Raw genomic sequence first — 125,417 nt, 5'->3', positions numbered from 1 at the left:
ATCATACTATACTCGTCGGGGATAAATACTTAATCACATAACCTAAGAGGGAATTGTCATATCTTTTATCTCATAGTAATAGCTGCTTCTTGTAGTAACTTACTAATCTTATACTCTCTAGGTTTGATTTGAATAAGCTTAAATGATTTAAAACTATCCCGAAAAATTCAATATCGTCTGCTCGTGGTTTTCTTATCGCACTCAGTCCCTTCGTAGTCATGCCCAGAGATCCTATGGCAAAAATATATATCCTTGAAAAAGTCGAGACTTTCTAGTATTACAGGTGGTTGGCTCTTAGGCTATTTCCTGCTCAAAACTACTGTGGACAATTTATGCCTGCTGCGGTTAACTTCATAACATGCTACCTCGCGGGGTCTTAAATCTGAACCATCATCCTTATGCTATAGCTCCATGGTCAAAGAGTACAAATAAACTTATTCGATAGGGTATATAACCTACGTGTACTACCATACCAAAACTTGTCTTTCAAATGGTACTATCACCTGATAAACACACCATGCACTATTTGGCAAGTCTTGGGTCTCGAATTTCCTTCTCGCCGCTTACGCATTAGATACATTCAGAATTCGATGGGAAAAAATGTTACTTACTACTCTAAGCTTCATGGCACGAATTAGAATAATTCTTGACGACTCCATCTGAAAGCAACACATCGATAATGATTAGATTTGCATCTTCCTCATCCATTGAGACAAGGCATATTCAGTAGAATGGGAAACAACACACGAGTCCCAGTGATTTCTGAGAACATAGCTCTATTGCACGATCTAGAGTTGAAAGAAGTGAGACAATCTTAAATGTCTTGGTAGTCAACTGTTTATATGTGTGGGCGCCTCACACATATAAAAGTGACCCCACTGGACACACTTTCATAGACTCCCTAAGACACTTGAACCTAGGGCTCTGATACCAAGCTTTGTCACGCCCCGAACCATGGCCTGGGCGAAACACGGTACTCGGTGCCTTACTGCATGTGACCGAGCGAACCACATGGCTTGCTGAATCATCGTGAGGCATAACACGAACGGAATATAACATGAAATGTGATGAGATTTTATAAAACATGAGATGTCATAATAATTTAATGAAATACTTGTTTAAATCATGAATGCGGAAATGTCATAAATTGAGCCAAAGATGGCTACACGACTCTGAGTATCTGACATAACTAACTGACTAGTCTATAAAATCTCTAATCATGAGTCGTGATTGGAAAACGTACTCACTGGGACAAGGCCCCCATCATACCTTTAAATGCATAACTCATAAAATAAAGATAACTGACTAAAACCCTGAATGAGATGGGACTCACCAATAAGCTGATACGTGTAGAGTCCTACTAAGCAGATGCGTCGTCCTGTAAATCTGTACCTGCACCACGAAATACATCCCCCCGGGCAATAAAAGGGACGTCAGCACATTGAATGTACTAGTATGTAAAGCAACTGAACGAAATAACATGGGACATGAAATAACATGATAAGAATTGAAACTGAAAACCTGGACATGAGCATGATCATGAATACACACACACACATACACACACATATAGAACATAAGTAAAACATATTAAGTAGGGAGAGCATTGTATAAACCGACAACATGATATCGCCACGTGGATACGTAGAGTCTGGTACCTTGCCGGACCAACAGAGCTCCCACACCTTTCCAGGGGTATGAGATGAAAACATGGCATGAAAGGATCCAATCAATATAACATAAAGGAATCGTCCTAACTGGGCAGAGCGATCCTTATCCTACAGTGGCTAACGTAGTTTCAGCCTATCTAAGACTTCTTGGTAATTCGTGCAACTCCCAAAAACATAAACATGAGACAATTGGCTAAGAAGCCCATGATTTTCTTGAAATAACTTGTAAATGACTTGTAATCATAATTTCACGAAATAACTTGTAAAGAGGTTTCATGAAATAACTTGTGAACATGGTTTCATATCAAATAGCTTGTAAAACATGGGTTTGAACAATATAGTTACATAATATACTTGCATGAAAGCATGTAAAACATGTAGAGTGTTTTCTTGAAAATAACATAATGATTTATAACTTGCATGTAGGAACCCATGGGATGCGAAGTATGAGTTTCATGGATTACGGACAGATTCTCAATAATCACAATGAAGAATTTATAACTATTTAATACATAATATAACATAGGGCATGGACCTAGGCTTATCATGAACATGGTTAAAAACCTAAAGTTTTCATAAAGCTTCATACTTTATGGAAGAAGAAGCCTGGGGAAGAACAATGATATTCCCACATGTAGATAGCTACCCTACGTACCTGGTAATGCTCCAAACTTGTATTAAAAATCTGTTCTTGGAAGAAGAGTCCAAAAGCCTAGTCTTGAATTCCCTTTAATTGGGTTTTCTTGAAAACCCTAGGTTAAGAATGATGAATTCTTGATTAGAATCCATGGATACATGTTAGAATTGACTTAGAAGCCTTAGAATAGGCTTATCTTGGTGTTCTTGATGATGGGAGAGGGTAGGAGGTCATTCTACGGCTTGAAGGAAAAACAATAATGATTTGGACTGATATGGATGAATATATATTGTTCTAAAACATTGAATTTTACGCCCAACAAAATACTGATCGTATTTTGTGATACTAGCCGTATTTTTGGACTGCTCTGCGACTCTTCAGTAAAATGGCCATAACTGTTTGTACCGATGTCTGTTTCACCTTTATAATATACCATTGGAAAGGTATTTCAAAGATTTACAACGTTAGTCAAGGAAGTGTTCCCAAATTCCCAAATAATAAAGGGGTTATGGTCACTGGAAGCAAGACCTTCTACAAACTCACTTGAAAACATGCCCTGTAGAGTGGCTCCAACTTTGTTTTGCCTAAAGACTCTTCTTATGACTTGATTAATTTTCAAAACACTTCCTATATCTCCCATATTGGTTCCATTATACCCCCCCCCCCCCCATCTTACGCGTTGAACCTTAGCCCGAAGATCCGAGATGTTACATAGTAGTTTCAAACTCGCCATGTTTAGTGGCATAGTTGGCGTTCCCTCGGTTGAGATGTTTATTGTCCTCTTCCAGGACTTTGCTCTTTTCGACTGCTTTGTCGAGCTCAGTTTTCAACCGGAGGTTCTCTCTTTTGGCTGCTTCAAGATCAGCTTAGAGAGTTGGAGGAGCAACGACTTGGCTTAGTTGATCTTCTTTTTGTTGCAAGAGAAGTTTGAACTTCTCCGTCTCTCGACCTTGGGCATCTAACTGGGCCCGTAAGTCATGTATCTCGTGCTGAGCTCGGAGGAAACCTTCGTTCACAAGCACGAAACTCTGCAAGAATAAAATAAACAAGGTTAGAGATCGGCCAACAGTGAAAGTTACACCAGATAAGTTTAAACTTATTGGAAGGGGGCAAGAATGTTTACCCGGCTGCCTACATGCATACCCTCATTCAGAAGGCACTGCCACATGAGTCCATCCATCTCCTCTTTGTCAGAATCTGAAATGAGAGGTCCTAGATAACTGGCCATCCCTAACGGGGCAAGAAAAAAAAACTGCAATCTTCAGAAACAGTGACCATGATCGACCTGGTCCTCTTCGGCTCTACACTTGGAACCGAAAAAATATCTACGAGTTGAGATCTCGAACCTGTCTCAGTAGACCGAGTAGGCCTCCTCATCACTCGTGGAATAGGGAGATGGCCAAACCCCGAGGCTTTCGCCGTTGCAGGAGGAATGTTGGCAAACATGTCATCAAGATTCTCCTATTCCGAAGACAGAGCAGGAGGAGGAGTTGAAGTTGTCTCGGCCCTTGCTGGTATCTCAGCCGTTGTAACTGTTTCGGCCCTTGGAGGCATGTCGGTAGTTGTAGTTGTTTCTGCCCTTGGTAGTGTCTCGGCCCCTGAAGTTGTGTCAGCCCTTTTAGCCCTTTTCACCAAAGGCATCACCTCGGGCGAAGTGTCACCTGTAATGTCAATAAAATCAACGGACCTTAGTGGAATCGGGGCTTGGATATATTCGGATATTGGGGGGAAAAGAACCTCAGCCTCCCCATCTGTGACAGGCTCGTCAGCCAGAGAAGAACCGAAGGAACATTTCGGGAAGTAGAGTCGGTATCCCTTGCCATATCTTGAGTTTGGATAATGAAGATATGAAGATCTGGGATGAAGATATAAAGATTTGAAGGCTAAAAAGATTTGATGATGAACAAATGGAGTTAAGGAAGGTTTAAGAAGATTTTCCAGAAATGAAGAAGATTTTGGGACTTCAAATGAATTTTCTCAACAACTTTTCGAAGACATGGAATTTCAAAACAAAGATTCAAAGGGAAGCAAGAACAGAACAAAGCAAAAGATCTGATCGAGAGATGAAGGATGAAAGATGAAAAGTAAAAAATTGAAATCACTGTGACTCTTTATATAGAGAAAAATTTGAGGCAGGTACCGAAGTCAGAGAGACGTGATTTGAAGGGACGTGAACCTGAAGTGGTTACTGAAACCATCTAACTGGAAGGAGACGCGTGGCAGAAGTCAGAGGGACACGACATGAAAGGACATTTTATTTCCCGCCTGTTTTCAAAGTAAAAGCTCTCTAGAGAAGGCACCGAGGCAATCGTTCCACTTTCCATCACTTCGGTGAAACTTCGATCCGAGAAGTGTGGGGACTATCTGTATATGGTAAAAATTGAAACAATTCATATTTGGTAAGAACCGAGGTAAAGTCACAGCTGTCCATTATGAGACCGAAGAAGAATGAGGTTGTTGACCATCCAAGGGAACGAGGACCGAAGGGGTCATGAGTTCATTCAACTCAGCATCGAAACCGAGGGTATGTTGATGGGCACAGAAAACCCGAGCCTGAAGCGAACACACTCAACATAGGCTCGGAGATTTCGTTGTGGAACAGGCCACGCGTCATCTAACCGTTCCGCCATTTGCGCTGACAACAGTATGGGTGTCAGACCATACAGACGCAGCCTTATCTACTTTAGGGTTTTTTTAGACAGGCCTTTTCTTAGAATGTACTAAGGACCATCTATTTTTAGCTATAAATAGGGGTGTACCCCCTTCTTTTTTAGGTTAGCTTTTCATTATTCTTGATATTTGTAATCTGAAAAGGAGGCATTGGATTTTCTTAAGTTGATTGGCTCGGTTAAGGAAAACAATCACCAAAATCGGACCAGATCTCAGAGTTCACAACTTGGTTTCTTTAGTTTCTTATACTATTATTTATTAATGTACTATCATTAGCTTGCTATTATTATACGTTACAAATTAATCTAACCACATACAAATTTAATTGTTATCCATTTTCGAGGGTAAACACTTATACTTTCTATTCTGCCATGATGGATTCATGGACACAAAAACCAAGAACTTCTGGTTCTCATTTATTCTCCTACAAGATTATATATGCATACTAAAATGTACTAATTGATACCCAAAGTAGATCTAGTCCGAAAAATTTGACGCTTTTAAAGTTATAATAAGAAAATGCACGTTCATTTCACTTGGTGTAGATTTACTGATGTATTTCCATCAAATATGCCAGTTAATTAGTTTCTCTAAGGCTCGATCTCTAAAAATTTGACGCTTTTAAAGTTATAATAAGAAAATGCACGTTCATTTCACTTGGTGTAGATTTACTGATGTATTTCCATCAAATATGCCATTTAATTAGTTTCTCTAAGGCTCGATCTCTATCAAAATATTGTTAGGGTTGCAAGGAAGGTCAAATTTTTAGGAGTTATTCTCTTTGTTTTTGGACTGTTAGTGCTAGAGGAATTCAACAATTAGAAATTAGAGTAAGGAAGTTCAGAAAAATTACAATCAGACCTTAACTAAATCACAATTATAGTTCGTCATATTTGATAATGCAATGTAGAACTCATAAATTATCAAAAGAGTTTTAGAAGCACTACGACCAAATTAAAACAGAAAGTTAGATCAGTCTTATTCCTCATTGAAGTAACTTCGAATGCCCCTATGGTACATCGGATAAACATTGGAAACATATAAAGAAGATCAACATGGCTCCTGCAAAAGGATAACACACGTAAATTGAGAAATGGTTCAAATTTTAATGAAAAAGAACAGTAACTTCGACTTAAATTCACTCTACCTTTTCCCTACCAATACAAAAAAAGAGCGAAAAATAACGAAATAAAGACAAGATCCTCACAGAATACCAATTCATGCATCTATCATATCATAGCGTACTTAGTCCTTATACCACATATCTAGAGATTGATAGGAAAGCATAATTTAAGAAGAAAGGATTTTCCGTGAAAAGTAGTTGTCCTTAAAGAAATATTGACCGTATATTCTATAGAGATATAGAGTTACAAGCAATTTCCTTCAGGATTCAACTAAGTCTCTACGCTACTTCAAGAGAGTCCTTATACATAAAACTTAGAAATGACTTTTCAGAATAGGCATTCTCTTTCACGAATAGATTTAATTGTTCAATTTAAGACCAATAGTACAAACTAACTCAACAATTCTCCACTAGTGTGTAATACATCTCATAATATCATGTATACCAGAAAATATCTTGCATAGTTTTGAACTTTCCATTAGTGCAAATACTTTACCGTCTGACGAAGTTGATCTTATCCTAAAATTTGAACCACAATTCATTATGTCAAATTGAAAGTATCACACACATAATATCATGTAATAGCTAAGTAATTCAGTATTTTACTCTTAGCACTTTTTCAAAACTAATGCTAACTTTATCTTCACTCTATACCCGTCATTCCTCATAATTTTTACAAATAAACTTTTAAATTAATAATTCTCTTTAGTATTTTCAAAGGTACTTCTCATTTTAACAAAAAAACCCATTTATGAACACCTTTTTAGCAAACACAATAATTGTTTAATACTCCATCCATCCCAATTTAAGTATGTTATTTTCTTTTTTGGTCTGTCCCAAAGAGAGTGACTCTTTCTATATTTAGTAAGTTGACAATTCAAAGATTCTACATGGTAAGTTCAAAACTATAAGATTCAAAGGATATTTTAGCACATTACACATAACTTTAATTTAGGACCGCAAGATTTAAAGGTCTCTTTTTATTTTACTTAAATTTTATGCTCAATCAAGCTAAGAAACTTAGTTGCTTATTTATAATACAGAAAAGGGCCAAAATTGTTGCTGGACTATTGGAAAAGGTCTAAAACTACCCTTCATCTACCTATTTTGCTAAAATTAACCCTCTGGTTACATTTTTGATTCACTTATGCCCTTTGAGTAACAGTCAACACTAAATTAAAAAAAAGTTTATTTAAATTCCACATGACATTTTATTACTGTTCAATTAAACTCTAACCAGTTAAATAAATCTACCCACCCAATTTTCTCACTTACCCGACCCTCTAGAAATCCATCCGGGAAATATAAACTCTGACCGGAAAAATCATTTTCGGCCATTTTTGCTCTATTTTCCCATCTTCTTCAAGCTTTCTAAAAAACTTAACAATTTTTCTCTACTAACATTGTTTTCTTAGTGCATAAAAATTGTCTTAGTGATTCTAGGATTTATTTTTTAACATGCCTGAAGATTCTTGTGGCGCTATTTCCACTACTTTCCCAACCCGTTTCCAGGTTTGTAGTTATTGATAATTTTTTATATGATTTTACAATTGCCCGCGTAGTGAAAGTGTTAAGGGTAATTGAATTTCATTTGTTTTGCAGGATGTCAGTAATGTGCGTCAAGTTCTTGATCATCACGTTTGTTGCTTTATTTCTTTTTTACTTTTGGTCGACCCCATTTGCAATTTCCTCTGTAAAAGTTTATGAATGTTAAGTAAATAATCTCAAAAATATCATTGTTAGGATTTAGAGAAAGCTTGAAGAAGATGAATAAGTAGAGCAAAAGTGTCCGACAATGATTTTTTTGGTGAGATTTTATGTTTTCTGGGCGGATTACCGCCGGTCGGGTAAGTGAGAAAATCGGGTGGGTGAATTTATTTAATCGGGTCAGAGTTTAAATTGAACCAATACTAAAATTTCACGTAGATTTTTTTTATTTATGATTCAGTGTTGACCGTTAGTCAAAGGGCATAACTGAGCCAAAAATGTACCCAGATGAGTATTTTTAGCAAATTATGTGTATGAAAGATATTTTTAAACCTTTTCCAATAGTCCAAGGGCATTTTTGGCTTTTTCCGTCTATAATATCAATTTCAACAGTTAAAATTATTATTTCAAATCATCTAATCCAAAGTCACTCTTACTATGATAAATATGATTGTTTAAGCCAACGTAAGGTTATCATTCAATTCAAATCAGTGAAGGAAATAATACAATTTAAAATTTTGTTCTCTCCTTTGTCCTTTTTTTTTTTTGGCCAGCGGCAAAAATTCAACTGTTGTCCTGATTGATCTTCCGGACATTGTGTCCTGAAATTCAAAAAGTACTACAACTAAACTTTAGGACACTGTATCATGAATTTCGAACTAATACAAGTGGACTCGTGATAGGTGTCCTAAAGCTCGAACTAAGTGAATTTCTGAATACAATGTCTTGAAGTTGGAACCTTTACTAGTGAACTCGGGTCACAATGTCCTGAAGTTCAAAGTACTTACAATTAAACTTCAGAACATAGTGTCTTGATATTCAAAGTACTACAAGTGAACTTCAGGACACTATGTCCTGTAGTTGGAATTACTACAATTTAATTTCTGGACACTCAATTTTGTGATTTGAATATCCATAATTTCTTAGAATTTTCGTCTGAGAGAGAGTACATTCATGAAATTCAGTTTGTAATATTGAATCCTTCTTTGAGGTCAATAGGATAACACACAGAGGCAGAGCTAGGATTTCTATAACATGGGCACACCACTAAAAAAAAGGAGAAAAGGGAAAGTGTTAAATGGAAATTGATCCTTATTTCTCTAGGTAAATTACTGAGTATTCAACCAAATGCAACATTTAACCTTTCAGGAACATGAATGCTAGCTAATAATTAATATTAGATCAATTTCAGCTAATATATAGATAAATACTTGGAAGAGTGCAGGCCCGGCAGGTTTGGAGTGGCTGACTAGGTTGTTTAATGTCATCTTTAAGACGACAATGATGCCTGAAGAATGGAGGTCGAGTGTAATGGTCCCTCTATACAAGAACAAGGGAGATATCCAGAGTTGCAACAACTGTAGAGGTATCAAGCTGCTAAGTCATATTATGAAAGTGTGGGAAAGGGTGGTGGAGATGAGGGTGAGGAAAGCCGTGTCTATTTCAGAGAATCAGTTCGGATTCATGCCGGGACGCTCAACTACAGAAGCCATCCATCTTGTGAGGAGACTGGTGGAGCAGTATAGGGAGAGGAAGAGGAACTTACACATGGTATTCATCGACCTAGAAAAGGCTTACGATAAAGTTCCAAGAGATATCATATGGAGATGCTTGGAGGCTAAAGGTGTACCTGTGGCGTACATTAGGGTGATCAAGGACATGTATGAGGGAGCCAAAACCAGGGTAAGGACAGTAGGAGGAGACTCAGAGCACTTTCCAGTTGTGATGGGGTTGCATCAAGGATCAGCTCTTAGTCCGTTTTTATTTGCCTTGGTGATGGATGGATTGACGCGGAAAATTCAAAGTGAGGTGCCATGGTGTATGATTTTCGCGAATGACATAGTCCTGATCGACGAGACTCGTAGCGGAGTTAACGCTAAGCTGGAGGATTGGAGACAAACTCTGGAGTCTAAAGGGTTTAAGCTGAGTAGGACCAAGACAGAGTACTTAGAGTGTAAGTTTAGTGAAGCACCTCAGGAGGCTAGCTTGGAAGTGAGGCTTGGTACCCAAGCCATCCAGAAGAAAAGTAGTTTCAAGTATCTTGGGTTTATTATGCAAGGCAGCGGGGAGATTGACGATGATGTCACACATCGTATTGGGGCAGGGTGGATGAAATAGAGGCTTGCTTCCAGAGTGCTATGTGATAAGAAGGTGCCACCACAACTTAAGGGCAAGTTCTATAAAGTGGTAGTTAGACCGACTATGTTGTATGGGGCGGAGTGTTGGCCAGTTAAGATTTCTAACGTTCAAAAGATGAAAGTTGCTGAGATGAGAATGTTGAGATAGATGTGTGGCCACACCAGGAGTGACAGGATTAGGAATGAGGATATTCGGGACAAGGTGGGAGTTGCCTCGGTGGAAGACAAGATGCGAGAAGCGAGATTGAGATGGTTTGGGCATGTGAAGAGGAGAGACACAGATGCCCCAGTGCGGAGGTGTGAGAGGTTGGCCATGGATGGTTTCAGACGAGGTAGGGGTAGGCCAAAGAAGTATTGGGGAGAGGTAATTAGATACGACATGGCGCAGTTACAGCTTACCGAGGACATGACCTTAAATAAGAGGGTTTGGAGGACCCACATTAAGGTAGAAGGCTAGTAGATAGTCTCATTATCCTGTCTTATTAGTAGTCGCATTATCGTAGTATAATTTCTTGTGCTCTGATTTATGCTATTATCTGTTATTTCCTGTGCTTTGATTATTCTATGTCATCTGTGTCGCTTGCGTTACTTCATTTCCATATCGCTTTGAATCTCTTAGCCTTATCTGACCTCTTTTTATATTTTTTATTGAGCCGAGAGTCTTTTGGAAACAGTCGTCCTACCTTGGTAGGAGTAAGGTCTGCGTACACTCTACCCTCCCCAGACCCTACGTTGTGGGATTTCACTGGGTTGTTGTTGTTGTTGTATATAGATAAATACTTAGTTGGGTAGATAGACTATGCGTTCACGTGCATAAAAAATTAGGCTATAAATCCACCCCTGGGAACACATAAGCATCAGCCATAAAGTTCTTACATATCTTGAATTAAACAACAAGTAGGACTAAAGATGGTAGTCATTGACTTGCTGCCTAACATTGATAGTACTAGTTTCTGGACACGTGCGTGTATCCCATGCAAGAGCATTTGAATAATTTGAGTAAAAATGTCATTTTCCTACTCAATTATAACTCAAATGCAACAATTTAACTCAATTATATCCTCAAAATGCATTTCAGAGAAGATGAAGATTATATATCAAAGAAATTTTTTACTTCCATATTTATTGTAGATCTTGTATAAAGCAAGTACACCAAATAAAGCAGAAACAATGATCTTTGATGAGAAAAGAAAATTTACCAAATTAAAAATGTGGTAAACCAAAAGTTGAAAAGGCTTGTCATGTATAAATAGAGAATAATAGCCTTTTTGGCCAAACTTATTTTTCTCTAAAAGTGCCTTTTTTTTTTTTAAGAAGTAAGGTGTTTGGCCAAACTTTTGAAAGAAATAAGTGTTTATGGGGAGTAGCAGAATCAGTTTTTTTAAAAGCGAAAAAAAATAGGTTTTGCCCAGAAGCACTTTTAAAATTAATTGGCCAAGCACAAACATCTTTTTACCAAAAGTACTTTTTTAAAAAATAAAATACTTTTCAAAATAAGCTGATTTTAGAAGCTTGACCAATTAGGCATATGACTATTTGTACATAATATTAAAAGGCTTACCAAATGTATATATCTTTATGCCTCATAATATATATGAAAATTTCTTGTAAATTTATTTTTGTATATTACTTTTTTTTCTCATGACTATATCTTATTTTTCATAAATTAAATAAAGGGAATAAGATCATAAAAGATGAAAAATTTCCAGAAGCTCCCACTTTATACATAGAACAAACTAAACCTTTCATTTCCTTCTTTTTTTTTCCTTTCCCACTTTATTTGTTTTCATTTTTTCCCATTACTCTAGAATTACTCCCCACATTATGCCTAAATTCTGCAGTTAATCTCCTCCTAATTTTCTAGAGCAGTTTCATAATTTTCTCCTATAAATCAAAGTAGTTAAATGAAAAGAGGGGGAGACGATAGAAGGAAAAAAACTGCATTCACACGTATATGAAATCTTCCATTGCCTTTCTTTTTCTTATAATTTTTCTCTTTCCTTTTTCATTTTCCACTTTGTTTGTCTTTAATTTTAAAGAATCCCGTTCCACATATCAGTTACTCCCTACTTCATGTTTTTTCTTTAGAAGAAAACTAATCTCCTCCTAATTTTATGCAAAATTCCCATAAATAAGATTTTTCTTAAAACACTCTCATCATTTTCTATTATAAATAAATTCAACATGCTTCAATAGAAAAACTGAGAGAGGGCATGGAGAAAAATTACAGCACAAGAGTTCACGTTGCAAAAATATTCAAATTGGTTTTATCTTCAAGACAACTTTTACAAAATTTTTGACCACTACTTTATTTCTTCTTCTTTTTCGTTCATCCCTTGATAAAATTTCTTAAACCCCTCAATGAAATCCTGCTGACTCCTTCTCTTATTCCATGTGACCGGTGTTTGGTGACTTGAAGAGTAAAGGAAGAATTGCTGATATAATATAGTATGATTGATATTAATCAAATATTCTACAAGACAGTAATGGTGTTGGCAGTGGCGGAGCCAGGATTTTCACCAAAGGGGGGTTACGGTTCTCATTTCGCGGGCGAGGTTAGTGCTCGGAAAGCTACTTCGAACTTGTTGGTGCTCTTTCGGACTTTGTTTTAAAAGAGTCGCCACCTAATTTTTAGGAAATTAGGAAAATCGGTTCTGAAGGGATTGTTCAAATGCGGTGAAAAAAGCCTTCGTAATCCAAAGTTCTAGGTAAGGGTTCGGGTGATCCCCAAGGAAGGTGTTAGACACCCTAATATTAAGGATCCGTAATATACGGTTGACCTTCGAATTCCAATGTATGAGTATTTGCATGATCTGTTTATTTAGTGTTATTTTCCCGCATTTATAAAGTCTGTCATTTACATATCATTTTTTAAATGAATTGAATATATCCCCTTTATATATAGGGTATTTAGGTTCGGACTTATAATATTCAGATATAAATAGGTTCCTTATATAAGGATAATATTTGTTATGAAAGATGAAAAATTGTTTACATTTGAATGAGAAATATAAGTAGTTTTGTCCATGCTTACCTCACGTGGGTCGGTCTGTTTAATGCATTCAGAACGTCTCATCTAGGACTTTGTGGTTTATACGATTTCACTCGGTTTTGAATAAGTCCAGGTTTATATAAAACAAGTTTTGTTACTTAAAACTGGTTCAGTGTATATCTAGTGTATATCTAATGTACACGCTTCCTTATTCTTAGTAATCTAATGTATATCCTATGTATGTTCAAATCTTAAGCGAGTTATAAGTCCCATACTCACTACCAATAGATCACATGTAGTACTCTCAAACTAAGTTAAATTCATTCTCAACCCAACTGGATTAAATATGGCACAGATCTCTCACACAAGTTCAATCCCTAGAATGCAGATCTTTAACAACTTACTATGATAAGTATAGGGGTATGCCAATACTTGACAGGATTACTGCTAACAAATAGGCCAATATACTTGGAATCAAGAGAAGAAACAGGCAGGAGAATTGGTCTTATAAATTAATTTAGTTCAAATACCAAAGTGTAGGACCTCCAGTTAAACAAACAAAACAGCACAGGCTGATCAACAGGTAGGCAAGTTCATACAATTAGAAAAAACACAAGAGCAGCCATTAGGCCTTAACCAAGCTTTGAGTAAAAATAAGAAAATGCACACACAGATTCAGTCATGCTTCAACTTGAGTTATATGCCACAAGATGGGAGATCAATTATGCTATAATGGCAGAGATTCTAAATGATTCTAATGATCCAGATAATTCAATCCTTAAGGTTTCAAGGTTAAGATCCACTCTGTCTACCCTTTTTCCCTTTTTACTTTTCACATAATGCTAACCAAGCTTACATGATCTAGTACCAAATCCTTAAGCATCCACAGTCAGTACAGAGACATTCAATTTAGCAGTTAAACTACTTCTCAACAAGAATAGGGATGGGCACATGCATAAGGGAGACAACACTTCATGGAAGAAACAAAGAGGGATCATGGGGAGGGAGTTTATCATGGTGATCAACAATAAAATCTTCAGTTATTAAGCCTAGGAATTGTCTAATGAGCTCAGCATGAGATAGTATCATATTTGAACCAAAGCAGACACTCCGAAGCAATACTCAATATCATGAGGCTTATAACATGAATAGGTAGATACAGTTTTGACAGTAACAGAATGCAGACAAGCTTCAGTTTTGATAGATGACACAGAGATGGCCTTTAAAGCTCAGTCAAGATTGACTGAATGGAGAAAAATGCACAAACAATGGTTCAGAACTTCAAGCATGATATAGTTTGAATGAAATATGAAGGAAAGAAGCAAAACAACTATGTATTTAGGTGCTATCAGGATCTTAGAAAAAAGGGAAGACAAATGGCATGAGGAATCTTAAGAAGTCTTCATAATCTTTTGGTCATTTATTCTATCCCTAAGTCTGTTTAGCATCCAAACTTCATTCTTGATTAAATCAATTTCTTTTGGTCCAAAATTAATCCATTTGTACACTATTTACCTATTAAACTCTAACAAGCACAATTTAAACAAAAAGAACAATTTCAAACTTACCACCCTTTTCCTTGGTTTATTGATGAGAGTGAGATCCAGAAGGGCATGCATAGTGAACACATGTCCCACAAACCATTAAGGCATGTCATGGCACCTTTTATTTGAGGAAAAGGTACTATGAACCAAGTTTTCCTTAGTTCTTCCCAATCCCTACTCTAAGGTTCCTTTTAAAAAAGGGCTTCCTTAGGTCATGTGACCTAGAGGTCATCCCTACACACTCCCTGATTCTATTCTCCTATCAGTCAACCAACCTAAGTGTCAACAGCAAAGCTAACTAACTTCTCTAGTCAAGTTCAGCCTCTAAAGGTCATGACCACATTGAGGTCTTAAGCTTTACAGCCCCCTAACAAGACATCAGTAATCTAAAGTTCTCATTTTCAGATTGATTTATCTTTGTTTTTTAAAATAAATCAGACTGATCTCTAAATAGGACATGGGCCTCTTATTTATGTTAAATACTATATTCCTAATCAATTTACACCTGTTAATCCCTCCCTTAATCATGCTTGTTATCAGATCAACAAGTTATTGTACATCATAAAGCTCTTCAAGTAAATAATAACATAAACAAATTACAGAAAATGTCAAGGCATTGCATTGTACAACAACTCAGCATCAATCATGGAAAATATCAAGAGTAAACAGAGCATTCCATGTAAGAATTCTTATATGCAGAGTTAAGATGATTCCAACTTAGGAATAAAAGGCTTGAAGTATCACAATCTCATAACTTAGGAAAGGAATAGCACAGGTTAGGCTAGAGAGAGTTACAGACACACTTAAAATCCAAAACAAGGATCGCACAATAGCATTCAGAGATATGTTTAAGTCATTAGACCTTTCAAATAAGTATTATCACATTAAGAGGGCAAGTAGTCAAGTAGTGATCCAATAAACATGTCATGTAGGCATCTAAAGCAAGGCAGTTTCATCAATAAGTCATACAACCTAAATTAATGCTCAAACAGTCATGTAATATAAACAACTAAGGGAACTGTTAAGTATAATGGTTCGCTTTTTAATACTTGAATGAAGCAAACCCCTTCATTCAAGTACACGGCCAATAGTGAACTGTTAACTATAACAGTTCGCTTTTTATGCAGTTTTAAGGCATAAAAGGCCACTATGAACTCGTTGGTGCTCTTTCACACTTATTTTGAAAAGAGTCGCCACCTAATTTTTAGGAAATTAGGAAAATCGGGAGTGAAGGGTTTATTCAAATACAGTGAAAAAACCTTCGTAATCCAGAGTTCTAGGTAAGGGTTCTGATGATCCCCCGGGGAAGGTGTTAGGCACCCCAGTATTAAGGATCCGTACTATATGGTTGACCTTCGAATTCCAAAGTATGAGTATTTGCATTAACTATCCATTATTGTTTATTCTCACAAAAATATTGTCATTTGCATATCATTTTTTGAAGGAGATTTGAAGATGTTCCTTTTATGTATAAGGTACATAAGTTCGGATTTATAATATCCAGGTAAAGTCATTCCCCCCCCCCCCCCCCCCCCCACCACTTTTTTTTTAATGTAAACGGTGGTGTATCTTGTTTGGAAAATGAGTATAAGATGGTTGCACTTATTTGAAAAGATATGAACCTATTACAGTTTTTGAAATGTCCAATTTTGTCCATGCTTAACTCATACTTTGTTTGGTTCGATCCGTATAACATATTTGGAGCATCTTACCCGCGAATTCATGTATATACGAATGTGTTTTTGTTTTAGGAAAGTACCTTGCTTAAAACAATTTATGAAGTTGGTTTTTATGTTTTGGATTTATATCCAACACTTGATTTTTTGAAAGAGGCAGCCTATTTGGACCCGAATGAATTTGTTGAAAGGGTTTTAGGAGCGTTTAACCCTCCCCATTTATTTCTTATAAATGGGCTTTTGGCCCGAAAATGCTTTTGGTTTTTTTTCCATCCTTGACTTTATTCATTTCTTGTCAAAAATCTGTGGAGCTTAGCCCTAAATTGTACCGAGCTAGTCATAAAATGTTTGCCTGTTTTTTATTTGTTGGTTTTTGAAAAAACGAGACTTAGTTTTTGCTTTGGAAAAAATAGTCCATCTAACACCTTTGTAATACTTGAAAGCCTTTTTGAAATATTCTTTTTATTCTCTTGTTTTGAATGTTTAAAACCATGTCAAATAGTTTGATTAATCCAATTTTAAGTTATCAAAAATTCGTTTTGTTAAATCCAGGTTTTTGAAAGAAATGGCTTGGGAACTTAGAGTCAATCTAGACGGCATGAGCACCGTCGTCCTAAGACTACTAGTTCGCACAATAAAGATTCCACTATAACATGAGTTTGTACAAGTTTTACAAATACATAGAAATTAAAAGATGGAAGATAATAATGAGCAAATAATGTAGAGACTAGGGACGTACCAAGCCCCTAGCCCGCCATTTTCACCCATGGTTGGGCCTTTTGCGGGCCAAGATTTTTTTCTCCGTTTTTGTGGACTCAATATCTTCGAGGAAAGAATTTTCCTTGTTGGGCCTAAGGCCGAACAGGCAGGCTGACTCGACCAGAGTAGTCATGTGGTGAAGGAGGAAAGACAAAAGGGGAACCGATTAGTTATAATTTTTTAACTTATCACTATTATACTAAATAAAAGGAAGGATATACATCAAACATACACATGTGTATCAGGCAGGCCCAAACTATCACAATCATACTAAGAAGGAAGGCTATATACATAAAACATATACAAGTATATCACAACAGATTTTCGGGCCAAGCTAGGCAGCTGTGGAAAAGCTTATATATAACACCACCAGGCTTATTGGCTGGTGTTTGACAAATAGGAGAAAGGGTAAGTCGCTGGTCACCGGGGAAGGCTAAGATTAAACCTCAACCCGAATTGCCTTGTCCCATACCAATTCAGCCATACAAAACATAACCAGAACCCAGGATAAGACATTGCACAGCTGCCGAGATTAACCCACAAATGTGATTCCACCAAATAGGTAAATTCATAATCCTGTAGTAGCTAAACATAGCCATACACACACTCATAGGGAAGGTCCCAAAACAGGCTAAATGAGTCAAAGAAATACAAATCCAAGCCCAGAGTTATAAGGTGACACAACTGCAGCCCACAAATTTACAAATGGGACAAGACAAAATAACATGGCCGTGGAGAGAAAAGTGATAGAACTATCATATCAAATGTCAAATAAATGGAGAACACATGATCATGACAAAGGCATACAGGCTGTGCTACTCAAAGGGGAGGGAAATCAGTACCAAACATACCACCATGAAATAACTAGAGCACCTTTGCTTCTTACAAATAAGAAGATCATATAGAGTCAAACAGAGGCAAGGTTATGGCAGGGTATGAGGGTAACTGATGTACTCTCAAGGTCAAGTGGGAAAAACCAGTTGAGGAAAGATAAGCAAGCAAAATCTGCATCTATGTCTAACCTCCCATCTTTACCTCTTAATCTGAACTCATATGTATCATTTCTTCTTTACTCAGTTCAAACCCAAAATTAGCCATAGTAGTTCTAATGCCAACTCTAAACTGGGGAGGGGAGTCTCACTAAACTTATGGGGGGGGGGGGGGGGGGGGGGGGGGGTAGAATCTAGGTGGTTTTTCAGGATTCTTAGCAATAAACCTCAGCCTCCACAGACCCCAGAAATGCCATGGGACCTCTTATTTGAAGAAGACTGTTGTGAACCGGGCTGGGCCTGGCTTTACTATTCTCATTTTCCTGAGGCCCCGTGAAAAGGTCTTTCTTAAGTCATGTGGCCTTAGTCTATTTCCAGCCTTCTCTATGGTCACATGTAGATTTTTTCCTTTCCAGACTTACCTAGCCTACGACTTGCTAGAAAAGGGTGACAAATGCACATACTCAAAAGACAAGACCCATCCACTTATTAAGGTCCAAGCCATTTCCTAAAGAACAAGGTAGGTTGGACTAGTTCAAGTGGTAGCATACATCTCATCCCAACTAACTTCAATATTACACATGACCAAGCCAATATCAGAACAAGCATAACATTCCCACAGAAAGAGGCCTAGGTAAGGCCTCACAGACAGTCAAGGCTCTTAGCAGTATTACTTGTCCCAGGTAAAAGGAAGTTTTGACAGCATTTAGGATTTTTAAAGCACACATTTAAAACTGGCAGCTTCTCAAACTTACCCCTCTTTATTAACTCAAGCACATAGCAAGTTGGTTCATAAATCAGGGCCACTTGTTAATAAATAAATGAGCTTTGAAAACCTTTATTAAGGAAAGAGAGATTCCGATAGGTAAGTCATATGGGCACTCAGTCATAATAGTCTTAAAACATTTTTGATTCCTAGAGATGGTATTTCAACATACTTAGACTAACCAGGAGTTTTTCTCAAAGAACAAAAGGGAAGGAAAAGAAGGCAATAAATAGATTCAAGGCATGATCATAGTTTGGCAAACAAGGGATTCAATCCTCACATAGGGAGCAAGTCTCAATTAATAAACCAAAGTGGCAAAGTTTCAGTCATCAGTCATGGATAAACAAGCCAAACAGAGATGGATAGATGACCCATGGCCAACAGCGAAAGCAAATGGCAGGTAATCAATTGACACTCAGTTTCTTATGGTATGGACTCATGTCACTACACTACACTTATTAGCCCCCATTTTCCTTACACACAACAGGTTTAAACAATATGACGCAAGCCAAGCAAACTCCCCAGATAAAGGAAGACACACTTTCAAGAGACATGGTAGAAACCACACATAGGCACACTTTCAAGAGACATGGTAGAAATCACACATACTTAGACTTTTCAAAGACATTAACAACAATTCATTTGATTCTAGGTGTATCTTCCCCTTTCTTTAGACATGGCTAAACTGCTCTTCCCTACCTGAGACTTTTGTGAGTCCCAAGATCATGAGGAGAAGGTCAGAAGATGAAAGAAAAGTTTCAGGCCCCTGAAAGGGAAACAGGATAGGGTGGGGTCATCACCTTCCCATCTCATTTTCCCGAATCTCCTTTCAAGAAAAAGGGATCCTGGGCCCCACTGGTCATTACCTCTAGTTCATGCCCAGGCTCACCTTTTCCTCTTCTAAAACTCTTCCCCCATCCTATGGCCTCATCCTAATCATCCAGTGACAACACTAGAGGTCCTAGACAGGTTCAAAACAAACCAACTCTGTCACAACTCCCAGAATGAACTTATGAAACTAGGTCCAGCTTTTAAAGACTTTTGCTGCCCAGTTCAAACATGATACACTAGAAACAGACCCACCATGAACATATGACAACCATAACAAACTAATTGACTCATGAAAACTATGTCCAGATTTAAAAGACCTTTATTGCCAAGTTAAAACATGATGTACTAGGAACAAAACCACCCTAAACATACAGCAAACAATAACAAGCTGGTGTTTCTGAGTAAATTTAAGCCAAATTATAATCATAAAGGGATCTTTACTCTTAAACACACTGCATTTTTAAAGAAGCACATATTTCTTTTTCCATCAGGATTAAATCACACAGAGGAAAAAAAAAACAGACTTTAATCTATTATTCTGGCCTTTTCCTCACTCCTTTTAAGAGAACTTAGTTCATAACATCAAAAGGGGAATACAAAAACATCCAGGAAAGTCACACAAAGGCAAACTAAGCAAAATTTATGACAAGGTTCCCATTACCCTTCCTTCTCTTGTTTTTTATCTTTACAGTTAGCAATGACTAGGTGATCAGTCCTCAAAGTAAGGTTTTTCTTCACACACATATGATTCATGGACAATTTCTACACATGATGGACCAAACAGACTCACACATATACACACGCTCTTTGTCAAACTATCAATATTTAAGCCTTTTCTTTTAGTGCCATTTTTCAGAATGGATACATCTTTATTGCTAGATTAGGACAAACATGACAATTACTGCTTGACAAACCTGTTAAACTAAGTGATTGCCCATTTTTACCAAAAACATAGAACATCTTAGAACTGCCCTGAACTCAGTTTATTATAGCAACATTAGAGACCTTTTAGACTCAACACAACATAACTACACACTTCACAGGTTCTACTCAGAGATAGGTTCAGCCAGTTCCCACACTTACCATAAGCAGGACAATCAGACGAAGGCAAATCCAAAGCCAAAGGAAATACTCTTGATCAAGTTTAAATCCCTTCCCTTCCCATAATCATTATTAAGACTTTTATCTCAATATACACTAATTTTACCCAAAATGCCAAGTTTTAATCAAGTAGATATGACTTAAAAGAAGTAAACAAATATTAGACCAACCAAGGTACTTAATCCACCTATAACTCCCAACACCCTCAAGGCCAAACATGTTACCAAGTAGAACAAATAGAATCCCACAAAACACATAGTATACCTTTAATCGTTAAAACCAGAACATATTGTCAAATAGGATAGACATGATCAGACTAGGTCCAACACATATCAAGACTCCAACTTCCAAACCAACACATGTTTAAGTAGGACAAGTGATGGTCAGACCAGATCTAATTCATATCAGACTCTCAATTTTTCAAAACAGACATATGATTAAGTAGGACAAACCATGATCAGACTAGGTCCAATTCATATCAAACTTTCAACTTCCAAACTAACACATGATCACATAGGACAAACAATAAGCAGACTAGGTCCCTTCATAACAAGACTTCAACTTCCCAACTAACACATGATTACATAGGACAAACAATAAGCAGACTAGATCCCTCCATAACAAGACTTCAACTTCCCAACTGACACATGATTAAGATAGATTATTCAGCACTAGATCAGACAACTCACTTTGAACAGGCCTCTTGACCTCCTCTTTAATTGACCTTCAGACCAAGACTTATTTCCAAATAGACACAACCAAGAATGTAAGGCAAGTAAATCACTCAAAGGCCCTATAACTTCAAAGCAACCCACTAAACCAATCCTATTACATGGGACACATAGGACTAGACCCATCATGACACTTGACAGACCCTTTTGAATCCAACTCAAAAACACAAGAATTATACCACACACCAGAAAAACTCATTAACTTAGACTCATTCTAGACCCCTACATAAAGCACTTAGTGGTATTTGAACAAACATGATAGGACAGAAATCCAAATCAAACAAGCTCATCAGCTTAAACTGTGGTCTGAACCACACTTAAACACTGTTAGTCACAATTAAACAAGCAGGATCTAAATAGAAAATCTAAATGGAAATGCCAAATCAAAACAAGCATATCAGCTTATACTTTATTCCAAACCACACACAGTACTCTTCAACACATTAGACAAACATGATCTAGATAGAAATCTAAGTGAAAGGACCAAATCAAACCAGCCTATTAGCTTGAAAATATATTCTAAACCACACATAAAAAAAAAGAAAACCCAATCATATTAATCAAAAATGATATGAATAGAAGTTCTAAATGAAAATCTGAGTCACAACAAGCCTGTCAGCTTAAACTATGTTCTAAGCTCCACATAATCTCATTAAATTAGCATAATATAGACAAAATCTAAAAAAGAGCCTCATCAAACAAGCACATTAGTTTAAACTCCATTCTGAACCACACATAATCATATAATAAGCGTGATACAAGCAGAAGTCAAAAAGGGAAAACACATCAAACGAGCACATAGGCTTAGACCTCATTATGAACCACACATAATCACATAAATAAGCATAATATAAGCAGAAATCTAAAACAAAAGGAAATAAACTAAAGGTCTTTACCTTTTGCGAGTGCAACCGAGGGCAAACGATGGACTTGGAGGCTTCTATGCTTCCAATGCCAAACTCAAGCCACCAACACCACAAAAACAAATAAATGAGTAGAAATTTTTGAACTAAAACTGAACCCTTGGGTTAAACTTAAAATTTTGACTAATGAAACTTTTAAGACTAAAGAAAATCGTAATTTTCAAGTCTTTTTCGTTTCCAACCTCCACTTCCTTGAACAAATGGGGTTCTATTTATAGAAACCCCAGAATACCCCTTAGAACCCCAACCATCGATGTGGGACTTGCAGATCTATACAAGTCCTTACTCACAAATCCAACACACGGTTCAGATTCGAGGTAGAAAACAAAATCAACTGTTCATAATGTTTTATCACTATAATAACGACGGAAAATATAAAAAGGGAGGGGGTTTGTACCTTCAAGGGCCTGTTTGGCCGGATTTTGTGGAGAGAAGGACGAAGACATTAATGCTTCGTCCTCTCCCTCATGCCACCTACTCAACTATACGATGGGACAAGGCCCAAATAGGCGGGGTGGTCGAAGGGCAGTGGGTCGGCGCTAGGGTTTTACCCCTAGCCGCCTCCCCTTTTTTCTTTTGCTAAACGACCACTAGGGTCTTATAAATGAAATGAAGGGGAGGAGGTATTATCCCCCCCCCCCCCCCCCCCTTTAATCGGTATTGGACCGGGTCTGGTCCATATTGGACTGGGCCTGGTCCTTTTTTATATATAAAAAAAGGACTAGGCCCTTGTGCTTATATACATGTATATATACACCATGTATATTTGTATATACATGGTGTGTATATATATGTATGGAGGGTCGGGGAAAAATATTCAAAATAAAAACCAATAATTAGCCTATTAGGACTTAATTAATTTAAAACATGACTCTTTTAAGAATCATTTTGCAGATACTGGTTCTAAATTAATTAACCAGATAAAAAGAAAATTAAGCAACTACGCAAACACACATAGAATCGAGGTTTAAGGGGTAAAATGGTCAATTCTTTTAATTACTCAAAGTGCCTTGGACTATAAAAAGAAATAAAATTACTCATTAATCTAATTTTCATTGATCTGATTAATTAAGTAAATAATAATTCAAAATGGTTTTGCCTTTGATTAATTTCAATAAAAATATTCCATGAATATCATAAAAATCCTAATTAATTTCCACAAGAATTTAAAATATCGTAGAGATTTCCTTATCAATTTAAAGGGTGAAATATTATCCCAAATAATTTTCATAAGAAATTACCTAAACCCTTTAGGGCGCACAACTGATTTTATTTATTTGTCCAAGGACTCCGAGCACTTAAAATAAACCACGGGAGGTCAAAATTTAAGTGTCAACATTAACCCTCATCAAATCATAAACTTATTCAACATGGATCGTTACAGTTTTCTAGCAGTCTTACACATTTTTGCACAGGATTAGCATTAGTCCAGGTCATTTAATTCAGACAAAACAACTAATAATTAGACAAAGCACATAATTAGTAAGGGTATCATGTTTAGGAGGAACTTATTCCACAGTTTATTTAAACAATGCTAAGGCAAAACTACACTACAGGATTATCAATCAGCACCCAGAACACTTAACAACAAAGACAAATATCATCATATGAACAAAATAACTAAAAATAACAAGATTAAAGTGTTACCTTTTTTAAGCGCAGCCGTGAACAAGAATGGATTTGAAGACCTTTATGCTTCCAAATCCCAATCTCAGCCACACAAAGCACAAAAGAAAACACACAAAGGAAAATAAATTTTAGAAGTAGAAAAGACTCAAACCCTTTAGTTGAAGTCTAAAATTATATCGATGAAGCTTAAATTTCGTGTAAAACTCAAAGTTCAAGCCTCTTAAGGTTGTGAAAACATGTTTGAGTGTGAGACATGGGGTTCTATAAATAGAACCCCAAAATTCGTCCTAAAGCTTTAAAAAATCGATGTGGGACTTGTGATTTTTTCACAAATCTTCACTTGTTGTCGCACTGAACGATCACAATTGAATTATACCACAACCAATTGCTTGATTTGAGCTGGTTTCACTCGATCTACTTGTCTACAAAGAAAAAAAAATAAAGGAATGATAAAAAAAGGGCAGATTGTACCTTTAGGACGTGTTTGGATGGATTTGGTGAAGGATATTCGTGAATAAGGACGAAGCAATAAATGCTTCGTCCTTTTTCTGCCACAAACACCCACTACTACGCCTATACCAGCGATGGGATAGGTGGAGAGAGGGTGAATGGGGTGGCGGCACTAGGGTTGAGGAAACACTAGTCACAATAGATACAAATGACCCCTTTAAGGGTTGTTTTCACTGAAGAGGGAGTAATATATACTTGCCCCTGTTGGGCCGGGTCTGGGCTACTAGGCCTGGGCTCGGCCACCGGTAGAAAAAGAAAGGGGGGGGGGGGCTGATACATGTATATTATACATATATATTTGTGTATATCAGGTGTATACACGTACGTAAAGGGTAAAATGGGTAATCTGGATAAATGAAAAATGCTAAAACGTATCGAGTACTGATCATATTAATGTGATTAGGACATGATTAACATTTAAAATACGACTAATTATGTAACTAGACTAGACTAAATTTTGAAACCCACTTCGATTATTTCAATTATGGCCTTATTTGGCCTAGTTAACCAATTAAAGCTAAGTTTGCACTTAATTACCTCAATTGATTTGCCAATGGATTTGGTCATTTCAATTAAAGCCACTTGAAAGCTAATTTTGCAAAACTAACCCCAATTGTCTTAAACCATGAATTGGTTAATCCAATTGCGGTCATAATGTAAACAATTATATATTTAGAAATTAATTTGCAATAACGTCCCTCTAATTAACTAATTAACCTAATTAAGTACTAAAACAATTGATTAAATTTGACAAATTATGCAAACATAAAAAATGGGAGATTTGAGGGGTAAAATGGTCAATTCTTATAATTACACAAATTCCTTGGATTAAAGGGAGTAAATCATTTGTTAATTTTGACATTTGACAATTTAACAATTAAGAGAATAATTATTCAAATTGCATTGCTCTTGATTAATTCTAACAAAATATTTAATAAATGCCATAAAATACCAACTAATTACTGAATAATTCAATCATGTCATAGAAATCACTTTATCAATTTAAAGGAGTAAAAACATTGACCATAGTAATTTTGTAAAATAATTTAAACCCTTTAAGAGGCATGATTCATTTTATTTATTATCCAAGGACTCTAAGTAATTAAAATAAATTATGGGAGGTCAAAAATTAGGAGTCAACAGTTGCCCCTTTCGTGTTCGGGGATGGCGGGTCCATCCGTGAGCAACAAAATTTGACTAACCCTAATTTTTTACGGACCCGACTTATTTTACCCTTCATTTTCATGTAATTTTCACATACCTAGCTGGTCCCTGGCTTCTGGGTATCCTATATATCTCGGGCTATACGAGAATTTAGGCCGCTTGTAGTTCGACTCAACTAAGGACTTTTAAGTGATTCGGAAGGAAAAATCCCGAGAGTCCCGGTGTAGTGACCCGAGGTTTTTTGGAAAATTGTTAGAATGTGACCGACTTTCTAGTCTTGAGCCCGCCTACATATCCCTGGTCTCTGGGAATCAGGTCACTGTAGTTCGACTCGCTGGAGAAGAGTATGTCCCTTATACGAGATTACCTTCAGATTTTCTCGTTGTGTATCTGACCGATCACTATTTGTAGTAAAGAAAATAAAAACAGACAAGACTGTGGCTGAATCTGAGATTGGATGGCTTCCAAATCCTGACTGAAGAGCTTGACTCTCATGGGCACTCTATCTTGACCGGCTGTGTGAGAAAAAGTTCCACGTTTGCTACGTAATTTGTGTAGATATGGTTCAGCGAGCCGACTCTTTTCTGGCTGCTGTGTGCTTATTTCCTGAATTTTACAATATTGCAGATATTCTTCGCAGTATTTAAATGAATGGACCTCTCGGCAATTTGTATGAATGACCCTCTCGGTAGTTTATATGAATGGCCCTCTCGGTAATTTGGTATGAATGACCCTCTAGGCAGTTTGGTATGAATGACCCTCTCAACAGTTTGTATGAATGACCCTCTCGACAGTTTTTTTGAATAGCCCTTTTGGCTATTTGTATGAATCGCCCTTTTTGGCTATATGTATGAATGGCCCTCTCGGTAGTTTGGTGTGAATGGCCCTCTCGACAGTTTGTATGAATGACCCTCTCAGCTATTTGTATGAATGGCCCTCTCAGCATGCAGGTGATAGATATGGCCCTTGTGGCTGGATAACCTTTCTTTCGTTCATTGTGTGGGCTGTGACTCTCATGGTCAGATATGCCCTTTTGTCTTTGTCATGACCCTTTTGGTCGTATGTGTCTTTGTGCTCATTCATTGTGACCCTTTTGGTCTGATATGTCTTTGTCGTTCATTCTTTGTATGATCGTTTTGGTCGAATATGTCTTTTCTCGTTCATTTGTTTTGTTGACCCTTTGGTCGAATACTTCTTTGCCATTCATTTGTTTTTGTTGACCCTTTTGGCCAAATATGTCTTTTCCCTTTGCTTCATTCTGACCCTTTTGGTCATTTGACGTCTGGTTGAGTTTGCTTCTTGTCTTTGCTGCGGGTAAGCTGGTTGATGACGTGCCTACTGTCCTGTTTTAAAACCTGCATCCAAAAAAAATTGTGAGTCTCCTAAGAAGCCGATTAGCATCGTCGTTATCTCGTCTTGTGCCTTCTCTTGATCCTCTTGGACTCAGTATTTCGAGAGATGATTTTAGAGCGTGCTTGTGTTAATTGGTTTTTGAAAATCTGAAGTAAAATTTATAAAATGCGTGTTGTTTTCTTCAAAAAATCTTTATTTTATTTTGTGTGACATGACATGTGTTTTTTGAACAAGATCTTCCGATCTTCCAGGAGATGTTGTTGCTAAGTCCCTGAGCTAATAGAATTTTTGAGATCCTTCTAAAAAATTCTGCCCCAGTCTGAAGTCTTGCGCTGACTAACTCTTGCATTGTCTCATCGCGTATGAATTTTTTAGGCTTTCCTAAAAAAATTTGCCTCAGTGTACGGCTTTGCTTTGCCATCTCCCTTGTTGGCTGTTTCTGATAGGAATTTTTGAGGTTTTCTCAAAACTCTTGCCCCAGTGTAGGGTTGATATTGGATGACTTTTGCACCGCTCTTACATCCTGATCTTACTGATTCCCCTGTCTTAGTGTCTCTGAGATTTCCTAAGGGTTCCATGGATTTTTCTTTATGACGACCGAGCTGGAAAGCGCCTACGTATCTCATTGCAGCGGGAATTTAGGTCGAACGTAGTTCAAAAATTAAAGTAATTAGATTTTTGGTTTTCACTAGTAATGCGACCGGGTCCAATATGGACTGCCTACGTATCCCGATATGGACTGCCTACGTATCCCAATATGGGGAAGTTAGGTCATTGCGTAGTTCATTAAATAGATGGTTTGTTTTCCTATTCTATTACGAAATGCGATTGCAAGGAAATATCAATGCCTTTTGCAAGCAAATAGAACCTAAACATAATATCTCTTGAGCACGTTTGTGTTGATAGCTTTAGGCCGTTCTTGTCCGATCATCTCGGCTAGGACCACGGCTCCTCCTGATAGTACTTTTCTGACCATGTATGGTCCTTTCCAATTTGGCGTGAGTTTTCCTTTGTATTCTTCTTGGTGGGGGGCGATTCGCTTGAGTACGAGTTGCCCAATATGGAAGAGTCGGGCTCAAACCTGCTTGTTCAAGGCTCGAAACATCCTTTATCTGTACAGCTGTCCATGGCATACTGCCACCATTCTCTTTTCATCTATCATGGCCAGTTGCTCATAGCAATTTCTGACCCATTTTGCATTATTTAGCTCTGCCTCTTGGATGATCCTGAGTGAAGGAATTTCCACCTCTGCGTGTATGACCGCTTCTGTACTGTAGACAAGGAGGTATGGGGTTGCCTCGGTGGATGTTCGGGTTTTTGTTCTGTACCCCAACAGAGCATAAGGCAACTGCTCGTGCCAATTCTTGTAGTTATCGATCATCTTTCGCAAGATTCTTTTGATGTTCTTGTTGGCAGACTCCACGACTCTATTCATATGTGGCCGGTAGGTGGTAGAGTTCGTATGAGTTGTCTTGAATTGTTCACAGATGTCTTTCATCAGATTTGCTTCATTGTCTGTTATGATGGACCCGGGCATGCCGAAGTGGCGTATGAGATTGTTCTTGATGAAGTCAGCCACGACTTTCTTGGTAACTGATTTGTGAGAAGTTGCTTCCACCCATTTAGTGAAGTAGTCTGTCATGACCCAACCCACAATGACTGGATCACAATCTGCACTCAAAAGAATGCAGCAAGGAAGTATTAGTACAAACACTATGTATCGGTAGATATCATAGGCTGACTAAGATTAGTATCATGCATGAATCATAAAATCAATAAAATAAACAGACCAGTCAACAACACATAATCAAGTAACCCAACAACACGTCAACCAAGGATATTAACAATCAAGTCACCCAATGATATCAAGAATCAGATTAATGGAAGCAAACAATAGAAATAATTCTACCAACAACAACCAAATACACACTGTACACACATGCTAACTGATGTCATTGCTCAGTAGTCATGACCTGCAGGGGACCCATGGTATCCAGGTACCACTCGTTTTGGATTCACTCCTCGGACTCGAGCTCAAAACTAGGCCACATCCTCACCCCCGGTCAAATGTTCCTGTTCATATCTAGGTCTCATCCTTACCCCCGGTTAAATAAGCCTATTCATATATATTCATATTTATTGTCACATCGCTTTCAATAATCGATCCATCATTTTGTACCTCAATTTCACCAAGCAGATCATATTAACTTCTCACCACAACATCATCAACTTGTAGGTCCCAACATATCAAATAGTGGCACTAAGCCCACATAACCACTCAATCAATAGCAAATAGGAAATTCAACCACACACATTATGCTTAAAGACTAGACATGCTTTCTCCTATCAATTTCACAACACATACAATCAACTAATTAAAGTCTAACTCAAGTAGACCGTAACCCACCTTAACTGTAGAGCTGGAACAATGCAGATTACTCCGCTATATCCTTTCCCTTCCTTAATGCCTCGGAACGCTCAAAGTCTAGTAAATTGAGATGATAAATAAGTCACAATCACTCGTCACAAAATCAATTCAATGAACATCCTTCCACCTTACCCCTTTCTAACGGGTGAATGATTACTAGGTGTAAAACAATCTAAAATTGGCCTTACAACCACGAACTATCAATTTGCAAGGCTATTTAATCAAATTACCACTTACAAACAATTTTCTATGGTCAAGCTACCATTTTTATAAAACCCTAAGTCTCAATTCACTTAGTTCATGTCTCTAATGGTTCAATTTTTGATTAAAAAGTGATAACCCAGCCAATTAGATGATAAACACAAAATAACAATCATAACTCACCAACTATTGAAAGTCTATTAAGTTCTAGGGTTACTATTCCCAATTCAAATTGTAGACCCATAAAGGGATGATAATCATAGAGATGAAAGCGTAATGATGGAAGGAATGGTTGAGACTTGCCTCTCAAGGATATTCTTGCCCTAACTTGTAATTTCACCCTAGGTGTTTGTTGGGAACTGTTTTGGAGTTTTATGAATAAAGAATTCGAAACTAAGTGTTTTAAAATCGAGATTCTGTCCCCGTCGACCGCTACGGCGGTCCACCCGTCGCTGCAGCGGTCCGCTGTAGCGATCCAGTGCCCGCTATAGCGGACACCCCATTTTCCCGAACGACCGCGACGGCGAGAGGGCCGCCGCTACAGCGGCCCCGCCACACTGGTACTTCTTCCACTGCAGCGGTGCCACTAAACCAGTATGATCGCTAATTTCATAGTTTTTCAACTCTACCAACCACCAATTCATCCGAGGCCTCACAAACATAAGCAAAACATGCCCATAGATATATAAACACCATACGGACTCACCCGTGGCCTCGGAATTCCTAACGGAGTTCTAATCTCCTACGTCACCCCCTAATGGACTAAACACAAATCAACAATAATCACACACAAACCAAGTTTTCAGTTCTTAGAATTATACAATCGAGTTTCTATTAGCTCGTTCTACCCTTGGGAAGGTCATATATGGTAGGGTGATCCTATATTCTTCATAACAACCGGGAGGGTCGTTACATAGTCGATGACGACTAGAATGAATCGATGTCCATTGGATACTGATGGTTCGATGGGTCCGATGACGTCCATCCCCCATGCCACAAATGGCCAAGGGGAACTCATTGCATGTAGTTATGTCGGAGGAACCTTGATTAAGTCTCAGTGTATCTGACATTGATGGAATTTTTTTACATATTTACAGAAGTCATGCTCCATGGTCATCCAGTAGTATCCCGTTCTCAAGATCTTCTTTGCCAGGAAAAATCCATTCATGTGAGGTCAGCTTGCCCCCGCGTATACCTCTTTCAGAAATTTTGTAGACTCTTTGGCATCCACACATCTGAGTAACCCAAGGTCGGGTGTTCTTTTATACACCACTTTTTTGTTTATGAAGAATCCATTGGCTAGTCTTCTGATGGTTTTCTTTTGATTTGCTGAGCTTTCTGGAGGATACTCTCTTTTATGCAGGTATGCCTTGATATCGGCATACCATGGCTTGCCATTTGGCTCAGCCTCGACGTGTGTGAAATGAGCTTATTCTTCCTTCAGAGTGATCTCTAGGGGATCAATGTGTGTACTCTCGAGGTGCTGAATCATGGAGGCTACTGTAGCCAAAGCATCAGCAAACTCGTTCTGAGCCCTCGGAGTATGCCTGAAGTCGATGCTTTTAAATCTCCGCACAATCTCTGTATCAAATTTACGTATGGCAGTATTTTATCATTCTTGGTTGCCCAATTTCCCTTCACTTGATTTATGAGCAAGTCGAAATCCCAGATTACTAGCAACTCTTGTATGTTCATGTCCAATGCCATCCTGAGGCCGAGAATACATGCTTCATATTCAACCATGTTGTTGGTAAATCAAAAGTTGAGCTTTGCGGCCATTGGATAGTGTTGTCCTATTTCTGATATCAATACTGTTCCGATGCTGGAACCTTTGTAGTTAACCGCTCCATTGAAGAACAATCTCCATCCTGAGTACGGCTCGGCCATCTCTTCTTCCATAGCCATTACTTCCTTGTCTGGGAAGAAAGTCCGTAATGATTCGAGTTCATCATCGACAGGACTTTCCGCCAGCAAGTCATCTAGGGCTTCACTTTTATTGCCCTTTATGCTACGTACACAATATCGAATTCACTTAGTAGGATCTTCCATTTAGCCAACTTTCCTACGGGCATCGGTTGGCAAAAGATATATCATAAAGGATCCATTCTGGAGATGAGCTGAGTCGTAAACACTTAAAAGTAATGCCTTAGCTTTTGGGTGATCCATGTTAGGGCGCAATATGTTTTCTCTACGATTGTGTATTTTGACTCACAGGGCGTGATTTCTTACTCAGATAGTAGATGTCATGTTCCTTTTTGCCCTCCTCGTTATGTTGGGCGAGTATGCACCCAAAAGCATTTTCTGATACTGATAGGTACAGTTGTAGTAGACTCTCTGGCCTGGGTGGCACTAGGACGGGGGGATTGGAAAGATATTTCTTAATCTTGTCGAACGCCTCTTAGCATTCTTCCGTCCATTTTGTGGGAGAGTCCTTCTTGAGAAATTTAAAGATTGGTTCCACAATCACAGTTGACTGGGCTATGAATCATCCGATGTAATTCATTCTTCCCAAGAAACTTATGACTTCTTTCTTGGTTTTGGGAGGCGGTAGTTCCGGAATTGCCTTGATTTTTGTGGGGTCTAACTCAATGCCTCTTCGACTAACTATGAAACCTAATTGTTTACCCGCGGGGACTCCAAACGCGCACTTCGCCAAGTTTAACTTCAGGCTGAACTTGCGAAGCCTCTCAAAGAACTTACCCAGGTGCGCGGTGTGCTCTGAGGTTTCCTTTGACTTTATGATAACATCATCCACATAGACTTCGATCTCTTGATGAATCATGTTTGAAACAGGGTAGTCATGGCTCTAATATATATGATGTCAGCATTCTTAAGGCCGAACGACATTCCCCGGTGATGGTAGACTCCCCAAGGGGTGATGAAGGCTGTCTTCTCAGCGTCTTCTTTGCTCGTAAGTATCTGATGGTACCCAGCGAAACAATCCACAAAAGATTGGAACTCATGTTTAGCGCAGTTATCTATAAGAATGTGGATGTTTGAAAGGGGAAAGTTATCTTTTGGACTGGCCCGGTTGAGATCTCCGTAGTCTACACAAATTCGGATTTGTCCGTCCTTTTTGGGTACTGGCACTATGTTGGCCAACCAAGTGGGGTGGGACGTCACCTCTACTATCCCGGATTCGATCTGTTTATTCACTTCGTCCTTAATCCTAATACTCATGTCCAGGTCTTTTTCTTGACTGGCATGAGGCCTCTTTTTATGGGCAATATGTGGGCCACTATTTTAGTGCTCAATCCTGGCATATCAACGTATGACCAGGTGAAGACGTCCACATATTCCTTTAACAGAGCTACGAGCTTTTCTTTCCGTGATGCTTCTAAGTGAGCACTGATTCGTGTTTCTTTGACATTTTCTTCGTTACCGAGATTGATCACCTCGGCTTCGTCCCTGTTTGACTTTTTCTTATCTTTTAATTCTTCCAGCTCTTCTACCAAGCCATCTGGTATCATCATTCTCGTCGTACTCCTCGTACGCTTGTTCGTTATCCTCCTCGTTCGCTTCACGACATGTCATGACATTCTCGGTTGTTTTCTTACTGTTTTTATTGAAAAGGTGAGGCAAAGTAAAGTTAGGTTTTATTATTTTTCATTATGCATGGTTATAGGGAAAGTTTTTGTTGCATCTTGGAAATTTCGAGTTGTTTGAATTATGAGTAGACTAACGCAAGCCTAAAGTGAACAGAAAGCCCTTATAAGGTTAAGGAGGGTATTTGATAACTTTAAGTGCGTATCTTAAGATTTAGGAGCCATATGGATCGGTGGAAGCAAGTTCGTCGAAGAAAGTGACAATTTGAGTTATGCTTTGGGAAGATTCCGCATTGATCTAGTTACACATTGTTTAGTAATGCCTTGAGGGGGAGATATTGTCACACCCCGACTTTACTAGGGTGTGATGGGCACCCGACCCCATATCTGGAGCCGAGCGAACCCGCTGACTCTTATTACATAGATAAACTCTTGTATCAATTAAGAAATAAATACATAGTAAGCTCTCCATTTGTTTTTCATAAGTAATGACTATTAGCATATGGGGCCCGCGACATGAAACGTAATAACATTTTGACTGGTGAAGTCGTCTACCAAGCTGACACTCTATACTCATGACTCTGTCTGCAAAGTCTCTAACGTCAAACAAACATCATGGCTCAGATACTCTGACTCGGCAGCACTCCAGGATGAGTGGAGCCTACCAACCCCGCTAGAACATCTTTTATGATCGTTTCTGCTCATCTGGTGTACCTGCGTGGCATGAAACGCAGCCCCCGAAGAAGAGGGGTCAGTACGAGCATTGTACTGAGTATGTAAGGCATGAATAGTAACATAAGATCATGGTAGAAGACATAGAGAATAGTATATAGTAAGAACATAACTTGTACCTCTGTTCGCCTCTTAAGGCAGATATCATGTAAGCTAACTTTACCTCTAGAAATAACATATAGAAATCTCAAGTAAACTGCCGACCGTGTGGGTTCGGTGTGATGCTGCCCGACCATATCCGTACGGTGTAATGTTGCCCGACCATATAGGTACGGTGTAACTCTATCTGAGCATATCATGGGGTAAAGGAATAATCTGTACATCGGAATGCCCCTTAGGGCGGATGCCATGCATGCTAACTTTTAAAAAAAAACAAGTAAATATTTGTAAGTAAACTGCCCGACCATATAGGTGCGGTGTAATGCTGCCCGTCCCAATAGGAACGGTGTATAGACTGCCCGTCCATGTAGGAACGGTGTGTGAGCCCGCGTCCAGGCCTCCCGCGTCCGGGGTATAAGCTGCCCACTATAGTGGTGTGTATATCTGCTCGGCCGCCCGTTGGACGGCACGGTGTCATAAAATAAATCATACATAAGTATAAAGCATGCATGAGAGCCCAAGGAAAGTCATGTGTCTATCGGAGTGACGTAAGGTCGGTAACCTCCGATTGTATTATGGAATCATCTTGGTCGTCATGTCTCGCCTTGAAGGAACAATTATAAGGCGAGACTATCAATGAAGAATATCATCACGGGGAAACATGAAACAGGATCATAACATTTTATTTCATATACTTTGAAACCTTCAAGATAGTCATTATCCAAAAATAGCTCAACATTTTATATCGTCGTAGTCATGGTAAGAACATATCCTTGACATATTCGTCATAGACACTTTATCATGTCTGGCATCATTATTCGTCCTAGTATCGTAGTCGTTGTTTTAGTTATAAAGACTTTCAAGATCGTAAAACTTAGATTTTGGAGAAAAATGTATATTTTGGAAAACATTTATAACTTCTGGAAAGGAAATCATGTTTTGAATTCATAACTTCTAGCCTTTGAGAATAAGGACGTTATGGGGAACATATGAGGACTCAGAACATATTTCGGGTCAATCGGAATTAGTATACAGAAGTTAGGAGCGTTTGAAGTTCAGAACCTTTTATGAACATTTCACAAGTCATTTTTGGAAAATCATTCTTATCATAATCATCATAGAACAGTCTCAATCTTGACCTCATCATTGTCATCATAGAAGTATCCTCGTTAGCATAGTTAGAGTACTTGTCATTCTGTGGACGAAATAAGGATCAAAAGTTTTCTTTGGGTTCTGCTTCAAAACAGGCCAAACGGAGCAATAGGGAAAATCCGGAGACAATGGGCCCACCTCGGGTCAAATGAGGCGGCGTACCAAATTTACATATGTGACATGTCATGGCGTTACTTGTAAGGGTTTTAGGGTAGTCGGATCCTATTTACGCGAGTTCTAGAGGTTTAGGAAATTCTTCCAACATTTTGCACACTTTTTAGCTCAATTCTACTGATTGAAAAAGGGGAAACTTTGGGTGCGGATTCCGGAGGGCAGAGTAATTCCCGAGGCTCACATTCAACATATTCCGTCTAAGACATGCCATAGAAAGAAGGGTGAAGCCTTACATACCTTTTCTGCTTCTTATGCGAATCCAAATTCACGTTCCAAATCCGCCAAAATCTACAAATTGGTCATGTTTACCAAAACTTGATTAGAGCCTTTAGAAGTGGGTTCTTTAAAGTAACACTTTGTCTGCCGAAATTTCGGCAGCATTTCCCCTGTAAATACACCGTCTCCAAGACTCCAACTTAGCCAATTTAATCAGCAACAATCCGGGAATTCAACCCGGCCAAACTATCAACAACAATTCCAACAATCATAATAACAATTTCAATTAACATACTACTTCCTTCAAGACTTTCCAACTCCAACAATTAACAACACATTTCTCTTATTTTAGATTCACAATTCATCAACAATAACAACAATCTTGCCAACGATAACAACAAGCCATTTATATTCATTTCAACTCAATTCAATTCACATGATATTCCAACAACTCAATTAACATACTACTTTGCCCGAAGCCTTCAACTTCAATGAAACAACAACGACATATTTCCTTCCTTCAAATTCAACCACAACAACCCGACTTTCGATCCTCCAAACCATTAAATAAATTCAATCCATTTTTCTACACATACACTATTCCATTCGGCCATACACACACATGTATATTTTTCATGAGTTTTTCATCATTTTCTTTACATTACAACAACAACCAACACATTTAACAATGTTATTCATGCAAATATAAGGAATCACACTAATGTCATACTAAATTCTTCAATAATGCACAACGATTTCAAATTCACTTCAAGCCATCAAACCTTCATTTTTTTCAACATGAAATCCAGAACACAACAATCAAACTACTAAATAAATTTGATTCATTCTTCCTACGCTAACCACCCATACTCACGGCTACACCCCAACATACAAGGTTTCATGAGTTTCATTTATTTTACTATATTACAACATGATCAAGCATCCATAACTCATGCAAGAAAGGAAGTTGAACCTTACCTTCTTCACTTGTCCTTCAACTTTCCACTTGACTTATGGTTATGAATTTGTGCAAATAAATGATGCTCTTGTTCCAACAACCCTTCCATGTTGTAGAGAGCCTCCAAATGAGCTAGAATATTAGGAGGAAATAATTTTTCCTTATCAATTTTCCATGGCTAGATTTTTCTAGCCATGGCCGAACCCTCCTCCTTTCTCTTTTTTTCTTTCTTTCTTGCTATCTTTCTCTCCTTGCTAGAATATGACCACCCTTCTCTTATATATATTTTGCATGCATGTGAGGGGCACATGCCCCCTCTCTAGATTTTTCTTTTCTTTTTCTCCTTTCTTTTATTTTCTAGAATTTTCCAAATTTTCCATGGCAAAGATGACTTATTATTATTATTATTATTATCATCATCTTTATTTCATTTTTCTAGAAATTTCTTGAAATAGCAAAGAAGACTTAATAGTCTTCCTATGTACACTTTAGCCCTCATAAAAAAAAAATGTGAGCATACACCTACACATGCTATATTTTCGGCCAACATGGCCATTCCATGAATTTTCTAGAACATTATAAATTCCCATTTTACCCTTAGCCTTTCCGCAAAATTACCATGATGCCATTTGCAAATTTCCCCTTTTTTTTTTTTTTTTTCCGTAGTCTTTCTCAACTATTCCATAATATGCACAACCAACCTTCGTTTAGAATAACCCTGAAAATTATCCACTTCCTTAACTTCCCACGACTACTTTGAACCATCAGAACGTTCAAAATGCGGGCTATAACAGCTATAGGGCCCCTTAGATGGTTAACGAAGTGTTACGCAAGTGCCAAGAAGGTTCCATAAGGATTGGAAGCTAAACGAATCGAAGGAAGCAACTTATCGGAAAGGGGCAGTTTGACGGAGTGTTTGACAGACCGTAGGGGGTTTGACGGCCCGTCAAATGGTGGAGCCACCACCATGAAACAGTCACAGAGAGGCCTATTTGGGTGGGCTATTTGACGGTACATTTGATGGACCGCAGGACGTTTGACGGTCCGTCAAAGTGGACGTCAAAATAGCCGATGGGATTTTAAGTGACGCTTTATATATTTCGTTTTACCTCATTTGGGTTCATTATTTCCCCAATTCAGACCCTAGATCTCTCCAAAATCCTCTCTCCAAGTCTATAAACTAATCTATGCTAAATCCAAAAGAATCAAGAGATTCAAGTTTTAGGAAGCTTACTAGGGTTTGTGAAGCTCAAGTTTTCCTTCGGTGTTGATGTTGGAGACTTCACTCTAGTGGATTAAGTTGATCCAAGGCTTGTTCTTGTGTGATTAAGGTAAGTTTTTACATCTCTTGTATATAGTTAGGGTTGTTTGATTGTTGTACCATTTGATTGAAGGAAGAAAAATTAAAAGAGAGTTCAAGTATGAACTTGAGGATATTATGAGCTATAAATTAACTTGAATTATAATTCTTGGCATGTTATGAGTATAATCTTGTTGTGGGTGCTAACAATGATGTTGGGGAAGTGTTGTATATAAGTGTATATGGGATTGTGTTGAAATTATTGTTATGAGTGATTATGAAAAGGGATTTTGGGAGATTGACTGGAACCTAACTTGAATGAAGTCTCTTAATTGTGGTATTGTTGATAATGTCGTTGTTGATTGGGGTTGTTTTGGAATTTGGTAGAAGTAGATGAAATAGGGGAAATGCAGCCCAAAATTTTGCTAGCTCACGAATTATACAAGTTTGAACTTAAGAGTGTCCTCGAGACATAACCTCGGTATGAACCCTCTTGAATGTAGATTTCGAACTTTGGAGGAGGACGTTAAGTAGTTAAGAAGACAGAAAGTTATGTAAGGCTAACCTTTCTTTCTTAAGGCATTATTCCACTATTGTGTACCTACACGTGAAATTCCTAATGTTTTCCATGATGACTTCATTCCTAAAAGGGATAAAGATCATAGTTTTTGATATTCTCATGATATCATTGATCCCATTCTAATGATATTTGATCCTCTAAGGAAAGTTATAGTGATGATGATGATGATGTTGCGTTTACTTATGTAATCCTATATGTATATATAAAGCTATGTTGTGACACCGAGCCTATATGGCCGAGTATGATATCTATTACGCACACCACTGATCAGTTGGGTACGGATAACACCGAGCCTCGATATGGCTGGGTATAGATGACACTGAACCTATATGGTCGGGTATGGTATTACTATATGTATATGTATATGTATGGAAGGTCTTCTTCAGAGAAAGGGTAAGTAATTGTGATGTAACCTCTCAAAAGGTATAAATGGCTCTTCTATCTTATGTTATCCTTCATGTTTTTATCATGTTATTACTTATGCCTTACATACTCAGTACATTGTTCGTACTGACGTCCTTTTGTCTGTGGACGCTGCGTTCATGCCCGCAGGTGGACAAGGAGACTGACTCAACCCTTAGGTTGCTTTATCGTAGATTGTTTAGAGGAGCTCCATTTGATTCGGAGCTGCAGCCATTGATACTATTCTTTTGTGTATTTATATGGGCATGGCGGGGCCCACTCCCGTCTTTATGGTGTCACATACTCATTGTAGAGGCTCGTAGACAGTTGTGTATATCTAGATGTCTCTCAGCCTTGTCGGCTCATATTTTTGTATATCATTTTGATAGCCTTGTTGGCTTGTGTATATAGATGTATATGGGCATAGTTAATGATGTTGGTATAAAAGTACCCCTAGTCCGATGGAATTTGAATTATCAATGCATAGAAATTACGCGTTAGCCATGTGACTCACCTAGATATGATTGTGAAAGTATGATGAGAGGTGCTCGGTAGATTAGCTCTAGGTGCCCGTCATGGCCCTCCGATTGGGTCATGACAAAAGTGGTATCTGAGCAGTTCGTCCTAGGGTGTGTCTACGCGCCGTGTCCAGTAGAGTTTTTTTTATGGGTGTGTTACATGCCACGCTTATAAACAGGAGGCTGCAGATATTCAGGAATGAATGACCTTCTTTTCCTCATAGATTGTGCGATAGAGCCACGATATAAGAATTTCTCTTTTTCTTAACCGTGTGTTATGTTTGCAGCGATGCCTGTAAAGAGAAAAACTACAACAACCCAAAAGGGGAAGACAGTGGCAGGTAGGAGAACCGAGCGGGTACAACAGACAGATATGGAGGAGGGTGAGTCCCAGAATGAGGTTCCATCTCGGTCTTCTCACTCACTGCCTATTTCAGAGGAGCATGAGGAAGCCTTAGCCCCAGCTCTGACACCCCGAGTTCCTCCACCAGATGCCTTAGGCCAAGAAGTGAAATAGGCTATCCATTTACTGACTCAGTTAGTTACCGCTCAGGCCCAGCGGCAAGTTACCGGTCATGGTGATAGAGCAGTCAGGTCCAGAGCCCGTGATTTTATTAGTTTGAACACTCCCGAATTTTTCGATTCAAAACTGGATGAGGACCCTCAAAGCTTTATTGATGGAATGTTGAGGACATTGCAGTTAATGCATGCTTCAAATGTTGAGTCAGTAGAGTTAGCCTCCTATAGATTACGAGATGTTGCGGTTCATTAGTATATGGTTTGGATGTCTTCTAGAGGATTCAATGCACCTCCATCGGTATGGTAGGAGTTTGTAGATACTTTCCTCTAGCACTACTTGCCACCCGAGGTTCGATAGGCTAGAGTTGACAGGTTCCTGAATCTTAGGCAAGGAAGTATGAGTGCCCTAGAGTATAGCCTCTGCTGCAATTCTTTGGCTAGGTATGCTCCGGCCATGGTAGCGGATATGGGAGATCGTGTTCATCGATTTATAAGTGGCTTATGACCACACTTGATGGATAAGTGCTTGACTGCCACACTTCAGGACGATATAGACATTTCTTGCATTCAGGCCCATGCCCAGAATTTTGAGAAACGGCAACAATAACAAAGATGTGAGCGTGAGCTTGATAGGGGTTATAGTAAGAGGGCTAGATGTTCGGATCCGACTAGTGAGTTCAGAGGAGGGCAAAGGCAGCGGTATTCTTGGCATTCAGGCCATTCCATGACTAATGCGCCTCCACGATTTGCGGGCCAGAGATTTAGCAGGCCTATTCACTCCAGACCGGGTCAAAGTTTTAGAGCTTCGAGTTCTCAGTATAGGGGTGACTCGGGATAGAAACGACCACCTCTACCACGATGTCTCAGTGCGGGAAACTACATTGGGGTCAGTGCCGATTAGGTTTAGATGCTTGCTATGCCTGCAGTCAGCCAAGCCATATGATGCACGACTGTCCCTCAGGAGGTAGTAGAGGTACGGTTCAGTCCACAGGGTCAGCAACTGGGTCTTCATCATTTATACGCCCTCCGGGGCAAGGCTCGCCGACACCAGTTAGTATGCTAGAGGTAGAGGGGGAGCGCCCAGTTCCAGTGATCCTCAGCACTATATTTATGCAATGGCGGGGTGACAGGATCTAGAGTCCTCCCCTGATGTTGTCACAGGTATATTATCGGTATTTTCTCATGATGTATATGCATTGATTGATCCAGGCTCTATATTGTCATATGTTACTCCTTATATTGCTGATCGATTTAGGGTGAAACCTGAGACAATTAAACTTTTTCATGTATGTCCACCCATTGGTGCTCCGGTGATAGCTAGCCTGGTATATAAAAATTGTGTGGTGGTGATTTGTGTCCATCATACTATGGCTGACCTACCTGCGTTGAAAATGGTATATTTTGATGTCATTATGGGTATGGATTGGTTGGCTTCTTGCTATGCCAGTGTTGATTGTAGAACCGAAATAGTTCGTTTTCAGTTTCCGGGAGAACCAATTCTAGAATGGAATGGAAATACAGGGTCTCCGAGGGGTAGGTTTATTTCCTATCTCAAGGGAAGGAAAATTATTTCTAAAGGTTGTATTTACCATTTAGTTCGGGTTCAAGATATAGAAGCCAAAGCGCCGACTCTTCAGTCTGTCCCCATAGTGAATGAGTTTTCGGATGTATTCCCGGACGAGCTTCTAGGTCTTCCCCTAGAGCGAGAGATTTATTTTGCTATTGATGTGTTATCGGATACTAAACCCATATCTACTCCTCCTTATAGGATAGCTCCCGCAGAATTGAAAGAGTTGAAGGAAAAATTGAAGGACTTGCTTGAGAAGGGCTTTATTAGGCCTAGTTCATTGCCGTGGAGAGCACCTGTATTGTTTGTAAGGAATAAAGATAGCTCCTTGCGAATGTGTATTCATTACAGACAACTGAATAAGGTGACGATCAAGAATAAATACCCACTTCCAAGGATTGATGACTTATTTGACCGATTGTTGGGTGCCAAATGGTTCTCAAAGATAGATTTAAGATTCGGGTATCATCAGGTGAGAGTTATGGAGAAAGATATTCCTAAGACAGCCTTCACAACTAGATATGGTCATTTCGAGTTCCGGGTAATGTCGTTTGGGCTAACTAATGCACCGATAGTATTTATGGATTTTATTAACAATGTGTTCAGGCCTTTCCTATACTTGTTTGTTATTGTGTTCATCGACGATATCCTGGTATATTCTCAGTCCGAGGTAGAACATGTAGATCATTTATGTACCGTCCTTAAAGTCCTTCAGGCTCGGGAGCTATTTGTAAAATTTTCAAAGTGTGAGTTTTGGTTAAATGCTATAACCTTTATAGGGCATATTATTTCAGCTGATGGCATTCGGGTGGATACCCAGAAGATTGAAGCTGTGAAGACTTGGCCAAGGCCTACAACACCTATGGAAGTTCATAGTTTTCTAGGTTTGGCAGGTTATTATAGAAGATTTGTAGAAGGCTTTTCTTCTATCTCTGCACCGTTGACGAAGCTGACTCAAAAAGCAACTAAGTTTCAATGGACGGATGCTTGTGAATGCAGTTTTCAAGAGTTGAAGAATAGATTGACTTTGGCCCCAGTTCTGACACTTCTAGAAGGATCGGAAGGCTATGTTGTCCATTGTGATGCTTCAGGCATTAGGTTAGGATGTGTGTTGATGCAGCATGGTCAGATGATTGCTTATGCTTCAAGGCAATTGCGAAAACACGAGAAAAATTATCTGACCCATGATCTTGAGTTAGCTGCGGTGATTCATGCATTGAAGATGTGGAGACATTATTTGTATGGTATTCATGTTGATATTTATACGGGTCACAAGAGCATTTAGTGTATTTTCAAGCAGAAAGAGTTGAATTTACGGCAAAGTCGATGGTTGGAGCTATTAAAAGACTACGATGTTAGCATTCTATGTAATCCAAGGAAGGCGAACATCGTAGCTGATGCTCTTAGCGGTAGATCTATGGGTAGCTTATGTGATGTTCAGCCAGAGAAAAGGGAGTTAGCTCGTGAGCTCCAGCAGTTAGCTAGCCTAGGAGTTCGGGTAATGGACTCAGGCAATATGGGAGTTACCATTCAGATTTCAGCTGTCTCATCACTAGTAGTTGAAGTGAAAGAACCTCAGTATGAGGATCCCGTACTAGTTCATTATCGAAACACACTTCCTCAGAAGAAAAAGTCATCCTTTGATATTTCTGCAGATGGAGTTCTCCGATGTCGAGGTAGGTTGTGTGTTCTCGATGTTGCAGGATTACATCATCAGATTTTGGAAGAAGCCCATTGATCCCGTTATTTTGTTCATCCTGGAGCAACGAAAATGTATTATGATCTTAAATCCATATATTGGTGGAACGGAATGAAGAAAGGCATAGCGGAATTCGTGGCTTAATGTCCTAACTACCAGCAGGTGAATATTGAGCATCAAAAACCCGGCGGACTGTTGCAGGCTATGGACATTCCGACTTGGAAATGGGAAGTGATTAATATGGATTTCATCGCAGGCTTACCTCGTACTGAGCGTAAGTATGATTCTATATGGATAATTGTGGATAGACTTATGAAGTCAGCTCATTTCCTACCAATCAGAACTACATACGCAGCTGAAGATTATGCAAAGCTTTATGTCAAAGAAATAGTACGAATCCATGGTGTTCCAGTATCTATTATTTCTGATAGAGGGACACAGTTTACAGCTAACTTCTAGAAGTCCTTCTAAGAAGGTTTGGAAACTCAAGTGAGCCTTAGTACAACATTTTATCCACAGACTGATGGACAAGTTGAGTGTACCATCCAGACTCTGGAGGACATGTTACGGGCATGTGTGTTAGATTTTGGAGGTAGCTGGGATGATCATCTACCTCTTATTGAGTTTTCTTATAACAATAGTTATCATTCTAGCATCCAAATGGCCCCGTATGAGGATTTATGTGGGCGCAAGTGCAGATCACCAATTGGGTGGTTCGAAGTGGGAGAGACTAAACTAATAGGTCTAGACTTGATCCAGCAAGCCATAGAGAAGGTCAAGCTTATCCAGGATTGATTATTAACAGCTCAGAGTCGCAAGAAATCTTATGCAGATAATCGTCGACGAGACATAGAGTTTCAAGTGAATGACTGGGTATTCTTGAAGGTATCGCCGATGAAAGGCGTTATGAGATTTGGAAAAAAAGGAAAGCTTAGCCCTTGGTATATTGGGCCTTACAAGATTGTACTCAAGGTAAGCCAGGTGGCTTATGAGTTAGATCTACCTTCGAATTTAGAGTCAGTCCATTCGGTTTTTCATGTATCGATGCTTCGCAAGTGCGTTGGAGATCCTTCCAGAATTTTACCTGTAGATAATGTCCAAGTCACCGAGCAATTGTCCTATGAAGAAGTTCCCATTGCCATTCTAGATAGGAAAATTCGGAGACTCAGAACCAAAGATGTAGCTTCAGTTAAAGTTCTATGGAGAAACAATAATAGGGAAGAAATGACCTGGGAAGCTGAGGAAGATATGAAGTTCAGGTATCCACGTTTATTTCTACCCCCGGAGGAGACTCAAATAGAGGCGCCATTGTCCTCAGGTATGTAATGCTTTCATTCGATGATTTCTTGATCGTGTGTGGCCATTATTGTTCTTGTTATTGTAGCCCTATGAGGCGATATATTTTGGGTTGCTGTAATAGGATGATAGTGTCATATTATAGGGGAAACTCTAGCAAAAGTTTTGTAGAATCCCTAAGAGTCTAACATTCGAGGACGAATGTTCCCAAGGGGGGAGGAATGTTACATCTTGGAAATTTCAAGTCGTTTGAATTATGAGTAGACTAACGCAAGCCTAAAGTGAACAGAAATCCCTTATAAGGTTAAGGAGGGTATTTGATAACTTTAAGTGTGTACCTTAAGATTTAGGAGCCATATGAATCGGTGGAAGCAAGTTTGTCGAAAAAAGTGGAAATTTGAGTCATGCTTTGGGAAGATTCCTCATTGATCTAGTTACACCTTATTTAGTAATGCCTTAAGGGGGAGCTATAGGGCCCCTTAGATGGTTAACGAAGTGTTACGCAAGTGCCAAGAAGGTTCCATAAGGATTGGAAGCTAAACGAATCGAAGGAAGCAACTTATCGGAAAGGGGCAGTTTGACGGAGTGTTTGACAGAACGTAGGGGATTTGATGGCCTGTCAAATGGTGAAGCCACCATCATGAAACAATCACAGAGAGGCCTATTTGGGTGGGCTATTTGACGGTACATTTGATGGACCGCAGGACGTTTGACGGTCCGTCAAAGTGGACGTCAAAATAGGCGATGGGATTTTAAGTGACGCTTTATATATTTCGTTTTGCCACATTTGGGTTCATTATTTCCCCAATTCAGACCCTAGATCTCTCCAAAATCCTCTCTCCAAGTCTATAAACTAATCTATGCTAAATCCAAGAGAATCAAGAGATTCAAGTTCTAGGAAGCTTACTAGGGTTTGTGAAGCTCAAGTTTTCCTTCGGTGTTGATGTTGGAGACTTCATTCTAGTGGATTAAGTTGATCCAAGGCTTGTTCTTGTGTGATTAAGGTAAGTTTTTACATCTCTTGTATATAGTTAGGGTTGTTTGATTGTTGTACCATTTGATTGAAGGAAGAAAAATTAAAAGAGAGTTCAAGTATGAACTTGAGGATATTATGAGCTATAAATTAACTTGAATTATAATTCTTGGCATGTTATGAGTATAATCTTGTTGTGGGTGCTAACAATGATGTTGGGGAAGTGTTGTATATAAGTGTATATGGGGTTGTGTTGAAATTATTGTTATGAGTGATTATGAAAAGGGATTTTGGGAGATTGACTGGAACCTAACTTGAATGAAGTCTCTAAATTGTGGTATTGTTGATAATGTCATTGTTGATTAGGGGTTGTTTTGGATTTTGGTAGAAGTAGATGAAATAGGGGAAATGCTGCCCGAATTTTCGCTAGCTCACGAATTATACTAGTTTGAACTTAAGAGTGTCCTTCAGACCTAACCTCGGTATGAACCTTCTTGAATGTAGATTTCTCGGACTTTGGAGGAGAACGTTAAGTAGTTAAGAAGACATAAAGGTATGTAAGGCTAACCCTTCTTTCTTAAGGCTTGATTCCACTATTGTGTACCTACACGTGAAATTTCTAATGTCTTCCATGATGACTCCATTCGTAAAAGGGCTAAAGATCATCGTTCTTGATACTCTCATGATATCATTGATCCCATTCTAATGATAGTTGATCCTCTAAGGAAAGATATATTGATAATGATGATGATGTTGCTTTTACTTATGTAATCCTATATGTATATATAAAGCTATGTTGTGACACCGAGCCTATATGCCCGAGTATGATATCTATTGCATGCACACCACTGATCAGTTGGGTACAGATAACACCGAGCCTTGATATGACTGATTACATATGACACTGAACCTACATAGTCGGGTATGGTATTACTATATGTATATGTATATGTATATGTATATGTATATGTATATGTATGGAAGGTCTTCTTTAGAGAAAGGGTAAGTAAGTGTGATGTAACGTCTCAAGAGGTATAAATTGCTCTTCCATCTTATGTTATCCTTCATATTTTTATCATGTTACTACTTATGCCTTACATACTCAGTACATTATTCGTACTGACTTCCTTTTGTTTATGGACGCTGAGTTCATGCCCGCAGGTGGACAGGGAGACAGACTCGACCCTTAGGCTTCTTATTAGAGATTGTTTAGAGGAACTCCATTTGATTCGGTGCTGCAGCTGTTGGTACTGTTCTTTTGTGTATTTATATGGGCATGGCTGGGCCCTATCCCGTCTTTATGGTGCCACATACTCTTTGTAAAGGCTCTAGACAGTTGTGTATAGCTAGATGTCTCTCAGCCTTGTCGGCTCATAATTTTGTATATCATTTTGATAGCCTTGTCGGCTTATGTATATATATGTATGAGCCCGTTTGGATTGGCTTATAAGTTGCTGAAAACAACTTATAAGCTATTTTCAGCTTTTTTGAGTGTTTGGCTGGCTAACTTAAAGCCATTTTGTGCTTAAAATATGTAAAAAAAAAACAAAATTGGGCCCGTTTGGTTTAGCTTATCTAAAGCAGCTTATAAGCTGAAAACAGCTTATAAGCTGTTTTTTTTAGGCCCATCCAAACGGGCTCTATATGGGCATACTTAATGATGTTGGTATAAAAGTACCCCTAGTCCGAAGGAATTTGTGTTATCGATGCATAGAAATTACGAGTTTGCCATGTGGCTTACCTAGATATGATTGTGAAAGTATGATGAGAGGTGCTCGGTAGGTTAGCTCCGGGTGCCCGTCATGGCCCTCCGGTTGGGTCGTGACAGTTTTATTATTATTAGTAAAAGTAACATTTTTTTGTGCAAATCTAGGCTTTCATTCATTTGAAACTAATTGATTACAAACTTCAGTCCTGATCCAGAACAACATCAGACCATTTCCATTTTTTAACCTTACGAGACGATTCTTAAAAAAAAGGCGATCATTTGGGCCTCAGCCGATGTCGTCGTTTTAGCAAAAGGTTTTAAAAGAAGCCATCTCTCTACCGAGGAGCCAAGAGAGGGGTAGATGTCCAATTGTCCAAATGCTCTCCCGGCTTTAGGCTGCATATGGTAGGCATCTCTTGGCGTTGTTTGATGATTGCGCAGCATCCCTCCTCTCGAAATAGAAGCTCCAGGCCTTCATTAGCTTCTCTGCCTTCTTGCATCAGCATCCTTACGGGAAATGACTGGTACAACCCCAGAATTGGCTGAGGTAGATTTCCTCTTCTTGGTTCTCTCCGGATGGCTTTTGTGAGCTCATCTACGCTAGGAGTATACCCCAGACTGAAGGGTAGTTTTCCTTCGGGATTGGCACAGGTTTTATTAAGCCTCCTAAATCTTTTCCCAGGAATCTCCCCGTCTTAAAGCCATTCCTTAACATTGTGGAGGCAACCATTTTGTAGACTGTTGGCATCGGGTTGTCAATTTTCCCTTCAGAATGGGTTGCCCCGATATATTCCATCACATGAAAATCTGATCTGTTGGAGTTTCCTTCGATCACTGGTATGATGTTGCAAGGATACTTCTGCACATCTTGTTCAGCTGTGATTACAATCTCTTGGCCTTGCCATTCAAACTTCATGGCCTGGTGCAACGTTGATTGTATAACACCCGCAGAGTGTACCTACGACCCTCCCAAGAGCAGATTGTAATTGGCAGTGATGGACATGACTTGGAACTCAGTTGTGAAGGAAGCAAGTCTAATCTGGATGTTCAGATCTATCCCTCCCAAGAAATCACTTTGGGACCCATCAAATTCTCCAATGTTTATCCCGCTCTGGCGGATTTGGCCAATGTCATAGCCCAGTTGTGTTAATGTGGTTAGATGAGAAATGTTGAGTCCTGCACCATTATCTATGATCATCCTTCCTATCGCTTTGTCACGACACTCCAAAGTGATGTGGAGAGCTCTGCTGTGGGAGGTTCCTTCAACTAGCAACTCTTCTTTGGAGAAGAAAATTTTGTGTTCTCCAATGACTTGTGCTACTAACTCGACTAGATCCTCACTGCTTGTACCATTTGGCACGTGTGCATCATCTAACACTTTCATGAGAGCTTGCATGTGTGATGGCGAGCTAGCCAGTAGTGCTAACATCAATATTTGTGCTAGTGTTTTCTTCGGATGCTTAAAAATTGAATAATCCTTTGGCTGCATACCCCGCCAGAAATCTTCGGCTTTTCCTTCAGTTATTACCCTCTCCTAGGTTTTTTCCTTTTTCGCAGCATTTTGGGCCAATTATTCAAGGTTGTAACATCTTCCTGAGCGAGTCATGCCTTAGGCCATGGCCACTTGCGCAGTGACTGATTCTTTGGGATTGGGCACTATCGGTCGTGCAACTAGTGTTGGGACTAAGGTTCTGAACCTTGGTTTAGCCTTTGGAATTTCTGGTGCCGGGATCAGGACCTTGAAATTGGGACGATCCTAAAGAGTGAGGCAAGCCACTGTTTGATGGATGGACTTAACTGTTCTGGGGACCAATTCCCTGCAAACTTCCCATTCTTCATCCTTTTTAATCATGTGGACTCCGTTGTTCCCATGGTTGGGCAACGGGTTCGTGTTTACATTAAGAGCTGCGGTTTCCAAGATGATCCCTCCCCTGTCAATCAGATCTTGGATCTTATGTTTTAGATTTATGCAGTCTTCTGTGCTATGCCTATTACCCCCTGAATGATAGGCGCAAGTCTGATCGGCCCTAAAAAACCTATTCCCGGGCTGAGCCAATTTTGGAGGGATTTTCTGGATTAAGCCTGCTTCGTGTAACCTTTCAAAGAGTCGAGCCCTCGGCTCACGCAGTGTTGTAAATTCTCTTGCTGGCTTCCTCTAAGGTAATTGGTAGGGAGTGGAGTTGGGTGAGAAGATTGTGGTTCTTCCCGCCTTCTAAGGTTTGGGCTTGGTATATGGGATATGCTCGCCATGTCCTCTTTCTTTTTATGGAAGACTCCTACAGCGGCTTGTCCAGATGCCTTGTTAAAGATGGTGATGATTTTACCAGACTTCAGACTATCTTCTATGGCCTCTCCCATTTTGACTAATTCAGCGAAGAGCCTTCCGGCAATGTATAACATTCTGTCACAGAATTTTGGTTCTTGTGATCTATTGAATACGGAGACCAGTTCTCCATCACACATTAGTGGCTACACACGGGCTGCTTTGGCCCTCCACCGACTGGCGAACTCTCTGTAGTTCTCAGTTGGATTTTTTTTTTTTTACTTTTTCAAGATAGTATCGATCAGGCACTGTTTCGACGTTGAATCGAAATCTCTCCATGAAGCTTTCTGCCATGTCCTCCAAGTAAACCATTGGCACATGTCATGGGTCACGAACCATTCAGCGGCCTCGCCAGTTAAACTTCGACTGAATAGTCGATCAGAGGTTCGTTCTTTTTAATACCGACCAATTGGTCACAGTAGGACGGAAGATGTGCTTTGGGATTCCCTGTCCTGTCGAACATTTCGAACTTGGGGATCTTGAATCCTTCCGGTAAGTCCAAGTCTGGATGCATGCACAGATTATCGTATCTTAAGCCCGTGGACTTTCTGGTGGTCCTGTTGGACCTTTCCAATAGCTCCTCCATTTTCTTTTCCATATCCTTCTCACGTTTGTCATATTCAACCCTCCAGGCCTTCTCAATTTCCTTATAGTGGTCCAGTACTTTATGTGCTGGGGAAGATGTGTTTGGGACGTTGGGAGTGTAAAAAGACATTGTTTGGTGAGTGGGAGGGTTGAGTGGGATTGACGCGGTTTGCCCATTTGGCAGAGCTGAAACATGTGGTTGGTTTGCTGGATCGGTAAACACAGGCTGAGGGGTTTGATATGAGGGAAACGAATGAGAGGTTCCTAAAATTTAGGTGTATTTTGTTGGTGGCGGAGCATGGTATGAAATACCAACGTGATTCGAGTCAATTGGATTTGATGGAGGTGGGATGATTCCTGGTGGGTAGATGGGGAAGTGATCAGGCATTGGAGAGATCGGTGAAGGGAAGGGAGGGGGAGACCTTCTTTCTTCAGTTGAGGGGCCCTTGTCAGCATTGGCTGCCTCATTCCTAGCCACTTTTTCTTGGAGGGCTGTGATGGCAGTTAGTAATGTTGCGATCAGATCTTCCTGCGACGCACTTCCATTCGGTCTTGGGTATCTCTCTCGCAGAGAACGAGCTCATTTCTACCATTATCCGTGTACCAGTATTTTTTTTTTCCTTTATCTTCGTTCGATAAGAATGTTAATGCCGCCTTTGATCTCGTGAAGTATGCCAGCTTTCGGTGCTAAACTAACCGACCTCGTTTTATAAGACAAAAATCACTCAACGGTAGGCAAAAGTCAACTATCTGGTGCCAACATATAAAAAACAAAATATCACATATATCGTATTTGAAAACGCATGAAGCACATAAAGTCATGTATTAAAACCCGAATAACTAATTGATCCTTTGTTCTAAAGGTTCGGACGTTGGTCCAGTGGCCTTTAAGGTTGACTTTGGCAAATGCTTATTCTCTTATAACATAACGGGGGGAGGGGGGATTATAATTTGTATTATATAGGGTCCGAGTCTTATGTAGACTGCCTACGTATCCCTCCGGAGGAAATCAGGCCCTATCATAGTTCAGCTTACAAACGAGGATATGTATTTTCTTGAATATCCTTTGAGCTAAACCTAAACTAAGACATCCCTAGACGAGGCCCGATAAGGGCTTCCCACGTATCCCTTCATGGGGACATCAGGTCGGCATGGTTCCTTAAATATTTATGGGAGAGGGGGGGGGGGGGGGGGGGGGGGGAACTTTTTATGTGCAAAAGCAGGGGACACCAAATGGCTACCTAAAAATGTAGCGCTGCGAGTCGCTATCCTTACGAACTCGCTCTCTCATTTTTCCTTTCTTCTCAGTACTGAGGCAGGAGGATGACCAAAATCTCCCCTATCTTAATCAAATGCTCTATCTCGATCTTGAATGTATTGCATTCTTCAATGTCATGTCCTATAGCTCCAGTACGGTACCAGCAAAATTTGTTCCTGTTGGGCCCTATTGGCGCGGGCTCACGGATAGGTTCCGCGGGTCTGATTTTTCTTAAAGTAGCCAGAGTTTAGAAGATGCAGGCGTACGTCTCCTCAAAGACTGCGAAATCATATCGCCAGATCTGAGTTTCGGCGGTGGCTCCTTCTCCTAGGACGATAGGGTCGTGGACTAGTAGGGTATGTGGTCCCCATAAAGTTCCAATGATCTTATCATCAATTAAGCTAACAATCCTCCTGCTTAATCCCAAACATTCATTTAAGGTATGGCTGCCTGATTGAAGTGAAACGGGCATCTTTTGTAGGTGTAGACCAATTCGGGGACTGCCCGTTTGACTCGAGTGGTGCAAGGTATCCCTACAGCTTGCATTTTCTCAAATACATTCTTACAACTGACGGGTCGAGGAGCCACTCTGAACGGGGAAGGTCAGGCTTTGAAGGCTACCCTTCACTAGGCGGGCGGATGTGGGTCTACTCTTCTAAAATTTCCTGATGCCATGGTAGAGGTAGCTGGCACCGGCTCAGGTGAGAGTGCATAGAAATCAGATCCGTCATCGGTAGGGGCATAATAGTCAGACTCATCATTCACATTATTTGCTTCTTCTTGAAACTCTGGGAACATCCCAAAAGGCTCTTGTTCTTCCTCGACCTCTATGTCCACAGGTTCAAACTCTTCTTGTTCTATATCCGGGGGCTTAACTTCCTCTGGTTGCTTTTCTTTCGCTTCTTGTGGTTCAAAGGCTTTCTTTTGAGGCTCTGATTCTTCTCGTGGATTTGACTCCATCATCAATGGGTCAAGTCTAATTAGCCCTCAAAAACCTATTCTCAGGCTGAGCCGATTTTGGAGGGATTTTCTGGATTCATCCTGCTTCGTGTAACCTTTCAAAGAGTCGAGCCTTCAGCTCAAGCAGTGTTGTAAATTCTCTTGTTGGCTTCCTCTCGAAAGCAGGACGTAGAGTATTGTATGCTAATGATGGTGGTTGATTTTGGTAGTTCGGTAGTGGATGGATTTGTGGGGGGTTATTTTGTGGTGGGCGGTATGCATGGACTGCCGCCTGGTAATTTTGTTGTAGTGGTTGATAAGTTTGTTGTAGTGGTGCTTAGTAAACAGGAGCGGGTACTCAGGCGGTTGGTGGAGCCACATCAGCTGGTACAGTACTGGAAAAGCATGTTGTGCATAGAATATGGGTGTAAGGCTATAGGGTGAAGTCGGGTAATTGTTAGGGAGTGGAACTGGGTGAGAAGATTGTGGCTCTTCCTGCCTTTTTGGGCTTGGTATGTGGGATATGCTCGCCACGTCCTCTTTCATGTAGCGGCTTGTCCAGATGCTTGTTGAAGATGCTGATGATTTTACCAGACTTGAGACCATCTTCTATGGCCTCTCCCATTTTGACTAATTCAGCGAAGGGCCTTCCGGCCATGGACAACATTTTGTCATAGAAGTATGGTTCCTGTGATCTATTGAATATGGAGACCAGTTCTCCCTCACACATTAGTGGCTGCACACAGGCTGCTTCGGCTCTCCACCGACTGGCGAACTCTCCGAAGTTCTCAGTTGATTTTTTTTTTTACTTTTTCAAGATAATATCGATCAGGCACTATTTCGACGTTGAATCGAAATCTATCCACGAAGATTTCTGCCATGTCCTCCAAGTAAGCCATTGGCGCATGTCTTGGGTCGCGAACCATTCAGCAGCCTCGCCAGTTAAACTTCGACTGAATAGCCGCATGATTAGAGGTTCGTTCTTTTTAATACCGACCAATTGGTCATAGTAGGACGAAAGATGTGCTTTGGGATTCCCTGTCGCATCGAACATTTCAAACTTGGGGATCTTGAATCCTTCCGGTAAGTCCAAGTATGGATTCATGCACAGATCATCGTATCTTAAGCCTGTGGACTTTCTGGCGGTCCTGTTGGACCTTTCCAATAGCTCCTCCATTTGTTTTCCATATCCTTCTCACGTTTGTCGTGTTCAACGCTCCAGGCCTTCTCCATTTCCTCATAGTGGTCCAGTTCTTTGTGTTCAGGGGAAGATGCGTTTGGGATGTTGGGAGTTAAAAAGACATTGTTTGGTGAGTGGGAGGTTTGAGTGGGATTGACGCGGTGTTACACCTCGGAAAATTTCCCGTTGGTACGCAAGTAAACGAACTAGTGATGTGTGCGAGTGTATAATGTTTCATGAGCAATATGCGTATATGGACGAGAATGATTAGAATGAAAAGTCGAGAAATGTGAAAAGTTGAAAGTTGGCAAAACTGCCCAGTGGTCGTAAAGTGCAAAATACGGACCGTAAAATGGAATACGGTCCGTAAAATGGCAGTCGTAAATTGCCATGCAAGGTTTCAACTTTCTGCCCAGTTGAGAAGTGGTAAAATACGACCAGGAGGACGGACCGTAAAGTGATTTACGGCCCGTAAACCATGGTCGTAAATCACCATGCATGCAGCCAAAGTTTCAGGTTCTGCTTAAGGTTAAAGATGACCACGAGGGACGGTCCGTAAACTGGAATACGGACCGTAAACGTCCATGGACGACCACTGTACACCTCAGCACAGAATTTCAATTCATTAAATATGAGGACCAAGACTTGTTTTATTTCATTTCTACATTACACCACTTCTCTCTAGAATCATCTCTCTACATTTATTTCATAAGTTTTCAAGGATTATAAGTCACCAACAACATAAACAAGTGAATCAAGTGTACGAAATCCATTAAATACCATCCAAGTCAAGAAATGCAAATGGAGAAAAACTAGGGTTTTGCTCAAAGTGAAGTATTATCAACCAAAGCTTGTCCCTACATCATCTAAGGTAAGATTCATGATATTTATACGTTGGTTAACATATTGGGGAGTTGAAATACTTGGATGGTAGAAGTATATACTAAAATGGTCAATGGAGGGTAAATTGAGGAATGTGGGTAATGTGAATGATTAATGGCCATTGTTATTATATTAATGAAGGTAGAAACTTGAGCATCGAAGGAGTACGCGCAAGTGTAGAATAGTTCGACGAAGAGGTATGTAAGGCTAACCCTTCTTTCATAAGGCATGGTTCCTTGGCCAAACTCTTAAATCCTCTATATGAGTATTTTGTATTCAAGTGATTGACACTCCGAGCTCATAAGCTCACGATCCTCGATACGTGCTACGAATGTACTACGCACACCCTTTGACGAGTAAGCATAAGATAGAGATGTAGCGAAAACGATGATGATAGTGATGACGATGATAATAATAATGATGCTAAAGGTGCCTACGGGCTATTATATTCACATGTGCCTATGAAGGGATATAATGACACCCCGAGCTTATAACGCCGGGTAGGATATATGTATATGAATATGTATAAAGTATGTATACGATTACGAAACGCGCGCACACATCTGCAGATGGTACGGATAACCCTGAAGCCTTGGTAGGGCCATGTATGAGTAACTTTGAGCCTTGGTTGGCCAAGTATGTATGAAACAACGATCCTATGAGGTCGGGTATGCTATGTAAATGCTATGTATATGAAATGACTATGTATATAATATGAATATGAATGTGATAAGACTAGGTATAAGAATGCGAATAAGGACATGTATACGGATATGAGCACAAGTAGGGTACGAGTACTATTATGGAATACGGATGATGACGTAGGTGTACTAATACGTATCAAAAATGGGAAGTCCTACGAAAGGCAGGTAAGTACTATGACGATGATATTATTGTCTCCCCTCCTATGCTATTTCATTGTTGTTCATTACGCTTGTATATCGATGTTGATCATGCTTTACATACTCAGTACATTCTTCGTACTGACGTCCTTTTGTTGTGGACGCTACGTCATGCCCGCAGGTGCTCAGGGAGACGGACTTGATCCATAGCTGCCTATTCGGAGATTTCATAGAGAGCTTCATTTCCTCCGAAGCCATATCTTTTGGGTACTTATTCTTTTGTGTATATAATTATGGGCATAGCGGGGTCCTGTCCCGCTCATGTGATATGTTATACTCTTCCTAGAGGCTCGTAGTCATGTGTATATGGTTAGATATGTCCGGCCTTGTCGGCCTATGTTTTGTATATCATTTTGTCGGCCACGTTGGCCCATGTACATTGATGTGGCATAGATGCCTATAGTGATATAAATGTACTGTTGTCCAATTGGGACTAGTTGACGAATGAATGGAAAGGTATGTATAATTATATGGCTCACCTAGATGTAAGTATAAGAGTAAGCTAAGAGGGTGCACGGGTGGGTTAGCACCGGGTGCTCGTCGCGGCCCCGAGTCGGGTCGTGACACGCGGTTTGCCCATTTGGCAGAGCTGAAACATGTGGTTGGTTTGGTGGATCAATGAACACTGGCTGGGGGGCTTGATATGAGGGAAAGAATTGAGAGGTTCCCAGAATTTGGGTGTATTTTGTTGGTGGCAGAGTACGGAACATCAACGAGATTCAAGTCAATTGGATTTGATAGAGGTGGGATGATTCCTGGAGGGTAGATAGGGAAGTGATCGGGCATTGGAGAGATCTGTGAAGGGAAGGGAGGGGGAGACCTTCTTCATTCAGTTGAGGGGCCCTTGTCAGCATTAGCTATCTCATTCCTAGCCACTTTTTCTTGGAGGGCTGTGATGGCAGTTAGTAATGTTGTTATCACATCTTCTTGAGACGACACTTCCTTTGGGTCTTAGGTATCTCCCTCGTGGAGAACGAGCTCATTTCTACCATTATCTGATGTACCAGTCATTTTCTTTTTTTTCTTGATCTTCGTTCGATAGGGATGCTAACACCGCCTTTGATCTCGTGAAGTATGCTAGCTTTCGGTGCTAACAATTGCATCGGGAGACTGAAGAGAATGCCGCCCAGTGTGGCAGGCTCTTGCAAGAACTTACGGGCCTCATTTTGTAAGACAACAACAACTCAACGGTAGGCAAAGTCATCTATCTGGTGCCAACATATAAAAAAAAATATCACATATATCATATTTGAAAACGCACGTAGCACATAAAGTCATGTATTAAAACCCGAATAACTAATTGATCCTTTGTTCTAAAGGTTCGGACGTTATGGGCCTTTTGTGTTTGAGCGGATGTTGGTCCAGTGGCCTTTGAGGTTGACTTTGGCAAATCCTTCTTCCCTTATAACATAACGGAGGGAGGGGGGATTATAATTTATATTATATAGGGTCCGAGTCTTACGTAGACTACCTACATATCCCTCCGGAGGAAATCAGTCCCTATCATAGTTTAGCTTACAAACGAGGCTATGTATTTTCTTAAATATCATTTGAGCTAAACCTAAACTAAGACATCCCCAGACGAGGCCCGATAAGGGCTTCCCACGTATCCCTTCATAAGGACATCAGGTCGGCATGGTTCCTTATATATTTATGGGGGGAGGGGTAAACGTTTTATGTACAAAAGCTGGAGACACCTAATAGCTACCCAAAAATGTAGCTCTGCAAGTCGCTGTCCTTACGAACTCGCTCTCTCATTTTTTTCTCTCTTCTCAGTACTGTGGTGGGAGGATGACCAAAATCTCCCCCATCTTAATCATATGCTCTACCTCGATCTTGAATGCATAGCATTCTTCAATGTCATGTACTATAGCTCCAGTATTGTACAAGTTCCACGGGTCTGATTTTCCTCAAAGTAGCTAGAGTTTAGAAGATGCGGGCATAAGTCTTCTCAAAGACTGCGAAATCATATCGCCAGATCTAAGTTTTGACGGTGACTCCTTCTCCTGGGACGATAGGGTCGTGGACTAGTAGGGTATGTGGTCCCCATAAAGTTCCAATGATCCTATCATCAATTAAGCTAACAATCTTCCTCCTTAATCCCAAACATTCATTCAAGGTATGGCCTGCCTGATTGCAGTGAAAGGGACATCTTTTGTAGGCGTAGACCAACTCGGGGACTGATAGTTTGACTCGAGTGGTGCAAGGTATCCCCACTGCTTACATTTTCTCAAATACATCCTTACAACTGATGGGTCGAGGAGCCACTCTGAACGGGGAAGGTCAGGCTTTGAAGGCTATGCTCCACCAGGCGGCGGATATGGGTTTGCTCTTCCAAAATTTCCTGATGCCATGGTAGAGGTAGCTGGCACGGGCTCAGGTGAGGGAGCATAGAAATCAGATCCCTCATCGATAGGGGCATAATAGTCAGACTCATCATTCACATTATTTGCTTCTTCTTGAAACTCTGGGAACATCCCAAAAGCCTCTTGTTCTTCCTCGACCTCTATGTCCACAGGTTCAGACTCGTCTTGTTCCATATCCTAGGGCTTAACTTCCTCGGGTTGCTCTTCTTCAGCTTTTTGTGGTTCAGAGGCTTCCTCTTGAGGCTCTGATTCTTCTCGTGGATTTGACTCCATCATCCATGGGTCAGATTCAGCTCCATGATTCTCATTTATATCTTCTGGGACTCCTTCTTGAGATGTCTCTGGCCTTCTTTCCAGTGGTATGTAGTTCATCAACAACTCCCTCACTTCCTCAGAGACGTTCTCCTCATAGTACTATTCTTGCGATATCCCTTCCGGTGGGCTGCCAACCAAATTCAGTAGCCTATCAACCTCTTCAATCTTCTTTCCTATTTCCTGAAGATGCTCTTCTATTTGCTGAACCTTGAGTCTTAGCATCTCAGCAGTTTCTCCTAGGGTGAGTATGTTCTGATCTCCTTGGCTTGCCATTAGTAAGTCGACCTTTTGAGTAGAGATAAATTAGGGTAAGCCTTGAGTCAATTGGTCTTTCTTTTTGGTGTGTAATTTAAAATATTGGATCAACCGCATTCAAGTTTTAGTACATGATAGCACATATATCAAGTCGGCATGTGAAGAATGTAGCAAGCAGTCGTGTAGTTTGTAAACAGTTATACTACTCGTGTTCCTAAGGCCTTTTCAGCCGAGGCTGTCCTAATCGTTTGAAACATGCAAGAACCATTTGTAAAGATTAACCATTACCCCGAAAATCATTATCCATTAATAATAATATCTTCCCCGAGGAGATTACAAAAAGATGAAATCGACATAGGGCTATATATAATAAAGAACGAAAGCCGTGAATCAGTAGAATTCTCCCCCAGCGGCTGATGTCGATGTTTGGTCTGTCTTGGCCTCTTTGGCCCTTCGAAGGGCAGTCTGAATGTGAAGACGGGTCTGATACAGTCCCATCCTGACTATGACTGGATCTGTCTCGTCCAAAATAGTAGCCAAGCATCTATCGATGTTCTCCAAACATTCCCTCAAGTTGTCCTTTTCCTGAATCAAACCGGCTATAGTGGCCTGATCATGCTCCATCTTTTCCAAATACTCGAAGTCCCTATCATTAGCTCTCCTTTCAATCAGGCAAACCCTAGCCTCGGCTTGCGCGGCTTTGTCCCTGATGGTGTGATGAATTATGGGTCCTGGGGCGTTGGTGCCGTCTAGGTGACCCTGTAGCCAAATGTGGTACTCTGGATCGCATCCTACCTCAAACCTGTCAGGGGCTATTATTTTTGGGCCCAATCTCTTGTGCCCATTATACTCTCAAAGAATCTTCTTGGCATTCGAGATTTTCTCTTCCGTGTGCTCTATGATGAACTGCTAGGTATTCCCTACTCGGGGTATCACTTGTCTTCTCCCAATCTGTCTCAGAACTCGGGAGGGGTAGTAGGGGCGAATCCTCCGGACACCAACCAAAGGTAGGAATGGGCAGTTTCGTCCCTTTATTTCCACTGTCTCAGAAAGGAAGTCTGTGAACATCCACTTAATTCTGTCTTCAGTCAACTCTGTGAAGAAGCTGGCCCACGCCTTCTTGGACATGCAGCCTAAACCTGGGCAGTAATCAATGAGGCTATCTACCCTGTTGTGTTGACTCAAACCCTGGACCTCTTTTGCCAAGCGAAGGTGTTTGACAATCCAACATTGTAGCAGCATACTACATCCCTGGAAGTATCTGAAATAATTCTGAAAAATGTCTAAAGCTCGAAAGATATCTGCCAATATGATGGGAGCGAGATTGACATAACGAGTCTCTTGATCCTTAGTTATGTCGTGGAAGAGGGCCTGGGCCAGGTAGATGGCTTGTGTGTCTATGGATAATGATCTGTTCCCCGGGAATACCATAGTACCTAAAAGTGCGATGGCAAATGCTAAAGGCCTAGTGGCTTCCCTTTCTTCTCGACTCTTGAACTCCTCCTGATGCAATGTGTACCCGTGGTGTCCCTGAATCTCCGGTACAAATCTCTGAAGGCTACCATAGGCCCATGAGCCCAAGGTGCTTAGGTCAAAGCAAGATATTTCTGAATCTGGCTAACTGACAACCTCTGAGGGAACAACAAGTTATGGTCTGGATTATTTCTTCTCTTTAGACAGGTTCCATTACTGTCTATATCATCCCTAATCTCCTCTAGGGTGGGTGTCATCTCAATATCTCCAAACCGGAACAACATTTCTTTATCGTCTCAATATCCGGCCAACGCTTCCATTAATTCTGGGTGACCCTTCTTGGTCATGATCGAGGGTAGATGACCTAGGGTGCAATTGATAGTCCTTCATGGTCATGATCGAGGGTAAATGACCTAGGGTGCAATTGATAGTCCATCGCCTAACCACTTCCACCAAGCTCTAAGCAGATCCGGAGCCGTGATGATAATATCAAACTGGATTCTTCTTTCTATCTACAAAATAAAACTCGGTTAAGATTCTCCCCTTCCCGTAGGGCCAATGGTTCAACATATAGGTGAAAGCATTGTTTCCATGTATCATGTAAATGAGATGTGGTGTCTTCAGGTCGTAGACCGTTTGAACACGGGGTAATCTTCTTAGTGAGCCTCAGGTAGGTTTGAGATACCCAAGGCACGTCTAGGCATGAATGCTCTAGTTCGACAGGGTTTTGGCTTCGCTCTATCCTAGTTATCACTAGTGTAGGCTTTTACAAATGACCGGGAACCCGGGCAGACAACTGGGGCTAAACCGTTAGGCCTGTTGGACGATCGTGTACCAACCCCACCTCATAACGGTTCCAAAATAAATGTCTGGTTTATAGTGAAGGAGCGACCGCGTACTCCGCGAAGTCGCCTTTGGAACAAAGTATAAAATAAATACCAGGAGTGGCGGAGTTTATGATATGCATGCAATGACAGTTTATAATTGCGGAAAATAAACACATAAGTAGTTAAAGCAAATAAATTCACATTATATTGGAATCCTTATGGTTAGAACCTAAAAATCCCCAACGAAGTCGCCATCTGTTACGGTTCGCATTTCGCGGGTGGGGTTAGCGCTCGGAAAGCTACTTCGAACCTGTTGGTGCTCTTTCGGACTTTGTTTTAAAAGAGTCGCCACCTGATTTTTAGGAAATTAGGAAAATCAGTTCCGAAGAGTTTATTCAAATATAGTGAAAATAGCCTTCGTAATCCAAAGTTCTAGGTAAGGGTTTTGGTGATTCCTTAGGGAAAGTGTTAGGCATCCTAGTATTAAGGATCCGTTCTATACGGTTGACCTTCGAATTCCAAAGTATGAGTATTTGCATGAGCTGTTTATTTAGTGTTATTTTCCCGCATTTATAAAGTCTGTAATTTGCATATCATTTTTTGAAATGAATTGAATATATCCCCTTTATATATAGGGTATTTAGGTTTGGATTTATAATATCCGGATATAAATATTTCCTTATATAAGGATAATATTTGTTATGAAAGACGAAAAATTGTTTACATTTGAATGAGAAATATAAGTAGTTTTGTCCATGCTTAACTCATACTTGGCTCGAGTCGTTCTATTTAATACATTCAGAACGTCTCATCTAGGACTTTGTGTTTTATAAGATTTCACTCGTTTTTTAATAAGTTTGGGTTTATATAAAACTGGTTTTGTTACTTAAATAACTGTGTATATATATGTATATATAACCTCTTTTTTGCCTTAAGGCGGGCTGGTCACAAAATGATCATTTTTGTCTCTCTTTATACCAGCAGGCTTAATGCCCAAAACTCTTGTTTTTTTGACTTAAAAATCAGACAGACCGAGGGCCAAAATGTTTATATTCAACTAGGCTTTTGGCCCAAATATATGTCTCGTTTTGCATTGTGACAAAGAAAACGTTTTCCTTTATTTCCTAACTGGTCTGATCTTCCAGAAAAATATGTCATATTGTTTTATGACTTTGGAAACCTTTTTGATTTTTTAAAGAATTGTTCTTGTCAAAACCTTTTGTTATCGGGTTGTGAAATCGTTAAACTTATTTCGGGGCTTTGAAAATACATTTGGGGACTTAAGGGCTAATAAACGGCATATGTACTGTTGTCCTAAGACGACTAGTTCAAACAATAAAGATTCCAATATATGTATGTATGAGTTTTTATAACCTTATACGAATATACAACAAAATTGCACTTTTTAAAGAAAGCAAAATAAATAAAATAAAAGAGAGGGAAGGCTAGGGGCGTACCAAGCCCCTACTTGGTCATTTTCACCCATGGCTGGGCCGTCTATATGTTTCTATTAATATTAGCTTCCTATCTTCGCGGACGCGATAATTATGAAGGAATTTCCTGTTGGGCCATGGCCCAGGTTGGCTTTAGACCCGCCCAAGTGACCATGTGGTAGAGGAGGAAAAAGAAAAAGGGTTCCTGATCAGTTTATAATCTTCTGAACTTATCACATGAGTAATCATACATATACCATACATATATACATATACGCAGATACAAGTCATAAAAAAATAGAAGCAGTGTACACTCAAATATACCATATTGGGCCCTAGTAATAAAGTAAACCATATTCAAAGCTACCTTATTTCTGGATTTAAATGAAAAAACATATTATCCTTATTGGGCTAGGCCCATCTCCTTTCCAAACAAAAACCAAATCAAAGCGTATATTCAGTGTATCTAGTGTATACCCTTCCTTATTCTTGGTAATAGGATAATGTATGTTCAACTCTTAAGCGAGTTCTAAGTCCCATATTCACTACTAACAGATCATATGTATTACTCTCAAACCAAGTTAAATTCATTGTCAAACCAACTAGATTAAATATGGCACAGATCCTTTCACACAAGTTCAATCGCTAGAATGCAGATCTTTAACAACTTACTATGATAAGTATAGGGGTACGTCAATACTTGACATGATTACTGCTAACAAATAGGCCAATATACTTGCAATCAAGAGAAGAAACAGGCATGAGAATTGGTCTTATAAATTAATTTAGTTAAGATACCAAAATGTAGGACCTCTAGTTAAACAAACAAAACAGCCAGGCTGATCAGCAGGTAGGTAGATTCAAACAATTAGACAGAACACAAGAGCAGTCGTTAGGCCTTAGCTAAGCTTTGAGTAAAAATAAGAAAATGCACACACATATTCAGTCATGCTTCAACTTGAGTGATATGCCAAAAGATGGGAGATCAATTATGCTATAATGGCAGAGATTTTAAATGATTCTAATGATCTAGATAATTCAATCCTTATGGTTTCAAGGTTAAGATCCACTCTGTCTACCCTTTTTCCCTTTTACTTTTCACACAATGCTAACTAGCTTACATGATCCAATACCAAATCCTTAAGCAGCCGCAGTCAGTATAGAGGCATTCAATTTAGCAGCTAAACTACTCCACAACAAGAATAGGGATGGGTACATGCATAAGGGAGACAGGACTTCATGGAAGAAACAAAGAGGGATTATAGGGAGTGGGTTTATCATGGTGATCAACAATAAAATCTTTAGTTATTGAGCCTACGAGTTGTCTAATGAGCTCAGCATGAGATAATATCATATTTGAACCAAAGAAGACACTCAGAAGCAATACTCAATATCATGAGGCTTACAATATGAATAGGTAGATCCATTTTTTACAGTAACAAAATGCAGATAAGCTTCAGTTTTGATGGATGACACAGAGATGGCCTTTAAAGCTCAGTCAAGATTGAATGAATGGAGGAAGATGCACAGACAATGGTTCAGAACATCAAGCATGCTATAGTTTCAATGAAATATGAAGGAAAGAAGCAAAACAACTATGTATTTATGTGCTATCAGGATCTCAGAAAAAAGGGAGGACAAATGGCATGAGGAATCTTAAGAAGTCTTCATAATCTTTTGGTCATTTATTCTATCCCTGAGTCAGTTTAGCAGCCAAACTTCATTCTTGATTAAATCCATTTCTTTTGCTCCAAAATTAATCCATTTGTACACAGTTTACCTATTGAACTCTAACAAGCACAATTTACACAAAAAGAATAACTTCAAACTCACCCTCCCTTTTCCTTAATTTATTGATGAGAGTGAGATCCAGAAGGGCATGCATAGTGAACACATGTCCCACAGACCATTAAGGCATGCCATGACACCTTTTATTTGAGGAAAAGGTACTATGAACCAAGTTTTCCTTGGTTCTTACCAATCCCTACTCTAAGGTGCCTTTTAAAAAAGGGCTTCCTTAGGTCATGTGACCTAGAGTTCATCCCTACACGCTCCTTGATGCTATTCTTCTATCAATCAATCAACCCAAGTGTCAACAGCAAAGCCAACTAACTTCTCCAGTCAAGTTCAGCCTAAAGGTCATGGCCAAATTGAGGTCTTAAGCTTTACAGCCCCCTAACAAGACATCAATAATCTAAGGGTCTCTTTTCAGATTGATTTATCTTTGATTTTTAAAATAAGTCAGACTGGTCTCTAAATAACACCTGGGCCTCTTATTTATGTTAAATACTGTATTCCTAATTAGTTTACACCTGTTAATCCCTTCCTTAATCATGCTTGTTATCAGATCAACAAGTTATTATACATCAATAATCTAAGGGTCTCTTTTCAGATTGATTTATCTTTGATTTTTAAAATAAGTCAGACTGGTCTCTAAATAACACCTGGGCCTCTTATTTATGTTAAATACTGTATTCCTAATTAGTTTACACCTGTTAATCCCTTCCTTAATCATGCTTGTTATCAGATCAACAAGTTATTATACATCATAAAGCTCGTCAAGTCAATAAAAAATAGAAGCAACTTACAAAAAATGTCAAGGCATTACATTGTACAACAACTCAACATCAATCATGGAAAATATCAGGAGTAAACAGAGCATTCCATGCAAGAATTCTTATATGCAGAGTTAAGATGATTCTAACTTAGGAATAATAGGCTTGAAGTATCCCAGTCTCATAAATTAGGAAAGGAATAGCACAGGTTAGGCTAGTGAGAGTTACAGACACACTCAAAATCCAAAACAAGGATCATACAACAGCATTCAGAGATATGTTTAAGTCATTAGACTTTTCAAATAAGTATTATCACATTATGAGGGCAAGTAGTCAAGTAGTGATCCAATAAACATGTCATGTAGGCATCTAAAGCAAGGCAGTTTCATCAATAAGTCATACAACCTAAATTAATGCTCAAATAGTCATGTAATACCCTATGTGTCCCTTAAACAACTAAAGCAAACCCCTTCATTCAAGTACACTGCCAATAGTGAACTGTTAACCCTCATCAAACCTTAAACTTATTCAACATGGATCATTACAGTTTTCTAGCAGTCTTACACATTTTTGCACAAGATTAGCATTAGTCCAGGTCATTTAATCCAGAAAAATAGCTAATAATCAGACTAAGCACATAATTAGTAAGGGTGTCATGTTTAGGAGGAACTTATCCCATAGTTTATTTAAACAATGCTAAGGAAAAACTACACTACATGACTATCAATCAGCACCCAGAACACTTAACATCAAAGACAAATATCATCATATGAACAAAATAACTAAAAGTAACAAAATAAATAACAAGATTAAAGTGTTACCGTTTTTAAGCGCAGCCGTGAACAAGAATGGATTTGAAGACCTTTGCTCTTCCAAACCCCAATCTTAGCCACACAAAGCACAAAAAAACACAAAGGAAAATAAATTTTAGAACTAGAAAAGACTCAAACCCTTTAGTTGAAGTCTAAAATTATACTTATGAAGCTTAAATTTCGAGTAAAACTCAAAGTTCAAGCCTCTTAAAGTTGTGAAAACGTTTTTGAGTGTGAGACATGGGTTTCTATTTATAGAACCCCAAAATTCATCTTAAAGCTTTAACAAATCAATGTGGGACTTGTGATTTCTTCACAAATCTTAACTTGTTTTAGCACTGAACGACCATGATTGGATGATACCACAACCAACGGCTCGATTTGAGCCGTTTTTTCTCGATCTACGTGTTTACAAAGAAAAAAATAAAGTAATGATAAATAAAAAGGGTAAATTGTACCTTTAGGACGTGTTTGGATGGATTTGGTGAAGGATATTCGTGAATAAGGATGAAGCAATAAATACTTCATCCTTTTTATGCCACAAACACCTACTACTACGCCTATACTAGTGATGGGACAGGAGGAGAGAGGGGGGATAGGGTGGCGGCGCTAGGGTTGAAGAAACCCTAGTGGCAATAGATACAAATGACCCCTTTAGGGGTTGTTTTCACTGAAGAGGGAGTAATATATACTCGCCCCTATTGGGCCGGGTCTAGGCTGCTGGGCTTGGGCTCGGCCACCAGTAGAAAAACAAAAAAGGGGCCCTTATACATGTATATTATACATAAATATTTGCGTATATCAGGTGTATACATGTACATAAAGGGTGAAATGGGTAATCTGGATAAATGAAAAATGCTAAAAGTATCGATTATTAATCATATTAAAGCGATTAGGACATGATTAGTATTTAAAATACAACTAATTATGTAACTAGACTAAATTTGAAAACCCACTTTGATTATTTCAATTTTGGCCTTATTTGGCCTAGTTAACCAATTAAAGCAAAATTTGCACTTAATGACCTCAATTGATTTGTCAATGGATTTGGTCATTTCAATTAAAGCCACTTAAAGGCCAATTTGCAAATGTAACGACCCGCTTGGTCGTTATAGTATTTCCGGCACTTTCGACCTTTTTCCGAGCATGGTTAGCTCACTTTTGACCCGAGGGGACCGTTGACACGCTTCCTGAGGTGTTTAGATTTGATTCAGACGGTTTTTTATGAAATTTGGGCTTAAAGCGAAAAAGAGTTGACTCAAAGTTGACTTTTGGGTAAACGAACCTTTTTCAAAAATCCGTCGAGTTCGAGAGGTCCGGTGATCTTTTAGAACTTGTGTGTATATCTGGTTCGGTTTCCAATGCACTCGGGTGCATTTTGAGACTTGGGTTTGGAAGTTGGAATTGTGGTTTCGGGGGTTGACTCGGTCTATGAAACCTCTGTTGAGAATTTCGAGGCATGAGTGCATTCATAGCGTGTTTTTATGTGTGTTTTTTTGTGTATGTGGTTTGAGAGCAGATGGCCTCAGGTATTGGTCATAATTTCTGATTGAGATTGGAACTATTTTTTGGGAAAATCTTTGTTGGTGTCCGCCATTACCACCATAGCGGTACCTCTTGAGCGGGTATTGGCCGCTGTGGCCGCCCAGTGCCTTGTAGCCCGACCATCCGGGCGGTCTGAGATGTCGTTGGGGAGGTACCGTCGCAGCGGTCCCGATGCCGCCGTATCGGTATCGGGCTTGTTATATTCATTAATTATGTATTAAAAGCCTTTGTCTCTTATTTATTACTATTCCAAAAATTGAGCTTTGGGGAGAAATTCGAGAGGATTCTTGGATAAGATTCTTGGTAGTAAGTCTGTCTAATCTTCTTGCTATTTCATTATCCCTAATCATCTTAGAATCCCTTTCATCTTGTTAGTTCTTTAAGTGATGAAGATTAAAACTGGGTTTAATGAATATTCTATCTAGGCTTCTAAATCATGATTTGTTTGTTGGGTTAGCTTCATTAAGCATTTAATTGATGATTAGAACCCTTGATTTCATGACTTCTTCCTAATTAGAGGCTAATTTGTGGATTTAGGAGTTAGGGTTTATACCCAAATTTAGGGGTTTTTCCTAGAATCCGAATTAGAGTGAATTGTTGATTATTATAGCTTGCTAATGATGGGAATTGATCATCTAGAGGTTTAATTTCATGTGCGGCCTTTAGATCCCTAATTTCACCCTTCTAGTTCGTAAACCCTATTCCATAGGTTGGGGATTTGGGTTTTGATAGAAGTAGGGTTGGTTTTGATGTTCTTCTTGATTTTAATTCCATGATTCGAATATGCTTTGATTCTAATTCCATGATTCGAATATGCTTAGACTTTCTTGATATCGAGGCTAAGCGGAAAGGAAAGGCTAAGGTATAATTGTTGGTGTTATCGTTGTTCGACCTTCCAGGTAGGTTATGGCTTACCCTATGGTGAGACTTCGTTTAGCAAAGCATATATTTAGATGATATTGTCGGAGAAAGCATGTAAACCTCTGGTGTATGAAGTTGGGTTGGATATTGTCTTAGGTTGGGCTCTGTTGTGTGATTGGGGTTAGCCACCCCATTGTATTGTGACTTGATTTGTTTCTATTGTTGTTGGTTCGATGCCACTTGCTGATAGTAGATATTGGAGACTATTGATACATCTTGATCATGATATTGTAGTATCTTACTTGTTGACGTTTGATACTAGGATAGTGTTCTATATGACTTGTGTAGTCTTTTTATGATATTGTTGGAGTACCCATGCTTGGTACTTGTGATATTTGATTTGATCATTGATGTTGAACTCATACATTGCACGTATTCTCGTCCTTCGTAATATACTGTTGATACTTTGATGATATTTGACGAAACATTGTGATGAGCTAGGCTCAGATTGGATGAGAGTGACGTGAGGTTCGATATCCGATGGTTGTCCCGAAATGGTGGTTGTGTGGTAATGGTATCCAGGTTGTCGCCAGACCGTGAAGTACATGGACTCCGCAGGTCCCCCATGGGTTGTGCTGATGAAGATCCTTCGTGGGCAAAGATTCAGAGTCTCGTTACCGTTAGGCAAAGATCCGGAATGAGTTGTACATGGACTTCGCGGGTCCCCATGGGTTGTGCTATCGAGACGTCGATATTTCCGTCCGGAGTACATGTGTACATAGCATTGCATTGCATTTCATACATTATTGCATTGCATTGCACGATGGCTTATATTGTGATAATCTGGTGATTTACTTGCGTTATTTGGATTCGTATTAGATATATTGGAACTTGGCACACTTGGGTTTAGATGCTACAACCTAGGTGACAACGTGTACTTGGTTCTGACTTGTGTTTGACTTATACTTGTTGATTTATCTGCTTATCTTACTTTATTGTCTGGATTATGTTAGCTATACTTAGTCGACCTATGATACCCACCAGTACTGTGGTTTTGTACTGACCTACACTTGCTGTATTCTTTTATGAATGCAGAATTCCAGGTTGGATCTACTTCCGTCTCTTGTGGCTGATAGTCGCTATCAGGATTGCTTAGAGTCTACCGGGTGAGCACGAGACGTCCGCTGCCTTGAAAATTCTTCTTATTTATGTCTTATTTTCCCATTCTGAGATATATTCAGATTTGATGTATTATTGATATTCCAGACTTGTATAATTCTAGGTAGATGCTCTTGTATGGATTAGACCAGACTCTGGGGTGTATTTCCTTATTTCCGCACTTTTTCTATATTATCATCATCAGACTTACGTGATTTATTCTCTTTCGCTTATTTAATTATTTATTAATGTTTTTATATTGTTGGGTTGAGGTTTCGCTTACCGAGGTGAGAAAAGTAAGTGCCCGCACGACTTAGTTAAATTGGGTCGTGACAGCAAAAGTGGCCCCAATTGTCTTAAACCATGAGCTGGTTAATCCAATTGTGGTCATAATGTAAACAATTATACATTTAGAAATCAATTTGCAATAACGACCCTCTAATTAACTAATTAACCTAATTAAGTACTAAAACAATTTATTAAATTTGACAAATTATGCAAAAATAAAAAATGGGAGATTTTAGGGGTAAAATGGTCAATTCTTTTAATTACTAAAATTCCTTGGATTAAAGGGAGAAAATCATTTGTTAATTTTGACATTTTGACAATTTAACAATGAAGAGAATAATTATTCAAAATTGCATTGCTCTTGATTAATTCTAACAGAATATTTTATAAATGTCATAAAATACCAGCTAATTACTGAATAATTCTATCATGTCATAGAAATCACTTTATCAATTTAAAGGAGTAAAAACATTGACCATAGTAATTTTGTAAAATCATTTAGACCCTTTAAGATGCATGATTCATTTTATTTATTATCCAAGGACTCTGAGTAATTAAAATAAATTATGTGAGGTCAAAAATTAGGTGTCAACAGGGGGTTCAAAATATAAAAAAGTAAACATACAAAGAAGCCAAATGGGGTTCAACATCTCCTATATATACATAAAAAATAATTTTAACCATGTAGAAATAGTGTTGTTTTCCGCCAAAGGAGGTTCAGACGAACCCCTTCGGCCCTATGTGGCTTCGTCATTGTGTTGGTGATGCTTTAAAATTTCAAAATGGCGTTGGATGCTCAATGTTTGAATGCATGAAGTTGTAACCGAAAGAATAGAAAAGATTGAACTAAACCATTATGTAATAAAGGATTTAAACATGGAGAAGAAATTGAATAGAAGAAGGAATGTGAAGGGGAAAAACAGATATATAATTGAGGATATATTAATTACTTGAAGAATTAAATGTGGAGCATTAAAGTAGGATTGATTAACTTCTTATTCAATCAACCTTTATATAACTAAATATTATTATTTAATTAGATGTTTTATTGTATTTTAATTTACTGTAGGGGCAAAATGATAATCTAACTTTGAAGGTAGGAGCTTCTCACTTTTAGTATAATATGATGTGTTATAAGAACAGTAAAAATGTCATTCTTTCCACTTGGCAAATAGAATACAAGATCTTATAATGATTAAAATGGCATTTGAAATAATTATATGGATTAAGCACTAAATGTAGAAGGCTTACAATTTTATATTCAAAGGAAAAAAAGAAGAAGAGGAAACTACTTGAAAGTATAAAGACATCTTCTGAGAGCAATAAACCCTTGATTAAAAGAATAAGAAGAAGAAGCAAGAATAAGTTTGCGAAATTCGTTAAATTTGTCCTTCATTAATAGTTTGGTCCAGAAATGCTCATGCCGCTATATAATTGGTCCAAAATGTCCTTATTTCACATAAAGCTTAACAGAATACATATTTGGACCTAAACGCATACTTGAAGGGCACAATTGATCCAATTTAATTCCTAATTGCAATTATGCAACAACTTGTAAAGTTGTATTTATACGGGGCAACAGAATGTAACAACTAGTTTATGAAAAGTTAAACTATATATATATATATATATATATATATATATATATATATATATATATATATATATATATATATATATATATATATATATATATATACACTAAACGCATACTTGAAGGGCACAATTGATCCAATTTAATTCCTAATTGCAATTATGCAACAACTTGTAGAGTTGTATTTATACGGGGCAACAGAATGTACCAACTAGTTTATGAAAAGTTAAACAATATATATATATTATATATATATATATATATATATATATATATATATATATATATATATATATATATATATATATATATATATACCGGCAGCAAATAGGGTGATATTTATAGCCTCACCTTTTGGTCTTGCTATCCTAGTTTCAAGCATTCTGTTTTTCCCTTTTAGAAAACACCAAAAAAAAAATTAAAAAGATCATGCAGCCTCAAGCTCCCTCGATCCTTCCAAGAGATGAGATATGGGAGCAGAGAAAAGAATTTCACATAACGGGACAGGACAAGAGAAAGGAAGTGCTTTCTTTCTCTAATATCTTTCCCATTATATTTTCTACTCATTCATGGGAAGGAAAATTCCTTTGGGAGAGGTTCATCCCAATCATCCTCTCATTTATTTCTTATTTCTAACTGCTAGCATTGCTGCAGTCATTGGTATAGTTTCATCTCTTTGTGGTCTTTTGGAAAGAATTAAAGGATCCCCTACAGGGGCAGAGCCAGGTAGGGCCAAAGGGTTCATCTGAACCCCCTTCAACAGAAAATTACATTGTTTATACATGATTAAATTTAATCTTTTACACATATATAGAAGACGTTGTCTCGGCGTAACTGGTAAAGTTTCTACCATGTGACTAAGAGGTCACATGTTCGAGCCGTGAAAACAACCTCTGGCCAAAATATAGGCTAAAACTGCGTAAAATAGACTCTTGTGCTTCGGCCCTTCTAAGCTTAGTGCACCAGATAACCCTTTTTTCTTTTATATATAGTAGATGTTGAATCCCTTCTGGCTTTTTCGTGTTACTTTTTCATATTTTGTAACCCATTAGTGAAAATTCAGATTCTACCACTGATCCCCAGACCCTTCTGCAGGAGGTATCAAAGAAAATGCAGTTGTTGTTAGGACTTCCTCGAATGAGCCAGAAAATAATGCAACAATATCAGATGCAAATAATGAGGAATTATCAACTGATAAAAAAAGTGAGGAAAATATCTTGCAACAACCATTGCCACCACCGCTAGCTCTGAGGACAGTCGCTTCTCATAATTTAAGGACTAATTCAATGGCACCTACTCGAGTTTCCAGGTCGAATTCAAGCATAAAATCTCTACAGAGAAAATTAAGTACAAGTATGAGCATGAAGGCATTCTCGGGTGCATTAACACATCGTCATGAAAAAATTAATTCAAAGTTGATGAAACACGAAGACTCGATCTGGAAGAAGCAAATCATCTTAGGAGAGAAATGTAAAGTCCCAAATCATGATGAAGATGACGACACGGTTCTATATGATGAAGATGGGAATAGAATCTCAACTTATCATCCCAAACAACTCAATGTCATGTCCATATCGAGGCAATCATCAGAGATAGATGCAAATGCAATTCCAAAATGAAGAAAAATGATATATGTAAAGAAGGAAAGAAACTAGGTAGGAATGAAACACAAAACTTATGTATAGAACAATTTTGTTTCTTCTGAATGATGAAGAATGATGACGATATGAGTTAACATGGTTTCCTTCAAATTCCTATTTCATTGTTTTGTGTATATAAAGTACAATTAATTTGTTGTTCTGATCAAGTATACATTTCTCTGTTCATTAACTCATTAGATACTTCTCGAGCTACATGAAGCTTCTTTTAATGAGACGATGACAAATGAAAGTAATTAATAATTCATCCGTCCCAATGCAAGTGTTTTAGTTTGAATAGACTCGGATTTATGAAAAATAAAGAAAGACTTTTGAATATTGTTGTGTTCTAAATTAATGTATATAATGTACAAAATGTCCTTTGAATCTTGCGGTTATAAACTATTTATGTAGTATGTTTGAACTGTCGACTTACCAAATACAGAAAAAAATACTCTTTTGGGACAGACCGAAAAAAAAAGAAGTAAGACACTTAAGGTGAGACGGAGGGAGTATTGGTTAAGATCCATTATCACACAATTAAATCTTTCCAATCCTGTTTCTATTGATGATCAATATAATTTGATTTTTATTTATACAACATTTTGTATTGGATGTAACAATTCAATATTTCGATTATCACTAAAACATTTTGCATGATGTATCTGCTAATGACATGACAAAGGATATCATACCTTTGAAGAATCATAAAAATGTTATATAAGCAAGTGCTCCTTATTTAGATTACTTTTTCTTAGAGATAATTTCACAAACTTTCTCTAAGGTTTAGCTTATAACATTGTTTCCCTTATGGTTTGAAATATTTCACTTATTACCCTTATATTAACTTCCTTTGTAACAAGATTACTTTAAATGATAAAATATATTAGATATTCCAAAGTTGCCCTTTTGTGGGATTTATTATTGAGTACTAAATTTTGGGACAAAAACACTCTTCAAATATAACATTAGGCTTGAAATATTCTACAAAAAATGTTCCACTCTACCGCCATCGTTCATTGAATCCATTCGATTGCATTCTTCTAAAGGAGAGACCTTGTCATGCCGATCTCTTCAAAATAGATGAACCCTTTCACGCCACTGACAAATAAATAAATATGAAATAGCTGTTACCAATTTCTTCTTATTGGATAAAGAAGTGCTGTTCTCACAAAAAAATAAGTTGAAACTGCTAAGGGGATTGAACACTATATAGCTGAAGATATGTTTAGACATGAATTGTACTAGGAAAAAATTGAAATTTTTGTAAGTAAAACCATTATTTCAATTTAAACTTATTAAACATGTTTTTCAATAGTTCACCGATACTTCAAAAAGTGAAAGTTCAGCATCTGAAAATACCAATTTCAAATAAGAAGTTCCAAGTTTGTTGAGTCAGTAACAATGATCTTGATCTTCCTTAACTTTCACTCTTCCCTCAGCCAGTTGACATTCCTTATATTAGACATTGTCATACTTAACCATTTAATCTAGGAACTCCGTACCTTGTAGAAGGGTGATCTGATTCCTTGGTAGTCGAAAGAAGAAGAACTGAGTGACGTAGCTCTGGACTAATGCCAATCAGTTGGAACAGAGCGATAGAAGTGGACTGTCAATTTGGTAGATCCTGACATACTCAAAAGGTACCTTGAAATTTCTTCGAGGGTAGAAGTATTCCTGGATCTAGAAAATCTTGATGACTTAAGCTTGGTTAAACTACAAGATCACATGAAAAGAAAAGGGCTCTGTATGCTCTTATATAATAAGGAGGGACATGCTCTTATTCCCAAGACGCACTTCTAAGTAGTACATTTTACTCAATGAAGTTTAAGCATACATGAGAGATGACCAAAACATGCCATAGAACAAGTAATTAGGAAAAGGAAAAGGGTAAGTATGTTTTTCAAACACATGAAAATAAATCTCAAAGTTTTGAAAAAAAAAGGGTAGCATTTTTTTTTTATTTTACAAAAATTGTCAAGCAAATACAACTTCAAAATTGAACATTGACCAAGAATTGGTTCACCTTATCTTCAAAATAAACACCAGCTACTCCAAAGACACACTTCAATTTCATTTCACCCAAAGAAATCTGTTACAACCATACCTGAATTCTTTCCTCCCTCTCTATCTATCGTTCTAGAGTAGTCCTCTCCGCAACATAAAAATGTTACATAAGCTAGTGCTCCTTGTTTAGTTTACTTTTTCTCAGAGATAATTTCACAAACTTTCTCTCATGTTTACCTTATAACAGTGACTTCTCTTGTGCTTTGAAATATTACACTTGCCACCCTTAATTTATTTATTTTTTGTAACAAAATTACTTTAAATGATAAAAATTATCTACTACTCCAAAGTTGCCCTTTTGTGACATTAGTTATTGAATACTATATTTTGGGATAAAATATCTCTTCAAATATAACATTAGGCTTGAAATAGTCTACATAAAATGTCCACTCTACCCCATCATTCATTGAATCCATTTAATTATATTCTTCTAAACTACTACGAAACCTTGCCGGTTCACTACAAGAAATAAGACTTTTTTGTGGGGACACCTAGTGCCAATCCTATATATTACCACAAAAGGTCAACTTTATTGTGGCTACTATAATAGTCGCAAAAAAAGATAAACTTTTAGACGACTTTAGCCTCTATATATGCAATTAAAGACTGAATTTTCCCTTCTTGCTAAGAATAAAAATTTTGGCTGTCATTGCGGCGATTTATTAGTCGCCTCTAATGACTTTTTTTGTGGCGACATAGTCTTCATTGATACCCTAACTTTATACTTCTAACGTAGTAATATGTTCGGTTGAAAAGAACCATTCCTAGTTTCTATTATTTTAATAATATAATGCGTGAACAAGACTATGTACGAACACAACTATAATAAGTTGTACTATGTGCTACATTTGAAGCAAAGGACGAAGAGGGTTATATAATTCTCTTCGCGCCCTTTTCCATGAAAGACTAAGCCAACTGTATCGTCTTCTCATGAATATCCTTTTAAAGTGTTCCCATTTGGTTCTAATTCGGTTATGTTTTTTTTTATGGGGTTTCTCCACTTTCTTCTTCTGTGTACCCAATCATGGTAGTGGAGCTCTAGTGGTATCTATTGTTCTTTGAATAGTTTTTTGCTAGATTTTTTACTTGTGTTGTATTTGACTGGAACATGCATATTTGATATTGCACTGAAAGATTTTAGATTTAATATTTCTATTTAGAGTTTAAATTAGGCGTTTTATGGTGACATTTTTGTATTGATTATTTAATGGCTAATTAGTGATATTCTTGATTTTCTGATTGCTAATTAGTGAAGGTCTTTATTCTTGATCTTTAAAGCTGAGGGTGAAAGCTAAGGGAAATATGAGGAGTTGGAAGACAGGAAGAAAACAAAAGAAGAACAATAAGAAGAAGAGAAATAAGGATATAACAAGATCAATACAATAATACAGCTGATCCGAACAAAATTTGTGCTAAAACTTGTTGATCAAAATTTCAAACTGTAGCTGCTTCATTACGTGTCTATTGAGTTTATAAGTATAAACTGCATTTTTGTTTGTTGACTGTTAAAAAGAAGGAAGCTGGATTAGAGATATAGCATAAATTATCCAAAAATCATTTTCTTTCGTTTATTAATCTTATAACAGTATTCCCGATTAAAACTTAACTTTAATATTTATAATTCTTTGGCATCTGGGTTGGATATTGTTTGGACTCCTTTTGATGTTTGAATGATTTACTTACTGAATCTTTGTGTCTAGTTGACTAAGTTTGAGCTACAAGTTACAGAAACTCTAGTTGTCCGTGTAGAAGTATTAAAATAAATCTGAATACTGTAAGGGTAGTCTGGTCATTTTACAGACTTAACCATAATCCGGATTAGTTAAGTTAGTTAGACTTCCATTTGTTAGTTTTGGGGATGATTAGTTAGTTAATCCTCTTTGATTAGTTGAGCTATGTATATAAACCTATACAGTGTACATCGTATCTCAATTGAATGAATAAGAGATGAACAATATTTCCCTCTCTACAATCTGCTCTCACCTTCTTCTTTTTCCTTCTCGTTCTTCTTTGCATTAGGGTTAAATCCCATTCTCAAATTACTACATGGTATAAGAGCTTAAAGGCTATAGAATCTAGCCCTATGATATGATCAAAAGTTTCCACATTCAATTTTGAAAAATCTTGAAGTTATCGTCAATGGCGATCGATGAAAACCTAGGCAACAATGGCGTAGTTCCAACTGCAATTCCAAATGCCGGTTCATCACTATGTTCTAGAGTAAATCAAGGTACTGAGATTGATCACAATCATCCATTGTATCTATCACCAACAGATCAAAGTGGCATACAAGTTATATCGTTTCTACTATCTGGTATTGAGAATTACTCAGTTTGGAATCGCTCTATGTGTATAGTACTATTGGGAAGAAACAAAGTGGGATTGTTGATGGAACCATCAGTAAGGAAAAATTTCCTGAATCTTTATGGAATTGATCGGAAAGAGTGAATGCAATTTTTCTTTCTTGGATTCTGAGTTCAGTGGTACAAGGATTATTGAGAGGAATCATGTATGCATCCAGTGCACAAGTAGTGTGGGAAGAACTTTCTGAAAGATTCAACAAGGTAGATGGTTCAAGAACTTTTAAAGTGCACATAGAAATTGCAACTCTTACTCAAGGTACTGGATCTGTGTCGACTTACTTTTCTAGACTAAAAGATTTATGGGAAAAATTTAGGCCTTAATTACAACTCCTAAATGTAATTGTGAAAAATCAAAGGAGTTTGTGATATGGATTCCTAGAATTCCTTTCCTTTAAACCATGCTAACTCATACATGGAAGAGTGCTACAAGATTACCCAACTGGGTACTACACAAGCCACTTCCCATAAGCCTTAACATGTCGGTTACCTGAAATCTGCTTCTCACTAGTCGCTGATCACGAAACCTCACGGAACTTCATCATATCACTTAGTCCATTTCTGTAGACTTCCTTCTTTGAGTGTATTCAACAATCACACCTCATCTGAAATATGCAAGACAACAACAACACAATCCATACTGACCCAAGTAATCCCGAAGATGCACCTTATTCCTACCGATTCTCGATCAACTATACCTTATCTTGACTCGTCCATTCCTCAATTCAATCAGATCATATTCACCGCCACCATCTGACCGTCACTCGAACCCACTCAATAGCATATCGCATAATCATAACTTTTGCAAACTACCCGAGTTAACCCTAGAGATAGTAGTATGCCACACACTCTACACCCTAGAGTCCCCTTAACTCAATCAACTCCAAAACTGATTACTTTCTAAATCCAGCGGATCACATACACAGTCTTACTAATGTCCTCATGTATCTCCACCAAGGTGCCCTTGCTGAAATTCCCTTAACTCAATTTTCGAAATATTCTCCACAACGGAATTAGTTCAAACCCATTATTGATTTACCACTTCAAACGTCCTTATTGACCAACACCTCATTCAAAGATCCCTAACGAGAACTAATCATTACCGACGCAATACCCCAAACCATCACTGAACCGATCCATAATCCATAAGGTTGTCACGACCCAACCGGAGGGCCATGATGGGCACCCGGATCTAACTAATCGAGCACCACAGTACATACATGCATTACATAGTCATACTTGAGTGTAGGCCATGAGGGCTGTCACGAGACAAGCTGCTAACTAATAGATATTATAAGTTGAAAGGGGCACGAGTCCAAAAGATATATGTACATATGTAACTGTGCTAAATCAAAATGTACAAGTCGACAAGGCTGTCAAAAATGATGATACAACAAAATATAGACCGAGAAGACCATATAACATCTAACTGTGCATATCCATCTATGAACCTCTACTAGAATACAAGACATAATAAGGACGGGACAGGACCCCGCCATTCTCAGATGTACATAAAAGTATCATACCAAGGTAGACTGCAACTCCGAATCAAGTGGAGTGCTCCAGTACAAGGGCTGAGGAGGCAGCCTAAGGGTGTGAATCGTCTCTCTGTCTACCAGCGGGCCTGAACGCAGTGTCCACAAACAAAAAGACGTCAATATGAATAATGTGTCGAGTATGTAAGGCATGAAGAACAACATAATAAAGACATGAAAGTAACATGAGATAAAAGAGAAACAACCTGTACATCTGAATGCCTCTGAAGGCAGATGACATGCATGCTTTCCTTTTAAAAAAAATATATATATAAGACACATTGTAGGGCTGCATCATCATCATTGGCCACTCTTGGGGCCATCATTATCGTACTATACCCAACTGCAGTGGTGTGCACAATAGGTACCGTACCCGACCGAATATGGAGCGGCGCGGTGTCATAATATATATATATATATATATATATAAATATATATATATATATATATATATATATATATATATATATATATATATATATATATATATATATATATATATATAAAACATGCATGAGAGCACAGATGTAACGACCCGCCTGGTCCTTATAGTCTTTTCGGTACTTTGGACCTTTTCCTTTAGCCTATTAGCTTATTGACCTGAGGGGACCGTTGACATGCTTCCTAAGGTGTTCGAGTTGATATTGGTGACTTTTTGGGAAAAATTGGCTTTAAGCGAAAAAGAGTTGACTCAAAGTTGACTTTTGGATAGGCGGACGTTTTTTGGAAATTCATCGATTCCGAGAGGTTTGAATGGTCATTTAGAACTTGTGTGCATATCTGGTTTGATTCCCAATGCACTCGGGTGCATTTTGGGACTTGGGCTGGCAAGTTGGAATTGAGGTATTGGGGGTTGACTCGGTCAACGAGACCTCCGTTAGGAATTTCGAGCACGAGTGCGTTCATTAACCTTATAAGGGTTCCATGGCCTCTTCGAGCTTACGTTAGTTTACTTACAACGCAAATGACGTGAAATTTTTTCGAGGTGTAACAACTATGATGAGCTGGGCTCAGTTGGATAAGAGTGACGTGAGGACCGCTATCTGATGGTTTTCCCGGAATCGAGGTTGTGCGTAACGATCGCCGAGGTTTTTGCTGGAATCTTGAGGTAGCGGTTGCCGAAGTTTGTGCCGGAGCCGTGAGGTACATGTACTTCGCAGGTCCTCTATGGGTTGTGCTACCGAGACGTCGATATTTCCATTCGGCTTACATGTGTACACAGCATTACATTGCATATACATTCCATACATTATTGCATTGCATTGCACTTAGGCTTCTATTGTGATATTCTTGTGATGTCTTTGTGATATACAGATTTGGACTGAATATTTGAGACTTGACACAATTGGGATTAGATGCTAACATAGGTGATGACGTGTACTTGGTTTCTGGCTCATGTTTGACTTATACCCGGTTGATTTACATGTTTATCTTACTTTATTGACTTGATATGTGTTAGCTAAACTTAGTCGGCCAAAGATACCTTCCAGTACTTGTTGTTTGTACTGACCTGCACTTGCTGTATTCTTTTATGAATGCAGAGTTCCAGGTAGGATAGACTTTTGTTTCTCGTGGCTGATTGCGGTGCGAGAGTTGCTATTGCGAGTCTTACAGGGTGAGCACGGGGACGTCCGCCGCCTTGGAGATTCTTCTTGATTCTATGTCTTATTTATATTCTGAGACATATTCAGACATTTGACGTATTTTGTTATTTTCAGACTTGTAGTATCTAGTTAGTTGCTCTTGTATGACTAGATAGATGTCTGGGGAGGTTTGATTTATTCCGCATATTCTATCTATTATTATGTCAGACTTATGTGATTTCTATTTCTTCCGCTTAGTTACTTATAAATTTATGACTTTGTAATTGTTGGGATGAGGGTTCGCCTACCGAGGTGGGAAGGTAGGTTCCCGCGTGACTTAGCTAGATTAGGTTGTGACAACAAAGAAGTGTTACGACTCTATTGGAGTGACGTACAGTCGGTATACCTTCGATTACCCTTATGGAACTAATATCGTCAACATATTTCGCCTTGAGGAATCAATGACCATAAGATGAGATCAATAACCATGAGAAAAGATCAATAATGTCTTAAGAAATCAAGAACATAAGCTTCTAATATTTCTAAGAGTAGAGTCATTATGGATATCATTCGTATATGTTCGTATCAATATGATCAAGCCAAAAGAAAGAAAGGGACAACCTTAACATACCTCTTCGTCTACTTAACCACTCAACGTCTATCTTCCCGAGCTCGCAAATCTACATTCAAGATGATTCACACTAGGTTAAGTCGTTGAAACACTCATAAGGTCAAGTTAAACTAGTCGGTGAGTTAGCGGAATTTGGACAGCATTTCCCCTATATCATCTACTTCCATCAAACTCCAAAATAACCCCAAAACATCAACAACAAAAACAGCAATACCATATCCAAGAGATTACATTCAAAGTAGACTCAAATCAGTCTAAAACGTCCTTTCAAATTCAGTCCATAGCCAATAACTTCAACATGACACCTTATGACCTTGCCAACATAACTATTTTTACTTTTAAGACTCGTTCAACCTTCAAAACAACTCAACATAAGAGGTAGAATGAAAAACATACCTTATAGCTTGAAAAACTTCAACTTACAGAACTTGCTTCAAGACTTAGTCACCACAACTTCAACTAGAAGCAAGAACAAATACCTTCTATGAACTAGTGGAGGTTTTTAGAGCTTGATCTTCTCTTGAAATAGTTTGGGATGATTATGGATGATTGAGAGAGCTTAAAGGGTCACTAGGGTTCCATTTTTACGAAATAAATGAGCCCCAAGTCGTGGAAATCAATTTACAGGGCAAGGACAATTTTCCACTGACTCAATGTACGGCCTCCATGTATGGGCCGTACATTTTTGTACCTTCCGTACTTTCATCCCGTACCTGGGATGTCAATTTGTCAACATTCTGCCAACTTCTAGAAAATTCTGGAAAATGAGGTACGGGACGTACAATTTTGTTCGGGCCGTACATTATCCTGTACTTCTCAAATTTGCGATCTGTCATTTGCATTGGAAAGAAGACTCGCTGAACTTGAATTTACATAGGTAATGCACCCAATAATCCTTATATGCTAGGAGATATTACTCCCTTAAGTTGGACCAAAAATCATGTCCAGAATTCTGCCAAGTTTTCCCAAAGTTTCGACAAACTTAATTCCTTCGATTCGGTTGATCCCAGAACCTTTAGACACTTGTTTAGCATTTGTTAAAAATCTGCCTTAACATTATAAGGGTTCCATGACCTCTCTGGACTTACATTAATTTACCATAGACGCAAACGACGGGAAATCTTTTGAGGTGTAACAAAGACGATTCTTAATTACTGAACCAGAACACCTCTAATCAAATCGTGTGACTATCCCCTCATTCAATCAACTCAACAGAGTCATAGCAACAGCAGTAGCAGGATTTGGCTGAATCTCACACAACAGATACAAGGCTCTCAACCTTAGTCCAATATCAGATGCAACACCCGGTAGTCTTCTGAGTACTAAACTTTACACTGGTTTAACCGCAACATAACTCTCAAATAAACTAGCTCTTGTTTCTAACGATCCTCGTTTCATCTTAATCTCGAAAACAGGGATCGACTTAATGATCACATCCTTTAATAAATGATATAATTTAATGCTACCACAACTTGAACAAGATCCAAGTTCCCATATTACTACACCTCGAGTCTTACAAACCTCAATCCCCAAACTCAATAGTAAGATGCCTAATCACAATCCTTCAGTTCCCATATCTCATTCAAATCACTTTATCACTAACAACCAACAATCGCTCAAATCCACTTGAACCTTAAACTAGACGTCTCTCTTAGCCAAACGCATCACATAACTCTCAAATCAACTAGCTCTTGTTTCACCCGATCCTCTTTTCATCCTTATTCTCGAAAACACCGATAGACTCAACGATCACACGCTTTACTAAATGATATAATATAATACTACTGCAACTCAAACATGATCCAATTTTCTATATTACTATACCTTGAGTCTTACGAACCTCAATCCCCCAAACTCATTAGTAAGATACAAAATCACAATCCTTCAATTCCCATATCTTATTCAAATAACTTTATCACTAACAACCAACAATCGCTCAAATCCACTTGAACCTTAAACTAGCAATCTCTCTAACCCAAATGTTTCACATAAAAAACGCCCGAATTTCACCTCTGGTTCAGGTGTAACTATCGATAACTCTTTAAGTAATTAAATCATCTCGCTCGCCCATTGCTGGAATCATTTCTATAAGTCGGTCACTAATTTCCCAGAAGTCCACAACTCAGTCAAACTTCCCGATCAATCCATGTTCCCTTAGTATTCACTTCATAAATAGAGCAGTCCCACAATATCAACGAGCTCCTAGTCCAGAGTGACTCCTTGGCACCATATCCCCAAAGTATCAAGTGAACCTGCAACCACGGTCGTTGCTAAAAGACCATACCTAACCTTTCCCACAAGATCCGATCATCCATAGTAATTATAGCATGGACGAGCACATCCACCACTTGTGCTCAGCCTGTAACTGAGAATGGTTCATTCAAATTCCTTTCATTTCATCCCTGTTCCGTAGAGTAACCGAACACTCATTACACACACCCCGATATGAAATCATACTTACTCACACTTACCACGGAGGTCGTCCTTCATGTCCTTACCCTTTGATCCTCTTCATTATCTTAACATGATCGCTATCCTCTTTTCCAACCTACGATGCTTCCCAATTTACACTTATACCACAGCCTATCAGATGAACTTGGCCACACGTACATGTTATAGCATTGCATCTCGTACCATACCGCGCCATGACATAGTAAAACCATTCGCATAAGAATTTAAGGACGAGCTTCCACCATCCGTGAGAGAATAAGACAAAGAAATTCAAATACCAATTTGAATAGACTAGATACTAATTTGAATCGACTAGATACTAATTTGAAGGAAGTAGCATGTAAGGAATGACAGAATTGAAAGTTTCCTAAATGTCCTATAGCCTCTCGCAGATAAGTATAGAGCTCATCCTACTGATCCGCAAGATTCTATTAGACATGCTATAGTACTTGTAAGACTGGGTAACCTAGGGCTCTGATACCAACTTGTCACGACCCAACTTGTGGGATCGAGTGGGCACTAACACTTACCCCTTGGTGGGTGAAGCCTTCCCTTATTCAACATTGAATTCATGCATAAAAAAGTAAATAAAGGGATAAAATAGTCTCAAATCATAAAAAATTAAACATGCAGAATACTAATACAAATCCCTAGAATCTGGTCTGAATAGTACAAGAGCTACTAATACATAAGTCTTGAAATACAAGTCTGAAATACTGAAACTATCTCAGAATAGAAAATAAGACAAATAAGATAGAGGAGTCTCCAGGTAGCGAGATCCATCAAATGCTCACCCTAGAAACTATGCAGGATAAGCCTCGGTATCACTCACGAGGTATGGAGGAGGAACCTGCTACGAACTCTGCACTCAGAAAAGAGTACATCAAGGTAGTATCATTACAAACACTATGTACCGGTAGGTATCATAGGCCGACAACAATTAGTTCACATATATGAAGAAAGAAATCAACAAATAGACATATAAGCAGTCAAATATTGTCACTAAGAACATTCACGTAAGACTTGTAATGTGAATCACAATAGATCTCAGCAGTCTACAGTCATAGCCTAGGCAGAAACCCCTAGTTCTTGAATCCATCAAGTGTCTAGGTAAGTAATTAACACGCATACAACAACTCAAATGAATCATCAACCAAGGAATCAATGCGGAAACGTACCATGCAATGCAATAAATGCAACAACCAGAATTAGTGATATGAGGGGAGGTAATGTGAATACAGGTGCGATGCAATGCAATACATTGGCCAACTGTCTCATAACGTACACACATACTATGGATGGAAAACCTCCACGTCTTGATAGTCATGACCCATGGGGAACCCGCAAAGTCCATGTACCAGTCACTCTGCACACAACCCAGAGATGACTTCCACAACACCAGCCACTTCACACACAACCCAGAGATGACTTCTATATCACTAGCCACTCCACCCACAGACCTGAGATGACTTTCATCTTTCACTTTCTCATCCTACATTTTCGTAATATTTTTCCCTCAATCTATCTGTTGGGACAACATCACATTACCATGAGAGATGCAGGATGAAATGCATGCATGAATGTTGAATTCATGTGTGATCATGGGGATGAATAACCATAAAAACATCTGTAAATCAACTACCAATACAAATTTTTCCCCAAACCTATGCAATGCCACGTCCGGAACAATTTATATTCGGACCACATAAGTAACATCAAATAATATATGCATGAGATGCTATATGAAATACGCATGTAGCAAACACCATAATAAAAAGCCCCGGATATTTCACTTTTTCACTTATCAGCTTTCATATCAAATCATAGTTCATATCAATGAATCATGTAAAATGTGTATGAACGTTATGCATGATATCAATATCAAGTGTAAATCATAATCAAATCTGTTTCGTGCCTCTACATGAGCACACATCACAATACCAATCCTAAATCATTGTTCTTTCCTTTATCGATGATAAGTGACAAGATAGGTGAGGGGTGAATGCATCACAAAAACAACAAAGTAAACGGGCAACAAGTCTAACACCGCACACGTGGCGACCAATCAAATCACAATAAAAAGGCGACAAGCCCACAAAGTCATCAACAATACCAACCTAAGAGTGTCAGTCCAAACTTCATACCTGAAGGCTTAACATGCTTTCTCCGTCAATAACTAACTTCGACATATGCTTCGCTAATTGAAGTCTAACAGTAACCTACCTCGATGCCAAACTGGTGCCACGAATCGTCAAATCTGAGCCTTGCCCTTCCGAAGAGCCTCTAAATACTCAAATTCTAGTCATTATCGGAATCTAAGTAGAAACGGGGAATAATGATACCCATATTTCCATACATTCGTTTGAATCCAAATCAACTAAGGAAAAGAGGGAAATCGAGCCCACGAGAGTAAAATGGGTAGTTCAAAAGTGGAATTGGTGACCTAACATTCTAGAAGATCAATCCTATTCTCCAATTGCTAATTAAGCTCAATTATTGATTAATTTGACCATTCAAGAGAAAACCCCCAATTTAGGCATAAACCCTAATATTCCATAATCAATTCTCAACTCAAATTGGAGATTCAAGCTTATTAGTTACTAGCACACAAGATTCCATTATTAGAATAGCAATATTCATCAATTTAACTCACATCCATAGTCTAAAATTCAAATAATAAAATTAAGGTTGAAACTCATCTGATTCGCCTCAGCGGAGGACCATTTGCTGGGGTGGATTTTAGTGAAACAACAAAACTTTCACGCTTGCGGACTAAGCCTCGTTGAGGCAAGTCCGTTGAGGCGTACCTAGTCTCGTTGGAGCGAGACACCAAAAACCAACATATTTATGGTTTTTCACCAAGTTCACCCTAAATCCCAACATCCACCCGAGACCTCCCAGATACAAAACAGATATGCACACATACGTAAAAACACGCTACGAACTCACCCGTTGTCTCGGAATTCCCATTGGAGGTCTATTTGACCGGGTCAACCCCAAACAGCCAAAAACTAATTTTCCAACCATTAGCACAAATAGATCCCAAGTGCCTCGGGAATCAAAATGAATACCTCACCAAGCCATAAGCGACCCTCTGGACCTCACAAAATTGACAGATTTATGAAAAAGGTCCGTTTATCCAAAAGTCAACTATTGGTCAAAGGTTTTTCACTTTAAGGCTCTAATTCTCATAACTCACAATACAACTTGCCCGATTACCTCAGGAACTATGCCGCCTATCCGCGAGGGTCAAAATCATGCTAACAGGGCTTAAGGAAGGAGTAAATGGGTCAAAAGTGTAATAACGACCAAACTGGTCATTACAGTTCGGTTCCTAAGGCACTCGGGAGTGTTTTGGGCTATTGGATGGAAACCTTGTTTTTGGGTGTTCGGGGTTGATCAAGTCAAGATGACCTCTTTTTGAAATTTTGAGACCACGGTTGAGTTTGTATGGTGTTTTACTTGTGTCTTCATGTTTGGGTTGCATCCGGGAGGTCTTAGATGGATGTCGGGATTTTTGGGTTGAATTTGGTGAAACCGGATTTCTCTGGTTTCTGATGTGTCACTTTTGTGACTGCTTGGCTGTATCAGTGAGCCCACCTAAGTGTGGCCTGGTCCGCAGATGTATGCCTCAGGTGAGTTGGACATTTCCCACACCTGCGATGTTTCTTCCGCAGGCGAGGTATCAAGCATGTAAATAACCTCCGCTTTGGCAGAGTTATCGTGTCATTAATGAGTGTCTCCTCAGTAGGAGTTTATCCGTCGAGGAGAGAGTAAATAGGCGGATATCCCTCCGCGTAAGCGGAGATCGCTGAATCAAAAAAACTCTTTTTATTTCCCTAACTTCGAATCATTCCTTCCATTCACTAAAATCATAATCCTAAGGAGTATTGTGGGCAATTCTGAAGAGTTTTGGGTGAAATCACCTTGGGGTAATTCCTCAACCTTCTCTTGTTATTTAATTATGGTTTAAGGTTAGATTTCATGCTAGTTTCATGTTTTAGGTTGGAAAGACGGGCTAGAAAACCTAAGTTGCTTTTATGATTTCCTTTCAATCCGCATGAGTTATGGGAAGGTTTCTTAGATTCTAAGCTTTGAATCATTTGGGAATTAGCTTTTGAGTTGAATCACTTCCTAATTTATAGGGTTTAAATATATTGAATTTGGGGGGTTTTGTTCTATTGATGAAATTATGGCTAATTGCGGACTAATTAGTGTTGATAACGAGTAATTGGACTTATTAAACTTCAGATTGACCTTTTCCAACTCATAATTTTCCATCTTACTTTGTAAAGCCGTAGTCACCTTTTAGAGTTAATTTGGGGTTTTCTAAAAGTATAGCAATATTTATATCGTTGGATTTGAAGTCTAATGTAGATTGATTAAATTTTAGACTTTGAGCTTTCTGAGGAGCTTCAAAAAAGGAAGGCTCAAATCTGACGGTTTGAGGTGCGTGTTCGGCAGTCGAGGTAGGTTATGGCTTACCTTTGTTAGAATTTGATTAGCGATTCGTATTTGTTACGTAGAATTAACAGGGAAAGCAGGATAGGTCTTCAGACATGGTGTGGAGTTGTGATCCAACTAGGTTGGTATGATTTCTGATAATGTGGGCTCGTCACCGTTATTTATGCATTGAATTGACATGTGGTGTATTTGACTGCGTGATTTAGCGTTGTGGGATGTGATAAACTCATTTCACAATTCATGCAAGAATTGACTTGGCTTATGGTGCTTGGTGATCTCCATAGCATATTCATTGTCATTGATTGCATTGATTTCTCATTCTTGCATTCATACATTCATACATGATGGAAATATTGTAGAAAATAGTTTGATGAAAGAATTGTGGAAACAGTTTGATGGAAAAAGTTATGGTAACATTGAATGAAAAGAAGTGAAAGATGAAAGTCACCTCTAAGCTTTGTGCAGAGTGGCTGGTATTGTGGAAAGTCACCTCTGGTCTTTGTGCAGGGTGTCTGGTACATGGACTCCGTGGTTTCCCCGTGGGTCATGACTGTTGAGACGTCGATATTTCTATTCTTAGCATGTGTGTACAGGTTTGAGTTATTGGCCATTGCAATATTACACGGCATTCATCTCATTTGCATTGCTGTCCTTATTATCCCATCATACATTTGATATGTTGGGTTTGTTGGTTGTACTCGTATTGTGGTTTACTTCGAGGAATAATTGACTACTTGACAGATCTGTGGTGTAGAAGCTTAACCATATGCTATGACCTGGTTTTATGATATTTGTAACTTGATGGTTATTGTTTTCCTATCTGTTGACTTGTTGATTCTGTGTGTCTATATGCGTGAACTAATCTTAGTCGGCCTATGATGCTTACTGGTACGTGTGTGTATTGATACTACTCTTGCTGTGCCTTTTTTTTAGTGCAGAGTTTGAGTCCGGATCCTCATCGAGACCCCGATTCTAGCCTTGAGGCTATTCTGCAGAGATCTGAGGGTGAGCTATGTCACGATCTAGCTAGAGGGCCATGATAGGTACCCGGAGCTAGCTTACCGAGCATCACTCATCATGCTCATCATCATATTTAACTTAGATCAAAACAATTCCCAAACAAAGCTTACTATGAAATGATCTTCAGTCACTCCTCAAAATATACATATAGGTACAAGCCTACGAGGCTACAAGATAATATACAAAACATACACTAAAGAGATCATAAGATATCTACCACCCACATATGTACCTACGAGCCTCTAACTGGAGTACTGGAATCATAAGGACGGGAGAGGACCCCGTCATGCCCCTAAATATAATAACAATAGAATAAACCAATAAACGGCAACTTCAGAGAAGTGGAGTGCTCCTGTGTATCTGCTGATAATACTTCTAATGATCTGGACCGTCTCCCTGTCTACCTGCGGGCATGAACGCAGTGTCCACAAAAGAAAAGACGTCAGTACGAATAATGTACTGAGTATGTAAGGCATGAACAGTGACATAATAAAGAGATAAGGAAACATGAGATAAAGAGAAAACCTGCACATGTGATTGCCTCGTAAGGTGGATACCATGCATACTAACTTTTACTTTTAAAACCACATCATAACACACACACACACACACACACACACACACATATATATATATATATATATATATATATATATATATATAAGAAGCTGTCTGAGTCATATATCATCATTAGCCCGCGTTCGGGTATCCCGCGTTCAGGATAATCATCTCACGCCGCCCACTAGTGGTGACTGCCCGACCATTTAGGCCCAGTGCAACTATCATTATCCATAAGCCACCCACTTAAACCCAGCGTAGTGGTGTCTGCCGGGCCAACTAGGCCCGGTATAATCATATATAAAAATAAGAATGCATGTGAGCCCAATTAAAGCAACAATCATATCAGAGTGACGTAAGGTCGGTGACCTCCGATTACCTTATGGCATAATCATCATCACTACATCTCACCTAGAAGGAACAAGTAACATAAGGTGAGAGCATAACAATGAGAGAAATCAAGGAAACCATAGGATAAACTCAATTATCTCACAATATCTTTGCAATAATAAACTTTGGAACTTCTAGCATTAAAATCGTCATCATCATAATCATCATAGGAAACATCTCATCCCTTTCTCTCATAAGGAGTTCTTAAGAATCTTTAACTCTCAACTTTTGGAATGTAAAAAGGTCATGGAAGTATGAAGGAAATCGTAGTATAGGAGTCATGCCTTTGAAAGAAAGAGGACTAGCCTTAACATACCTGTACGTCTTCTTAACGACTAAACGTTCTCCTTCCAAGTCCACAGCTCTACATTCAAGAGAACTTATAGTAAATTAGATCTTTTAAAACATGCTTAAGTCTAAACTAAAGCAACTAAGAGCTAACGAAAATTGGGCTGCATTTCCTTTGTTTCAACAACTTTCTCCATAAATTTAAAAACTCCCAACATAAGTAGCAACACCCATAATACCATAATCAATAGACTTCTTCAACTTAAACATTGTTCAATCCTCAAAACTCCTTTTCAAAGTCATTCATAACCATAGCTACCACATAATACCATATTCACTTACATACAATACTTCCTCTACATCATTAGTGTCACCCACAAGAATATTATACTCATATCATACGAAGAATCATGACTCAAGTTAACTTACCAATCAAAAATATCATTAAATCCATATTTGAGATTCATATTCGTCTTCATCCCCTCATTTAAGTTTTTCAATAACCAAATACTCTTAATAACATGAAATAGATGTAAAACTCACCTTTTATCATACAAGGATGAACTTTGGATGAATGTACTTCACTTGAGAGAAACCCCAACTTCAATACCAAAAGATTTGTTGACTTCTACAAACCCTAGAGGGCCTCTCCACACTTGATTCTCTTCATTCTTGGCAGTTAATCTTTGATTTCCTATGGGTTTGTTTTAATATGACATGGGGAATTTTCTAGAATTTTCAAGAAGAGGGGAGAAGGTGGGAAATGAGAAATAAGAACTTGGGTCATCTGTTTATAGGTGGGGAAATAATTTGACCCGATTGAGTTATACGGACACTTATACGGTCCGTATAATTTTATATGGTCCGTATAGGTGACCGTATAATTCCATCAGAGATTACCCTTCTCTGTGACTGTTATACGGACCTATAAAGTTATACGAACCGTATAAGTGGTCGTATAACCCACTTTTGCCCGAACTTTTCCCGTTGATTTGTTTGACCTTCAATCCTTATGAAACCTTTTTAGCACTTGTATAATACCTCATTAGACATCTACGGGGCTTTATATCTATTCCTCAAAGTGATGCTAAGCAAGGCTTAACCCAAATGATGCGAAATTCTCCCAAACAAGACTCTACCTTAACTTCCTCCAACGAGCTTTCTTATTTTGCCTCAAATGTCCTTGGAATCTTAATTAGAATTATTAAGTACCCTTTCCTACTTGTAGGGACTTCATGTACATTCTAGATTCACGCCAGTCAATCCACAGCACAACGACATGAAATGTTAGAGTTGTAACATTCTCTCTCCCCCCCCCCCCCCCTTAGGAACATTCGTCCTCGAATGTTAAGTTCGCGGGGATTCTACAAAAAATTTGCCAGAATTTCCCCTATAATGTGGCACTACCATCCTGTCACAGCAACCCAAAATATATTGCCTCACAGGGCTACAACAACAATAACAGAAAGCATCAAACGGAACATTACACACTTGTGGACAAAGGCGTCTCACCTTGAACCTCTTCTGGGGATGGAAATAAATACGGGTAGTTGGACTTCATATCTTCTTCAGCTTCTCAATTCATCTCTTTTATTTCCGCGTCCTGTCATAATACCTTCATCAATCTTGTATTTTTAGTTCTTAACTCGCCACCCTGAATCTATTTGAGAGGGAAGTAACAACTACTCATAGAGTCTTTTAGTAATCCTCACAATCTCTTCAAAATGAAATTTCCACATTCTAGTAATTTGATACTCTCCCTTTCCTGCAAGCTTCATACGACCATCCGGATATATATCAATTCCAAGCCACCCTAATAGGTCTCTTCATCTTCCTTAAAGGTCTAACATACGTATTCATAGCATGACTTAGAAAGTTAGAAAATGAACTCTATCCTCTTATCTATCATACAATGGGGGGATTTACTAAGATAACCTATATTTCCCAGGTCTCTCGGAATGTATCGATTTTTAGGCAACCATATAGAACTGAGTATCTTAGCCTGACAATTTCCACAGATGGCTTATATGATTCCTTACAATTGCAACATCCATTCTTGATTAGTGCTACGAAAGTGTCTTACACAAATTTACTTCTTATTATCCTCTTCAACTTCCGTTTCTCATTTAGATCCATCTTACTCCATTTACTTTGCGATGCGGCCTTAATTACTTTACGTGCAGAATACTCTAAGCTTGAAATTCTCGTATCATCCATAAACTTTCTCTTCTAAATAATCATACACATTTATTATTTTTCATCGTAGGTTGCTACCGTCAAGGATTAGCATGCTTCCAAATACTTATCAATCCTTTTCTATCGTTAACTCCACATCTTTGTCTTAACAAAGGCATCACTAAATTCTGACTTAGACATGCCCTTGAGGCTTCCCTGTACAATGCTTCCCCGGTCGGTATGCGACATTGGGACTTCGCATCCATATAAATAGCTTGCGGTGGCTATTTCACTTGACTTCTCATCTTAGTCCATTATTCACTTCTCCCCCTAATCCTAATCTTACACTCATTGCCGGTGTATCCTCACTATGAAATCTTTCACTTGAGACCTTTTTTTTTTAAAATCAAATTTATCAGGAGACATGGCCCCCTGATGTTTTATTAATAATAATCAAGTTCAATAGTAAAAGCATAAAACAGAAAATAGTTGTTGCTCCCCATATTTGAGTATGCATACTCAGAGATAGTTTTACAATTTGTAATCAGAAAATAGAAAAAGAACTGCTCCATCTTCAAGTAGGCTGAATCTTCCTTGTTTTGATCCTGAGTGATGTAATTTGAGTCTTGTCTAAATTTAGTAGCTTCCTTCCTAGTATTGGCAGTGATTTAAAGCTAGTATATTTCAGTTGATTCTCTACTTCAAGTGATGCATTTGCTAGGAAATCTGCCAGCTGATTTCCTTCTCTAAATGTGTGCAAAACTTGTACCTGCAGCTGTTCCAGTATTTGCTGAATCTGCTCCACTATCTCCACAATTTGCCAAGGGATCTTCCAAACATCTTGCAGTAAGTTTTTCAGAACCAATGAGTTAGTTTCCAATGTAACATTCCGTATGTTATTAGCTAAACAATATTTCATAGCTTCCTGGATAGCTATTGTTTCTGCCATCATGTTTGAAGCCAAACCAATATGCTTGGCCTGAGCATAAACAAGATTTCCTCTGTCATTTCTGATGCAAAATTCATATGAGCTGATTCTTGGATTACCTTGAGAAGCTCCATCTGTATTACACTTCAATCCATACTGTGGCTTTTTCCATATAACTTTACAATAATGAAGTTTTGGCTTGTAGTTGCTCAACAGGTCTATAACAGCAAGCCAGTCTGGTGGAATTCTGCATAGCCAAGGATGCTTCACTCTGATTAGTTGATGTACTGCTTGTTGAACCTGGTATACCATTCTACTGTATGATGTATGTTTGCCATGTTTGATTGAGTTTCTTCTTTTCCAAATCTCTCACATAATGATAGTTGGCATGGCTTGGAATATCCCTTGTAACATTGAAGGTACATTTGCTTTCCACCATAGTATAATGATTTGCTGCAAATGAAGACCTTCTATATTAAAACCTGCACAAAAAGCAAACTGTTTCCAAAGCTTGAAAGCTATTGGAGAAGTTAGAAAAAGATGGGACATGGTTTCCTGCTTATGGTCTTGACAGCAGCAGCACCTTGAGACAATATTAATATGCATTCTCTTAAGGTTGTCATCAGTTGCTATGTATCTCTTCCAAACTCTCCATAAAAAGAAACTTATTTTAATAGGCAATCTGATGTGGCGTGATTTTACGCCTCAATCGATGCTTTTTGGCTATATGTTTTACTTGTTTTTAAGCAAGTCTACGTGATTTTACGTGTTTTTTTAGTGTTTTTCAGGTGAAGGAACAGATTTGACATGACAACAGTTGAAGTGCAAAACCAGGTCGTAAATGCAGTTTACGGTCCGTATTCTACAATACGGGCCGTATTCCATGGTCGTGTTAAAGGATAACAGAACCAGAAAGGCATGTTGAGAAGATGGTGATTTACGAGCTCAGTTTACGGATCGTATTTCAGTTTACGGTCCGTATTCCATCACGTATTTAACCAGTTGAGCATCTGGCAGAAAGTCGAAGTGTTGGATGTTGAAACACGACCAGGCAGTTTACGGACCGTAAACCACTTTACGGTCCGTATTTCAGAAGGGTGAAGTTGCACACAACTGAGAAGATGACTTGGGCGTAAACCACTTTACGGTCCGTAAAGTGATTTACGGACCGTATTTCGTAATGACGGGACCAAAGTGCAAATCTGTAACTTTTATATTTCCAAAACTTATAAATAGTCATTGTAGGGTTTTAATAGTTATCAGTTATTATATTTTTCTCTCTTGACTTAGAACATTAACTTCTCTCTAGTTTTTGAAGACTCAAACATCAATTCAAGTATTATCAATTCCTCTTTTCTTCCAAAGTAAGCAATTATGAATTCTTCAATTTCTTATTTCTTGTTCTTTGTCATGAGTAGCTAAATTCCTTTACTAGGGTTGTGAACCCAATGATGGGTGTTTTGTGATTGGGTTTTGTGAATGATATACACATAATGGATTATTAGGGTTTAGTTATTCTTCATTCTTCATTCATAATTAATGGTTGCAAACATTGATTAAAGCCATAAACCCTAATTTATTTGGGAAAATAATTAGGGTTGGTAAGAATAACTAACAAGGACTCAAAGCTTTAAACTTTGTTTAATAAATTCACTTAGGAATAGGATGAATTTACTTGGTATGATTAATCGTTCTTCATGGTCACTTTCTTATATTTGGGAAAATCATAGAAAGACATAATCTTTATTTATTGGGAAATAGTAGAGATTCACATAGAGATTAGGTGCATTCATATAATGGTCCATTATAAGTATATCAAGATCAATACCCATGATCATACACCCTATCTAGCGGGGACACAACCTTAGTTTCTTTTACCATAAATTTCCATCAAAGCAATAGTTTAGCAATTAGTTATAGAAAAAAAACCACCTTTTACCAAACTCATCGGATTAAGACATTAGACCTGGAACTTAGCATCTACGACTTTAGTAACCTTTTCACACCATATTCCCTGTGGGATTCGACCGCAACCTTGTTGGGTTACTATATTTTACAACGTCCGCGTTATACCATTAATAGGTGTAATTTGAGCGTATCACAATCCCTTCAACTAGATATATCTATAAGCTTCAAGACTATCTTGCTTTAGTCTAGTTTCCTCCCATGCACTTTTGACTGCGAATTTTACATTTGTTTCACCCATCCACCAAGCTTTATCATTATCAGCTTGAATCAACTTTGGACTAATGGTATGTTGTATGTATTCCACAGTTTCTTCAGCAAGAAATTCCTGTAATTTTGAAAAATTCCACTCCCTATCAGATATAAATTCCTTCACCTCTATCTCCTCATCAATGACCAGGTCATTATCAACAAAGTACAAAGCACCTTGTTTTGTCCAATTATCAAACCAGAAGCTAGAAGTGCCTCCTTTCAATTGCCACCATATCTGATGTTCTACATCATCTCTCACTGCCACCAGTTTCTGCCACACATTTGATGCTCCTTTGGCCTGTGCTATAACTGGATGCGACTTCTTGCAATACTTGTTACCCATGAATGCTCCCCATAAAGAAATGTTAGTTCTAAAATTCCACCAGAGTTTTGCAAAAAAGGTTTTGGATATATCATGCAGTGATCTAAAGCCAAGACCACCTTCACACTTTGGCAAACACATTTTCTCCCAAGCCACCCAGTGCTTGCCTTTAACACTTGCAGTATTACTCCAAAAGAACTTGGCAAAGATCTTATGTAATTGGTTTATAACACCTTTTAGAGGATTCATTGCAGATAATAAATAGACTGGCATTGTCTGTAGCACATGTGCAATTAATATGTACCTTCCACCAAATGACAGCAGCCTATTTTGCCAAGACATCACTCTATTCATCACCTTCTTTAACAGACTTTCATAATAGACAATTTTCCTTCTACCATAGAATACTGGAAATCCCAGATATGTAAAAGGAAAAGAGCTTTTCCTCATGCCAGTTTTCCTTTTAATTTTGTTAACCACAACTGCTAGAAATTTCTCATGCACATAGAAAGAGCTCTTGTCATTGTTAAACAACTGACCAAATGTCTTCTCATAGTCCCTCAAGATCTTCATCATCTTCTTTAGTGACACAGGATCAGCTGAACAAAAAAGTATGGTATCATCAGCATATGATAAATGGTTGATCTGAGGGTTCCATTTTGGCATGTCATATCCTTTTAAAGCAGTATCATCATGTAGACTATTCAGGTTTCTGGCCAAGACATCAGCTGCTATGATGAACAAAGTTGGTGAAAAGGGGTCACCTTGCTTCAAGCCTCTAGTAGAATGAAAACATCCATGAGATTGGCCATTTGCTAGCACTGAATACCAATTGTTTGATACCAATCTCCATAGCATGTCTACAATCACCTCCGAGAAGCCAAATTGCGTCAAAACCTTTGTTAGAAAGATCCATGACACCCTATCATAAGCCTTAGCCATGTCAAGCTTCACTACTATATTGTGCAGTTTGTTTCTCTTGTTTATGTCTCTAATGATCTCTTGTGCTAACAACACATTCTCCACAATGCTCCTACCTTTTACAAAACTAGTTTAAGTGTTAGAAATAATGCCAGGCAGTACTATCACAATCCACTCATGCAAGACTCTGGAGATGATCATGTTAGCAAAAATGCTAAGGCTTATTAGTCTCAAGTCTGCAAATGTATTGACCACTTCCTTCTTAGGAATTAGGACAAGATTGGTGTGAGTAATGAATCTAGGCAACTCTTGCCCACAGAAGAATGATCTAACCATTTTAGTGACATCGTCCCCTATAATATGCCAACAGACCTGGAAACAATGGCCTGAGAAACCATCAGGGCCACTTGTACTGTCACCATTCAGACCATAGACTGCTAGCTTGACTTTTTCATTACTAGGGAGCGCAATAAGAGACTCATTTTGTTCTGTAGAGATTAGAGCAAGAATCTTCTTCATCATCCCATAATCAGTGCTTGTATCAAGCTGTCTAAACTGATCTTAATAGAATGTAACTGCTTCCTCCCCTGTATCATCATTAGAAGAAATCCAATCCCCTTGACTATTTTGAATCCTCTGCAAAGCCAATTTCTTCCTCCTTCTTTTGATATAGGAGTGAAAGAACTTCATATTTCTATCACCATCCTTGAACCACCTCATACCAGACTTCTGCTTTGAATATTCTTCTTCAAAGTGTAAGTAGCTATTTAACTCAGCTTGAGCTTTATGTAAGTCTGTTCTATTCAACATGGAAGGATTTAGTTCAAACTGCAATTCCTTCACCTTGATAGTATCTTCTATGGTTGATATTTGCTAAAACATATTGCCATATGTATCCTTACTCCACTTTGCCAAAGCCATTTTCACCTTTTTCATTTTAGCTTGAAATTCAGAAAATGGATTTGCTGCAAAATCCAAACTCTAGTTGTCTTGAACCAATTCCCAAAATTTTGGATGTTGAGACCAAAAATTTAGGAACTTAAATGGCTTAAAAACCACCTCCTCTTGTGTATTACACACAACATGGAGAGGGGCATGATCAGATCCATGCCTTATAAGATGTGAGACCTCAGATGATGTAAAAGATCCATGAACTCCTGATTTCCAAATACTCTGTCAAGTATTTTGAAGATACAATCCTCTTTAGTTCTGCCATTCCACCAAGTATATCTACTACCAGAGTATTTCAATTCCATCAGGCCACAGTTATTAACAAAGTAAGCAAAATCAGCAGTTTCAGACAAATGAACAGGAAGACCCCCTAGTTTCTCATCAGCTTTTAGAATTAAATTAAAGTCCCCCCCCCCCCCCCCCCACTATCCATGGTCCTTGAATGTTCAGTGTAGCTTGGGCAATATAATCCCACAACTCCAACCTTTCTATAGCAGTACATTTAGCATAGACAATAGTGACAAAAGCTTCTTGCTGCAAGTTGACATGAGTCATTTTAAGAGTCACCTGCTGCACTGAATCCATAATAACCTGAGCTTGCCAATCATCAGTCCAAAAAATCCAAATCTTCTTTGAAATATTAACCATTGAATTATGGATGCCTAACCTTGTTCTATAACTTTCAATTTCATCAGGCCCATGGAAAGGTTCCATAAGTGCTATGAGTGAGTAGTGATGCCTCCTACTACGCTCAGTTAACCTCTCAAAAGAATTTTGAGTGTTGACAGATCTTATATTCCAAAATAGTACTTTATCAATCATTGGTTATTGGATGGTTTAGATTTACTACTCCTTGTTGTTACCTGTAGTGGAACCATGTTCTTCTACCTAATTTTCTTTCCACCACTCTTTAATGTCTGAATGTGTTTGGGTGATAAATCCCCATCTCTAGCAACTTGATTGATGTTGTGATCCATAGTTTCATCCTCCTGCAAATCCCTAATATGAGGTAAAGATCTATCTCCCTCTACTGTATCTGAAATAACAGCTTGAAAGCTTGGAATTCCTGGATCCATGGTAGCATATTCATCTTTTTTGTCTGGATCTTTCTCTTTGTCTGGATCTTTTCTTTTACTTATACCTTCTGCATCACCTTTCCCATCATTTTCAGGCTCAACAATATTAAGAGGAATGTCAGGTGCCAAATTAGTAGAAACTTAGCCATGTTCAGTGCAGCTTTCTACATTTTCCTCAATTATTCCTTTCTTACATGTTGAATCCTGAAAGATAATCATCTCTAAACCACCAACTACTTCAAATTCCTGATCCCTACTATCCTTGAGAGTATTATCTTGAGAATCCTCTACTTGCAGCTGCTTCAAGGCTTTCCTGTAACTTTACCATTGGATGATATCTTTCTAAAGGAAGATTCCACCCAAGCTTTTGCAGATTCCTTCTCTTTTTCCTGTGCTGATGCCTGTACTTGTTGGTTGTTATTATTGTTAGAATTATCTATTGGATCATCTTTTACCTCTGTTGGTTTCTCTCTTAGTTGTTCACTAGGTATCTTCTCAACATGTAATGAATCACATTTGTCATCATTATTCTTCAATCCATCAATCTACACCTCCTCACTGTTATCTTCACTACTCATTAGAGCATCAAACATGTTAGCAGTTGCTACCTCCTTATTAGCTCCTTTATCATCAGCTTTGTGTTGATCTTCCTTGGCTTTGCATCCTTGTATAGGATTATTATATCCACCCCTGTATCTTCTCTTCTGATACTTCTTCTCCTCATGTTTACCTCTAGCATCAACAATCTCCTTTTCACCAGGGATTTTGCTGCTCTTCTCCATTTTACCTTCAGCTTTAGTCTCCAAAACGTTTTTGGATTGACTATTCTTTGCACCACCACCTTGTTCCTTCTCTGTTTCATGTTATTCTTCTTTGGGATATAATTCAGGATGAATAATAAAGCAATCAGTCTTATTGTGACCTTGTAACTTACATCTTTTACAATACTTAGGTAGAAGATCATAATTGATCTTTATCCATTTATCAATAATCTCACCAGTTCTTTCTTCTTCATACCAATGTTGATTCTCTGAGGAAAATCACTAAGCAGATCAACTTCAATCTTTACCCTTGCACAACTCGGTCTGGTTTGATTTTTTGTTGCCATATCAACTTGTAATGGCTTACCAACTGCTGAAGCCAATGAAAACACTGCTTCCTTAACAAAATAGTTTATGGGCAGATAAGGAAAGGAAATTCATGCAATTGTTATTGTAGTTTCTTCATCAGGATCAAACCATGGATCCCGCTTCAATGTTCTCATGGGATACCACCAGTTCATGTGATTAATATAGAATGCTGGTTTTGACAAGAGGTTAACATAATCTTCTACCAAAGTTGGACGAAGCAAAACATATCTATTCCTCAATAATCCAATAGGACATTCTCCTTTCAATTCACATTGCTTTGGAATTAGTTTCCTAAGTTCTTTAATGTCAGGCCAGCCATAGGAAAATTTTCGAACGATAGCATATTGTAGATTTTCACGTAAAATCATTCGCTCTATCTCTTCTTCATCCCACAAGACCTTAGGCTCTCTATGCAGATACGTAACAGGTTTTTGAGGAATGGTAGGCAATGTAGTTTTGTGTTGCGGGGGTTTTAGGGTATTGGCATAAGATACTGGTAGCATGGATTGTGCATTGGATGTTAATGGTGTCAGAGAAGGCTGGACAACCTCCGGTGGAGGCTGTCCAGTGGCCAAAGTGGCCATAATGGCCGGGAAAAGTATGAAGAATAATTAGGGTGTCAGCTAGGATTAGGGTTTCAGCTAGAGTTTCCATTGAGCCCTTGTTGTATGGAAATACCGTTTCATTCTTATTCATCTCACACTTGAACCGAAGCCATAATACTCACATGATTTACCTTCTTAAGGTTAATACCGCTTTTCCCATTATATGCCCATCCTTTAACTCTGTCTCATAATCTACCTTATTGTCGTATAATTGCCACGTTGGATTTTTCGCCCCTCTTCCATTCTACGGCCCATATCTTGGTTCATCTCATTCTTATGCCTCCACTTGCCACATTGCCTCAAAATGTCGAAGACTAATTCCTTGATTGTCTCTTTTGATTGTCATCTAATTGTTACAACTATTAAACCATGAGGGAATTGCCTTTATCCTAAAGCTCCTTTCCTCAATTCGATCAAGACCCATAGATCGTCTTGCATATTAGTCATTTCTATCAATATAGCTCATAACCACTCTATGCTCTCCGTACCGTGTCGTCCACAAACTCGCCTCTCTTGACTCACCTTTTTCTCAATAACCTTTCCTTGGGACCTTTACCGCGTGGCTCACCGGGATGCGATTCCATTTGTTGCTATTTTGACATACGTATAAAGTCAGTCCATTGATCATTCATAATCAAACCTTGTTTCTTCTTTTGTCTTACTTCTCATCCTTTTTCTTGAATGATTTCGTTCATAGGACAATCGTTCATAGGACAATCGTTCCAAGCATATTTCAGAGTACCGTTGACTTCTTTTTGATAAAATTGTAACTTAAGGTTCAACGTCAATCCTTCCATTCTTTTCTCTAATCAGTTCACACTACCATAGGAGTATTGTCCCCTGCCATGTCAACATATTAATAACAGGGTAACACATGGTCCTTTTAGAATTCTTTGGAGAGATGTTGTGTAAAGTTACTCATCATGCATAAAATATCTTACACAACAAATGGTTCCACCTTCCTTGTCATCATTCAATCAGCCACACCGTTCTCACAGCATGATTCAAAATTTTAATCACTCCATGACACTTATTAACATTCCTACTCAGTGTTAGAATATCCACAGGGTTTGATTCTCTTCCACCCTCTGTTTATCGGGTTTCTGCTCTAGTAGACCTTTCTTCTATTTGCCTCACTTTTGCCCTTCCTTCTCTATTTCCAACATGTCTCTCTTTCTTCTCTTCTCTTTTTCTTTCTCTACTACACACATCACGCATACCGAGCATTCGTCATTTATCGTTCTTTTGTTTCGTTGATCAACCATGTCTTGTTTTAGCTTACCTTCATATCAATAATAACAAGGTCTTGTCATGTAACCGTTCGAGTAGATTCCTGGATAATTAACCTGAACTATAACACATAATACAATTGCGGTCATAATTTCAACCAATTGCCAGGCAAGGAGCTTTTATGAATACATCTCTTTTGATCTCTTTCCTTGAGGTATCACCGAGGTCAATAAGGCTGGCTCATGGTGACATGAAATTTTTTCTCCTGCTATAATCATCGGGTGAAGTCTAACTTAGTAATCTGAATAGATGTTACATGTATCGGCATATACGTATATATCAAGTTCATTTCATAACTTAATCTTCCAAACCATAAAAGGACTAGCCAAATTCTTCTAACTTGCAACTTCTTATGGAATGCTTATCTCTTTAATTCTCCTTAGTATATAAAACTTCTTTCTACCCAAAGCAATCATCTTCCCTTCTCATGCTTCTGATTCTCTCCTGACCTAATCATCGTTCCTTTTGGCTTAATGCATACTTGCTACATTTGCCCCGCATTTGACTACTAACTTCGTCTCCAATCACTCACTGCTGGGCCTTTTCTTTCTTCTTGCCATAATCCTACCTAGAGTCTCCACAATTTCCCTTAGATTTCTGGAAAATTTTTGGCAGAGTTTCCTTTGTAAACATAACAATCCCAAACCTGCACACAGCCTAGAAAACACATCTCATGCCTTAGGAGGCCACATATGGAAACACATATGATAAACAATTTAACCGCACAGGGCTGATTACTATAAAAGAATGTAAAATAGTAAGGCTTGTCTGATAAGTTGTACCTAAACACCTTTTCTAGAACTCCATTTTTTTCTAAGCATTATCTCAATCAACTCCCTTTACGGAGGCTTACTTACTCATAAATCATACTTCTAGCTATCCCTGGGTCACCAACAGGTATAGACACCTCAAAATGTTTGATTGGCTCAAGTTTCACCCCAAAAGGCGGTGCTGAGGACCACTCAAACCGGATGCTTCTCCTCTACCTCTGCCACGACCTTCTGGTGTATGCAAGCTTTACCTCAGAGGGCGTACCAATGATGAAAATCCAGCTGCTAATCTTGTGGGATGAATCTTGTCTCTACCACGCATCGATAGACAGTCGCGCCTGATATGGCCTGGTCGAGCACAGGCATAACAAAAATTTGAACCCAAGCGACATGGTCCAGAATGTGGCGTACCACACTCAGTACATCATGGTACAGACAATCTCATCTGACCCGAATCACCCCGGGTCCGGGAGCCAGAAGTTCTAGAACTCTGAACTGGCCCAAAACAAGCGGATCTATCAACCCTAGGTCTAGGAAACTGTGTAGGCACACTAGCTGTTGAACGAGTTGAGTGCCTAGAGAATTGCTGCCTCGGGGCACCTATGAACTCACGGTCAAGCCCTGAAGACGTGACCCTGTTCCTCCAATCCCTTTCACCATGGCCCGCACCCTGCCACTGAGCTTGAGCAGCTACTAACTGGGTTAGCAAAAGGATGGCCTGACTTATCTCCTGGCCTGAGGAATCTGGTGAAGGAACTAGGGGTGCTGGAGCTAAAGTTGAGGCTCCTCTTTGCTCCTATGGAGTGGGCGAAGTATGAGAGAACTGAAATACAGCCTTACTCTGGGACTCGCCCTCCTCCATATCTGTAGGAGGCTCCCGTTCAGTCCTTTTTTCAGCCACTGTCTTGCCCTTCTGTAGCTTTTCCTTTCATAGGCTTCACTAAAACATAGCGCACGGTTAAGTAAAAGAGAATTCTTATAACATGGCTCTATCGCATGATCTATGATAAGAAGGAAGGTCAATCATTCCTAGATGCCCCGCATCCTCCTATTTATAGGTGTGGCGCGCTTCACACCCATAAACAAGACTCTACCGGACACGGCTCGTAGACACACCCTAGGACGGAACTGCTCTGATACCACTTTTGTTACGACCCAGCTAAAGGGTCATGGCGGGTACCCGGAGCTAGCCTACGGAGCACCACTCATCATGCTCATCATCATATTTAACTTAGATCAACACAATTCCCAAACAAAGGTTACCATGAAATGATCTTCAGTCACTCCTCAAAATATACATAAAAGTACAAACCCACAAGGCTACAAGATAATGTACAAAACATACACTAAAGAGATCATAAGATATCTACCACCCACATATGTACCTACGAGCCTCTAACTAGAGTACTGGAATCATAAGGACGGGACAGGACCCCGTCATGCCCCTAAATATAAACACAAAAGAATATTCCAATACACGGCAACTCCGGAGAAGTGGAGTGCTCCTGTGTATCTACTGATAATGCTCCTAGGGATCTGGACCGTCTCCTTGTCTACCTGCGGGCATGAACGCAGTGTCCACAAAAGAAAGGACATCAGTACGAATAATGTACTGAGTATGTAAGGCATGAACAGTGACACAACAAAGAGATAAGAAAACATGAGATAAAGAGATAACTTGCACATGTGATTGCCTCTTATGGCGGATACCATGCATGCTAAATTTTACTTTTAAAACCACATCATAACACACGAATATATCTATATATATATAAGTCATATATCATCATTAGCCCGCGTCTAGGTATCCCGCGTCCGGGATAATCATCTCACGCCGCCCACTAGTGGTGACTGCTCGGCCAATTAGGCCTGGTGCAACTATCATCATCCATAAGCTGCCCACTTAAGCCTAGCGTAGTGGTATCTGCCTAGCCAACTAGGCCCGGTATAATCATATATAAAAATAAGCATGCATGTGAGCCCAATTAAAGCTACAATCATATCGGAGTTACGTAAGGTCGGTGACCTCCGATTACCTTATGGCATAATCATCATCACTACATCTCACCTAGAAGGAATAAGTAACATAAGGTGAGATCATAACAATTAGAGAAATCAAGGAAACCATGGGATAAACTCAATTATCTCACAATATCTTTGCAATCATAAGCTTTGGAACTTCTAGCATTAAAATCGTCATCATCATAATCATCATAGGAAACATCTCATCTCTTTCTCTCATAAGGAGTTCTTAAGAATATTTAACTCTCAACTTTTGGAATGTAAGAAGGTCATGGAAGTATGTAGGAAATCGTAATATAGGAGTCATGCCTTTGAAAGAAAGAGGACTAGCCTTAACATACATGTATGTCTTCTTAACGACTAAATGTTCTCCTTCCAAGTCCACAACTCTACATTCAAGAGAATTTATACTAAATTAGATCTTTTAAAACATGCTTATGTCTAAACTAATTGGGCAGCATTTCCTTTGTTTCAACAACTTTCTCCATAAATTAAACAACTCCCAACATCAATAGCAACACCCATAATACCATAATCAATAGACTTTTTCAAGTTAAACATTGTTCAATCCTCAAAATTCTTTTTCAAGGTCATTCATAACCATAGCTATAACATAATACCATATTCACTTACTTACAATACTTCCTCTACATCAGTAGTGTCACCCACAACAAGATTACACTCATAGCATACTAAGAATCATGACTCAAGTTAACTTACCACTCAAAAATATCATTAAATCCATATTTGAGATTCATATTCTTCTTCATCCCCTCATTTAAGTTATTCAATAACCAAATACTCTTAATAACATGAAATAAATGTAAAACTCACCTTTGATAATACAAGGATGAACTTTGGATGAATGTACTTCACTTGAGAGAAACCCCAACTTCAATACCAAAAGATTTTTTGACATCTACAAACCCTAGAGGGCCTCTCCACACTTGATTCTCTTAATTCTTGGTAGTTAATCTTTGATTTCCCTTGGGTTTGTGTTAATATGACATGGGGAATTTTCTAAAGTGTTCAAGAAGTGTGGAGAAGGTGGGAAATGAGAAATAAGAACTTGGGTCATCTATTTATAGGTGGGGAAAATATTTGACCCGATTGAGTTATACGGACACTAATACGGTCCGTATAATTTTATACGGTCCGTATAAGTGACCGTATAATTCCATCATAGATGACCCTTCTCTGCGATTATTATACGGACCGTATAAAGTTATATGGACCGTATAAGTGGTCGTATAACCCACTTTTCCCGAACTTTTCCCGTTGATTCGTTTGACTTCCAATCCTTATGAAACCTTCTTAGCACTTGTATAATACTTCATTAGCCATCCAAGGGGCTTTATATCTCTTCCTCAAAGTGATGCTAAGCAAGGCTTAACTCAAATGATGCAAAATTCTCCCAAACATGACTCTACCTTAACTTCCTCGACGAGCTTTCTTCTTTTGCCTCAAATGTCCTTGGAATCTTAACTAGAATTATTAAGTACCCTTTCCTACTTTTAGGGACTTCATGTACATTCTAGACTCACTCTAGTCCATCCACAACACAACGACATGAAATGTCCGAGGTGTAACAAGCTACTTGCCAGTCTGCAGCCTTGGAGTCTATATTTATTTGTTTATTACTCATTCCACTAGACAGTGTTTCTTATGTATTCAAACTGATGTATTATTCCAAGACATGATTTGGATAGTTGTTCTTGTACTGTGACGTCATTTCTTGGGAGATGTATTATGACTTAGTATTTTTCGCACATTCAGTACTTATGATATGACTTAGACTATTTATTGATTGCTCGTATAATTTATATATATTCGTAAATTGACTAAGTAGATAGTTTAAGGAGATGGTACGCCCACCAGGGGGGTTAGTGTGGGTGCCATCACGATTGTGATTTTGGATCGTGACAGTTGTACTCTTCAAAGTTGCACATCATAATTGGTCTGCAGCAGCTATTAAGTCCGCACTTGGGACTACAACTAATATCTTATGAATTTAAATTGTATACACTGATAACAAAATTTAACTTATTATAGCCCTAAGTTACCATATCAAACTTGATATGAAGAGCTCTCATTTGTTATAGGTCAATTCAACCTACTTGTATAGAGTAACCTGAGCACTATCACTGTATATAACGTATACTCCTGTATGATTTCCTCCCAAATTTAATTGAGAAAATGATTTACCTTACGTGCACTATTTTTACACTATCATTGTATTACAAGTTGCTTACATTGTTTTCTATGTAACCAAATTAAGCTTATTATACATAAAATAACTATATGTTGTTATAGGTCACTTTAATCTGATCGCGCAAAAAAGATTTACACTATTATCATACATAAACTAAACTATTAAGAAAAATAATCTTTCCTTCTTTTCAGTATCTTTTCCTATATATCTATTAAACGAAATTGATATCATAGTATCAACATATCTATCAATAAAAATCTCAATCTTGTGCTATTAGCCTTTATTTTGACTTTTGATACCACATTAAATAACGTAATTCTACATTAGATTTGTGGGCATAAACATATAATGAGAACAATAAAACAGATAGTTCAAGTAGCATTTTTCCCTTTTGGCGGCATCAAAATTTACAAAAGATGTAATAATTTTTTAACTATGTAGCATGGAACGAGGACACATATACAACTGAAATATTTTCAGAAGGAACAGGAGACAAAATTGTGGATCCATTTGATTTTGGAGGTGGCATCTATAATCCAAATGGAGAGATGGATCCTGGCTTAGTCTATGATATGGATAAAGATGATTATTTGAATTATCTTTGCAGCTTGGGTTATAGTAATGATAAAGTTCACAATGCAACTACATATTTATCTGACACAAAAAATTCTACTGCAGTAAGCATTGTGTGTCCCAAAGAAGTACCTTCTAGGTTGGATTTGAATCCCCCTTAATATCTATTCCAAATCCCAAGAATTCAATTACTGTCAAGAGAACTATTACCATTGTTGGAAATGTAACTCTATATACAAAGTAACGGCTAAACCTCCGGAGGAATATTGCTATTAAAGTAACTCCACATGTCTTGAAGTTTAATACCAAGACAAAGAAGATTGCCTTTGAAGTTGAACTCACATCTACTTATCAAAGAAGTAGAAAATTTATCTTTGGAATTTTGGGGTGGAGTGATGAAAAGCATTTTGTTAGAATTCCTATTACGGTAAGAAAGCAAATAGATGTCTAAAGAAAAAGTACCAATTTAGCTTTAGAAGTATGGTGGAGTGATGACGCACATGTGGTTAGAAGGAAAAAAGACGTAGTCATTACGTATGACTATATTTTTTGAAGAAAATAAGAAAGCAAGTACATGGTGAGGTTGTTGCTCACACCCCCCTCCCCCTTAGTTCTTCTTTTCATGTTTTTATATAAAAAATAGTGAAGTAAAAAATTAAATAAGATCGGCTTTATCATACACGAAATATTGAAGAATCTTTTTTTTTTCTTTTTTTTTTTTCTTTTTTTAGAGTTTATGACTTTCTGTTGTTCCGATCACTTTTAAGTCGAATACATAGGTCAATATTTCACGTGGATAGAATACTTAGAAATATTCACAGTTTTGGAAAGTTCTATGTGTATTTAATCTGGAATCATGTTTAAGGCATAAAATTCTGTAAATACATCATATATTTCTCCTATTTTTAATGGAAATCTGTGAAGCGTTAAAGTGATTTCTGGCAAGGCTAAAAAACCGGAGCTTAACCAGACTCTCATAAAAGTTGAATAGCCTAGATAACTATCACTCTATACTAACTTTCAAGGTTCTTATCACCCAAAATATTTTTTGCTTTCATGACAAATATATACGCACACACAAATGATGATAGCAGTATTAAAATAAGTGAACTCCCAAGGAAGTGTGGGTAAAAGCAAATTGTCGGAACAATACTAGAATTTATATAGATCTTAGCACAAAGTGTATCTAGGATTTGAAAGATGCGTCATATAAAATTTATTTAGAACATTCAAAATCATCATTAAGTGATCAAGACAATGATTGTAATATTAGGTACCTGAAAAGTGGACAATACAATGTAACGACCCGCTCGGTCGTTTTATGCTTTTTGACTCTTTTTCCTTGAAATACCCATCCTGTAGTTTCTTCATGGTATTTGAGACTTACGGGGATGGGTGACGCAATTTCCGAGGTAATCAGGTGAGTATCGGATAGTATTTGGTAATTTTGAAGTACTTAACTTAAGAAAATGAGGAAGTTTGATCAAAGTCAATATCGGGGGTAAATGGGTCCGTAACGGAGTTAGGTCTGGAACATCATTTATGACTTAGTTAGATAGTTGGTTCGAGTCCCGAGAGGTTCGGGTGTGATTTGGTTCTTGAGTTAGAAACTAGTTGTTGACATAAAGCCATGTGTGGGGTTTTGATGAATGACAAATTTAACACAAAGTGAACTTACAATGTAATGAAAATCAGGTCTAGATACATGTGATAATTGAGAAAGTAATTGGACAAAGCTAGACGGTTGGTTGAGATAAAGCAGAGGTTCCAGAAAATGAAAATGGCTTGAGAAAGCAAGCAGCACATGATGGTTAGAACAGGTCCATAGACATGTTCTATTGCAAAGAAGCTACAGAAGAAAGTATACACATGTCTCATGTTGCAAGCATGTGTGTCAATGCAAAGACAAGTACAATGATTAGATCAGAGGAAGGAGATGATGGCGACTCAGTTACATGAGTAGTTCAGTAGAAGAATAGAACAAGAATGAAAACATGTTCTATCAAAAAGAGTCATCAGGTGTAGTTGATAAATGAGGCTAAAGAGATCATGAAGCAGAAATGGTGAAGATGACTCAAAACTATTTTGTTCGAATAAAGAAATTTGCAGACAAAGCACATGAACCAGGTCTGCAAACATCATCCATCACAAAAGCGGGCTCAAGATAGAGTCACAGGAATGAACGAGAATGGAATGATGAAACAGGTTCCTGAACAGACAGTGCTGAGATTCAGAGGCAGACAAACCAGGTGGATGAAATAGGTTCTTGAACATGTTCCAGCACAAGTTCTACAGCAACTGAGATTTGCAGATTTATGATAAAGACTTGGCGCTCAAGTGTGCAGGATTCATTGCCATAATTGTCGAGATTATTCAGACTTCTACAAGGACAAAAAAGCCGACTCAAATGGCAAGAATCCCAATTCAACACAAACCCTAATAAATCTCATAGGCTTATTCGAAGAGGATTTTGTGTGTTGCTGACCTGCTGCGCACTCAATGCTATAAATATCCAAGTCTTACTAAGAAGATTTTGCACACCCACAAAGAGAGATTTCATAATATTGAGCGATCAAAGAATATTCAGAATATAGGCGTGTGTCCCTAGTTCAAGAAGATAGATTGAAGGAGTTGTTCTACTGTATAATGTTTTCCATTTCTTACATCTAAAATTTTGTATTAGGTTGTTTATCAAGTTTTACTTTATCCGCTTTCATAGAAGCATATAGTTAGTACAACAATGCTGTAAATTCAACTTTAAGTTGGGGATCAACTTGGAGGTTGGTTACTAGTCTAGGGAGATAAGAATTAGAGGTTAATTCCTACGTTATAGAGTTTGTAACTTGAATTTGCAGAGGCTCACCGTAGTAGTAGAGTTTGTGGTAAATCCTACAAAGGTTTAGGTGGTGGTTTTTATAGGCCTTGTGGGCCAGGTGATTTCCACGTAAAAATCACTAAGGTCCTTACTTACTTTTTGTTTATATTCTACAAGACGCTAGCATAGGACAGGTAAAGTGACGTGTTCCATCCTATAGGCGAAAATTGGATACGGCGTAGGATAGGAAGTAGGTCGTGCAACCTAACACTAGTTAAGTTTAACGCTAAGAGTTGACCACGGTCAATGTCTCTCATAGCATGTTTTAAGACTAAAAGGCATACAAAGTGTGTGTGTGTGTGTGTGGGGGGGGGGGGGGGGGTTCCAGATGAGTTTCGGGTGTCAAAACCAAATTTTGAACTTACCTGAAATTCCAGTACCTTGTGCAATATGTTTCTTTCTTCTCGGTCGCGTGATGGGTGTCATAATTGCGAAGAGTCGGGACTGGGCGAATCGCAATCGTGTGAGTGGTGTCGGCGATTATGATGGGTCAATTCTAGGTTAGGCATCACGATAGCGGAAATGGAGCTCGCGATTGCGATGAAGGAATTCATTGGTAGTGAAATAAAATCCCAAATTCGAACTTAAACCTCATAATTTCATATTTTGAGTTAGAGAGCTCGGATTGAGGCGATTTCAAAGGGATCATAATTTTGATGTTTTCTCTTGATTCCTATCTTTAATTAGTGATTGAAAACATGATTTGTGGTGGAAAATTGGGGGGTTTGACCTTAAAGTTGAAATTAGGCTTTTCTAAAAATTTGAGGTCAAATAATGGTTGGTTTTGATTGATTTTCTTGATTTATACTAATTAATTCTTGGGTAAACTATTTCTAAAATGAAATTTCAGCTATGCCCTTGGGGTCGGGTTCGACTATTTTAGGTTCGTTTTTTGTTCGGGATATAAATATAGGAATATGGGTGTCTATGGAATTGTATACTCATGTAGATTGTGTAATTGATAGATTGGGAATGATTCGGGGCTGTACAGAGGGGAAAGGCCATTTCTTGAGGTTCGTGGCGTGTTTGCTCAGCTTTTGAGGTATTTTAAGACTTGACTTCATTTGAGGGATATTTTCGTTAAGTAAATATTAAAAAAATTAATAAAGGGGTAAGGGCGTAATGGGGGTCTCATACCTGTGATGTGACATGCATTGGTATGAGGACTGATGTTATGTGATGGGTAGTGTTGTACTTGTAGATATGGATCGTGACCCAACAATACCAAAGCATATGGGCATTGGTTGTTATGTGTTATGTGTTTATACTTGATTTTCATTGTGTTTGATATTATGAATAACCTTGTACATTCATGATAAAGGATTTGGTAAACATAACGAGATTTTGGCTATTAAGTCTGCATTATTGAGTAACTTGCTTGAATTGTCGGTTATTAAGTCCGGATGTTGAGATATTCATTCTATTATATGTTGAATCGTGCATATACTTATGAATGAATTGGGTTGCACACTGGTCCGGAGAATAATTAGGTCTTGCGAGGCCTGGACCCAATGTGATCTTGGAGATTTGATAATTCTAGATGGCATATGGACTTAGTGGTCCCCCATGGCTCACATATTCCATACAGTCCCGGAAGTTGTGTGTGTATGTGAAGCATCCTGCATTGCATTGCATTTTCATTTGTAACACCCCGTAAACTTGAACTAGGTGTGAATTTGTAAAAATCTAGTGTTAAGATGATATTTTATCTATATGAATCCATTCCTGATGAATTCGGGTGGAAGATGGTCGTTTTGAAGTAAAACCAACTATTAAATTTCTTAAGGGCTCTTAAATTCGCCTATGTTTTGGGAAGCGGAAGAGAAAGTGAAATGCAAGTATCCACACTTGAGAAGCGGAAGAGAAAATGAAATGCAAGTATCCACACTTATTCCAACCCCCAGGAGAGGCTCAAGATGAAACGCCAACAATATAAGGTATGTATGCAGTAAATGAAGTGTAATAATTAAAGTGTCTGAACACCCCTATTTCCATCATTACTCAGATATTATATCCCCCATCTTCGGGAGCTTTCGTAAGTCCTTCTTAGAGTTTTATTGTGTTGTAGCCTTGTGATGCAGAATTATTATGGGTTGTTGTGACAGGACGGTAGCGCCATATTACAGGGGAAATTCTGGCGAAATTTTTGTAGAATTCCCGAGTACTTAACATTCGAGGACGAATGTTCCAAAAAGGGGGGAAGAATGTTATACCTCGGAACTTTGGGTTGTTGAGCGGTGAAGGGACTAACGTAAGTTAAGGTGTACATGATGTCCCTACAAGTAAGAAGAGATACTTAATAATTCTAATTAAGATTCCAAAGAAGTTAAAGACAAGGGGGAAAAGTTCGTTAAATGAAACTTCACCGCAGTTCTACGATAGGGGAGTTCGACGGTCGTTCTTTGTACCGTCCGACGAGTCGACGCTTTGTCGATTGTGCCGTAGAATTGAGCTAGAGCGAAGGCCATTCGACGAACGGGTCGATGCTTCGTCGATCAGTTCGACGAACCGTCCTTCTCACTGTAGAATGAAAGGAAACGACAGATTGCTCACTGGAAATTTAACGACTTCGACGACCAGATCGACGCTCCATCGATCATACCGTATATCTCGGTCGGGACTGAATTCATGAATTGATATAAGGACCCCTCCTTCATTTTATTTCATTTCCATCTCACTCCTCCACACACCAAGAACCCTCTAGAACCTTCTCCATCATTCATCCACAAGAAACTAAGGGAAAACCAAGATCAACTACAACAAATCCATGAAAACAAGTATATGAAACCCATTAAAAGTTCATCTACACCAAAAAAACTCAAGAGAAGAAAGTTAGGGTTTTTGTGCAAGAAGAGAAGTTCCACTCAAGGGTTGTTCTCTGATGTGCCGCGGATTTGTGGCACATTCGACGCCTTTTTACTATGAATTTTGGTTGTTTTCAAGTAAGTCTAGTTCTCGTTAATATGTTTTTTTGTGTTTTAGGAAAACAATGGCCCAAAAGAAAAAAGCAAAGAGCAAAGGAAAAATTGTCCAGAAATGAAGAATCAACGCTCTGTCGATCAGCCGACGAACCGTCCTTTAGACCGTCGATAAGCTCGATTTTCCAGTGACGACAAACTTGAAGACGACAAAGGACGGAGGCATCGACGAAGCGTCGAATTGATCGACGCTTCGTCATTTGTGTGGTCAAGCAGGATCTCTCAACCAGAAGAAAGAAAGACGGAATACTCGACGGACCGTCAAACTGGTCGACGACATCGTCGAATGGAACACATTGTTGAAGGTATAAAGGATGGAGAAATCGACGGAACGTCGAACGATCGACGGTCCGTCGATCTTGCTATCGGGGGCAATTTTGTCAGTAGCTAATGTGCGCTTTTTGGAGCCTATTTAAAGAACATTTTAGGTTATTTTTGGCAGCAGATTTTTATTGTAACCACGTGAACAAAGTTCCATTGGTGGGTGAGCATTGAATACTCCCCTTTTGGAGCTTAGTGAAGACAATAAGATTTCATGATCCATCATCTTTATTACACTTTGTAAGCGTTATGTCTCATTTATTGCTTACTACTTTTGAGACCATAATGTGTGAGTAGTTTCTTTAATCAAAGTTGTGGACCCAAAATTATGGGTGCTATGTAATGGGTGTCTAACATTGTATATATATATATAATGGGTTGTGATGTACTTTATTATTTCTCATATTCATTGTTCATTAGTGGTTGCAAACACTTGTTCATGCACAAACCCTAGTTTATTTGGAAAGATGAACTAGGGTGATTCGAAATAATATAACAAGGACTCGAGGCGCTAACCCTCGTTTAATGGACTCGCTTAGGGATAAGATGAGTTCTACTTGGAATATTTAATCAATCTTATTTACAACTTTTCTGCATTTGGGAAAATCATGAAAAGAAATACTTTCTAACTATTGGAAAATATTAGAAAGTGCATTAGAGATTAAGTGCATACATAACTCCGACCCATTAGAAATATATCATATTGACACCCATAGCATAGCATATAATCATCGCAGGGACACAACTTTGGTTCTCCAAATCCAAACAAATTCCAAACACTTCAAAATAGCGGATACAAACCAAATCTCTTTTCAAAACATTCGGAATAGGATTAAAGCCTTTAAAGACTAGTATCGCATTCAATTAGTATCCTTTTCTCTCCATATTCCCTGTGGGATTCGACCCCAACCTTGTTTGGGTTACTATATTTGATAACGTCCGCTTTACGCCATTAATAGGTGTAATTTGAGCGTATCATTTGTCACGACCCAACCCCGTAGGCCGCGACTGGTGCCCGAACTGGGCACCCGTATACCAACCTGTTACAAATAACATCAAACTAAAACTACGAAAATACGGAAACTTGTAAGAAACTGCATAGTTTGTAACATCGTCACACACACACACACATATATATATATATGTTTTCTGATTACTGTCTCCTGAGGAGTCACAACTAGTCATATCATGAAATAATACGCAAGCCGACAAGGCTGCCATCACATATCAACATCGTATGCAAGCCGACGAGGCTGCCACTATAGACGAACATCATACCACAACACATCACCTAGACACAGCTGAACAGAACCCATACACAACCCACACATATGTCTACAGACCTCTAAGAGTACGAGTAGCGAAATATGACGGGACAGGGCCCCGTCGTACCCCAGGATAAACATATATATATATATATATATATATATATATATATATCATGAGATCTGTACCAAAAGTCTAAACTCCGTTGTTATATATATATATATATATATATATATATATATCATGAGATCTGTACCAAAAGTCTAAACTCCGTAACAACGGAGCTCTCCAAGACAGCTGAATAGAAGTCCAATGCTGAAGGGTCACCAAACCGACTATCTGTACCTGCGGGCATGAAACACAGCCCCCCCCCCCCCCCCCTGAAGAAAGGGGGTCAGTACGGAATATGTACTGAGTATATAAAGCAGTACTGAATCATAGAACAAGGAAAAGCGTAACAATAAGCAAGTTTAGAAAGCAACTCGAGAGTAACCTGGAACAGCATTTTGAACAATGTCATGTGGTCCCTTACACAAATTCTAACACACACAATATAAATATAGAATATCCTACTCGTAGCCGCTTCCGGCTAATAACACAATAGTCCCTTCGGACGGCCGCTTCCGGCATAATAGTGATGGCCCCTTCGGGCAGCCGCTTCCGGCTTAATAATGATGGCCCCTTCGGGCAGCCGCTTCCGGCTTAATAATGATGGCGCCTTCGGGTAGCCACTTCCGGCTTAATATCACAACCATGTCAACACAACTTAATCCACAAATACCCATACAAAGAGATGATGCTATGGAATGTAAACATAAATCGTAAATGAAATGAAATAGTAAAATCTCGCACCCCCTTCGGACTGGTTTTGAAAATCAAACTTTATGTTTCCTTTAGTATAAAATTAATTTCCTCGAAATCATTAGGTAAACCATTTACACAACTCAACTGTCACCTTATGGGTGTTTTCTTCGGAACAGAATAGGAGCTTATATATATCGACTATTATCCATCGTATAGGAAACTAAAGAGGGAAGCTCAATCACTTAAGAGTTCTAACATCAAGAAGTGAATAAGAATCATGAATCACATTCAAGACTTATGAATAGGATTACCCCAAAGCTCATATCATTCATCACTTAAATCTAAGACATGCCAAAAGAAAGATGGGACGGCTTCACATACCTGTCAGTGACTATTCGTGAATCCTTTTTGCCTCGTCACTCTTTTAGCCTATTTATATAAAAGTAACGTTACCGTTACTAACTACATTTTCTAGTTCGCAAATCTATAGCCCATTCTTTTATAGGACCTACATTTCAGTTTATATATATTCTCGTTTAAGGTTTTCTATTATCTAAAGACTTAACGAAAATCGGGCAGCACTTCCCCTATATATTCGCCTATCCCGAATTTCCAATTATTCTCCTGTTAACACAGAAATACCAACAACAGAAATATACACATAAAATTCTCACAACTCAGCCCATAACAATTTTAAATCCAATAACCCTTTTTAATCCTTTTCAACCCACAATTTCGTATAACAACGATTTCATGCAATTTCTTACTTCCAATTTCATCCAATCCAATTTTAATAATTCCATTACAATACTATTAACACAATTACACCATAAAATAAGAAAATCTTACCACAATATTCTCGGGGGAATTTCTACGCTTAATTGCTCCAATTTTACAATTTCTTCTTCTCCAACTTAAAATCCAATGTTGCTATCAACTCCTTGAACTTGTATTGCACTTGAAATTGGTCAAAACAAGCAACACAATTTATTTTTCTCCTCCATCCATGGCCGGCGTGAGCAGCCATGGATGTGTTCTTGCTTTTTTTTTTTCTAAATTAATTCTTGTGAAATGAAAGTGAACTACTCACTTTGGTCATTAACACACATATATATATGGTGCCCATATATTGGACACATTTCCTCCCCCTATGACTCATCAAAATTATTTTCATGAATTGTTAACTTTCTTTTTATTATTTTTTTTCGTGTAGGGCCCACTTTCAATAATTAAATTAATTAATCAATAATCCCTACTTAATAATTTAATCACAATTAATTAGTTCCTAATCTCCAATAATATTTCTACACTAAATAAAATTTATAAACAATTTGTGTATTAATTAAAATTGAAAATTAAAAATTTCTATTTCTTGTCCGAAAGTAATTCCTCCTTTAACTTGAGTCGATTTGTTTGGGAATATTTCAACGTATAAATATACGGGGTATAACATCCTTCCCCCCTTTATAACATTCGTCCTCGAATGTTAAACTGGTCCTGAACCCCCAGTACTTTCTCAAGTGTTCTCTTATTGAATTATGCCCTTCACATACCTTTTCCGTTTGTCGATTCGTTATAAATTACTATAACGCATCCCAGATCTCTACATAGTCATTCCTGTAAGATTTCCTCTTTTTGTTTCTTCTCGAGGTACTAACTCTACGTCATTGTCTTTACTCTCTTCATTTCACAGTTAGTTATCAGCCGTATCTCGAACTGTTCTGCTGAAGTGTTACTGTCTCTCTTATCTGCATCATACTATTACTCCTTCTAATTACAAACTCGTCGTAATTTATCCCTGCTTATCAATTCAGTCGATATCTCAATATAACGCTCTATTAAGATTTGCCAGCCTTTTCTAAATCATCCCTTAGTATCACAAGCCCTTCCAAATTGTCCTAGCATTCCCTTTTTACCATATCGATATCGACCTCATAATCACTATTACTATCAATTCAGCAGTTAACTTATTCCTTGAAGTCAGCTGTACTCACCACTTAGTCAAATCTTATCATCCCTGTTGACACGACCTTTCAAGAATATTACGAACTTATATCTCATTCTCTTTTTATTTCTAGGAAAATTTTGGCAGAGTTTCCTCTGTATTTCTTACTATCTCAAAACCTGCACGCAGGAAATACCAACAATGCCTCACAGGGCCAACATATATACGTATATATCATATCGTATCTTAGCCACACAGGGCTCCCAATTTCCAATAAAAGTATAAGGCTGTCGGGACTTACCTCACATATCGCACCTCGAGACGTACCTGATCCTTTAACTATCTGTTCTGTTGTACTTTTCTATCCACCTTCTCTTTTATCCTCCAACTTTACATTTCAATCATATTCCAATATTCTTACCTTATCCAACACGCATCTTTCGCACCATAGCTTACCTGTGTATTTTGTAACTGCCAATATCATCAATCGCTTTCTTCTGTCGAGGTCATTTTTCAGCTGAAATCAAAGGTTAGTACAAGGAATTTCATTTCCTATGGCTGGGCTCTATCGCATGATCTAGGATAAGAAGGAAAAGTAACATCCGAAATGTCCTGTAGCTTCCTGTTTATAGATGTGGTGCACAATACACCGATAAACAAGACTCTACTAGACACGGTCTGTAGACACTCCGAGGATGAACTGCTCTGACACCACTTTTGTCATGACCCAACCCCGTAAGCCGCGACTGGTGCCCGAACTGGGCACCCGTATACCAACCTGTTACAAATAACATCAAACTGAAACTACGACAATACGGAAACTTGTAAGAAAACTGCATAGTTTGTAACATCGTCACATATATATATATATATATATATATATATGTTTTCAGATCACTGTTTCCTGAGGAGTCACAACTAGTCATATCATGAAATAATACGCAAGCCGACAAGGCTGCCATCACATATCAACATCGTATGCAAGCCGATGAGGCTGCCACTATAGACGAACATCATACCACAGCACATCGCCTAGACACAGCTGAACAGAACCCATACACAACCCACACATATGTCTACAGACCTCCAAGAGTACGAGTAGCGAGACATGACGGGACCGGGCCCCGTCGTACCCCTAGATAAACATACATATATATATCATAAGATTTATACCAAAAGTCTAAACTCCGTAACAACGGAGCTCTCCAAGACAGCTGAATAGAAGTCCTATGCTGAAGGGTCACCAAACCGACTATCTATACCTGCGGGCATGAAACGCAGCCCCCCCCCCCCCTCGAAGAAAGGGGGTCAAAACGGAATATGTACTGAGTATATAAAGCAGTACTGAATCATAGAACAAGGAAAAGCGTAACAATAAGCAAGTTTAGAAAGCAACCCGGGAGTAACCTGGAACAGCATTTTGAACCATGTCATGTGGTCCCTTACACAAATTCTAACACACACAATATAAATATAGAATATCCTACTCGTAGCCGCTTCCGGCTAATAACACAATAGTCCCTTCGGATGGCCGCTTCTGGCATAATAACACAATAGTCCCTTCGGACGGCTGCTTCCGGCATAATAATACAATAGTCCCTTCGGACGGCCGCTTCCGGCATAATAGTGATGGCCCCTTCGGGCAGCCGCTTCCGGCTTAATAATGATGGCCCCTTCGGGCAGCCGCTTCCGGCTTAATATCACAACCATGTCAACACAACTAAATCCACAAATACCCATACAGAGAGATGATGCTATGGAATGTAAACATAAATCGTAAATGAAATGAAATAGTAAAATCTCGCACCCCCTTCAGAGTGATTTTGAATATCAAACTTTATTTTTCCTTTAGTATAAAATTAATTTCCTCGAAATCATTAGTAAAACCATATACACAACTCAACTGGCACCTTATGGGTGTTTTCTTCGGAACAGAATAGGAGCTTATATATATCGACTATTATCCATCGTATAGGAAACTAAAGAGGGAAGCTCAATCACTTAAGAGTTCTAACATCAAGAAGTGAATAAGAATCATGAATCACATTCAAGACTTATGAATAGGATTACCCCAAAGCTCATATCATTCATCACTTAAATCTAAGACATGCCAAAAGAAAGATGGGACAGCTTCACATACCTGTCAGTGACTATTCGTGAATCCTTTTTGCCTCGTCGCTCTTTTAGCCTATTTATATAAAAGTAATGTTATCGTTAGTAACTACATTTTCTAGTTCGCAAATCTATAGCCCATTCTTTTATAGGACCTACATTTCAGTTTATATATATATATTCTCGTTTAGGGTTTTCTATTATCTAAAGACTTAACGAAAATCGGGCAGCACTTCCCCTATATATTCGCCTATCCCGAATTTCCAATTATTCTCCTGTTAACACAGAAATACCAACAACAGAAATATACACATAAAATTCTCACAACTCAGCCCATAACAATTCTAAATCCAATAACCCTTTTTAATCCTTTTCAACCCACAATTTCGTATAACAACGATTTCATGCAATTTATTACTTCCAAATTCATCCAATCCAATTTTAATAATTCCATTACAATACTATTAACAAAATTACACCATAGAATAAGAAAACCTTACCACAATTTTCTCGAGGGAAGTTCTACGCTTAATTGCTCCAATTTTACAATTTCTTCTTCTCCAACTTAAAATCCAATGTTGCTATCAACTCCTTGAACTTGTATTGCACTTGAAATTGATCAAAACAAGCAACACAATTTATTTTTCTCCTCCATCCATGGCTGGCCGTGAGCAGCCATGGATGTGTTCTTGTTTTTTTTTTTTTCTAAATTAATTCTTGTGAAATGAAAGTGAATTACTCACTTTGGTCATTAACACACATATATATATCGTGCCCATATATTGGACACGTTTCCTCCCCCTATGACTCATCAAAATTACTTTCATGAATTGTTATCTTTTTTTTTTTTTTCCGGGTGGGGCCCACTTTCTATAATTAAATTAATTAATCAATAATCCCTACTTAATAATTTAATCACAATTAATTAGTTCCTAATATCCAATAATATTTCTACACTAAATTAAATTTATAAAAAAATTGTGTATTAATTAAAATTGAAAATTAAAAATTTCTATTTCTTTAACTTAAGTCAATTTGTTTGCGAATATTTCAACGTATAAATATACGAGGTATAACATCATTCATCCACCATCCAAGGTGAGTTTTATGGTATTTACATGTTGTTTAAGGTGTTGAAAGTTGAAACACTTAGACTGTAGAAGGAGGTAGAAAATGGGTCATGAATGAGTGAATAGTGTCATTATTAAACAATAGTTGGGAGGAATTATGAATGTTAGTATGTTGTGATTGTGAATATGTTATTAATGACACTTAGACCACGGAATAAGTATTATATATGAGAAAATGCGATAATGGGCTATAACTATAATTGTGGAGAAGTTTAAGGGAAATGGTGAATTGTGGGAAATGTAGATGGTTGATGATTGTTGTTGCGATATTGTGAATATTGTTATGAACGTTTGGGAGTTGATATAGAGCGTGCGGAAAGTAGTAGGAACAAAGGAAATGCTGCCCAATTTTCCCTAGAAATAGTAAAATATTCTTATAGCCGAGTAACTAATGTCAATGCGAATCCTCTTGAAGGTAGAAACGCGAGCATCGAAGGAGGACGATCAAGCGATAAAATAGTTAAACGACAAAGGTATGTGAGGCTAGTCCTTTCTTTCTATGGCATGAATTCTATAGTATGATTTTCCTTCCTCTTCATGAACCTCTTAAATTCCGGAAAAACTATGAGCCTATGTTCCTGAATAGCTACACAAGGTAAGAGTTAGGTTATGAGCCCAATAATGATAATGATGAGCTAAAGTATAGAGATTCTAGATGATCATGATATGATGTTCCTAAAACGTTAATGATGTCATTTATTGCACACACTCACTTCATATACTTTCCCCTTCAAGGTGAGGCAGAATGTTAATGAGTGCTCCATAAGGAAATCGGGGGATCACGACCTTACGTCACCCCGAAAAAGCATAGTTGTCCTGGAGTCCTTATGCATGCACTATGATGAGCATATTATGATGATGATACAACACCGCGCCTATTTGGCTGGGCAGTCACCGCTAAGGCGGGCAGCGTATACACCATGGCCAGATGGCATGGGCAGACACCACTAGTGGGCGGCATGAGATGATACCCCGGACGCGGGAGACCTGGACGCAGGCTAATGATTATCACACCGATCCGATATGGACGGGCAGTTTATACACTTATGCATATATGATATGATGATGATTTTGAGTAAGGCAGCATGCATCATTTCCTTCATATTTGACAGTCAGATACAGATGTTCCTTATTGATGCTTCCTTTGTTTCATTGATGTAATATTATTGTTTATGCCTCTCATACTCAGTACAATGTTCGTACTGACGTCTGTTTTCTTTGGTCGCTGTGTTCATGCCCACAGGTAGACATGGAGGTGATCTTGATCCAGATTCGTAGAGGCTGTTAGCGGATTTGAAGAGCACTCCATTTTCTTGAGGTGCCATTGATTATCCTTTTGGTATATATGTACATGTAGGTTGTGGGCTCGACGGGGTCCTGTCCCGTCCATATGTCTAGTACTCTAGTAGAGGCTCGTAGATACGTAGTGTGGGTTGTATGGTCTCACGAGGTTGCAACTGTGTGTATATATATATATATATATATATACATATATGTATATATATATATATATATATATATATATGTATATATATATATATATATATATATGTATATATATATATATATATATATATATATATATATATATATTATTTTAATGACCAAAAGGCTTGTGCATATACATGTATTTATGTTTCCGAATGAAAGATGATTTTCTTATAATTTGAGGATGATTTTGATAAAAGAACGTTTGATGAGCATGATAAGTAGTAGAACGAGTGGTGCTCGGTGGTTAGCCCCGGGTACCTATCACGGCCCCTAGCCGGGTCGTGACAATAGTGATATCAAAGCAGTTCAGTCCTAGGAAGTGTCTACGAGCCGTGTCTAGTAGAGTCTTGTTTATGGTGTGTTGCGCGCCACATGAATAAACAGGAGGCTACAGGGCATGTAGGAAAAATAACCATCTTTCTTCTTATGAGATCGTGCGATAGAGCCGTGTATAAGATTTTATCCTCCCTAATAGTGTGTTGTAATTTTAGAAATACCGCCAAAGGGAAAAGCTACAGCCGCCTTGAAGGGCAAGACTACGACAAAAAGGCGGTAGAAAGAGAGCCACCAATAAATGTAGAAGAGGGTGAGTCACATAATGAGGCCTTATCTAATACTTCTTCCACCCCACCCAATGTAGAAGAACCAGGAGGAGCTTCAGCTCCAGTTCCTCCACCAGTCGCTCCAGGTCAACAAGTGACCGAGGCCATTCATCTATTAACACAGTTGGTTGCCGCCCAGGCACAGCGGCAGAATGCGGGCCCAAGTGATCGGTCAGCTAGTACTAGAGCCCGTGATTTTATGAGTTTAAATCCTCCAGAGTTTTTCGGGTCAAAGCCGGATGAAGACCCGCAAGGTTTCATTGATGAGATGTTGAGGACATTGAGAATCATTCAGGCCTCTGAGACTGAATCCATGGAGTTGGCATCTTATACACTTCGAGATGTGGTGGTATTGTGGTATAATAATTGGATAGCATCAAGGAGAGAAAATGCGCCTTCTCCCGTGTGGCAAGAATTCGTAGATGCTTTCATTCGCAATTATTTGCCACCCGAGGTCCGCCGAGCTAGAGCGGATAGATTTCTAAATTTGAAGCAAGGAAGTATGAGTGCCCGGGAGTATAGCCTGCAATTTAATTCCTTGGCTAGATATGCCCCGACTATGGTGGCCGATATGGGAGATAGGGGGCACAGGTTTGTGAGTGGCTTGGGGCCACATTTGTTCAAGGATTGTTTGACGGCTTCGCTACAAGAAGGGATGGATATTTCCCGAATACAAGCCCATGCCCAGAACATAGAAGGACAACAACCACCACCAAGAGGTGATCGCGATATTGAAAGAAGGAAAAGCAAGAGGGCTAGATCTATGGGGCTGGCAGTAATTATAGAGGGGGATCAATGCACACATATTCTAGACATTCAGGCCAGTCGGTGACTAGTGCACCTCCTCGATTTACGGGTAGGAGATTTGATCACTCTTTTCATTCAGTACAGGGTTAGAGTTCATGGGCCTCAGATTCTCAGTTCAGGGAAGATTATAGTCAGAGGAGACCCTCAGTACCGCGATGCAGCTAGTGCGGTAGACTACATTTCAGAAAATGTCGCCAAGGTTCGGATGCTTGTTATGCCTGTGGCCAGGTTGGGCATATGATGCGAGATTGCCCGTCAACAAGCGGTAGAGTTGGGATTCAACCCACAAGATCAGCAGCGGGTTCATCTTCAGTGCGCCCAGTAGGGCAGACTCCCCAGATCTCAGCAGGTCGAGGTAGAGGCAGAGGGGGAGTGTCTACTTCAGGTGCCAATCAGCCCCGTGTGTATGCTTTAGCCGGACGACAGGATCTCGAGTCCTCCCCAGATGTGGTTACAGGTACATTATGCATATTTTCCCATGATATATATTCCTTGATAGATCCGGGTTCTACTTTCTCTTATATTGCTCCAGATGTTGTTGGTCGTATTGGGGTGAAACCTGAGCCAATCAAACCTTTTGAGGTAACTACTCCGGTTGGTGATCCCATGATAGCTAGACAAGTGTAGAAAAATTGTGTACTTGTGATATGCAATCGCCAGACCAAAGCTAATTTAATTGAGCTGGAAATGATAGATTTCGATGTGATTATGGGTATGGATTGGTTGGCCTCATGTTATGCTAATGTGGATTGCCGAATGAAGATAGTCCGATTCTAATTTCCAGGAGAGCCCGTGCTTGAATGGAAGGGTAATACAGCCTCTCCAAAAGGTAGGTTTATTTCCTACCTTAAGGCAAGAAAGATGATAGCCAAGGGCTATATTTATCATTTAGTTCGAGTTCATGACACCGAGGCAAGGTTGCCAACTTTCCAATCCGTTCCGGTAGTGAATGAATTTCTAGATGTATTCCTAGATGAACTTCCAGGTCTTCCTCCAGAGAGAGAGATTGACTTCGCCATTGATGTATTGTCGGACACCAGGCCTATTTCTATTCCTCCGTGTCGAGTGGCTCCGGCAGAACTGAAAGAACTAAAAGCGCAGTTGAAAGATCTACTTGAGAAGGGGTTTATTAGACCCAGTTCATCGTCGTAGGGAGCACCAGTCTTGTTCGTGAGAAAGAAAGATGGTTCCCTACGAATGTGCATTGATTATAGGCAGTTGAATAAGGTGACGATAAAGAACAAATATCCTCTCCCCAGGATTGATGATTTATTTGATCAACTACACGGTGCCAAGTGGTTTTCTAAAATAGACTTGAGGTCGGGTTATCATCAAGTGAGGGTTAGAGAAGAAGATATTCCCAAAATGGCTTTCCGAACAAGATATGGCTACTATGAATTCCGGGTGATGTCGTTTGGGCTGACTAATGCCCCGGCAGTGTTCATGAATCTGATGAATAATGTATTCAGGCCACTCTTGGAGTTATTCGTGATAGTATTCATTGATGATATTCTTGTGTATTCTTGCACAGAATCAGAGCATGCAGATCATTTACGTATCGTACTTGGAATTCTTCGAGCTCGAGAATTATATGCAAAATTTTCAAAGTGCGAGTTTTGGCTGAATTCTGTAACATTTCTGGGCCATATCATATCAGATGACGGTATTCGAGTTGATACTCAGAAAATTGAAGCTGTGAAGAACTGGCCAAGGCCTACGATGCCTACCAAAGTTCGTAGTTTTCTGGGATTGGCAGGACACTACAGAAGGTTTGTAGAAGGATTTTCCTCTATTTCATCTCCATTGACGAAGCTAACCCAGAAGTCAGCTAAATTTCAATGGAATGATGCTTGTGAATGCAGCTTCCAAGAGCTAAAGGACAGATTAACCTCAGCTCGAGTCTTAACACTTCCAGAAGGGTCAGATGGTTATGTGGTATACTGTGATGCTTCCGGTGTTGGGTTAGGATGTGTGTTAATGCAGCACGGTAGAGTTATTGCTTATGCTTCGAGACAGCTGCGGAAGCATGAAAAGAACTATCCAACTCATGACCTCAAATTAGCTGCAGTTATTCATGCATTAAAAATATGGAGACATTACTTGTATGGTGTACATGCTGATATCTATACAGACCACAAGAGCCTCCAATACATTTTCAAGCAGAAGGAGTTAAACCTGCGGCAGAGGCGGTGGTTAGAATTGTTGAATGATTATGATGTGAATATTTTGTACCATCCTGGAAAAGCAAATGTAGTGGCCGATGCGCTTAGCCGCCGATCAATGGGCAGTTTATGTAAATTTCCTCCGGAAAAGAAAGAGATGGTTCACGAGCTCCATCAATTAGCTAATCTTGGAGTACGTGTGATTGATTCAGGTAGT

General features: G+C 38.7%; 2 protein-coding genes and 1 non-coding gene across 6 annotated transcripts; 2 read left to right on the top strand and 1 right to left on the bottom strand.

The window, feature by feature from the left end:
* The first annotated feature begins 5,980 nt into the window (after positions 1–5,980).
* LOC132608405 (U6 spliceosomal RNA) lies at positions 5,981–6,085 on the top strand. Its single transcript, XR_009570329.1, has one exon. It is a non-coding gene; the product is annotated as a U6 spliceosomal RNA (small nuclear RNA).
* Positions 6,086–27,574: 21,489 nt separating this feature from the next.
* On the bottom strand, positions 27,575–65,730 carry LOC132606031 (uncharacterized). Of its 4 annotated transcripts, XR_009569579.1 has the most exons (4): positions 65,544–65,730; positions 65,095–65,157; positions 61,743–61,869; positions 33,259–33,801 (listed from the first exon to the last, which is right to left on the bottom strand). XR_009569579.1 is itself a non-coding variant. In XM_060319325.1 (3 exons), the coding sequence occupies exons 1-3, from the start codon at positions 65,611–65,613 to the stop codon at positions 28,022–28,024; spliced, it is 696 nt and encodes a 231-aa protein (XP_060175308.1). In that variant the 5' UTR covers positions 65,614–65,730; the 3' UTR covers positions 27,575–28,021. The 4 variants fall into 4 exon arrangements, 1 of the variants encoding a protein (XP_060175308.1); XM_060319325.1 differs by lacking the exons at positions 33,259–33,801; positions 61,743–61,869 and adding an exon at positions 27,575–28,584; XR_009569578.1 differs by lacking the exon at positions 61,743–61,869 and having other exon boundaries at positions 33,264–33,801.
* Positions 65,731–70,978: 5,248 nt separating this feature from the next.
* Positions 70,979–72,237, top strand: LOC132605030 (uncharacterized). The gene is made up of 2 exons (XM_060318349.1): positions 70,979–71,257; positions 71,627–72,237. Exons 1-2 carry the CDS (start codon positions 71,101–71,103, stop codon positions 72,148–72,150), a joined length of 681 nt encoding a protein of 226 aa, XP_060174332.1. The 5' UTR covers positions 70,979–71,100; the 3' UTR covers positions 72,151–72,237.
* Positions 72,238–125,417: the final 53,180 nt, after the last annotated feature.

The sequence above is a fragment of the Lycium barbarum genome, chromosome 8 (genome assembly GCF_019175385.1).
Source record: "Lycium barbarum isolate Lr01 chromosome 8, ASM1917538v2, whole genome shotgun sequence".
Taxonomy (NCBI): domain Eukaryota; kingdom Viridiplantae; phylum Streptophyta; class Magnoliopsida; order Solanales; family Solanaceae; genus Lycium; species Lycium barbarum.
This window is presented reverse-complemented; position numbering and strand designations above follow the sequence as displayed.

Coding starts and splice junctions, on each gene's coding strand:
- LOC132605030 (XM_060318349.1), top strand. CDS start 71,101: ATGGGAAGGAAAATTCCTTTGGGAGAGGTTCATCCCAATCATCCTCTC. Junction 71,258..71,626: donor CCCTACAGGGGCAGAGCCAG/GTAGGGCCAAAG, acceptor ACCCTTCTGCAG/GAGGTATCAAAGAAAATGCA.
- LOC132606031 (XM_060319325.1), bottom strand. CDS start 65,613: ATGAAGTATTTATTGCTTCATCCTTATTCACGAATATCCTTCACCAAA. Junction 65,158..65,543: donor CATCCAAACACGTCCTAAAG/GTACAATTTACC, acceptor TGTGTGGCTAAG/ATTGGGGTTTGGAAGAGCAA. Junction 28,585..65,094: donor CACGGCTGCGCTTAAAAACG/GTAACACTTTAA, acceptor TTTTGAGTGCAG/ATTGTGATCCAGTCATTGTG.